This window comes from Trachypithecus francoisi, unplaced genomic scaffold, assembly GCF_009764315.1.
Source record: "Trachypithecus francoisi isolate TF-2019V2 unplaced genomic scaffold, Tfra_2.0 Lachesis_group5, whole genome shotgun sequence".
In the NCBI taxonomy this organism is placed as follows: Eukaryota; Metazoa; Chordata; class Mammalia; order Primates; family Cercopithecidae; genus Trachypithecus; species Trachypithecus francoisi.
This window is the reverse complement of record NW_022681470.1, coordinates 149,261,163-149,396,011: the sequence shown is the minus strand read 5'-3', so window position 1 is coordinate 149,396,011 and position 134,849 is coordinate 149,261,163. Positions and strand designations below refer to the sequence as shown.

At 60.6% G+C, this 134,849-nt stretch overlaps 7 protein-coding genes across 19 annotated transcripts in view; 4 read left to right on the top strand and 3 right to left on the bottom strand.

Moving 5' to 3' along the window:
- The first annotated feature begins 2,528 nt into the window (after window positions 1-2,528).
- BSG (basigin (Ok blood group)) lies at window positions 2,529-13,793 on the top strand. Of its 4 annotated transcripts, none has more exons than XM_033195351.1 (9): window positions 2,647-2,760; window positions 8,111-8,181; window positions 10,246-10,402; window positions 11,121-11,203; window positions 11,382-11,518; window positions 11,624-11,900; window positions 12,691-12,715; window positions 12,898-12,965; window positions 13,076-13,793. In XM_033195351.1, the coding sequence occupies exons 3-8, from the start codon at window positions 10,374-10,376 to the stop codon at window positions 12,959-12,961; spliced, it is 615 nt and encodes a 204-aa protein (XP_033051242.1). In that variant the 5' UTR covers window positions 2,647-2,760; window positions 8,111-8,181; window positions 10,246-10,373; the 3' UTR covers window positions 12,962-12,965; window positions 13,076-13,793. The 4 variants fall into 4 exon arrangements, with proteins under 4 accessions (XP_033051240.1, XP_033051242.1, XP_033051241.1 ...); XM_033195350.1 differs by lacking the exon at window positions 2,647-2,760 and adding an exon at window positions 7,178-7,395; XM_033195352.1 differs by lacking the exon at window positions 2,647-2,760 and adding an exon at window positions 7,501-7,505 and having other exon boundaries at window positions 8,115-8,181.
- Window positions 13,794-19,050: 5,257 nt separating this feature from the next.
- HCN2 (hyperpolarization activated cyclic nucleotide gated potassium and sodium channel 2) lies at window positions 19,051-54,877 on the top strand. The gene is made up of 8 exons (XM_033195348.1): window positions 19,051-19,749; window positions 35,596-36,019; window positions 38,820-38,981; window positions 41,158-41,376; window positions 44,859-45,005; window positions 50,755-50,995; window positions 51,216-51,380; window positions 53,518-54,877. Exons 1-8 carry the CDS (start codon window positions 19,118-19,120, stop codon window positions 54,192-54,194), a joined length of 2,667 nt encoding a protein of 888 aa, XP_033051239.1. The 5' UTR covers window positions 19,051-19,117; the 3' UTR covers window positions 54,195-54,877.
- Window positions 54,878-54,943: 66 nt separating this feature from the next.
- Window positions 54,944-74,625, bottom strand: POLRMT (RNA polymerase mitochondrial). 3 transcript variants are annotated; one of them, XM_033195345.1, is made up of 21 exons: window positions 74,435-74,625; window positions 73,856-73,960; window positions 70,012-70,613; window positions 64,549-64,679; window positions 64,119-64,305; window positions 62,852-63,001; window positions 62,313-62,477; window positions 62,074-62,244; window positions 61,647-61,871; window positions 60,554-61,342; window positions 58,472-58,594; window positions 58,069-58,191; window positions 57,668-57,847; window positions 57,312-57,398; window positions 57,099-57,212; window positions 56,435-56,490; window positions 56,210-56,308; window positions 55,507-55,579; window positions 55,305-55,390; window positions 55,141-55,217; window positions 54,944-55,045 (listed from the first exon to the last, which is right to left on the bottom strand). In XM_033195345.1, exons 1-21 carry the CDS (start codon window positions 74,520-74,522, stop codon window positions 54,996-54,998), a joined length of 3,681 nt encoding a protein of 1,226 aa, XP_033051236.1. In that variant the 5' UTR covers window positions 74,523-74,625; the 3' UTR covers window positions 54,944-54,995. The 3 variants fall into 3 exon arrangements, with proteins under 3 accessions (XP_033051236.1, XP_033051237.1, XP_033051238.1); XM_033195346.1 differs by having other exon boundaries at window positions 62,909-63,001; XM_033195347.1 differs by having other exon boundaries at window positions 74,204-74,567.
- A 6,655-nt stretch (window positions 74,626-81,280) lies between these two features.
- FGF22 (fibroblast growth factor 22) lies at window positions 81,281-85,296 on the top strand. 2 transcript variants are annotated; one of them, XM_033195343.1, is made up of 3 exons: window positions 81,281-81,788; window positions 84,143-84,246; window positions 84,339-85,296. In XM_033195343.1, the coding sequence occupies exons 1-3, from the start codon at window positions 81,575-81,577 to the stop codon at window positions 84,603-84,605; spliced, it is 585 nt and encodes a 194-aa protein (XP_033051234.1). In that variant the 5' UTR covers window positions 81,281-81,574; the 3' UTR covers window positions 84,606-85,296. The 2 variants fall into 2 exon arrangements, with proteins under 2 accessions (XP_033051234.1, XP_033051235.1); XM_033195344.1 differs by having other exon boundaries at window positions 84,316-85,296.
- Window positions 85,297-88,859: 3,563 nt separating this feature from the next.
- Window positions 88,860-104,206, bottom strand: RNF126 (ring finger protein 126). Of its 6 annotated transcripts, none has more exons than XR_004433515.1 (10): window positions 103,945-104,155; window positions 102,254-102,337; window positions 94,309-94,367; window positions 93,725-93,788; window positions 92,536-92,780; window positions 90,917-90,979; window positions 90,638-90,707; window positions 89,926-90,096; window positions 89,415-89,530; window positions 88,860-89,326 (listed from the first exon to the last, which is right to left on the bottom strand). XR_004433515.1 is itself a non-coding variant. In XM_033195340.1 (10 exons), exons 1-10 carry the CDS (start codon window positions 104,017-104,019, stop codon window positions 89,177-89,179), a joined length of 939 nt encoding a protein of 312 aa, XP_033051231.1. In that variant the 5' UTR covers window positions 104,020-104,140; the 3' UTR covers window positions 88,860-89,176. The 6 variants fall into 6 exon arrangements, 5 of the variants coding, with proteins under 5 accessions (XP_033051231.1, XP_033051230.1, XP_033051229.1 ...); XM_033195340.1 differs by having other exon boundaries at window positions 89,926-90,019; window positions 92,617-92,780; window positions 103,945-104,140; XM_033195339.1 differs by having other exon boundaries at window positions 89,926-90,019; window positions 92,536-92,747; window positions 103,945-104,139.
- A 16,359-nt stretch (window positions 104,207-120,565) lies between these two features.
- FSTL3 (follistatin like 3) lies at window positions 120,566-127,360 on the top strand. The gene is made up of 5 exons (XM_033196738.1): window positions 120,566-120,735; window positions 121,990-122,175; window positions 125,062-125,277; window positions 126,648-126,875; window positions 126,963-127,360. The coding sequence occupies exons 1-5, from the start codon at window positions 120,633-120,635 to the stop codon at window positions 127,019-127,021; spliced, it is 792 nt and encodes a 263-aa protein (XP_033052629.1). The 5' UTR covers window positions 120,566-120,632; the 3' UTR covers window positions 127,022-127,360.
- Window positions 127,361-133,682: 6,322 nt separating this feature from the next.
- PRSS57 (serine protease 57) overlaps window positions 133,683-134,849 on the bottom strand; it is a 6,645-nt gene continuing 5,478 nt past the window's right edge. The window contains exon 5 of one of the 2 annotated variants that reach the window (XM_033197700.1): window positions 133,683-134,459. In XM_033197700.1, the coding sequence (XP_033053591.1) occupies window positions 134,253-134,459 (207 nt within the window). In that variant the 3' untranslated portion in view covers window positions 133,683-134,252. The remainder of the gene's footprint in view (window positions 134,460-134,849) is intronic. The other variant, XM_033197699.1, reaches the window with a different exon arrangement.

Below are 134,849 nucleotides of genomic sequence, written 5' to 3'. Positions count from 1 at the left end.
GGCTAATTTTCATATTTTTACTAGAGACGGGGTTTCACCATCTTGGCCAGGCTAGTCCTGAACTCCTGGCCTGGTGATCCACCCGCCTCTGCCTCCCAAAGTGCTGGGATTACAGGCGTGAGTCAGGGCGCCTGGTCGAAAGTTTCGAATATCCCTTTGGCATTGTTCTACTACCCGTTGGAGTTTTCCTAAGGGGCATGTTCCAGGAGCTGTCCAGCGGGGATGTCGGGGGCAAAGTCCAGGTGGCAGGGTTCTAGCAGGGAAGGGACGGAGGGATGGGTGGGGGAGGGACTGAGTGTAGGGTTTGGGGAGGAGGGTGGGTGTGGGAGGGATAGAGGGGTGAGTGAGGGAGGGACTGAGTGTTTGGTTTGGGGAGAAGGGGTGGGTGTGGAAGGGATGGAAGGGTGGGTGGGAAGGGACTTGTCTCACCCCCCCACCTCTGTCGCCCCAGTATTGCCTTTTCTCACCCTCCACCTCTGTCATCCCAATAGCCACTTGTCTCACCCCCACCTCTGTCGCCCCAATATTGACTTGTCTAACCCCCATCTCTGTCGCCCCAATAGCCACTTGTCTCACCCCCATCTCTGTCGCCCCAATAGCCACTTGTCTCACCACCCGTCACCCCAATATTGATTTTTCTCACCCCCCACCTGTTGCCCCAATATTGACTTTTCTCACCCCCATCTGTCGCCCCAATATTGAGTTTTCTCACCCCCCCACCTCTGTCACCCCAATATTGACTTTTCTCACCCCCCACCTCTGTCGCCCCAATAGCGACTTGTCTCACCCCCACCTCTGTCGCCCCAATATTGACTTTTCTCACCGCCCACCTCGGTCGCCCCAATAGCGACTTGTCTCACCCCCGTCGCCCCAATATTGACTTCTCACCCCCATCTGTTGCCCCAATATTGGCTTTTCTCACCCCCACCTCGGTCGCCCCAATAGCGACTTGTCTCACCCCCCACCTCAGTCGCCTCAATATTGACTTTTCTCACCCCCCCACCTCTGTCAGAGCCCCAATAGCGACTTGTCTCACCCCCACCTCTGTCTCCCCAATAGCGACTTGTCTCACCCCCCAGCTCGGTCGCCCCAATAGCCACTTGTCTCACCCCCACCTCTGTCACCCCAATATTGACTTTTCTCACCTCCCACCTCTGTCGCCCCAATATTGACTTTTCTCACCCCCCACCTCAGTCGCCTCAATATTGACTTTTCTCACCCCCCCACCTCTGTCAGAGCCCCAATAGCGACTTGTCTCACCCCCACCTCTGTCTCCCCAATAGCCACTTGTCTCACCCCCACCTCTGTCACCCCAATATTGACTTTTCTCACCCCCCACCTCTGTCGCCCCAATAGCGACTTGTCTCACCGCCCACCTCGGTCGCCTCAATGTTGACTTGTCTCACCCCCCACCTCGGTCGCCTCAATGTTGACTTTTCTCACCCCCCACCTCGGTGGCCCCAATATTGACTTTTCTCACCCCCCACCTCGGTCGCCCCAATATTGACTTGTCTCACCTTGGCCGCCGCGGAACTTCCAGGGTCCTTCCCACCCGCGTTGCTGAGTCCGGGTTCACTCGTCACCTCGGTCGGGACCCGATCCTCCGCTCCTGAGGCCCCCCCCAAGGAAGCAGTGGGACGCGTCTCCCCAAAAAGGTGACCGCCAGTCTCTCCCGAAAGAGAATGGGATCCAAATGGGAAGTTTGGGGGCGGCGAGCCGGTCCCGCAGAGAAACCAGCACTTCGGAAACGTCTCGGAGAGGCCCCTTTACTTGTGCAGGGGGGGCCGCCTGCGCGGGGTGCAGCCGCCAGAGCACACGCACCAAAGGCAGGACCGGGCTTCTGTCCTCTGTCCCTCCCCTATCGGCCGGGGTCGGGCGCCACCATCTAAGCGGACCCCGGTTGGCTAAGACTCAAAATTTTTTAAAAATAGGGTAACCGCGCCCCCTGCGAGAGAAGAAGGGGGCGGAGAAGAAGCAGGTAGGGTTGATTTACAACTTTTGACCTGGAAGTTGAGTTTCTTAAGAGGAACTCAGTTTTCCCAACCAAATGGCGAACAGGACGTTCATACTGAGAAATTATTCATTTTCTGAGATCCAGAGTCGAGTGCCTTTTAAGTATTTTTATTTGGGGCGGAGGAGGTCGCTTCCTCCTGCCTAATTGATTAATCTGTTCACATAGATATATACATTTTTAAAGGCAGAGAGGTGGGTCTCGCCATGTTGCCGCGTGTGGGCTCGCGCTCCCAGGCTCAAGCGATCCTCCCGCCTGGGCCTCCCAGGCTCTGGGATTGCAGACGTGAGCCACAGCGGCCGGCCCGTGTTTCACTCTGTTCAAATCTGGGTGATACACTTCGAACGAAGCTTGGACCCCGTCGGCCGCACCGCTCCGCGCTCATTCCAACTTTGAAAGCAGGAGGAAGAAACGCGCAGGTTCCAGCCGCGTCCCCGCAGGCCGCGCTCCCGTTTCCTGGCAACCCCGCGTCACGTGCGCCGCCGCCCGGCTTCCGTAGCGGGAGCCGGCGCGTGCGTGCGTGCGTGTGCGCGCATGCGCAGGCGGGGCGACCGGCGTGCCCCGCCCCCGCGATGACGCCGTGCGTGCGCGCGTCCGGTCCGCGCCCCTGCCGGTTTTTATAGCGGCCGCGGGCGGCGCCGGCGGCGGTTGGTGGCTGTGGGGCCTGTGAGGAGGACACATCATGGCGGCTACGCTGTTCGTGCTGCTGGGTTTGGCGCTGCTGGGCGCCCACGGAGCCTCCGGGGCTGGTGAGGAGCGGACCGGGGGCGGGGGTGCGGTCCTGCAGGGGCCGGGAATGGAGGCCGCGGGCCGAGGCTGCGGTCCGGACCGGAAGCCAACGGGAGCGTGGGGCCTCGGCGCGGGGCCGCCTGGGGTGTGAAAGGCCGGCCCCGGGGGCTTCCCGCGCCAGCGTGGAGCTTGGGGGTGAAGCCCCAGGGTTTGAGGGGGGCTGGGGGTCCCTCCCGGCGCTGCCTGCCAGGCTCTTCCCGCGCTGTGTGTGTGGGCGTGAAGCCGCCTTCTTGGGGGCGGGAGCCAGGGGGTCCTGGCCAGGCCGGTCTTGGTCGGGGGAGGTGGGCGTCCTGCTTTTCGGTGGCCTGGGGTTGGGGGTTCCCCGGCAGAGGCGGAGGCTCTCGCCTGATCCCTGGGTGAGGGCGTCTGCGAAGGCGGCTGGAGGTGGCCCGCCCGCCCGTCCCACCGGCCGGGAGCAGGGAGACCCAAAGCCTTTGGCCTGGAGTCAGGGGTCAGGGGCTGGGCTGGTGCCTGCCCAACCTGTCCTGCTGGGACTGGACTCCGCAGGTCCCGGGAAAACGGCCTGAGGGCGGAGCCTGCAGACGGGCCCACCCTGCCTGCGCGTGTTAGGGTCAGAGACTCTACCCTGAGGGTCTCTGGGGCCCCTGCCAGGGCCCGTGCTGCCTGGAGCGATCATCTTGGCGCTCTCTTCTGGAAAAGGGGCTTTTGTCCTCCAGGCGCACACGGAGGCTGTGAGTGGGTTAGCCCTCCGGATCGGGAAGGGATTACCGTTCTTCCCGGGATTTAGCCCTGGCGTCTTGCCTCGGGTGTGCACCTGCCCCCGGGTGTTCTCCCAGACTCTTAAGCCCTCGCAGGCTCCCTCGAGGCGCCCTGCCTGGAAGGGAAGGCAGAATCTCCCTCGAGTGGCGCCAACCTTCTCTCTGATTCTGCCTTGCTTCAGGACACAGAATGTGGTGGTCTCTGAACGCCCCTCCTCCTTTACAGGCGAGGAAACTGAGCCCTGTGGGGAGTCGAGGTTCCAAGGTCACAGTGAGAGGCCTTGGCCACCCCATTCAGCGCAGGAAATAGTGAGAAAGTCGTTTTTAGCAGACTCTGACCAGGCATTAGGTTTCCAGTGCTGTCTTAGGAGGGGCCGTGTGGGGGTGGGCAGACATGGTTTGGAGAGTGCGTTTGGGAAATGGATTGAGGTGTGTTTTTCCGGGAAAAAAGCATGACAGCGTTTCTTGCTTGATAGAAAATTTCTTCCTTTATAGAGACCCCCATTTGGTTCTGGGTTAAAGATTTATAGTGAGGCTGGGCGTGGTGGCTCACACCTGTAAAGTAATCCCAGCACTTTGGGAGGCTGAGGTGGGTGGGTCACCTGAGGTCAGGAGTTCAAGACCAGCCTGGCCAACATAGTGACACCCCATCTCTACTAAAAACACAAAAATTAGTTGGGCGGGGTGGCGCACGCCTGTAATCCCAGCCACTCGGGAAGCTGAGGCAAGATAATCGCTTGAACCCAGGAGGTGAAGGTTGCAGTGAGCTGATATTGGGCCACTGCACTCCAGCCTGGGTAACAGAGGGAGACTACTGTGTCTTAAAAAAAAAAAAAAAAGGCCGGGCGCGGTGGCTCAAGCCTGTAATCCCAGCACTTTGGGAGGCCGAGATGGGCGGATCACGAGGTCAGGAGATCGAGACCATCCTGGCTAACATGGTGAAACCCCGTCTCTACTAAAAATACAAAAAAAAAACTAGCCGGGCGACCTGGCGGGCGCCTGTAGTCCCAGCTACTCGGGAGGCTGAGGCAGGAGAATGGCGTGAACCCGGGAGGTGGAGCTTGCAGTGAGCTGAAATCCGGCCACTGCACTCCAGCCTGGGCGGCAGAGGGAGACTCCGTCTCAAAAAAAAAAAGTCCGGGTGCGGTGTCTCACGCCTGTAATCCTGGCACTTTGGGAGGCCGAGGCAGGCAGATCATGAGGTCAAGAGATCGCGACCCTCCTGGCTAACACGGTGAAACCCCGCCTCTACTAAAAATACAAAAAATTAACTGGGCGCGGTGGCGGGTGCCTGTAGTCCCACCTTCTAGGGAGGCTGAGGCAGGAGAATGGTGTGAACCCGGGAGGCGGAGCTTGCAGTGAGCCGAGATGGCACCACTGCACTCCAGCCTGGGTGACGGAGTGAGACTCCGTCTCAGACAAAAAAAAATTATAGTGACCGATGTGTTGGGAACAAGGTGTAGAGCCGGAGGGTCTGGGCTCCTGAAGGGTCAAGAGCAAGGGCTTGGAGCCTCCCTCCTGGGCACTGAGCCATAGGGGGACTTGGGCAGAGGCTGGGGAGGGAGCTCCTTCTTCCAGAGGCTTTGCCAGCTAACTCCTGACCCACGACTGAGATTTCGTCTTCCTGGTAACCAAAGTGGCCCTTTATCGAATGTCTCCTGGGCAAGGACCTGGCGCCAGCACTGCAACCAGCTCTCTGGGGAGACACAGATAGGAGCCCACGGGCGAGGTGAATACGTAAGATAAGCCAGTGCCTCAGCTCTGTGGAAACAGCCTCCGTGGTGGGAACCAGCCAGGCTTGACTGGGTTTCAAGCACAGCACAAGGTTCCCACATTGAGCTAATTTGGACAGCCAAGTACCGGGTAAAGACCTTTGGTCCATCCCTGCCGGGTAGTGTGGTTCACGGTTTTGTTACTCTTGTGCAGGAGACTGAGAAGGGTTTCTCCTCAGTGGAAAGCTTAGCCCGGGGCTTACTGGCCAGAGCTGCATGCAGCCTGGGAAGCAGGTGGAGTCCGCAGTGCTGGCAGCGCTGCTGTGCAGCCGTGTGTGCGTGCATGTGTGTGTGGTGAGAAGTGGGTCTGTGTGTGTGTGTGGTGAGAAGTGGGTCTGTGTGTGTGTGTGTGGTGAGAAGTGGGTCTGTGTGGGGGGGGGATCAGTGAGAAGTGGGTCCATGTCTGTGGAGCATGTTTGTGCTTTTAACCCCAATTTTGCTGGGGACTGACTTGTGAAGACCAGAAGGTTTGGGCACGCAGCCTTGTCCTGTGTGGGGTGGACACTGCTGTTTGCTCTGTGAATTCGGGACTGTGTTTGCCTCTCCTGAAACTTGCCTCCGGGGCGTCTGTGGGTTGGTGGGGCATGGCTGGGTGTGGCGAGTGCCCAAGGTTGGCCGTCCACGTCGTCTCCTGTGGGCTTGTCAGGGACGGGAGGGCCTGGGTGTGCTAGCTGGGTCCCAAGGGCGGAGGGCTTCGTCCCTGAGCTTCAGATGAGAGGAGTGGGAGTGCCTGGCTGCGGCTGGTGGGGGCGGGTAGGGGAGGTGCCTGAGGCCGCTTCCCAGAGCTGTTTTCGCTGGCTCCTGTGTGAGCACTGCAGTGGGTGGGGAGGAGGCGGGTGGGGGTGGGTGGGGGCGGGCAGCCTTATCCTGCAGGGCTGCTTGTGTACAAGTACCACGCGCCTGCCTGGCCCTGAGCCCTGGCCCGGCTGCCGAGTGGGCAAGGAGGCGCTGGCTGTTTTTAGATGAAGGTGACTTTACTTGAGAACATGGGTTGCAGCTCATATGGCCAGAATCGAATTCTAACCTTTCTGGGGCTGTGGCCGAGTGTCAGGCACTGCCCGTCCTCCTGGTGCTCATGGTGGAGGCTCCTGGTGCGGCCAGCGAGATGGGGTCGCTGGCGGGGTGGGGGGCTCTCATTGCCCCCGAGGAGCCTCTACCAGACAGGCCAGCCCAGTGACATTTCAGTACAGACACAAACGCCATCAGCATCTGGAGGGGCCACACGGTCGTTCTGTCCAAAGCCTTTTGGTCCCTTTGGGAGGGACGCCGCCCGCTGGGAAGCGGTAGCACTGTGACCGGTGCAGATGGTCCCTGGGAGCCGGGACTCCCGGGAAGGTGGGTGGGGCCCCCGCCTGGTCCTCCTCTGCCCTGTGTGCCCTGCCCTGCCTGGCGGTGGGGTGTGGTGACTCAGGGGCCAGCCCTCTCCTAGCAGCCCTGGGTGAGGAGGATGTGGAGCACAGCCCTGTGGGGCTGAGGATGAGGAGAGGGGCTGCTGCAGGGCAGGAAGGAGCTTGCCAGCTGGGCCGCCTCTGGCTGTGCTTCCTGCCCTGACTCACCTCGCCCAGCTCTGCATGTAGCTGCTGGTTTTGCAGTCTGGGAAATCTTAACTCCCAAGAAATGTAGGTTACCAGGAGGAGATCCCTGTGAAAATGGCACTGCCAGCCAGGCGCGGTGGCTCACGCCTGTAATCCCAGCACTTTGGGAGGCCCAGGAGGGTGGATCACGAGGTCAGGCGTTCAATACCAGCCTGGCCAAGATGGTGAAACCCTGTCTCTACTAAAAATACAAAACGTTAGCTGAGTGTGGTGGCAGGCGCTTGAAATCCCAGCTACTCAGGAGTCGGGAGGCTGAGGCAGGAGAATTGCTTGAACCCAAGAGTCAGAGGTTGTGGTGAGCTGAGATTGTGCCACTGCACTCCAGCCTGGCAACAGAGTGAGGGTGTCAAAAAAGAAGAAAAAGAAAATGGCACCGCCAGAACTTGTGAACTGCGCCTGCCTGGAGTTCACCTCAGGTGGTCAGGTGTGAACATCTGTCCCTGTGGCGTTGGGGCTGTGACCTGTGCACTGCCACGCGGCCTCGGGCCCGTGAGCCTGCGTGTACACGTGTACGTGTTGGGGCGTGTGTGTCTGCAGATGTGTGTCCTTACATACGTGTGTGTTGTGACGGTGCCTGGGGAGCCTGACCTCAGAGGGTGCCGTGGGGAGGGGCTGCAGGGTCCCGGGGCGAGGAGGCACTCCCCATGCTTCCGCCCTGGGCTGGGCTGGGCTGTTCCTGGCAGGCGGGTGCCGGGCACAGTGTGAGGGTCTGTGTGGATTCCCTTGTGCTCCTTTGCGGCTCCGGGGGCCTTCCCTTGCATTTCGCAGGAAGGGTGGCGGGTGGCCAGAGGTGAGGGGCCCTGAGGCCCTGCCTGGCTCCCAGCTTCCCAAAGCCCCGTCTCTCTGGGTCGCCGCCCTCAGAGATGGCGGAGGACACCAGCGTTCCACCACGGGCCACCCTAGAGGAGCCGGCTGGGGCTCCTGGACAGAGGCCGCCTGCCCGTTTGGCTCTGGGGTTTGTTTTCCTCAGCAGCTCGCCGGGTCTCTGGGGTGGGGCTATCGGGCAGAAGGCAGAGGACGCTGCCCTTGGGAGCTGAGCTCCGGGCAGCCCTCGGGGCTCAGGAGTCCTGGCTTTTCTGCAGTTGCATGTGTTTTGTGTTTTGAGACCGTGTGTGGTCCCACAGTTGTGCCCTCAGAAGCCGCCATGGCTGCCATGAGGTGGGAATGGACTGGACGGCCACAGTGGCCCCCCCCACCGTCTTTCCCGTGCCATGCTCTTTCCAGCCAGGCCCCATCACTCCCGCACACGCTGAAAGGAAGTGGCTTCCCCACCCGTCCTGGCCGGGAGTCCTGTGGCAAGGCCTTTCCCAGGGGCTGCCCTCCCAAGTCCCCCGGGCACTAACAAGGCCCCCGCACTCTCCCCGCAGCCGGCTTCGTCCAGGCGCCGCTGTCCCAGCAGAGGTGGGTGGGGGGTAGTGTGGAACTGCACTGCGAGGCCGTGGGCAACCCGGTGCCCGAGATCCAGTGGTGGTTTGAAGGGCACGGTCCCAACGACACCTGCTCCCAGCTCTGGGACGGCGCCCGGCTGGACCGCATCCACATCCACGCCACCTACCACCAGCACGCGGCCAGCACCATCTCCATCGACACGCTTGCAGAGGAGGACACGGGCACCTATGAGTGCCGGGCCAGCAACGACCCGGACCGCAACCACCTGACCCGGGTGCCCAGGGTCAAGTGGGTCCGCGCCCAGGCAGTCGTGCTAGTCCTGGAACGTGAGTGGCGGCCACCTCCCTCCCTGCCTCCTTCATTTTCCCTCCTGTGCCGCTCACCTCCTGGCTCCTGCTCCGTAGAACCCAGACGCCTCCTCCCCTCTCGGTCCCGCTGTGCCCCATCGGGCCCACCACCTGGACAGAGGGGCCTGGACCTGAAGAGGGTGGGCTCACCACTTGACCACCAGTGCTGGGCAGCCTGACTTGGGGAGGGCAGGGCTCTGCCCTCCAGCAGGTGGGTCCTCGTCCTCCCCTCGACCCTCCTCGTGCCGTCCGTTCCGCCGTTCCTTTCTGTTCCCCTGGGCGCCTGCCCAGCTCCCTCCCTGAGCGTCCGTACTGCAAGCCTGAGGGGCCTCCAAGCTCAGCCCAGGCTTGCAGGTCTCAGAACCTTCTGTGTCCTTCACAGCGTCTCGTTCTAAGGGGTTTTCACATTTCAATTCCCAGTGGGAATATTGTAAACTGACCAAGAACAAAGAGATTTGCTTGGTTGGGGATTGGCAGAAGAACTGGGGTGCTCCCAGCACTGCTGGAGTGCTGTCAGCCTGGGGTTGGGGGGTGTGGAGCCACCTGGGTGCCTCCTAGAGAAAGGCATGGGAGCCTTGGGCAGGGGGTGCTGTGGCTTTTTTTTTTTTTTTTTCCTGGAGACGGATTCTTGCTCTCTTGCCCAGGTGGAGTGCAGTGGCACGATAGCGGCTCAGTGCAACCTCCACCTCCTGGGTTCAAGTGATTCTCCTGCTTCAGCCTCCCAAGTAGCTGTGATTACAGGCACGAGCCAACACGCCCGGCTAATTTTTTTGTACTTTTAGTAGAGACGGGTTTCAGCATGTTGGCCAGGCAAGTCTTTTTTTTTTTTTTTTTTTTTTTTTTTTTTTGAGACGGAGTCTCACTCTGTCGCCCAGGCTGGAGTGCAGTGGCCGGATCTCAGCTCACTGCAAGCTCCGCCTCCGGGTTTACGCCATTCTCCTGCCTCAGCCTCCCGAGTAGCTGGGACTACAGGCACCCGCCACCTCGCCCGGCTAGTTTTTTGTATTTTTTAGGAGAGACGGGGTTTCACCGTGTTAGCCAGGATGGTCTCGATCTCCTGACCTCGTGATCCGCCCATCTCGGCCTCCCAAAGTGCTGGGATTACAGGCTTGAGCCACCGCGCCCGGCCGGCCAGGCTAGTCTTAAACTCCCGACCTTGTGATCCACCCACCTCAGCCTCCCAAGTGCTGGGCCGGGATTACAGGCGTGAGCCACCGCGCTGGCCGGCCTGCTCCAAGGGCCCGATGCCCTGGTCCTGGCTCAGGGACGTGAGTGGTGCCTTGTCTATCCCCACACCTTGGTCCCAGCCTCATGTGTCTCCGGACAGGAACATCACCAGGCGGGGCCACTCGGTTGCCAGCGCCTTAGCCCAGGGCCCGCCAGCTGCCGGCGAAGGGCGCCTTCCCGAAGGGGCCTCCTCAGCAGGCGCGTGTGGCTCTTCTCTTCCCGGAGGCGCGACCAGAAGTTCCCCTTGGGCCTCCCGTCTTCGGGGTGTCAGGGCCACAGTGTTCTCTGGAGTGAAAACAAGCCCTTCCCGGGAGGAGCCACAGGTTCCTGGGGGTCAGGCAGGCAGCGCAGCCATGCCCCTCCACTCTGCTGACGGCGTCTCGCCGGGCCTTGCAGCCGGCACAGTCTTCACTTCCATAGAAAACATTGGCTCAAAGACACTCCTCACCTGCTCCTTGAACGACAGCTCCACAGAGGTCTCCGGGCACCGCTGGCTGAAAGGGGGCACGGTGCTGAAGGAGGACATGCTGCCCAGCCAGAAAACGGACTTCGAGTGAGTGCCGGACCGCGGAACGCCACCACGTGCCCCTTCTCACAGCTCTGTGCCCCGAGTGGCCTGTGGTCCGTAAGAACAAAAGACTGGTCGCCAGGCTCGATCCAGGCGGAAGTTAGGGACCAGCTCCGCTCGGACCCCCAGAGGGAAACCCCCGGGCGGGGTCTGAGGGCGCCCTTGGGAGCCAGGTGGCTCCAGTAGCCCTGACAGGCATCCCTGTTGCTCCCTCGCCAGGTCCCAGGCACAAAAGGGCACCACACTGCCAGGTCCCGGGCACACTTGCAGGCCTCCCGGGCTCTGTGCTCCTGACACAAGAGGGCGCCACACTAAGGCCTGCCCTGCTCAGCCCCCAGACGCTGTCATGGCCAGAGCCTTGTCATCACTGGAGTTGGGACGGCCCTGGGAGCACAGAGCCTTTTGTTTTCAGGCTCACTGGGAAGACAGTCACAGGGTGTGGGGTGCAGAGCAGGGACCAGAGGTGTCGGGTTTGTCGTCAGGGAGAGGGGTCCTGTTTGCTGGTTCTCTCACCTGGGGGTGCTTGCCAGCCTGGCTCTGTCCCTGGGGCCATACGGGGACACCAGGAGTTTTGTTGAGGTTCAGACTTGACTGGGACAGTTTGACTTTTCCGCTGTGCCGTGGTTGGGCCCCTGGAGAGCCCTGGGTCCTGGGAGGCATCCTGCAGAGCCGGGCCCGGCTCACCCGCCTGCTGTGGTTGCAGGGTGGACCCAGACGACCACTGGGGAGAGTACTCCTGCGTCTTCCTCCCCGAGCCCACGGGCAGGGCCGACATCCAGCTCCACGGTGAGTCCTGCAGCCAGGGGTACCGGGCGCCACCGACTGTCGGGAGAAGCTGTTGGCCTGAAGCACCCGGCACATCCCAGAGCCCTGGCCCCCTGCTCCCTGGAGGGGAACAGGCCCTCGTGCTGCGGGGGAGCCCTGCAGTTCCAGGCTCCTCTCTCTCTCTTCACCCTCCTGTCAGGCCCCCCCAGAGTGAAGGCTGTGAAGTCGTCAGAACACATCAGCGAGGGGGAGACGGCCGTGCTGGCCTGCAAGTCAGAGTCCCTGCTGCCCGTCACCGACTGGGTCTGGTACAAGATAACTGACTCTGGGGACCAGGTGAGAAGCCAGGGAGGCCAGGGGTCCCGGGCCCAGCCTTCAGGACCGGGTGAGGGGCCTAGGCCCGGGGGTCCTGGGCTGAGCCCTTGTCCTTGGTCCCCCTAGGTCATCGTCAACGGCTCCCAGAGCAGGTTCTTTGTGAGTTCCTCGGAGGGCCGGTCGGAGCTACACATCGAGAACCTGAACATGGAGGCCGACCCTGGCAAGTACGGGTGCAACGGCACCAGCTCCGAGGGCACCGGCCAGGCTGTGGTCACCCTCCGCGTGCGCAGCCACCTGGCCGCCCTCTGGCCCTTCCTGGGCATCGTGGCTGAGGTGCTGGTGCTGGTCACCATCATCTTCATCTATGAGAAGCGCCGGAAGCCCGAGGACGTCCTGGATGGTGAGCCGCCTGCCTCCTGCCCACACGCCCGGCTCCGGGGTGCTCCGGGGCCACTCCTGGTCAGTCCCTGCCAGCCCCACCGCTGAGCCAGAGCTCGGAACCAAGGAGCCCTGGGCAGGGAGTTGATAGGACTCTGAAAGGCAGTGTGGGATGGAGCGTCCAGTCCGTCCCTGGGCAGCCGCCACTCAGTGGGCAGCGGGACCCCAGGAGGAGGAAGAGGCGGCAGCTTCACCCCACAGCCTCACCCGACCCTTACCTCCCCCTCACTTGGCTGCAAGCCAGTGTCCTCCATGGTAAGCTGGCCCTTGCTGCTCCGCCCGACCTCGTGGCAGCTGTGAGGAGCCCAGGGCCATGGTGTCAGGGAGTCCTGGCCTCTGCATGATCGGGCTCAGGAACCTGAGGTCGGCCATGCTCGGCTCTGGCAGCGCCTGCGGCTCTTCTGCCCCTCGGGCTGCGTGTTCTGGGGCGAGGCCTGTGTGGGCCTGTGGTGGCGGCTCTTGGAAAGCACTGTGGGGCAGGAGTGAGGCCCATGAGGCCGTGGGGACAGCTCGCCATGGAGGGGACAGCTTGCCGTGGGGAGCACACCCACAGGTGGGGAGGGCTGGTTTTCCCCGCACCGTTCGGCCGCAGAAGATGCACACGGCTGGGCCCAGTGCGCTGCCCTGTGCCACCTGGAGGTCACTGAGGGCAGGGCCAGCAGCACAGATGTCCCTGCTCCGGGGCCTGAGTGGGACCAGCGCTGACAGGCTGTTCTCTCGTCCTCTCTTTCATGGTGGCGGTCCTCCTTCAGATGACGACGCAGGCTCTGCTCCCTTGTAAGTCCCAGCTGTGGGGTTCGGGGTCCCAAGGAGCTGCCTGCTGCCCCAGGCCTTTAAAACACAAAGGCAGAGCCCCCCAGCTTCAGTATTCTGGGGTCCTGGGGGCTGGGGTGGGCAGGGGTGAGTTGGAGAGGGTGACTTGTCGGGGACACCCTCTCACCCGGCCCCTCATGCCCCAGGAAGAGCACCGGGCAGCACCTGAATGACAAAGGCAAGAAAGTCCGACAGAGGAACTCCTCCTAGCCAGGTGCGGCAGGCGGGCGGGAGCTCCTCCTCAGCCGGGGCAGTGGGCTCCTGGGTCCCGCCTGTGGGCCGCTGGGAGGTGCATCCAGTCTGAGCGCCCCTCCCTGTCCCCAGGTAGCCCGAGGACGCTCCCTGCCCCCGCGTCTGCGTCACCGCTGGAGTCCACTCCCAGTGCTTGCAAAATTCCAAGTTCTCGCCTCTTAAAGAAAACCCACCCCATAGATTCCCATCATACGCTTTCTTCTTTTTTAAAAAAGTAGGGTTTTCTTTCTACATTCAGGATTCTGTTCCTTAGGGTTTTTCCTTTGTGAGTATTTCTGGAGAGCCCGGGAGCTGCTGTGCTGCGGCCCGCCTGTGGCTCTCCGCCTCTGGGTCTGAGTCATGGCGGGTGGGCGGCGCAGCCTTCTCCACTGGCTGCGGAAGGTCACAGGTCACACGAGGGGCCCTGCGTCCTGCCTGTCTGAAGCCAATGCTGTCTGGTTGCGCCATTTTTGCGCTTTTATGTTTAATTTTGTGAAGGCCACAGGTCTGTGTTTGACTCAGCCTCAGGGATGACTCCGACCTCTTGGCCACAGAGGACTTACCTGCCCACACTGAGGGCAACCCTGTCACGGCCTCAAGTCACCCCCAAGCCCCTTCCTTGCCTGTGCATCCGGGGCAGCTCTTGAGAGGGTTTGCTGGGGAACTGGTGCCGTGGCTGGGACTCCAGAACTGTGGAAGCCGCTCCCCAGCTCGCCCCTCGAGGACGGCCCGCTCTCCACAGCACCAGGACTCAGTGGGAACCCCTGTCCCACCCACCGCCACAATAAAGATTGCCCCCATCCCCACCCTCACCCTCTCCTGGCTCCTGTCTGTGCCTGACGGGGTGGGGTCGCCTGAGAGGACGTTCACCCTGGGCTCTGGTGACCACAGCAGGGGTGGGTCCGGTGCCCAGACTTCACGTGTGAGGACGGGTCTGCTGAGACCCCAGTGGGTGTTGGGGGCCTGGGGGCATGGGCTGGACAGGGTCTGAAGCTGTCAGCTGGACTGGGAACTTGGAAGGCAGGTGGGACCGACCCCGTGCCTCAGGCACACAGAAGAGGGTTGGCACTGACCTGCTGCTGCCTGCCCCACAGCTGCCCGCACTGACCCTTCTGGGTGGGCTTGAGCAAGGTTCAGTCGTGGTCCTGGCAGCTCCTGGAGAGCAGGTGTGTGAAGCTGGTTCCTGGAGGCTGAGGGATCCCCAGCCCCTGTCCGCCCAGCACATGGAACAGACGTGGTTGCAGGGCTGGAGAACTTGGGGGACCAGGAGCTTAGAGCGTGGAGGTTGCAAGGCACAGGGCTAGTGACTGGCTGTGGCGGGAGGTTTGCAGCTGTTGTCAGCCCTGTAGGCTGAGCGTGGCACTGTGCCTTCTGCTGGTCTGAGCGGGGGTCTCAGGGTGGAGGCCAGCAGAAGAGGCCAGGTAGGGGCCTAGGGAGCCTGGGTGGGTTCCCAGAGAAGCCAGGAACCGGATGGGAAGGCAGTGTGTTTCCGTGTTGGGGAAATCCAGCGTTTAATGCCACAGAAGCCAAGAAACGTGACCCACGGTCTCACCTCACAGCTACGCAAAGCGGGCGTTGCTTAAACACGGGCCCAGGCGGGAGCCCCTCCCGGCGCTGATCCTGTGGGCCAGCGGGGGACTGCGGAGCCCACATCCGGAGCTGCCCTCGGCCTGGCACCGCACAGCTGAGGCCGGCTCAGGGTCCCTGGCAGTGACCGCCCTGCCAGTTCTACAGCTGGGCTTTCCCCGCCGCTGCCACCAGGCGGCGCCACACGCCCGTGGGGAGGGTGACAGGTCCTGGAGCGCCTCTGCCCGGGCAACCTGGCGCCCCTCCTGGGTTGAGGCCACGGAGTCCCAGGCATCACCTGCTGAGTGTATGCTCAGTGACCCGCAAATAGGGATGCTCGTTCTGCTTTCATCGATTAGGTGCCTGTGGGATACCTGAAGCTGGAGGTTGTGCGTGGACAACAGGCGGAAGGGTCCAGTGGAATGGAGACTGCCAACAGGATGATGGGAAGGGGCGCGTTGGGGGGCATCGCCAGGCACGTGGCCCAGGTGGGCCCCTGACTCGGGTCTCCCCCCGCTACCTCCCTGCCTGGGCTCTGTCCATCTTTCTGCTGCACCCCCAGCCCCAGGCGTGGGCCCACAGTGCCTGTGGACACCTCATGCTCTGTACCGGGTGGAAGGTGTGAGAGTTGCAGGTCAGGCCAGCCTTGGGAGATGGACGGGTTTCCCGGGATGGTGACCGGCAGGTAGGGGGCCTGGGTCCCTGCAGGGTCATCCACCCGAGAAAGCAGCCACTCACCCATAGGTGCATCCTTCGTCTTTTTTTCTTTGCACACAGAAATACAAACCTGATTCGCAAAAGTATAACCGCTCAGCATGTAGCTTTGTGCAGCTGCCCTCAACATTTGGTGTCCATGTTCATCGACAGGCATCCAGTGAGCACTGGGGTGTGCAGAGATGGGGCTTGCGTGTGTGGCTGAGACTGGGATGCCACCCCCTTTCCTAAGCCTCTGTTTCCTCAGCTGTAAGCTGGGACCACAGGCGACACGCACCACTCCGCCTGGCTCATTGAGTATTTATTGAGTCAAACTGCAGATTTTCCAGGCGGGCTCAGTGCCTGCCCTGGCCTGATTTTGTCTTCCTGGTGTTAAACTGTTTTTCACTCCAAAGCCCCCAAATTGTATACGCTTTCAGGGCCTCTGACCTGGACCTGTCCTGACCAAGTGGGAAATGTAGGTCCGAGGTTGGTAAATCTGGTAAACAATGCTGAGAGAGGCCGCAGGGGGCGGGGAGGTGGGGAAGACCCTGGGGAGGGAACAGCAGGGTCTGGGGGTCCAGGGCCCAGTGACCCAGGCACACAAAGGCCAGACGTGGGCAGAGGAGTACAAGCTGCAGGAGGGATCAGGGCTTTCTGCCAAAGGCACTGGGAGCCGTAGGTGGTTGTAGGCCACAGACCAGTATGACTGACTGAGGAGGCAGGCCCTGGGTCTCCATGCTCCCTACACAAGTCAGGTGTCAGGTGCGGTCCCGTCTCAGGGCCTTTGCACAGGCTATGCTGCCTGTCCAGAGCATGCTTCCTGCAGCTTCCTGGGCCGCACCCCCTCCTTCAGGCCTTCTCCCAGCACCTCACCCCTCTCCCCACCCTGAGTGTTTGGACAGCGCTCACCACCTTCTGCTGGACGGTATCTTATTTGCTACTCTTACAGTTGACTGATAACCAGCTTTCTCCCCTGGCTGGCTCTGAGTCAGCCACACTCTGAATGCTCAGCTCCTGGAGCAGGTGCTTAGTAAGTTTTTGTTTGTTTTTAGACGGAGTCTGGCTGTGTCACCGAGGCTGGAGTGCAGTGGTGCCATCTTGACTCGCTCTACCTCCCAGGTTCAAGCGGTTCTCCTGCCTCAGCCTCCTCCTGCATAGCTGAGATTGCAGGCGTGCGCCACCACGCCTGGCTAGTTTTTGTATTTTTATTAGAAACAGCATTTTGCTATGTTGGCCAGGATGGTCTTGAACTCCTGATCCACCCGCCTCGGCCTCCCAAAGTGCTGGGATTACAGGCTTTAGCCACCGTGCCCGGCCAACTTTATTATTATTATTGTTATTTTTTTCTGAGATGGAGTCTTGCTCTGTCACCAAGAGCTGGAATGCAGTGGTGCGATCTCGGCTCACTGCAACGTCCACCTCCCGGATTCAAGCAGCTCTCCTGCCTCAGCCTCCTGAGTAGCTGGGACTGCAGGCGTGCACCGCACCCGGCTAATTTTTGTAATTTTTGTATTTTTAGTAGAGACGGGGTTTCACCATGTTGGCCATGCTGGTCTCGATCTTTAAATATTTTTAAAATTAAAATAAGCACGGCCAGGGGGGTGGCTCACACTTGTAATCCCAGCACTTTGGGAGGCCGAGGCAGGTGGGTCACTTGAGGTCAGGAGTTTGAGACCAGTCCGGCCCAACATGGCGAAACCCCGTCTCTAAAATTAGCCGGGCGTGGTGGCGGGCACCCGTAATCCCAGCTACTCTGGAGGCTGAGGCAGGAGAATCGCTTAGACCCGGCAGGCGGAGGCTGCAGTGAGCCGAGGTCACATCACTGCACTCCAGCCTGGGTGGGCAGCAACAGAGCGAGACTCCATCTGAAAATTAATTAATTAACAAATGCAGAGTACTCCAGCCTGGGCAAGGGGTCAGAGTTGAGTGTGCTGAGGCCAGGGAGGGTCCCTGCCCACACTGACAGGCACTGGCCTGGGTAAGCCTGTGGGCTGGAGAAGAGTCGCCAGGATCTGGTGACAAGGACCCCGAGCCAGCCTCCCTTGTGACTTGCAGGTTCTGCCGGCGCCTGGAGGCGGCGGCTTTCTGCTTCTCCCACTGCCAGACATGGGCGGTTCTCACGCTGTGCAGGTCCCGCCTCGTCCCTGCTCCCAAGCGCGAGCCCCAGGGCTCTGGCGACCTGCCCGGCCTGACATCTTCCCAGGGTGAACATAAAAGATCCCCCTTCAGCTGGAGCATGCATCTGCCTCGGGACGGGCCACAGCCTGGCACTGCCAACTGTGTCACCAGCCCAGTCTCTCCCGCGACACCTTGGGACGAACAGCTGTCCTGCCCGCCTGTGTGGAGGTGGCCGGCATGGGGGCGCAGGGATCCCCAGGGTATGGGGCAGCCTGGCCAGGGCATGAGACACAGTCGGGCTCAGTCCATCCACTGTCAACCAGGGGCATGCTGGCCCTCCCTCAAGTACCACTGAGTGCCTCCTGTGTGCAGGAAGGGGGTCATCTCTGCCCCGGTGGCCCCGAGGTGCAGGTAGGCAGGCGGCACCCAGCACACAGGGCATCATGGCTGAGAGGACGTCAGGCCATGTGCCAGAAGGGTCCCAGGAGGATCTCAGGAGGGTGCCAGGAGAGCGCCATGAGGGTCCCAGCAGGGTGCCAGGAGGGTGCCAGGAGGGTCCCAGCAGGGTGCCGGGAGGATCCCAGGAGGGTCCCAGGAAGCCTCCTGTTCAGGTGGGGATGTTCAGCCTCCACTTCTTCGTGTGTGACTCTCTCTCTCCTGTCTCTCACTTGCCAACTCTCTCACCCGCCCCATCCTGGCTGTCTGGTGGGCTGGGTGGCTAGGGACACAGGCCTCATGTCACCTGGCACCAAGCAGCCCCCACACTCAGCCTGGCTGCGGCCCAGAAGCAGAGCCTTGGGAAGCCCCTGTCTCAGAGCCGGAGACTGGGGGCACTGGGGGCACAGCTGCACCCGAAGCTTGAGGGGTAGGGGAAGGAGGCAGCCCCCGGGCAGAGGGCTCTGGTGCCTGTGCGAAGGCACTAGCGGGCTCTGGGTCTCCCTGTGACCCCAATCTAAAGCCCACCAGACCTAGAGGAGACCCCCGCCCGCACTGCTCCCCAGGGCACGGTTTGAGGGGTGGGTGGACCTAGAGGAGCCCCCAGTCCGCACTGCTCCCCAGGGCACGGTTTGAGGGGTGGGCGGGAGCCCCACACCTTCGGGTGCCTCTTCTAGTTTTCCTTGTCAGTTTCCTCAAATGCAGACCAGGGAGAGGAGTGCCCGAGTTTCCCAGAACGGCCCCCAAGCCAGCCTGCCCCTCCCCACGCACTCAGGGGTCCCCGTCCAGGGCCCACGGGCGACCCAGCGAGGGCTCCTGTGACCTTTGGAAACACCCTTTCATTGTGGGAGGCTTCAAACCTACGGAAAGCAAGGAGGCGCTGGCCGTGGCGGCCTCCCGTCTCCCAGGCCCGCGTGCACCCTCCCCGCGCCGGTGCCCTCCGGACAGAGGTGGAAGCCGCGGCGCGGGAGAGGCGGCCCCGGCCGGGCAGCGGGGCTCCGTGACCTTGGGCGCGTCCTTACACGTCGCGGGCCTCAGTTTCCCTTCCTGGGGAGAGGCCCGCGCGGGGCTCCGAGGCCTCGGGCCGCGTGACCTTGGGGCGCCCCCGACCCCGCGGCCCGAGTTTCCCGGCGCCGGGCGGAGGCGGCGCGCGGGGAGGGGGCGCAGCCGAGGCGGGACTCCCGCCCCCGCCCCTCCCCCGCCGCGAGGCTCCGCCCACCGCGGCTCCGCCCCACCCCGCCCCCGCCTCCCCCCTCCCTCGGGCTCCGGCCGGCGGCGGCGGCGGCGGCTCCGCTCCGCACTGCCCGGCGCCGCCTCGCCATGGACGCGCGCGGGGGCGGCGGGCGGCCCGGGGAGAGCCCGGGCGCGACCCCCGCGCCGGGGCCGCCGCCGCCGCCGCCGCCCGCGCCCCCCCAACAGCAGCCGCCGCCGCCGCCGCCGCCCGCGCCCCCCCCGGGCCCCGGACCCGCGCCCCCCCAGCAGCCGCCCCGGGCCGAGGCGTTGCCCCTGGAGGCGGCGGACGAGGGCGGCCCGCGGGGCCGGCTCCGCAGCCGCGACAGCTCGTGCGGCCGCCCCGGCACCCCGGGCGCGGCGAGCACGGCCAAGGGCAGCCCGAACGGCGAGTGCGGGCGCGGCGAGCCGCAGTGCAGCCCCGCGGGGCCCGAGGGCCCGGCGCGGGGGCCCAAGGTGTCGTTCTCGTGCCGCGGGGCGGCCTCGGGGCCCACGCCGGGGCCGGGGCCGGCGGAGGAGGCGGGCAGCGAGGAGGCGGGCCCGGCGGGGGAGCCGCGCGGCAGCCAGGCCAGCTTCATGCAGCGCCAGTTCGGCGCGCTCCTGCAGCCGGGCGTCAACAAGTTCTCGCTGCGGATGTTCGGCAGCCAGAAGGCCGTGGAGCGCGAGCAGGAGCGCGTCAAGTCGGCGGGGGCCTGGATCATCCACCCGTACAGCGACTTCAGGTACCGCCTCCGGGAGGGCCGGTCGGCGCGAGGGGGCCCGGGGAGCCGGGCGCGCGGGGGCCGTCCTTGGAGCGCCTGGGGAGGGCGGGGCGGCGCGCCCGGCCGGTGACCTCGGGGCTCCTCGGTGACCTCGGGCGTGTCCAGGACCCGCCCCGGAGTGACCCCGGCGCGCGAGGCTCCGCCTCTGGGGGGCTCCCGGGGTGACCCCGGAGCGCCCCCCTCCCACGCACCCCGACATCCTCCGCCCTGCGGCGCGGCGGGTGGGGTGGGCCGCAGGGCCAGGGTCTGAGCGCCGAGGGGCGCAGAGGACGAATAGAGGGGAACGTGGGCCCCAGAGAGGCGGCGGAGCGGGAGGGAGGAGGAACGAAGGGCGCCCGGGAAGGACGCGCCCGAGGGAGGCCGGGGGAGAGGGGGTTAAGCGGCTCCCACGGCGTCCACCCGCCTGGGAGGAGGTGCGCCCGGAGCCGCGGGCCTGGAAAGCGTGCGAGTCCCCAAGCTGTGTCTCCAGGAGCCGCTCCACCCGAGCCGCGGGCGGTGCGCGCATGTGGCGGTGGGTGTGTAGATGCCGCTGTGGATCCAGCCGGCTAATGCGTGGAAGGCTCGGAGCAGGGCCGGCGCGGGGCCACCGCCGCCGATGTTTGCGGTCCAGGTTCCTGGGTTGTGCGGGCTGTGGCCGGAGAGTGAGACCGGCGCGTGTCCCCGTGGGCTGTGTGTGAAGGGGCGCGTGACGGCGGCGGGGTTCCCGGGGCGCAAGCCTGTGGCTGGGGAGGTGTGTCTCCAGGGGTGTGTCTGCGTGGTGGTCGCGGGCGTGTGTCTGCGTGGTGGTCTCGGGCGTGTGCGCCCCGGGTGGGTTTATCTTGGTGGGACCTGTGGTTCGTATGTGTTGGGATCAGGTGGCGGGCGTGCGTTGTGCGCCCGGGGCCGGTGTGCACCGGTGGGCAGTAGTGTGAGCCGTAGGCAGGTCTCACACGCGCGACCGTGGACGACTGCGTGTGTGTTTGTCCACGAGTGGGGTGTGAGGTGGGTTGTGGAGGGTGTAGGTGGAGGGTGTAGATGGGGCCCGCCGGGCCACCGAGGCCGGGCGCGGTTTCAGCACCACGGACAGCGCGCCGGGCCTGGGAAGGCTGCGGTTTTCCCGCCTGTCTCTCCTCCTCCAGGCCTGGGCGCCCCTGAACGGCCCCCATGGATCCTGGACCCCCAGAACTGGGCAGGGAGGCTGTGGGGATCTCTCTTCCCTTGACTTCTCTGCACCCCTAGTGATTGGCTGGAGAAACTGAGGCCTGGGGCACACACGTCCTGGACAGAACCTGGAAGAAGGCCCTGGAATCCTCCTCCCACCCCAGGTCTTCCTGAGAGGAGAATACAGCTTTGACCAGAAGCCTGGATTTCGAGACAGGCCAGGGGTGGGAGGAGCCCCAAAACCCCCAGAGGGGCTGTGTCCAGCCCCTCCCACCCCGCCTCCGTGCCCCACCAGGAGAGCTTGGTCAGCGTCTGGGCTCTGGCCTGTGAAATGCGGACAGTGAGCAGGAAGGACTGGATTTCCAGGGCTGCTGGTCGGCCTGACCCCACTTCCAGTCGGGCAGTGGCACCCCCTGGCCGGAGAGGGACGTGGTGGGGAGGGAGCTGCAGAAAGCGCCCGCTCCCCTTCGTCCCCTCCAGCATGACTGCCGACAGAGATGGGTGCACCACAGTGCAAGGGCTGGCAGGTGGAGGCCCACGTCATCCACTCCCTCCTCTGGGCAGCTCCAGTGACCCCTGGCTGCAGAGGGGCAGTCGGTGTCCTGGGGGGCAGGTGGGCTGATGGCTGATCCTGGCGCTTGGTGGGAAGGCTGGTAGGAGGAGTGAAGCCCCCTCATCCTTCCACCCGCCTTGACCACAGTCGCCTGGAGGCCTGGGCAGGCTGTGGCCCCGCTCTGCGCTCTGAGGTGTTGAGGGCTCAGAGGCCCCGTGTGTGGGCGAAGTGCGGTATCACCCAGGCAGACGAGTGTTGAAGTGGAACTGAGCAGGCAGGGAATGGGGTTAGCGGGGCCTGTCTTCAGGACTAGGGGAGCTACGGCAGTCAGATTTTAAAAAAGGATTTTGATGTTGCCAGGCTGGGTGCACGCGGCCCCTACGACCCTCCCCAGGCTTGGGACCTGTGCCCCTTTTCGACTGCCCTGAATCAGTGTGGAAAAAGACCCCCAGGAATATCTCAAAAGCTCCCTAAGCCCCTGCTGGGCTAGGGGCTGTTGGAAGCATCTCTGAGGATTAATTTAATAATATTAATTATTGTAAGGGCGAAGAGGGTGCTGTTGCTAACCCGTTTTAGCCAAGAGGAAAGAGAGGCCCAGATAAGTCATTTGGTCGGAGACACACAGCTACTGAGGGCCGGATCTGGGATTCAGTCTGCACAGCACAGCCCAGGTGTCCACACTCCTGATGGGCAGGGAGCCAGCCTCTGCCTAGGTCCCATGCAGACCGAGGGGAGGAAGAAGGCATTCTGGGGGTGCCTAGGGGTGGGTGGTGGGTGATATCTGTGTGAATATTAATTTTTAATTTTTTATTTGAGACGGAGTCTCACTCTATCGCCCAGGCTGGAGTGCAGTGGTGTGATCTTGGCTCACCGTAACCTCCGCCTCCCGGGTTCAAGGGATTCTCCCACCTTAGCCTCCCCAGTAGCTGGGATTACAGGCGCCCGCCACTATGCCCAGCTAATTTTTGTATTTTTAGTAGAGAAGGGGTTTCACCATCTTGGCCAGGATGGTCTCAAACTCCTGACCTCAGGTGATCCTCCTGCCTCGGCCTTTCAAAGTGCTGGAATTACAGGCGTGAGCCACCGCACCCGGTCTGTGAATATTAATTTTTTGAAGCCATGTATGCAGTGGTGGGAGGGGCCTTTCTGTGTCTGCCTTTTCACATTTGCCCTTTCTCCTCACAACCTGGTGGTGTAGTAACTGTTCCTGCTGGAGCTGCATCTGCAGTGAAATTTAAGAGGAAGAAGGAGGGGGCAGCTCCTGCCCCAGCCCCCAGGTCCCCGCACAGAGGCCAGCAGCGTCCCCCTTCCTTGAACTCCCCTTGTCTCTTGCCAGTGGATCCCATCCCGGGAAATTGGCCTGAGCCGCCTGGCACCAGGAAGGGGATCATTAGTGTTTGGTGATCCGGAACCGCCCCGACTCGGCTGGGCTGAGGAGGTGTGGAGGATGCAGGGGAGCCCTGGACGGGAGGAGGCGTTTGAGGGGCCGGGTGGTGATGGGAATGTGTGCAGAAAGGGGGCCCAGCTGAGGGAAGAGCCAGGAGCGGAGCTGGGCACGGAGCCGGGCCAGGAGTAGCATCGTGGAGCATCTGGGGGCCGGACCGTGCTGTGGAGGGTGTTTTGGGGCAGCTCACAGCAAGCGAAGGGGCCTCTACGTTTGCAACTGACTCAGGAATCAGGCCCCAGCTGGCTTCAGGCCCAAGGCCTCCTGTGCCTGGCTGGGTGTCTTGGCTCCTCACTGGGCCCCTCTGCCTCAGTTCCCCCAAATGCAAGGTGGGGGTGGTATGAGGGAGAGGGCTGTCTCCATCACGCCCAAGTCTGCCTTGCTCCTGTGCTCGGAAGTGGCCTCTTACATGCCCCTCGTCCCAGCTCCCGTATACAGCAGGCGCCACATATTTGCTGAGTTTGCTGAGGGACAGAGCAGGGGTCCTGGGCAGACGTGGGTCCGGATTTCAGCTCTCAGGCTGGGCAGTTGGCCCCTTCCGAAGTGCAGTTGGTGCCAGGGCAGGGTGTCTCACGCCTGTGATCCCAGCGCTTTGGGAGGCCGAGGCAGGCGGATCACCTGAGGTAAAGAGTTTGAGACCAGCCTGGCCAACATGGTGAAACCTCGTCTCTACTAAAAATACACAAATTAGCCGGGCGTGGTGACGGGTGCCTGTAATCCCAGCTAATCGGGAGGCTGAGGCAGGAGAATCGCTTGAACCCAGGAGGCGGAGGTTACAGTGAGCCGAGACCGTGCCATGACACTCCAGCCCGGATGACAGAGTGGGACTTGGTCTCAAAAAGAAAAAAGAAAAAAAAGTGCAGTTGGGTCATTCATGAAGCCTCTGGGGCTGTGGAGGTATCTAGACCCAGGCCTGATGTCTGGAAGTCCCCAGAGACGTGCCAGACGCTTCCCTGGGATGCTCCTGGAAAAGCTGGTTCAAGGACCCAAGTTCAAGGTTTTGAGTTCCGAGGTTCAAGCTGCCGTCTTTGTAGGTGATTCCAGTTCGTGCCTGAATTGGAACAGGCGTGAAAACGAAGGAAGGAAGGGGTTTGGCCTCGTGGAGCCCCAGAGCTGCGGCAGGGTCTTCTGCGCCTCCCGGAGCAAAATTAGTTTAAAAAGAAGTATAGTTCAGGCCGGGCGCGGTGGCTCAAGCCTGTAATCCCAGCACTTTGGGAGGCCGAGACGGGCGGATCACGAGGTCAGGAGATCGAGACCATCCTGGCTAACACGGTGAAACCCCGTCTCTACTAAAAATACAAAAAACTAGCCGGGCGAGGTGGCGGGCGCCTGTAGTCCCAGCTACTCGGGAGGCTGAGGCAGGAGAATGGCGTAAACTCGGGAGGCGGAGCTTGCAGTGAGCTGAGATCTGGCCACTGCACTCCAGCCTGGGTGGCAGAGCAAGACTCCGTCTCAAAAAAAATAATAATAAGTATAAAAAATAAGTATAGTTCATTCCTACTCCCTTCACCCCAACCGCTGCTGATTCTAAAGGCCACACAGGTCCACTTGGGAAAGCCTGAGTTGTGCAAAGGAGGGTGTCTCTGCAGGAGGGGTCTGGGGCTGGAGGGCGTCTCGGCAGGAGGGGTCTGGGCCTGGGGCTGGAGGGCGTCTCGGCAGGAGAGGGGCTGGGGCTGGTGGGGACACGGAGGCCCAGGGAGGGACAGTCTGAAGGGGTTGCGTTCTCCGAGGCTTGCTGTCATCCACTCCCCGCCCCCGGTGTACCCAGGGGCTGGGCAGGCCTGGCAGGGTGGAGACGGGGGCAGATCCGAGGTTTGTGCCCTGGGAGCTCTGGGGGGCACAGAGCAGGTGTCGGGTGGAGAGAGGCTGGCAGCTTCCTGACTGCCCTCGGTCCAGCTGCAGGGCTAAGTGCCCAGTGGCCGGCCTGCAGTCTCCTGCTGCTGATTTTCAGGTCCGTGTTCCTGAGTTAGCTTCAGCTGGGGAGGCCCCGTGTGAGGGGAGACAGACGAGATGCTCCCCAAAGCCAGGTTCTGTTATGTCCCCAAGAGTACCGTCTGGGGAGGGGCTGCTCCAAGACCCACCAGGAAAGGCGGCCCCTGGACCCCGCCCCAGATGGCTGAGCGGGTCAGTGGGAGATCAGCCTGGGGGGTGCAGCTCTGCAAATCCACGGTGATGACACCGTGCATTAGGGCCTGGGAATAAACCCCCCATTATCCCGGTGAGGGGGGGATGGCTCTGGGGGCGGGGTGGGGCGAGGCGAGGGTTTCTCTGGCTCCGGTCATGGGAGGAAGGCCCAGCCTGTGCAGGATGGTGGGGTGTGCACGAACCCATATCCCAGGTGGCAGAGTTGACACCCAGGGCCTGCCTTCTGGTCTGCGTGGAGGGGTCAGGGACTGGGGTGGCCAAGACCTCCCCACTGTCTTCAGGGCCTTCCCTATGTTCCCTGCTCGAAAAAAGACATCTTTGTCCGGGCACTGTGGCTCACGCCTATAATCCTAGCACTTTGAGAGGCAGAGGCGGGAGGATCGCTTGAGCCCAGGAGTTCGAGACCAGCATGGGTAACATAGCAAGACCCCCCCCCCACCATTCTCTACAAAAAGTGAAAACATTAGCCAGGCGTGGTGGTGTGCACCTGTAGTCCCAGATACTCTGGAGGCTGAGGCAGGAGGATCACCTGAGCCCAGGAGGTGGAGGCTGCAGTGAGCCATGACCGGTACCACTGCACTCCGGCCTGGGCAACAGAGTAGGGCCCTGTCTCAAAAACATTAAAAAATCCCTAAAAACCCACATCTTCAAGGCCCCTTTATCAGCCCCCAACTCACTTGGGTCAAGCCCTGCCTCACCCCCACGCCCCACGGTTCAGCCTCACACCCAAACAGCACTGGCCGCCTCACTCCTGCCAGATGCCCCCCTGCTCCCTTTCTGGCCTCCTGGCTGCCAGCGTGGGCTTCTCCAGACGTCGGTCCTTCTTTCCTTGTCACCTCTACCTCTCTGGCTCCAGCCCTCCCCGTCATGTCCGCCCACGTCCCCCGGTCCGAGGCCCCAGCCCGAGGCCGCCCACCGGCCTTGAAGGGAACCCGGGGCATCAACCTCCACACCTGCTTCCCCTCTTCAGGCGCTGCCCTCCCCTCACCATCTCATCCAGCCACACGCCACCTCCGAGAAGCCCTCCCGCCCGCCCGGAGCTGATGGGTCCCCCAGCTCGGTCTCCCTGTGGCACCCCCCAAGGCATCCCATGTGTCTGTCTTGGGGTTGGGCCTGTGGTCATCGTGTGCCCCAGCGCCCGGCGGCACAGCTCTGTAAACGTCTGCCCCGTCTTGGGGTCACCCGGGAACCTGAGATCTACCCCCCGTAGCATCGCCCTTTCTTAATCCCTGACACCTGCCACAGATCTGCCCGTGAGTCCACAGCTGAGAGCTCTCTCCTAATCCGCCCACCCGAGGCTCTCCCTTAATCACCGACCTCCGGCCCCTAATCCTCTCCCGGATTTGCCCCATCTGTAAATCCTTGATGGCCTCGGGCCGAGGCTGGGCTCCTGCAGGGAGGGCCCGGCTGCCCTCGCCCGTTCCCCAACCTGGGACTCAGGCTCCAGCAGGGGCTGAAGGTCCCCTGGGCCGGCCCTCCCCTGGGGTCCAAGGGGCTGAGGGTCCTGGACCTTCCATTGCCAGGAGACCTGGGGGCCTTGTGGGGTTTGGGAGCCGGGTCAGAGGCCTCGTCTCCCGAGCTTCATCCAGTCCTAGAGAGACGGGACCCTGCAGCGGCTTTGGGAACTTCCAGGGGGAAGAACCCTGAGCTCAGGACAGGCGAGTGACGCGTGGTCTGTCTGGGTTCCCGTCCCACTGTTTCACTTATGGCCGGAAGAGCCTCAGTTTCCCTGTCTGAGCGGAGAGAGAGAGGCCGGGCGGCTGCTGGAGTTGGGCTGAGCTCACATTGGTGTCAGGTGCCGGAGGCCCCACTGAAGCCTCGGTGAGTGGGAGGGGATCAGAGGCTTCCTCCAGCCCCCCAGGCGTGAGAGCTGAGGCCGGAAGGTCTCCCCGGCGACCCAGCCTCATCCCCGGCCTCTGGAGCTGGTCTCCCTCCCTGCCTGCCAGGGCCGAGCTGGACCAAGTGGCAGGACCCCCCACATTTCCGAGGAAGGGGCCCTTGTAGAGGCCTCTCTGTTACCTGTTGGGGTTGGGTTTTAAGTACAGGATTTAATGGTGGTCCCTGACATTCCTGTGACAGCTGAGGGGGGCCTGTCCGTGTTCAGCACTGGGGTTGGGAAAGGAGGGCACAGGGTGCCCGGGGGCTGCTGGCACCCGCCTGCATCCCTATGGCGGCTGGATGGGGAAGGGGCTGCCAGACGCTCCTGCACAGAGTGTGAGGGGGAGTTAGGGGGGGCTTTGGGCCTTCCTCCCGCCCCAGGTCCTCTCTCTGGGGTCCTGTCTCCTGCAGCTGGCTCCCCCTCCCCAGGGCGAGAGGCAAGAGAGAGTCTCCCAATGTCACTCGATCTAGTGCTGGGCAAGGAGAGGGCTGGGGTGCACCAGCAGGGACGGGGGCGCCCTGCAGGGCTCTGGGGTCCCCTCTGCCCCAGGCCTTGGTTTCCCCTTGGTAGGGGACATGTGTGGACGCCCTTCCTCCTTCTGATCTCTGGCTGGTGACAATGAGGGTTGTGGCCCCAAGCCCTGCTTGGAGGCATTGCAGTTGGAACGGGCAGGCCCAGCCCCACGAGAGACACTCAGGGTGGCCACCCAACCTGTGCCTTCTCCTAGGCCCCTCTGCTCCAACCCCTGTAATCCCCAGGAATTTACTGCCCTGCTGGGCAAGATGGGCTGAGGAGTCCTTTCCCTGGGACACAGCAGCAGAAGGCTCGAGACAAGAGGACAGTCCTGGGGTCTCATCCTGCAGCCCCACTTACATCAGAGGGGAGGTGTGGTCCCTGCCCCCAGCCCACCCCGAGAATAAAGGGGAGAACGTCTGTTAATTGTCATCTGGAAAGGAGGCCCTTATGTTACATGGCCGTTTAAAACCAGGTCCCCCTTGGTGGTTTCTAGGTCCTCCTGGTGGTTTCTAGATCCCCCTTGGAGGTCTCTGGAGTTTCTCCCAGCTCCTGGTGGGGGAGATTTCTAGGTCCTGTGGCCGTCTCAACTGATTTTTCTGCATGTTTTGTCCCAAGGCTGGTGCTTGAAGGTGGGAGGCAGGTCTCAATCCAGAGGGTGAGGCTGGGACGGAGCGGCAGGGAGCCAGCGGCAGGCAGGTTGCATCCCCTCAGCCCACTCGTTGCTGGGGTGCTGGGGGTCTCGTTGTTGAGCAGATGCATCAGATTGGGGGCCTGAGCCCTCACGTCCTGTCTAGATTCAGGGAAAGGAAGGCCTTAAATTTCAAGTCATTTAGTCATTTGATTTCACCCTTCAAGCTTGTGAGGGGCCCTCCCCACCTCAAGATCAAGTCAGCTTTTTTTTTTTTTTAGACAGAGTCTCACTCTGTCACCCAGGCTGGAGTGCAGTGGTGCAGTTTTGGCTCACTGCAGCCTCGGCTTCATGGGCTCAAGCGATCCTCCTACCTCAGCCTCCCAAGTAGCTGGGGCCATAGGTGCCCGCCACCACGCTGGCTAATTTTTGTATTTTTTTGTAGAGATGGGATCTCACTGTCTTGCCCAGGCTGGACCTGAACTCCTGAGTTTCTGTGATCCTTTAGTCTTGGCCTCCCAAGGTGCTGGCGTTAGAGGCATGAGCCCCTCACCATCCTTTCCTTTTCCTTTTTTTTTTGAGATGGAGTTTCGCTCTTGTTGCCCAGGCTGGAGTAATAGCTCACTGCACTGTCCACCTCCTGAGTTCAAGCGATTCTCCTGCCTCAGCCTCCCAAGTAGCTGGGATTACAGGCATCCACCACCACGCCCGGCTAATTTTTTGTATTTTTAGTAGAGATGGGGTTTCACCATGTTGGTCAGGCTGGTCTCGAACTCCCGACCTCAGGTGATCCACCCACCTCGGCCTCCCAAAGTGCTGGAATTATAGACGTGAGCCACTGCGCCCGGCTTTTTTTTTTGTTGTTGAGATGGAGTCTCGCTCTGTCGCCTAGGCTGGAGTGCAGTGGCGCGCTCTCGGCTCACTGTAAGCTCCGCCTCCCGAGTTTACGCCATTCTCCTGCCTCAGCCTCCCGAGTAGCTGGGACTACAGGCGCCCGCCACCTCGCCCGGCTAGTTTTTTGTATTTTTAGTAGAGACGGGGTTTCACCGTGTTGGCCAGGATAGTCTCGATCTCCTGACCTCGTGATCCGCCCGTCTCGGCCTCCCAAAGTGCTGGGATTACAGGCTTGAGCCACCGCGCCCGGCCAATTTTTGTGTTTTCAGTAGAGACGGGGTTTCACCGTGTTGGCCAGGATAGTCTCGATCTCTTGACTTTGTGATCTGCCTGCCTCGGCCTCTCTCAGTGCTGGGATTACAGGCGTGAGCCACCGCGCCTGGCCCTGAGTCAGCCTTTCTCAGGTCTCTCCAGGTTTTATCCCCAGCCCAGGTGGTTCCCGGGGGCCTGTCCCAAAGGCTCAGCCCCTCCCCATCCCAAGGCGGTGGGTGCATGGAAGAAGAGACTGAGGTTCTCAGGGGCTGCAGGAACTCCCCCAAGGTCACTGTGCCAGCAGGCGGGAGCCAGCCCGGGTCTGGCTGACGCCGCCACCATGCGAGACGCTGGGTCCGTTCCAGCCTTTGGCTCTCGCAGACCGAGCTGCTGTGAACATCTTGATACAAATGGCTTTTTAATTTTTTTCTCTTCCTTTTGGAAGGTTTCCTCAGGATCATTTCCCCAAAGTGGAGTGTCCAGCTCACCCGGCAGGCGTGGTGTTAACGGCTTTTCCCTTGAGGAGCCGTCCAGAAACAAGGAGCCAACTTTCGGCGGCTCCTGAAACAGCTCTGGGCAGCCATGCCAGCGATAGGCTCCTGGGTTTTCCTTTACTGGTGCTAACTTTGGGGAGTCCCTCCAGCCTCTCGGCCTCTCCTCTGAAAGGATGTGGGGACCCCGGCCATGATAGGGAGGAGCTGGGCCTGGGTTGGAGATAAGACCCCAGGAACTGGCCGGGCGCAGTGGCTCACGCCTGGAATGCCAGCACTGAGAGAGGCCGAGGCGGGCGGATCATGGGGTCAGGAGATCGAGACCACCCTGGCTAACACAGTGAAACCCCATCTCTACTAAAAATACAAAAAACTAGCCAGGCGAGGTGGCGGGCGCCTGTAGTCCCAGCTACTCGGGAGGCTGAGGCAGGAGAATGGCGTGAACCCGGGAGGCGGAGCTTGCAGTGAGCCGAGATGGCGCCACCGCACTCCAGCCTGGGCGACAGAGCGAGACTCCATCTGAAAAAAAAAAAAAAAACCTCAAGAACTAAGAAGACTGAGTTGATCTGGGGGTGGGGGGGTCCCCCCAGTGGTTTTGTGTGTGTGTAACAGGGTCTCATGTTGCCCGGCTGGTCTCGAACTTCTGGGCTCAAGCGATCCTCTCACCTCAGCCTTCCAAACTGTTGGAATTACAGGCATGAGCCAGTGTGTCTGGCCTATCCCCCGGCCCCCAGTGTTAATGACAAAGTGAATCATTGTGCTGGAAATTCAAGACCTTCCCTTGCCTGAGTCAGGCACGTGCAGGGCATGTGGGCTCAGACCCCACGCTGGGACCTCCCTTCATCAAGAGCCCTTGGCCCCAGAGCCCAAAGGTTTTGTTTTTTTGTTTTGTTCTTTGAGACGGAATCTCACTCTGTCACCCAGGCTGGAGTGCAGTGGCACCGTCTTGGCTCACTGCAAGCACTGCCTCCTGGGTTCAAACAATTCTTCTGCCTCAGCCTCCCGAGTAGCTGGGACTACAGGCGCCCACCACCATGCCCAGCTAATTTTTGTATTATTATTATTTTTTGAGATGGAGCCTCACTCTGTTGCCCAGGCTAGAGTGCCATGATGCAATCACTGTAAGCTCTGACTCCCGGGTTCAAGCGATTCTCCTGCCTCAGCCTCCCAAGTAGCTGAGACTACAGGCGCCCGCCACCTCACCCGGCTAATTTATTTATTTATTTTTTATTTTTTATTATTTATTTATTTATTTATTTATTTATTTTTTTCCTGAGACGGAGTCTTGCTCTGCTGCCCAGGCTGGAGTGCAGTGGCCAGTTCTCAGCTCACTGCAAGCTCCGCCTCCCGGGTTTATGCCATTCTCCTGCCTCAGCCTCCCGAGTAGCTGGGACTACAGGCGCCCGCCACCTCGCCCGGCTATTTTTTTTTTGTATTTTTTAGTAGAGACGGGGTTTCACAGTATTAGCCAGGATGGTCTCGATCTCCTGACCTCGTGATCCGCCCGTCTCAGCCTCCCAAAGTGCTGGGATTACAGGCTTGAGCCACCGCGCCCGGCCCCGGCTAATTTATTTATTTATTTTTTGTATTTTTGGTAAAGATGGAGTTTCACTATGTTGGCCAGGCTGGTCTTGATCTCCTGACCTTGTGATGCGTCCACCTCAGCCTCCCAAAGTGCTGGGATTACAGGTGTGAGCCACCGCACCCGGCCAATTTTATTTATTTATTTATTTATTTATTTAATTTATTTTTTTTAAGAGACGGAGTCTCGCTCTGTCACCCAGGCTGGAGTGCAGTGGCTGGATCTCGGCTCACTGCAAGCTCCGCCTCCCGGGTTCCCGCCATTCTCCTGCCTCAGCCTCCTGAGTAGCTGGGACTACAGGCGCCGCCACCTTGCCCAGCTAAATTTTTGTATTTTTAGTAGGATGGAGTTTCACCATATTAGCCAGGATGGTCTCGATCTCCTGATCTCGTGATCCGCCCATCTCGGCCTCCCAAAGTGCTGGGAATACAGGCTTGAGCCACCGCGCCCGGCAGATTTTTTTCTTTTATCAATTTTCCACTTAACCGTTTTAAAACCTATGAATCAGTGTCCTTAAGCCCATTCATAATGTTGTACAACCGTCACCACTACCCATGTTTGTGCCTTTCTCATTCCCCTGGACAGAAACTGCACCCCGCATGTGCCACTCCTCGTCCCTCCAGCCCCAGGCCCCCAGCACCCACGCATCTCCTTCCTGTCTCTCTGGATTGGCCTGTCCTGGACATTGCACAGAAATGGGATCACACCCGTAATTCCAGCACTTTGCGAGGCCGAAGGATCATGAGGTCAGGGGTTTGAGACGAGCCTGACCAACATTGTGAAACCCCGTCTCTACTAAAAATACGAAAGTTAGCCGGGTGTGGTGGTGGGCACCTGTAATCCCAGCTACTCAGGAGGCTGAGGCAGGAGAATCGCTTGAACCTGGGAGGTGGAGGTTACAGCGAGCCGAGATCACGCCATTGCACTCCAGCCTGGGCGACAGATCAAGACTCCGTCTCGGAGAAAAAAAAAGAAATGGCGTCTCTCACTGAGTGTGACGTCCTCAAGGGGCATCTGCGCCATGGCCTGGGTCAGAGCCTCGCTCCTTTTCGTGGCTGAGTCGTGTTCCGTGACGGATGAGTCATGCTGTGTTTGTCTCTCTGTTGGTGATGGGCGCCTGGGCTGCCTCCGCTTTTTGGCTGCTGTGATTTGAGTGTGAATCGAGCTGGTGTGAACACAGTGGAATTGGCTTCTGTTTGCTGATCAAGCTGGTGTGGACATGGCCGAGTGGGTGTCTGTCTGCAATCGAGCTGGTGTGGACACGGTGGAGTGAGCGTCCGTTGGCAATCGAGCTGGTGTGGACACGGTGGAGTGAGCGTCCGTCGGCAATCGAGCTGGTGTGGACACGGCCGAGTGAGCATCCGTCCGCAATCGAACTGGTGTGAACACAGCTGAGTGGGCGTCCATCCGCGTCCTTGTTTTCATTTCTTCGGGTGTAATCTCGGTGTGGGGAAGTGCTGGTAATTTTATGTCTTTTTAAGGGGCCGCCCGTGTTTGCTCAGAGTGATTCTGATTTGCATTTTCTCGATAGCGAAAGGGCCAGGCACCTGTCCATGTAGCCATTTGCTGACTCTCGATGACCTCCTGTGTGGACGCAGCTCTCACAGCACCGTGCCTGGCCCGCCATACACAGGCCCTGAACAGACAGGCCCTTTTCTGCCAGAGCTTCCTAGGGAGAGTTTTGGAATCCACCTTGGGGACTTGGACTCTGGCCGGGTGTATCCGGGAGTGGAAATGCCCTCTGGTCTCTCGTCCACGGGTATTTATCATATGGAACGTCCGAATGGTGCCAAGTCCAGCTTGGCCCGTTCCTCCCACCCTCTCGGCCTCCCCTGTGGCACCAGCCCCGACTCTGCTTGACTTCCCTCCCTCCTGCGTGGATGCCTCACTTCCTCCTCTCTCCTCCTGCGTGGACGCCCCGCTTCCTCCTCTCTCCTCCTGCGTGGACGCCCCGCTTCCTCCTCTCTCCTCCTGCATGGACGCCCCACTTCCTCTTCTCTCCTCCTGCATGGACGTCCCACTTCCTCCTCTCTCCTCCTGCATGGACGCCCCATTTACTCTTCTCTCCTCCTGCATGGACGCTATTTCCTCCTCTCTCCTCCTGGATGAGGTCCCACTTCCTCCCCTCTCCTCCTGCATGGATGCCCCATTTCCTCCTCTCCTCCTGCGTGGACGCCCCACTTCCTCCTCTCTCCTCCTGCGTGGACGCCCCGCTTCCTCCTCTCTCCTCCTGCATGGACGCCCCATTTCCTCTTCTCTCCTCCTGCATGGACGTCCCACTTCCTCCTCTCTCCTCCTGCATGGACGCCCCATTTACTCTTCTCTCCTCCTGCATGGACGCTATTTCCTCCTCTCTCCTCCTGGATGGGTACCCCACTTCCTCTCTCTCCTCCTGCATGGATGCCCCACTTCCTCCTCTTTCCTCCCGCATGGACGCCCCACTTCCTCCTCCTCCTGCGTGGATGCCCCACTTCCTCCTCTGTCCTCCTACATGGACACTGCATTTCCTACTCTCTCCTCCTGGATGAGGTCCTACTTCCTCCTCTCTCCTGCTGCATGGACGCTGCACTTCCTTCTCTCTCTTGCTGCATGGACGCTGCACTTCCGCCTTTCTCCTGCTGCATGGACACCCCACTTCCTCCTCTCTCCTCCTGGATGGATGCCCCACTTCCTCCTCTCTCCTGCATGGACACCCCACTTCTTCCTCTCTCCTCCTGGATGGATGCCCCACTTCCTCCTCTCTCCTCCTACGTGGATGACTCACTTCCTCCTTTCTCCTCCTGGATGGGTACCCCACTTCCTCTCTCCTGCGTGGATGACTCACTTCCTCCTCTCTCCTCCTGCGTGGACGGCTCACTTCCTCTTCTCTCCTCCAGGATGGGTACCCCATTCCTCTTTTCTCCAACGCGGACGCCCCACCTCCTCCTCTCCTCCTGTGTAGACGCCTCACTTCCTCATCTCTCCTCCTGCATGGATGCCTCACTTCCTCCTCTCCTCCAGGATGGGCACCCAATTCCTCTTCTCCAACGTGGGCGCCCCACTTCCTCCTCTCTCCTCCTGCGTGGATGCCCCACTTCCTCCTCTCCTGCGCGGATGCCCCACTTCCTTCTTTCCTCCTGTGTGGACGCCCCACTTCCTCCTCTCTCCTGCGTGGATGCCCCACTTCCTCCTCTCCTGCGCAGATGCCCCACTTCCTTCTTTCCTCCTGTGTGGACGCCCCACTTCCTCTCTCCTGCGTGGATGCCCCACTTCCTCCTCTCCTGCGCAGATGCCCCACTTCCTTCTTTCCTCCTGTGTGGATGCCCCACTTCCTCCTCTCTCCTCCTGCATGGACGCCTCATTTCCTCTGGAATTGCAGCCAGTGCTGCCCTGGCTCAGCTTTCCTGTGGCCCCTGTGGAGGCTCCCACTTCTCTGTAAGGCATTTGGGGCCCTCACCTCCCGGCATGAGCTGAGCACGGTTCATTTCCCACACTGGCTTCCTGCCTTCGCTCTCCCTATGCCTGCCGCCCTGCCTGGCCCTGCTGCTTCCTGCTGCCCCTCTGGACCCCGGCTCCTCTCTGCTCGTCCACTGTCCTGTCCTGTCTATTTTTTCAACGCCAACCTTGTGCCAGGCACATTGTCCCTCTCTGGTCATGTGAAGCATTTAATCTATTTTGAGCCACCTCTTGGGCCTTGTGAGGTCTCCTGCATCTTCAAGGACATGGGGTCAAAGCTGGACACCGGTCAGAGCTGGGCCTGAGGAAGGGACCTGGGCTAGGGCAGCACAGGGGGCATTGGGCTCCCTCGGGTCTGGGCAGCCTTCCTGGAGTGGGAGCCTGGTCCCCAGGGAGGAGGGCCCAGGGTCGGTCCTGGGGAAGGCACCAGCCTGAGGTGTGGGCACCCTTGCCCCCCAGGGAGGAGTGCCCAGGGCTGGTCCCACAGGTGCCTGGGGGAAGGCACCAGCCTGAGGTTTGGGTGCCCCTTGACCCCAGGGAGGAGAGCCCGGGGCTGGTCCCGCAGGCGCCTGGGGGAGGCACTGACCTGAGGGGTGGGTGCCCCTTGTCCCCAGGGAGGAGTGCCTGGGGCTGGTCCTGCAGGCACCTGGGGGGAAGACACCAGTCTGAGGTGTGGGCGCCCCTCGCCTCCCAGTGAGGCGGGCCCGGGGCTGGTCCCACAGGCGCCCCGGGGAGGCACCGGCCTGAGGTGTGGGTACCTCTTGTCCCCAGTGAGGAGGGCCCAGGGCTGGTCCCACAGGCGCCCCGGGGAGGCACCAGCCTGAGGTGTGGGTGCCCCTTGACCCCAGGTTCTACTGGGACTTCACCATGCTGCTGTTCATGGTGGGAAACCTCATCATCATTCCGGTGGGCATCACCTTCTTCAAGGACGAGACCACCGCCCCGTGGATCGTGTTCAATGTGGTCTCGGACACCTTCTTCCTCATGGACCTGGTGCTGAACTTCCGCACGGGCATCGTGATCGAGGACAACACGGAGATCATCCTGGACCCCGAGAAGATCAAGAAGAAGTATCTGCGCACGTGGTTCGTAGTGGACTTCGTGTCCTCCATCCCCGTGGACTACATCTTCCTCATCGTGGAGAAGGGCATCGACTCCGAGGTCTACAAGACGGCGCGCGCCCTGCGCATCGTGCGCTTCACCAAGATCCTCAGCCTCCTGCGGCTGCTGCGCCTCTCGCGTCTGATCCGCTATATCCACCAGTGGGAGGAGGTGAGGTGGGGCGGGGGGGCGGGATCAAGCCTGCCGGGGCGGGGCTATGAGGGTTCTGGGGTGGAGCTACAATGGTGCAGGGGCGGGGTCAAGGCCGCCAGGGCGGGGCTGCGAGGGTGCTGGGGTGGGGTCAGACATCAGGGGTGGAGCTATGAAGGTGCAGGGGCAGGGCTGTGAGGGTGCTGGGGTGGAGCTACAGTGGTGCAGGGGTGGGGCCAAGGCAGCAGGGGCGGGGCTATGAGAAATCTGGGTGGTGTCCAGGCCCCAGGGGTGGGGCTGTGAGGGTGCTGAGGTGGGGTCAGACATCAGGGGTGGGGCTACAATGGTGTATGGGTGGCGTTAGTGCTCCAGGGGTGGGGCTATGAGAGATCTGGGTGGCGTTAATGCCCCAGGGGTGGGGCTATGAGGGTGCAGGGGCGGGGCTTTGAGGGTGCTGGGGTGGAGATACAATGGTGCAGGTGTAGGGCCAAGGCAGCAGGGGTGGAGCTATCAGGGTGCTGAGCAGGGTCGAGGCAGCAGGGACAGGGCTATGATGCTGCTGGGGTGGAGTCAAGTAGCAGGGGCGGGGCTATGAGGGTTGTGCTGGGCGGGGTCAAGGAGCAGGGGTGGGGCTGTTACGGTTGTGCTGGGCCAGGTCAAGCAGCAAGGGCGGGGCTATGAGGATTGTGCTGGGCAGGGTCAGGCAGCAAGGGAGGGGTTATGAGGATTTTTCTGGGCAGGGTTAAGGAGCAGGGTTGGGGCTATAAGGGCTGTACTGGGCGGGGTCAAGCAGCTGGGGCGGTGCTCTGAGGGTTGTGCTGGGCGGGGTCAGGCGGCAGGGGCGGGGCTACGATGGTTGTGGGGTGGGGGTCAAGCAACAGGGGCGGGGCTAAGGGTGGTGCAGGGCGGGGTCAAAGCAGCAGGGGCGGGGCTCTGAGGGTTGTGCTGGGCGGGATCAGACATCAGGGGCGTGGCCTTGAGGGTTGTGCTGGGTGGGGTCAGACATCAGGTGTGAGCATGTGAGGGTGTTGGGGTGCTTTTAAGCAGCAGATGCAGGGCTGAGGGGTACTGGGTGGGGCCAAGTCTGTAGTGATCGGGCTGTGGCTGTGGAACCAAGGCCACGAGGGGCTCCAGGTCGTGGATGAGGCTCCGGTCCACGGCTGCAGAGGTAGGGCAATGAGGGGTGTGGGCTGTGCTGTGGCTTCAGGGGTGAGGCTATGAGGGTACTGCAGGGGTGGGGCCACAGCCATAGGGTCAGGACTTTGGCCACCGGGGCCGCGCCATGGGTGAGAGGCAAGGCCGTAGCTGCAGAGGTGTGGCGATGAGGAGGGTGGGGCCATAGCCATAGGGGTGTGGCTTTGGCTACAAGGGCGGGGTCGCACAGGGCACTGGGACAGGTGGGTGGGCCTGCAGGTGTGGAGGTGAGCCTGTGAGGTCTCCAGGGGAAGGGCGGGGCAGGGCTGTGGGGTGCAGGGCTATGAGGGCCCCAGGGACTGTGGCCAGGGCCGCGGAGGTCAATAAGGCTTGGCCGTGACAGAAGTGGGCGGGGCCACGGGGAAGGACAGGGCGGAGTTACGAGTCCCAGCAGGGGCGGGACACAGGGCGGGCCTCGGGCTGCCGGGGTAAGGCTGGGGGGCGGGGCTTAGGGCGTTGCTCTGCCGGGGGTGGAGCCCCAGGTGGGGGCGTGGGAGCTGCTGGGGCAGAACTGGGTGTCCGGGGGAGGCCATGGGGGCCAGGGAATGGTGTCACCTGGGCAGTGCGGGGTGGAGCCAAGGGTGGGGTCCCAGAGGGCGCAGCACGGACTGTTGGACACGTCCATGTCCCTATTATTCGTTCTACTGTGTTCGAGCCCTGGGGACACTGAGGTCAGAGAAGCCAAGCCTAGTCACTCCCCCGCCCCTTAATTCCAGACCCCGCCACAATCCCGTCCTGGACCACGTTTGTCACCCATGGCCACCAGTGGGGGCCTGGTGACTGTCCTGCGTCCTCCAGGCACCGCAGGCTGGAGGTGGGGGGCTGGGGGCTGGGGTCCTCGGATGGGAGCTGTGGACTTGGGGACGGGGGCCTGAGGTGGGGGCCATGGAGTGAAGTGGGGGGTCCTGGGGCGGGGGCTGTGGATTTGGGGACGGGGGCCTGAGGTGGGGGCCATGGAGTGAAGTGGGGGGTCCTGGGGTGGGGGCTGTGGACTTGGGGGCGGGGGTCCGGTGGGGACTGTGGAGTGGGGTGGGGATCCTGGGGTGGGGGCTGGGGATTTGGGGGTGGGAGTCCTGGGGTGGGGCTGCAGGGTGGATGGGGTTCCGGGGTGGGGGCTGTGGTTTTGGGGTCGGGGTCCTGGGGTGGCGGCCGTGGATTTGTGGGGCAGGGGTCCTGGGGCGGGGACTGTGGACTTGGGGGCAGGGGTCCTGGGGCGGGGACTGTGGACTTGGGGGCAGGGGTCCTGGGACGGGGACTGTGGACTTGGGGGCAGGGGTCCTGGGGCGGGGACTGTGGACTTGGGGGCAGGGGTCCTGGGGCGGGGACTATGGACTTGGGGGCAGGGATCCTGTGGTGGGGGCCGTGGATTTGGGGGTGGGGCTGCAGGGTGGGGTGGGGGTCCTGGGATGTGGCCATGGATTTGGGTGGGGATCCTGGGGTGGGTTCTGTGGGTTTGGAGGGCAGGGGTCCTGGGATGGGGTCTGCAGCGTGGGGCAGGGGGTCTGAGGCAGAGCCGTGGATTTGAGGGCGGGGCCAGGAGCTCCCGCAGTGGGGGCGCACCGGACTGGGGCTCTGAGGTGGGGGCCGGCGGGGCAGCGGTTGGGGGGCTCACGGCGCCTTCCTGCAGATCTTCCACATGACCTATGACCTGGCCAGCGCGGTGATGCGTATCTGCAACCTCATCAGCATGATGCTGCTGCTCTGCCACTGGGACGGCTGCCTGCAGTTCCTGGTGCCTATGCTACAGGACTTCCCGCGCAACTGCTGGGTGTCCATCAACGGCATGGTGGTGAGCACCGCGGTCCCTGACGGAGAGGGAACCCAGGCTCCCACACAGATTGGGGGACCCAGACTCCCATACAGAGGGAGGGACCCAGGCCCCCTATATATAACCCCCTTACAGAGGGGGGACCCAGGCTCCCACACAGGGAGGACCCAGGCCCCCTTATCCCCCTTACAGAGGGGTGGACCCAAGCCCTTCAGAGGTGGAGACAAGACCCCACCCTTATGGAGGAGAGGACCCAGGCCCTTACCGAGGTGGGGACCCAGGCTCCCTTGCAGAGGGAGAGACACAGGCCCTTCAGAGGTGGGGACAAGACCCCCCTTACACAGGGGAGGACTCAGGCCTCTTTACAAAGGGGGACCCAGAACTGCAGCCCTGGGGTTGACCCGTTAGTGCCCCTGGGGGCTGAAACAGCCACTTGGAGCCTTTCAGGCCTGGGATTGTCCATGGAGAGAAGCCGAGTGTGACTATGATGAGTTCTGTCACCCAGACATCTGCTTAGTGCTTTTTCCAGTGGATTTCCCTTTTTAATTTACCTACATTTATTATTATTATTTGCTTATTCTTTTTGAGACTGAGTTTCACTCTGTCGCCCGGGCTGGAGTGCAGTGGCGCGATCTCTGCTCACCGCAACCTGCGCCTCCCGGGTTCAAGCGATTCTCTCGCCTCAGCCTCCTGAGTAGCTGGGACTACAGGTGCCTGCCACCACACCTGGGTAATTTTTGTACTTTTAGTAGAGACAGGGTTTCACTATATTGGCCATGCTGGTCTCCCTGACCTCAGGTGATCCACCTGCCTCGGCCTCCCAAAGTGCTGGGATTACAGGGGTGAGCCACGGCGCCTGGCCTAATTTACATACATTTATTTCAAAGAACAATTGAAGAACTGGGTATGGTGGTGTTCACTTGTGGTCTCAGCTCCTCAGGAGGCTGAGGGGGTGGGATCCCTTGAGCCCAGAAGTTTAGGCTGCAGTGGGCCACGATTGCACCACTGCACTCCAGCCTGGGCCACAGAGCAAGACCTGATCTCTGACAACTAAAGAACAATTTACATCATAGCCCTGAAATGGGAAAGTGATATCACAGGCCAAAGAAAGGATACATGAGCCGGGCACGGTGCTTCACGGCTGGAATCCCAGCACTTTGGGAGGCCGAGGCAGGTGGATCACCTGAGGTCGGGAGTCTGAGACCAGCCTGGCCAACATGCGGAAACCCTGTCTCTACTAAAAATACAAAAATTAGCTGGGCGTGGTGGCAGACGCCTGTAACCCCAGCTACTTGAGAGGCTGAGGCAGGAGAATCGCTTGAACCTGGGAAGCGGAGGCTACAGTGAGCCGAGATCGCGCCACTGCACTCCTGCCTGGGCTACAAGAGCGAAACTCCATCTAGGAAAAAAAAAAAGGAATAATAAATGAAGGCAGTCCCAGATACCCCTTGCTTCCTGGCTGAGATGTGCTGACTGTTAAGAAAGGTCAGTTACGGGAGCCCTTAGGCGTTACAGTCAGGTTAGTGCCCCAGCGAGCCTCTGTCCCCACCTGGGGAGTGCTGGGCCCAGCTTCTGGCTGCATATAGGACTTGGGATGTGTTTGGTTTGGATACAGAGCAAGTGGGCATCGATGGGGTCAGGAGCTACAGAGGGAAAACCTGCCAGTGCCCCTCCCCAGAGCCTGGCACAGCTGCCCGGGCTGAGGCAGCCCATTGTCTGGCTGCCACCCACGCATGTGGTCCCATTTCCTGAACAGAGCCCCCGCGGCCCCCCTTTCCCGGCCGGGTCAACTGAGGACTTGGTGGGACAGGACCTCCTGGGCCGGCCTGGTGTGTCTGCCCGCCCTGCCCCTCTGCTCTGGCCCAGGTGCTCCCTGGAACTTTCGCCCCCTCTTGACCTCACAGATGTTCTGGTCTCAGAGGCTGCAAAAGTGGGGGTCCAGACTCTTGCCCTTGAGGTCTCAGTTTCCCCAGGAGTGAAGCGGGCAGCCAGCATCAGCCCTGGCCCTACGGCCGACTCACTGTGACAAGGGTGCAAACCATGTCTACCTGGGTCTCTGTTTCTCTTGGTTACCTCTGAGCATGGGGAGCTCATCACCTCCAGTGCCTGGGGGAGGGCGGGCGGTGGGCCCTTGAGGACCAGGGCCTCCCGGGGCGTGAGCACCTGCCCACCACCATCCCTCTTGCTGGCCTTGCAGAACCACTCGTGGAGCGAACTGTACTCCTTCGCGCTCTTCAAGGCCATGAGCCACATGCTGTGCATTGGGTATGGCCGGCAGGCGCCCGAGAGCATGACGGACATCTGGCTGACCATGCTTAGCATGATCGTGGGTGCCACCTGCTACGCCATGTTCATCGGCCACGCCACTGCCCTCATCCAGTCGCTGGACTCCTCGCGGCGCCAGTACCAGGAGAAGGTCTGAGGGAGGCGGGTCTGGGGTCTGATGGGGGAGGAAGGCCCGGCCCTGGGGTCTGATGGGGGAGGCGGGCCCAGATCTGGGGTCTGATGGGGGAGGCGGGCCCAGATCTGGGGTGTGATGGGGGAGGCGGGCCCAGATCTAGGGTCTGATGGGGGAGGCGGGCCCGGCCCTGGGGTCTGATGGGGGAGGCGGGCCCGGATCTGGGGTCTGATGGGGGAGGCGGGCCCGGATCTGGGGTCTGATGGGGGAGACAGACCCAACTCTGGGGTCTGAGGGGAGAGGCAGACTTGGCCCTCCACCCAGCTCCAAGTGGCATGCTCAGTGCAGAGACAGCGTGATGGGGAGGTAGGGGACCCTGCAGGTCTGTGGCTGTGATTAGGGGGAGGAACAGAAACCCTTGCAGCCGGTGGTGAGAAGCGCTGGCCCTGTGATGGGGAGGGAGGTCTGGAGCCTGGAGATGGACTTGGGGCAGGGGCTGGGGAGGGGACACAGGCTGGGCTGGAAGGGGCTGAGTTGGGGTCAGGGCAGGACAGGGTCAGTCCTTGGACATAGGAAGCCCCTGGGGCTGAAGGGGGATATAGGGGAGCCTGGAGTGAGAGCAGGAGAGACAGGCATTGCCAGAAGGCTGGGCCCACCTGGGGGTCTCTAGGCTGGCTCAGGATGGAGCTGGGCTGGGGAAGGGGCCTGGCGGGTCCTGAGAGGGCTGGGGTCGCTTGAGGACACGCCGGTGGCTGGCAGTCAGGGCCAGGCTTCAGGGACAGCAAGGCTGCCCCACTGTTCAGACGTGGTCTCTGGCCTGCATCGTCCACCGGGCTAATCCTAGGCTTGGCCGTAGAGGGGACACAGGGGAGCCGGGAAGGGTGGAGGGAGATTAGGATTGACCCTATGGGCGGCCCCTGGAGTTGGGCCTCATGCTCCGCTCGGTGCCTCAGTTTCCCTCTGTGAGGCGGCTGGCTGGGAGTCAAGTGCCCCCCTCTCCCCACCCCCCGAGCAGTGGCTGGCAGGATCGGCTGGGTCAGCTGGGCCCCGTGCCAGGCGCCCGGCTGTCCGGAAGCCACGGGCCTCGCACCCAAACATAAGCTGGTGCCACCACCCGCCCGTCGTCACGGGTTCCGCTGAGCTCAGGGCAGCTGCGGCCAGGCGGGGCTGGGGCGGAAGTGAAGCTGGAGCCACCGGGGGGCACCGTCCTGGGGACAGCAGGGCCTGGCACCCCTGCCCGGCACCCACGCTCCCTTCCCTGCTCAGGAGGGGCTGACCCGGTGGTTTCTAGAAAGATCACCAGGGAGGGGCCGGAGCCCCAGCAGGGTTGGAGGCCCTGGGAAGGGGGTCCTGTGTGTCAGGGTACCTGGGCCCTCTCTCATAGAGTCAGGTGCCCACCCATTCCTCAGGGGTAGGGCTGCCAGATAAAATTCAGGGCACTAGGCCTGGCTTAGTGGCTCCTGCCTGTAATCCCAGCGCTTTGGGAGGCTGAGACAGGTGGATCACCAGAAGTCAGGAATTTAAGACTAGCCTGAGCAACATGACGAGACCTCATCCCTACAAAAAATAAAAAAAATTAGCTGGGCATGGGGTGCACACCTGTAATCCCTGCTATTCAGGAGGCTGAGGTGGGAGGATTGCTTGAGGCCAGAGGCTCAAAAAAAAAAAAAAAAAAATTCAGGATACATAGTTACATCTGAATTTCAGAGAAACACCAAATGAGGTTTTTTAGTATATTTCAAATATTACAAGGATATACTTGCACTAAACATTGTTCTTATTTTTTTCTGCAATTCAACTTTTTTATTTATTTTGTTTGTTTTTGAGATGGAGTCTCCCTCTGTCATCCAGGCTGGAGTGCAGTGGCACAATCTTGTCTCTGCAGCCTCTGCCTCCTGGGTTCAAGAGATTCTCCTGCCTCAGCCTTCCGAATAGCTGGGACTACAGGCACCCGCCACCACACCTGGCTGATTTTTGTATTTTTAGTAAAGATGGGGTTTTACCATGTTGGTCAGGCTGGTCTTGAACTCCTGACCTCAAGTGATCCACCCGCCTCCTCCTCCCAAAGTGTTGGGATTACAGGCGTGAGCCCCCGCGCCCAGCCTGCAATTCAACTTTAAATGGAGATCCTGGCCGGGTGCGGTGGCTCAAGCTTGTAATCCCAGCACTTTGGGAGGCCGAGACGGGTGGATCACGAGGTCAGGAGATCGAGACCATCCTGGCTAACATGGTGAAACCCCGTCTCTACTAAAAATACAAAAACCTAGCCGGGCGAGGTGGGGGGCGCCTGTAGTCCCAGCTACTCGGGAGGCTGAGGCAGGAGAATGGCGTGAACCCGGGAGGCGGAGCTTGCAGTGAGCGGAGATCCGGCCACTGCACTCCAGCCTGGGCGACAAAGCGAGACTCCGTCTCAAATAAATAAATAAATAAATAAATAAGTAAGTAAGTAAGTAAGTAAATATCCTGAACTTTATCCACCCACCCTGCCCTGATAATTAATTTAATATTATTTTAGAATTATTATTTAGGATATCAATATCAATTATTCAGAGTGTTAAGAATGAATTGACTTGGCCTGGCGAGGTGGTTCACACCTGTAATCCCAGCACTTTGGGAGGCCGAGGAGCCCAGGAGTTAAAGACCAGCCTGGGCAACATGGCGAGACCTCATCCCCACAAAAAATCAAAGAATCAGCCAGGCATGGTGGCGCACACCTGTAGTCCCTGCTACTCAGGAGGCTGAGGTGGGAGGCTCGCTTGAGCCCAGGAGTGGAGGCTGTGGTGAGCTGTGATCGTGCCACTGCCCTCCAGGCTGGGCGACAGAGCGAGACTCTCTCAGAAAAAAAAAAAAAAAAAATTGAGTATATCATTGAAACGAATTCAACTCTGATTTAAATAGAAGCATGTTTATTTGCTGTTATTGAATCTGGCGGCCCCTGTGTGGCGGAGGCCTGTCTCCCCGCTGCGGGCCGGGTCTGTTTCTGACCCAGCCCTGACCCCCAACAGTACAAGCAGGTGTGAAGGCCTGTCTCCCCGCTGCAGGCCAGGGGCGGTGTCTGACCCAGCCTTACCTCCCCACAGTACAAGCAGGTGCCCGTGTCCCCGCTGCAGGCCGGGGGTGATGTCTGACCCAGCCTCGCCTCCTCCCCACGGTACAAGTAGGTGCCTGTGTGCCCGCTGCAGGCCGGGGGCAGTGTCTGACCCAGCCTCACCTCCCCACGGTACAAGCAGGTGCCCATGTCCCCGCTGCAGGCCGGGGGTGGTGTCTGACCCAGCCTCACCTCCCCACGGTACAAGCAGGTGCCCATGTCCCCGCTGCAGGCCGGGGGTGGTGTCTGACCCAGCCTCACCTCCCCACGGTACAAGCAGGTGCCCATGTCCCCGCTGCAGGCCGGGGGTGGTGTCTGACCCAGCCTCACCTCCCCACGGTACAAGCAGGTGCCTATGTGCCTGCTGCAGGCCGGGGGTGGTGTCTGACCCAGCCTCGCCTCCTCCCCACAGTACAAGCAGGTGGAGCAGTACATGTCCTTCCACAAGCTGCCGGCCGACTTCCGCCAGAAGATCCACGACTACTACGAGCACCGTTACCAGGGCAAGATGTTTGACGAGGACAGCATCCTGGGCGAGCTCAACGGGCCCCTGCGGGAGGTGAGGCGGGCGCTGGGCAGGCGGGAGGCAGCCTTGGGCATAGGGCCGGCCTCCCTCTCCTGGCGCCCAGGAGCCGGTCCCTGAAGGAGGCGCAGAACCTCAGCTGCAGCAGGAGGGACTCGAGCTAGACCTGTACTCGCATCCCCCCCGCCGTGAGCCTCTGCACCCCCGGGACCCCCGCCACCCCCGCCTTACTTCCTGACGCCCCCTTAGCAGAGGTGGGGGGGGTCTGTGCCCGACAGGGCGGGGCAGAAGCAGGGCAGGGTGGGGAGGGAGGAGCCTCAGAGGCCGCTGAGCACCAGGGCCTGGGACCACTCAGGCTGATGAGGAGGGGGTTTAACTCCCAGCTGTTTCTGTAGCCTGGGTGACCCTGGGTGAGTTTCCTGGGTCTGCGGGAACAAATACCCACAGTCTGAGTGGCTGGAACAGCAGAGATTCAGCCTCCCATGGTCCTGGAGGCCAGAAGCCCAAAAGCAAGGCGTGAGCCGGCCGCGCTACCCCCGGAGCCCCCCGGGGGGATCCTGCCTCTTCCGGCGTCTGGGGCTCCGGGCGCCCTCGGCTTGCAGATGCATCTCCCTGATCTCTGCCTCCATCTGCTCACAGCCCTCTCCCCGTGCGTCTCTGTCTCTTCTTGTAAATCCATCCGACAACGTTGGATCAGGGCCCACCCGGTTCCTCATGGCCTCTCCTTAACTGGGTCATGTCTGCAAAGACCCTATTTCCACATGAAACGGGGGTCGGGATATCAGCCTGTCTTTCTGGGAGATGTAGGTCAACCCACAACACCCATCAAGCAGTTGTTGAGCGCCGACTGCATGCCCTGCTCTGTGCTTGAAGGCCCTACGCTCAGGAAGCAGGGCCTAGGGAAGGCGGCTGCGATCACCCAGGCAGCAGAGAGCAGCTCTGGGAAGCAGGGAGGGATGAGGACGGGGAGGCAACATCAGAGCACGGCCGCGTGTGAGCCAGGCAAGGTGTCCCGGGGGGAGCACCTGGCTTGGGCAGAGGCCCTGAGGAGGGGCTGGGGGAGCTGGGCGAGGAGGCGGACAGGACAGGCCTGACCCTTGGGACCGTGGGCCCCGGGAATGCTTCTGGGGGGCATTTGCACGCATTGCCTCCCAGGAGGCATACACTGCGGTTCGCTTCGCTGAAAATGCTTAATTGCATTTGATGACTATGATTTTCATTCGTTCATTTATAGAGATATAACTCACAGACCACAAAACGCATAAAATGCAGTGGCTTTTAGTATTAACAGAGTGATGCACCCGATGCCACAACCAACTCCAGAACGTTCTCAAAAAGGAGACCTAGGCTGTCAGCCGCCAGCCCAGCTCCCTGTCCCCAGCCCTTGGCAACCTGCAGTACTTGGTCATTTTTTAGGTTTAGGAGTTGCAAAGTCAAATCTTTAAACCCACATATGTCCAGGCGCGGTGGCTTACGCCTGTAATCCCAGCACTTTGGGAGGCCGAGGCGGGGGGGGATCACCTGAGGTCGGGAGTTCGAGACCAGCCTGGCCAACATGGTAAAACCCCGTCTCTCTACTAAAAATACAAAATTAGCTGGGCGTGGTAGTGCATGCCTGTAATCCCAGCTACTCAGGAGGCTGAGGCAGGAGAATCGTTTGAACCCAGGAGGCAGAGGTTGCAGAGAGCCAAGGTCACACCACTGCACTCCAGCCTGGGCAACAGAGAGAGACTCGGTCTCAAAAAATCAAAAACAACTGTATATATTCAGAGAAGCCTGGCTCCATCCTGTCCCTGTCCCTCTACCTAGTTTCCTGCGTTGGACACTTCCACTTTAGTGTTTTGTTTTGTTTTTTTTTTTAGAAACGGAGTCGAGTCTCATTCTGTTGCCCAGGCTGGAGTGCAGTGGTGCAGTCTCGGCTCACTGCAACCTCTGCCTCCCAGGTTCAAGCGATTCTCCCACCTCAGCCTCCTGAGTAGCTGGTATTACAGGGGAGTGTCACCACGCCCGGTTAATTTTTGTATTTTTAGTAGAGATGGGGTTTCACCATGTTGGCCAGGCTGGTCTCGAACTCCCAACCTCAGGTGATTCGCCTGCCTCGGCCTCCCAAAGTGCTGGGATTACAGGTGTGAGCCACTGCACTCGACCACTTTTTTTTTTTGTTAGAGTCTCACTCTGTCACCCAAGCTGGAGTGCAGTGGCGCAATCTTGGCTGATGGCGACCTCCACCTCCTGGGTTCAAACTCGAACTCCCAACCTCAGATGATTCTCCTGCCTCAGCCTCCTGAGTAGCTGAGATTACAGGCATGTACCACCCCATCTGGCTAATTTTTGTATTTTTAGTAGAGGCGGGGTTTCACGGTGTTAGCCAGGATGGTCTCGATCTCCTGATCTCGTGATTCACCTGCCTCAGCCTCCCAAAGTGCTGGGATTACAGATATGAGCCACTGCGCCGGGCCTGGGCCTTTTTTTTTTTTCTTTTCTTGAGACGAGTCTCACTCTGTCACCAGGCTGGAGTGCAATGGCGTGATCTCGGCTCACCACAACCTCCGCCTCATGGGTTCAAGCAATTCTCTGCCTCAGCCTCCCGAGTGGCTGGGACTACAGGCGCCCGCCACCATGCCCGGCTAATTTTTTTTTTTTTTTGTATTTTTAGTAGAGACAGAGTTTCACCATCTTGGCCAGGCTGGTCTTGAACTCCTGACCTTGTGATCCACCTGCCTCGGCCTCCCAAAGTGCTGGAATTACAGGCATGAGCCACCGCGCCTGGCCTTTATATTTATTTATTTTTGAGATAGTCTTGCTCTGTCACCCAGGATGGAGTGCAGTGGCATGATCTTTGTTCATTGCAACCTCTGTCTCCTGGGTTCAAGCGATTCTCCTGTCTCAGCCTCCTGAGTAGCTGAGATTATAGGCATGCGCCACCACACCCAGCTAAGTTTTGTATTTTTAGTAGAGATGGGGTTTTACCATATTGGTCAAGTTGGTCTTAAACTCTTGATCTCAAGTGATCTGCCTGCCTCAGCCTCCCACAGTGCCAGGATTACAGGCATGAGCCACCATTACTGGCCTATTTTTCTTTTCTTTTTCTTTTTTTTTCTTTTTGAGACGGAGTCTGGCTCTGTCGCCCAGGCTGGAGTGCAGTGGCCGGATCTCAGCTCACTGCAAGCTCCGCCTCCCAGGTTGACGCCTTTCTCCTGCCTCAGCCTCCTGAGTAGCTGGGACTACAGGTGCCCGCCACCTCGCCCGGCTAGTTTTTTGTATTTTTTTAGTACAGACGTGGTTTCACCGTGTTAGCCAGGATGGTCTCGATCTCCTGACCTAGTGATCCGCCCGTCTCAGCCTCCCAAAGTGCTGGGATTACAGGCGTGAGCCACTGCACCCGGCCTTTTTTTTTTTTTTTTTTTTTTGAGACAGAGTCTTGCTCTGTGGCCCAGGCTGGAGTGCAGTGGCGTGATCTCAGCTCACTGCAAGCTCCGCCTCCTGGGTTCACACCATTCTCCTGCCTCAGCCTTCCGAGTAGCTGGGACTACAGGCGCCCGCCACCATGCCCAGCTAATTTTTTGTATTTTTAGTAGAGACGGGGTTTCACCGTGTTAGCCAGGATGGTCTCGATCTCCTGACCTCGTGATCCGCCCATCTCGGCCTCCCAAAGTGCTGGGATTACAGGCGTGAGCTAGCACACCCGGCCACTATTTTTCTTTTTAAGACAAACACACGCAGATACCCACTGCCCTGTGTCCTCCTGGCTGGGGCACCTGGCGCCTCCTCTCTGTGCTTCTAGTCTTTTGTTTTTTTTTTTTTTTGAGACAGAGTCTCACTCTGCCGCCCAGGCTGGAGTGCAGTGGCCGGATCTCAGCTCACTGCAAGCTCCGCCTCCCGGGTTCACGCCATTCTCCTGCCTCAGCCTCCCGAGTAGCTGGGACTACAGGCGCCCGCCACGTCGCCCGGCTAGTTTTTTGTATTTTTAGTAGAGACGGGGTTTCACCATGTTAGCCAGGATGGTCTCGATCTCCTGACCTCGTGATCCGCCCGTCTCGGCCTCCCAAAGTGCTGGGATTACAGGCTTGAGCCACCGCGCCCGGCTACTTCTGGTCTTTTGTGAGGTGATCTCCACATGGATGCTAAACCAGGGCCCGGGTGTCCAGATTCCTTCTGAGGGCTTGCACCATTCTGCAGGCTCAGCGGCCGCGAGGGTCACCTGGGTCTGGCTGAGGAAGGCGCAATCTCCCTGGGTTAGAAATGGCAGCTGTTGCCGGGCGCAGTGGGTCACACCTGTAATTCCAGCACTTTGGGGCGCTGAGGTGGGCGGATCACCTGAGGTCAGGAGTTCAAGACCAGCCTGGCCAACATGGTGAAACCCCATCTTGACTAAAAATGCAAAAAGTAGCCGGGCGTGGTGGCGAGTGCCTGTAATCCCAGCTACTCAGGAGGCTGAGGCAGGAGAATCGCTTGAACCCAAGAGGTGGAGCTTGCAGTGACCCGAGATTGTGCCATTGCACTCCAGCCTGGGCGACAGAGCGAGACTTCATCTCAAAAAAAAAAAAAAAGCTGGGCGTGGTGGTAGGCACCTGTAGTGCCAGCTGCTTGGGAGGCTGAGGCAGGAGAATGGCGCGAACCTGGGAGGCAGAGCTTGCAATGAGCCGAGATGGCACCACTGCACTCCAGCCTGGGCGACAGAGCAAGACTCCGTCTCAAAAAAAAAAAAGTATCAGTGCCCACGTCATAAGGGCACAGCTCGATAGCTGGTTCCTAAAGTGAACATGGAGCAAAGGTGGAACACTGTGGTCCTTAGAAGCTGCCTTGCTAAGGGGAACTCGCTCTTAACACCATCTATTCATCTCAAGGCCGTTGCTTTTTATGTTGATTTTTCAAAAATCACCTAATAGTTTGACCAAATGTTGTAGCTTTCCCAATTGTGTGTGTGTGTGTGTGACAGAGATGGAGTCTTACTCTGTCGCCCAGGCTCTTGGCTCACTGTAACCTCCGCCTCCCGGGTTCAAGAGACTCTCCTGCCTCAGCCTCCCATGTAGCTGGAATTACAGGCGTGTGCCACCACACCCAGCTAATTTTTTGTATTTTTAGTAGAAATGGGGTTTCGCCATGTTGGCCAGGCTGGTCTCAAACTCCTGACCTCAGGCGATCCACCTACCTCAGCCTCCCAGAGTGCTGGGATTACAGGTGTGAGCCACTGCGCCCGGCCTTTTTTTTCTTCCTTTGTTTTTTTTTTTTTTAGAGTCAGGGTCTTGTTCTGTCACCCAGGCTGGAGTGCAGTGGTGTGGGGATCACGGCTCACTACAACCTCCACTTACTGGGGTCAAGTCATCTGCATCCTCAGCCTCCTGAGTAGCTGAGAGTAGGTGCCCCACCACCACACCTGGCTTTTTTTATTTTTATTTTTGGTAAAGACGGGGGTCTTACTATGTTGCCCAGGCTGGTCTAGAACTCCTGGGCTCAAGGGATCCTCCTGCCTCAGCCTCCGACAATGCTGGGGTCACAGGTGTGAGCCCCCCACCCCCCGGCCTCCTTTCCAGTGCTTATGTCTACAGTTGCCCCCCCGGTCCGATTGGATTGGCAGATGTCGCCATTACGATGTCAAATAGCGAGGAGCAGGGAGGGTTTTTGCTTTCTCCCGTCCTTGACGGCGCTCGGTGCGCCTGCGGGGCTGAGCCGGTGTCTCAGACAAGGAAATTGGGGCCTGAGAGGTGAGCCGGTCCCAGAGGCAGGGCGAGGGGGAAGCGGGAGTGGCGTTTGCAGCGGACCCAGCCCTGCCTCCCCCCTGCAGGAGATCGTCAACTTCAACTGCCGGAAGCTGGTGGCCTCCATGCCGCTGTTCGCCAACGCTGACCCCAACTTCGTCACGGCCATGCTGACCAAGCTCAAGTTCGAGGTCTTCCAGCCGGGTGACTACATCATCCGCGAAGGCACCATCGGGAAGAAGATGTACTTCATCCAGCACGGCGTGGTCAGCGTGCTCACCAAGGGCAACAAGGAGATGAAGCTGTCCGACGGCTCCTACTTCGGGGGTGCGCTGGAGCGGGGCGCGTCTGGTGGGGAGGGGGCGCGCGCCCCCCGCGGTGTGCAGAGCCGGGGGGCTGCGGGCTGCGGGCTGGGCTGGGGCAGGCACCGGGGAGAGCCTGGGTGGGAAGCGCCCACGCTGGCCAAGGTGCAGAGGCCGGGCCGTGCGCCTGGGCGGGGAGGGCCGCGGTGCCCGCCCCGTCCAACGGCCCTGCCTGCCACGTGCAGAGATCTGCCTGCTCACCCGGGGCCGGCGCACGGCGAGCGTGCGGGCCGACACCTACTGCCGCCTCTATTCGCTGAGCGTGGACAACTTCAACGAGGTGCTGGAGGAGTACCCCATGATGCGGCGCGCCTTCGAGACGGTGGCCATCGACCGCCTGGACCGCATCGGTGAGCAGGCCGGGGGCGTGGCCGGGGCAGGAGGGGTGTGGCTGAGGGTCGGGGGTGTGGCCGGGGTGGAAGGGGTGTGGCTGAGGGTCGGGGGCGTGGCCAGGGCAGGGGGTGTGTGGCTGAGGCCTCAGGGGCGTGGCCGGGGCAGGGGGTGTGTGGCTGAGGGTCGGGGGCGTGGCCAGGGCAGGGGGTGTGTGGCTGAGGCCCCGGGGGCGTGGCCAGGGCAGGGGGTGTGTGGCTGAGGCCCCGGGGGCGTGGCCAGGGCAGGGGGGTGTGGCTGAGGCCCCGGGGGCGTGGCCAGGGCAGGGGGTGTGTGGCTGAGGCCCCGGGGGCGTGGCCGGGGCAGGAGGGTGTGGCCGAGGCCCCGGGGGCGTGGCCGGGGCAGGAGGGGTGTGGCTGATATCTCGGGGGCGTGGCCAAGAGTCAGGGACGTGGCTTCGACAGTGGCAAGGGGGAACGGGCGTGGCTGTGGCATCAGGGGCATGGCTGGGGCAGCGGCGTGGCCAAGGCAGCAGGGGTGTGGCTCGGGCAGGGGCAGTGGCTGGCCGCTCCTGGGACCCTTTTGGGTCTACAGGCTGATTTTCTGACCTATTGCCCTATTTTGGCCAGGGGCAGCCTATTTCCCAAGGAAGGGAATACACGGGGTGTTTTCGGTTGTGCTGAATGCTCGGTGAGCCCCTGCTGTGTGCTAGAGGGGCAAGGGGCAGACCCGTCGGCCCACTCAGACTCCCAGGGAGGCTTATGGACTGGTAGTCAAATCACACACGGCCGGTGGGTTTCCCTGAGTTGGGAATGCAGAGTGGAGACCAGGGTAAGGGATGCCACGTGGAAAGGGGGAGGAAGGTGTGTTTCTGGAGTGGACACAGCACGTCCCAAGGCCCTGAGGTGGAAAGGAGGCCTAGAGTCCAGAGAGCCAGGGAGGCCTGGAGGAGGTCGGGGAGGAAGGGGGAGCCCGACACACAGAGCCCAGTGGGTGGCAGGGACAGTTTTGACTAAATCAGGAGCATCAGGGAGCCATAGAGGGTTCTAGGTGGGCAGAGGACCTGGTCAGATTGTACCCGCCAAGGCGGCCCGTGTCCAGGAGGGAGACGGTGACTTGGTCTCTGAGGGGGCAGTCTCCGGGGCAGGGAGGGGCAGAGCCCTGATGACTGGATGTAGGCGCGAGGGAGATCGCGGCTCATGCTGCTGTTTGTGGGAATGGGAATGAAGACCGTGGCTGAAACGCAGGACAGGTGCGATGGAGTGGTGTCAGGGAGCTCCCCAGTGTACAGTAGGAAGCACTCCACAACTTGCTTTATACAGTGAGTATGCAACACATTCCTGAATATCAGGTGTTTAGGTTATACCTTCTGTATGCAGCAGGCGCTGAGCACGGGCTGTTTACAGGCAGTTGTTTTCGGTATGCCTGTGGCACACTGGAGGCATTCATTACGTAATCAGCACATACAGATGGTACACATGCATACTTGCTGTACAGTGATACCCGCTCCATGTACATAGCAGGCATTAAATACCTGCTTGCTGCCGGGTGTGGTGGCTCACACCTGTAATCCCAGCACTTTGGGAGGCCAAGGCAGGTGGATCATGAGGTCAGGATCATGATCCTGAGGTCATCCTGACTAACACGGTGAAACCCCGTCTCTACTAAAAATACAAGCGGGCGCCTGTAGTCCCAGCTACTCGGGAGGCTGAGGCAGGAGAATGGCGTGAACCCTGGAGGCGGAGCTTGCAGTGAACTGAGATGGCGCCACTGCACTCCAGCCTGGGCGATAGAGCGAGACTGTCTCTCCCAAAAAAAAAAAAAAAAGAACAAAAAACTTGCTTTCTGTATGCAGGTGCTTCATGCATGCCGGCTGTGCACAGCAGGTGCCTGTATACAGCAGGTACTCAATATCCATACTGTAGGCAAGAGAGGCTACATGTGTGCTTATTGTATACAGTAGGTACTAAATACATGTGTGCTCTACACTGCAAGCACTCCATGCGCACCCGCTGTGTAGAGTAGGTGCTCGGTGCCTGCTTGCTATATCCGGCAGGTGCTCCACGTATGCGTGCCGTGTAGAGTAAGTGGGTGCTCGGTGCCTGCTGTACGCAGCAAGTGCTCCCTGTGCACGCGCTGACGCCCCCTCTCCTGCAGGCAAGAAGAATTCCATCCTTCTGCACAAGGTGCAGCATGACCTCAACTCGGGCGTGTTCAACAACCAGGAGAACGCCATCATCCAGGAGATCGTCAAGTATGACCGTGAGATGGTGCAGCAGGCCGAGCTGGGTCAGCGCGTGGGCCTCTTCCCGCCGCCGCCGCCGCCGCAGGTCACCTCGGCCATCGCCACGCTGCAGCAGGCCGTGGCCATGAGCTTCTGCCCGCAGGTGGCGCGGCCGCTCGTGGGGCCGCTGGCGCTCGGCTCGCCGCGCCTCGTCCGCCGCCCGCCCCCGGGGCCCACACCTGCCGCCGCCTCACCGGGGCCCCCGCCCCCTGCCAGCCCCCCGGGCGTGCCCGCCAGCCCCCGGGCACCGCGGACCTCGCCCTACGGCGGCTCACCCGCCGCCCCCCTTGCTGGGCCCGCCCTGCCTGCGCGCCGCCTGAGCCGCGCGTCGCGCCCACTGTCCGCCTCGCAGCCCTCGCTGCCCCATGGCGCGCCCGGCCCCGCGGCCTCCCCGCGCCCGGCCAGCAGCTCCACGCCGCGCCTGGGGCCGACGCCTGCTGCCCGGGCCGCCGCGCCCAGCCCGGACCGCAGGGACTCGGCCTCGCCTGGCGCCGCCGGCGGCCTGGACCCCCAGAACTCCGCGCGCTCGCGCCTCTCGTCCAACTTGTGACCCTCGCCAACCGCCCCACGGGCCCAGGTGGGCCGGGGGCGGGGCCGTCATCCAGACCAAAGCCATGCCATTGCGCTGCCCCGGCCGCCCGCCCGCCCAGAAGCCATAGATGAGACGTAGGTAGCCGTAGTCGGACGGACGGGCCGGGCCGGTGGGGCAGCCCCTCCGTGCCCCTGGCCGTCCCCCCTCATCGCCCTGCGCCCACCCCCATCGCCCCTGCCCCCGGCGGCGGCCTCGCGTGCGAGGGGGCTCCCTTCACCTCGGTGCCTCAGTTCCCCCCGCTGTAAAATAGGGACGGGGCGGCCCAGTGGCCGAGAGGAGCCGGCTCTGGAGCCCCGCCCGCCCCCTGCCCTCCAGGTGACCCGTCGTCCGATGAGGACTGTTTTTTAAGTGCAATACTTGGCCCGCCAGCTTCCCGCTGCCCCCATCGCGCTCACGCAATAACCGGCCCGGCCCCCTCCACGCGCGTCCGGCGGTGACCTCCGGGAGCAGCACCCCTGGCTCCCTCCAGCACCGGCACCAAGGGGCGGGCCTGGCTGCGCAGGGCGCGGGGGCGAGGCTGGGGTCCCGCCGCCGTGATGAATGTACTGAGGAGCCGAGGCAGCAGTGCCCCCACCGTGGCCCCCCACGCCCCATTAACCCCCACACTCCCATTCCGCGCAATAAACGACAGCATTGGCGCCCACCCTCGCCACGTATGATTGCTCGGGAGGCACAGGGCACGCACCCTCACTGAAAATAACAGTTCCTGGAGGTGGCAAAAGAGCTTTATTTACACACTGGCCCAAGGCCCGCCGGGTGTCAGCTGAAAAAGTAGGTGGAATGCTTCACCCGCTCCAGGTCGAAGGCCCCTGCAGAGTGAGCAGAGCGGACAGCGTGGGTGGCACGAAGGCCCCGCCCTGGCCCGCAGTTAGAGGCGCCCTTGCGCGGCTGTCCGCCCGCCTACCTGGCTTGGGTACTGCCTGCAGTGTCGCCTTCAGCTGGCTGGCCTCCCAGCACCGGGAGAGCTTCTGGGGTCTGGGGCTGGAAGCAGGGTGGGGTGAGGCTGAGGCCAGGTTTTGGGGGTGGGGGGTGTCCAGGTAGGGTAGTTAGGGTCAGGGAGTGCCTTACTCAGGGCAGAACCGCCCGACCAGGAACCTGGACAGGTCCTCCAGGATGGGCTCACTGTGCAAGCGGACAAACTGCTCCCGGCACACCTGGGCAGGAGAGAGAACCCCCGTGGGTGATCAGGCAGGGTCTGGGCACCACCCTACCCAATGCCCCGGAGTTTCCGGCCCCACCCATGGATGGACTAAGGCTCAGACGGGGGCACCTGGTTCATGACGGTGACATCAGCTGCGTGGGTCCAGTAACAGTCGTGCACAGAGACGAAGGTCAGGCCCTTCCTGCGGCAGAGCAGAGGGCTCCTGAAGGGAAGGGAGCCCACAGGGCCGCCCCGCCACGAGCATCTGGCCCTGTGCTCAGCCCTCTCCACTCACGGTCCAGGGAAGCCCACCCCCCTCCAGGCTCGCCCCACCCCTTGCCCAAACAGTCTGGGTTTGGCCTCAGCACAGGCCGAGGAAATGTTCTCAGAAGCCTCCTTGCCCCACACCTGCTGCCCCCCAGGCTGCTGTGGGAGCCTCAGCTCCGAGGGCAGCTGCGTTGTCCCCTCCTGCCAGGGTCACCACCCCACGTCCTGGGCGTTCCTAGCTCCTGTGGCCAGTAGATGCTGCTGGAACGACCTCCACGTGCCCCAGATCTAACCACACACTACGGTGCTCACCAAGAAATGCCCACCAGGAAGGGGCAGAGTCCATGCTTGCCTCTCCCCATCAGGCCACAGCGGGGGCGGGAGCTGACAGCACCACCCTCACGTTCGGGGAACAGAGGCCCCACAAACACAGCCGATCCACTCTGCCCAGACCCTGCACCCAGCACTGTCCCTTCCTGGACCCTGCTTTGCCAGCTGTGCTCTGGTAGCCAGAACAGAGGACCCTGGGAGGCGAGCAGCACCCCTGCCGCCCGGAGATGCCCACCTGTAGCAGTGCAGGGCAGTGAGCATCATATGCGAGGAGTCCAGCGAGTGGATGAAGTTCGGCGGGAACCCGTTCTTCTGCTTACGCGTGTTGGGCTTCCTAGGAACAGGCAGGTGCTGGGTGGGGGCCAGAATGCACTCCCAACCCAGGGACGCCCCTAACTGGCCACTGTCTCCACTGTGGCTGCTCCCCCAGCCAGCCCCCCAGCCCAGGCCCCCCACTCACTGGCTGATGTCTCCGTTGTGAGTGTAGGTGATGCTCTGAATCCCACCTCGTACTTGCTAAAAAGGGAAGGAGCTGGTGAGTCCCACCTGAGGCCCACCACAGTGGTGGTACACTGGGATGGGAGTACACTGGGATGGGAGTACACTGTGACGGGGGTACACTGGGACGGGGCACACTGCGATGGGATGGGGTAATACACTGGGATGGGGTAAACTTGGGTTGGGGTGATACACTGGGACGGGGGTACACTGGGATGGGGGTACACTGGAATGTGACAGGGTGGTACACTGGGACGGGCACACTGGGACAGGGGTATACTGGGATGGTGGTATACTGGGATGGGATGGGGTGGTACACTGGACACCCTGGGACGGGGTGGTACAAGGGCATACTGGATGGGATGGGGTGGTACAATGGGATGGGGGTACACTGGCATGGGTACATTGAGACAGGGTACACTGGGACGGTGGTATACTGGGACAGAATGGGATGGTACACCGGGACGGACACACTGGGACGGGACGGGGTGGTAAACTGTGATGGGTTACATTGGGACGGGGATATGCTGGGACGAGGGTCCACTGGGATGGTGGTATACTGGGACGGGATGGGGTGATCCACTGGAACGGGGGTACACTGGGACTGGATGGGGAGTTACACTGACCTTGACCTTGAGCTCCAGGCGGTAGGGCTGTATGATGGGGATACCCAGGGGTGTGACCCACTCCACCACGGAGCCCATGTGGGAGATGAGGCGGGCGCTCTCAGTCAGCCAGTGCTGCGGGACACAGGCCGTCTCAGGGCTGGGGGCTCAAGCCAGGGCTCCCATTCACTTGCTCAGAGAGCCCTGGCCGAGCGGGGACAGGACAGGAAGTACCTGGATGGCCCGGGTCCCCGAGAACATCTCCTGTAGACTCTTGAAGACCTGGCGGACAAGGTAGTGGGAGGCCTCCCACACGAACTCCTGCAGAAGACGGGCGGCAGGTGCGGGTCCTCAGGGGCTGGCCCATTCGCGCCCTACCCCCCCCATTTCAGAGCAACTGAGGCCCAGGGCCCGGGGGGGATGGGGCCTGACACTCCCAGTCGGCGAGAGATGCCCAAGCCCTAGCAGGCAGGCAGTGGTCTAGGGGAACAGCTGGGTCTTCTGCTGGGAGGCTGGGTCTGCGGCAAAACCGTCCAACTTTTAAATGGCAGTGAAACCAACGTGTTCCAAGTGCTACAGGCCTGGCGCACCTGGGGAAAGTCGGTCAGCTCCCGGAGGCGCTTCTCAATCTGCAGACGCCCGCCATAGCGGGTGACCCCGTACACCACAGTCATCACCGTCTGCTTCACCACCTTGCGGGTGATGAAGCCTTCCAGCATCTGTGCCACCTGCGTGCCCCGCTGGGCGTCCTGCCTACGGAACACCTCCACCTGCACCACGGGAGGGCAGGTGCACGAGTCAGCCCTGCCAGCAGCCCAGGGGCCACCAAGCACCCATGAAGCCCTCAAACGGCATCTGCCTGGGAAGCCCCCGCCCCAGCCCCACCACATCCTCAGGATAGGCCAAGGTGAGGGCGCCTGGGGCTGAGACTCAAGCCCACACTGCCCCCACACCCAGATGCCCCGGCAGCAGGTAACAGGGCACGCCCTACCTGCGCAGCCACGCCGCTGTACACATCCTGCGGCACATCCGAGGGCTCCAGGTTGACAGAGGCGGCGCCCACGCTGTCGCGGCCCAGGGCAGCATAATGCTGTAGGCCGTTGCAAGAGCCGTCCTGAGGGAGGGGCAGCAAACGGGAGATGGAGACTCAGAGGCAGAGATGTGTGGGGCCCCAAACTACCCCCCAGGTCGAGCCATTTCTAAGGCTGTGCACGCCCAGCCAAGTGCACCTGAGCCCTGCACGCTCCCAGGAAAGGCCAGGAGCCACGGCTCCTGGACCCTCTAGGGCCACCTCCAAAAGACACCACAAGAGAAGGTGAAATCTCACACCCTCAAGTCGAGCCCCAGACCAAGTGCACACGGCATGGCCTCAGGGGCCCACCCTGCTGGCTCACCTGATGGACAGGGAGGTGGGAGACGTAGGCAGCAGGGTCGGAGGAACGCACGGCATTCGCCACCTCCATACAGCAGGCCAGCGTCTGCCAGGGTTCCTCAGCGCCCATCCACCACTTTCGGCCCTGCGGGGACAGCGGGTGTGGCGGGCAATGAGGCACGGGCGGACTTCCTGAGCCCGCTGGGGGGGTGTGGTGCACGGAGGTGGGAACAGAGAGAGGAGACGAACATGCCTGACAGTGAACACGGGACCCATGTGGGTGAGAAACGGGGCACTGACTGGATGAGTCCTCTACAGCCACAGACGGAAGGTGAGGGCTGCGGGTGGACGGGGCTGAGACAAGCGTGCCTGGAGGCACCAGGGGAAGGGGGGACGCGGGGGCGCCTGGGGAGAGAGCGCGGGGACGCCCAGGAGAGAAGAGAGCGCGGGGGATGTGGGGGCGCCAGAAGAGGAGGGAGCATGGGGGAGGCGGGGGGCCGGGGGGGGAGGGAGCATGGGGGAGGCGGGGGCGCCGAGGAGGAGGGAGCATGGGGGAGGCGGGGGGCGGGGGGGGGAGGAGGGAGCATGGGGGAGGCGGGGGCGCCGGGGGGGGGGAGGAGGGAGCATGGGGGAGGCGGGGGCGCCGGGGGGGGGAGGGAGCATGGGGGAGGCGGGGGGCGCGGGGGGGGGGGAGGGAGCATGGGGGAGGCGGGGGCGCGGGGGGGGGGGGGGAGGGAGCAGGGGGAGGCGGGGGCGCGGAGGAGGAGGGAGCATGGGGGAGGCGGGGGCGCCGGGGGGGAGGGAGCATGGGGGAGGCGGGGGCGCCGGAGGAGGAGGGAGCATGGGGGAGGCGGGGGGCGGGGGGGGGGAGCATGGGGGAGGCGGGGGCGCGGGGGGGAGGGAGATGGGGGAGGCGGGGGCGCGGGGGGGGGGAGGGAGCATGGGGGAGGCGGGGGCGCCGGGGGGGGGGGAGCATGGGGGAGGCGGGGGCGCCGGGGGGGGAGGGAGCATGGGGGAGGCGGGGGCGCCGGGGGGGGAGGGAGCATGGGGGAGGCGGGGGCGCCGGGGGGGGAGGGAGCATGGGGGAGGCGGGGGCGCCGGGGGGGGAGGGAGCATGGGGGATGTGGGGGCGCCAGAGGAGGAGGGAGCATGGGGGGGAGCATGGGGGAGGCGGGGGTGCCGGGGGGGAGGAAGGAGCGCGAGGGATGCGGGGGCGTCTGGGGAGGAGGGAGAGCGGGGCGGAGGAGAAGGGAGCATATGGGAGGCAGGGGCGCGGGGGGGAGGGGGGAAGGAGGGAGCGCGGGTGGGGGAGGAAAGGGTGCGAGGGGCACGTGGAGAGGGAAGAAAGGAGCGCAGGGGGACATAGGAGCGCCCGGGGAGAACGGGAGACGTGGGGGTGCCCGGGGATGGGAGGACTAGGGGGTACAAGGGGGCGCTGCGGGGGGAGGGCGGGGGACGCGAAGGCGCCGGGAGAGGAGGGCAGGGGACGTCGGGGCGCGAGAGGAGGGCAAGGGGGGCGCCGAGAGGAGGGCGGGCGGGGGCGCCGGGAAAGGAAAACGGACGGAGGAGGGACGTGGGGGCGCAGGGGAAGGGGGGAGGAGAAAAAGGGAGGGCGGGGGCGCCCGGGGAGGAGGGCGGGCTGGGGACACGGGAGCGCAGGGGAAGGAGGGAAGGAGAAGACGAGAGGACCTGGGGAGGAGGGCGGGCGGTGGACGTGGCGGGAGACGTGGGGGCACAGGGGGAGGGGGGAGGGCGGGAGCGCCTGAGGAGGAGGGCAGGCAGGAGACGTGGGGGCGACGGGGGAGGGCGGGAGACACGAGGGCGCAGGGGGAGGGGGGAGGGGACGCTTTGAGAGGAGGGCGAGCAGGGGACGCAGGGGCACCAGGGGAGGGGAAAGGACTGGAGGCGCGGGGGCGCAGGGGGAGGGGGAGAGAGGGAAGACGGGGGCACCTGGGGAGGAGGGTGGGCAGGTGACGCGGCGGCACCAGAGGAGGAAAAAGGCCGGGAGGCGCGGGGGCGCAGGGGGAGGGGGTAGAGGGAGGACGGGGGCATCTGGGGAAGAGGGTGGGCAGGGGACCCGGGGTCGCAGAGGCCCTGCCCCTACCGTCATGGGCTGGTCCGCCGAATCCAGAATATCACCCATCACCTCCTCCGCGAAAGCCAGGCGCTTCCGCAGCGGTTCGCGTTTCTTGAACCCGGTAAGGTTGACCAGGTGGATCTTAAGCCAGTCCAGGCCGTGCGGGCCGAGTGGGCGGCCCTGGGCGAACTCCAGCAGGGCCCGCGCCACGTCGCTGCCCAGGTGGTTGAAATGCGGCGGGCACGGGTAGGTGCGGCCGCGAAAGTCCATGTTGTGCGGCAGCCAAAAGACGCAGTCCCGCAGGTGCTGCGCCAGCGAGAAGCGGTACAGCGCTTCCGCCCGCAGGCTGTGCATCTCACGGGCCACCTTCTGGCAGCGCGCCAGCTCACGGTGCAGCTCAGCCTTGCGGGCGGGCGCGGCGCTATGCGGCAGGTGGGCCTCCGCCGGCTGGGGAGCCTCGGAGGGCGGGGCCGGCACGCCTAGCTCGGGGCAGCCCTTGGCCTGGAAGAGCTGCAGCACCAGGTCCAGCACGCGCCCGTTGACTCGCCAGGCGCAGTTGCCCAGCTGGGTGAGAGCGTCCAGCGCGCCGTGCAGGGCGGTGGGCGGGCAGGTTTCCAGCAGCTCCTGGTGCTGCGTGGCACCTTCCACCGTGCGCATCAGCTTGGTGGGGCTGAGCAAAAAGCCGCCCGTGTGCGGGGAGGTCCAGGGCAGCGGGGGACACAGCATGGGCACGTCCACCGCCTCGAAGGTCAGCGTGGGCTCCGCGGCCGTCTCCCGGAGCTGCACGTAGGCCGGGTGCGGCTTCAGGACGCCGATCTACGGTGCGACAGGCAGATGGGTCAGGGCCCCCGCTGCCGGTGACTTCCTACCGCCGCCCTTTAAACTCGGTGAGAGAGACCAGCTCCCCGACCACCAAGAAACCAGTGTGGCCTCCCACGAACAGAAGCTACCTCTAGAAACGCCGGACAGCTGCGCGGACACCCATGGTGTGTCCCGAGTCCTGGGACGTACTGATGGCTGCGCTGAGATCAAGGCACCACCCAGAGGCGCCAACCCCATGGGGTCCCTTGTCCCCCCAGCAGGATGCCCCCCAGCTCAGGAGGACACTGCTGTCTGGCACCTGCTGGACGTTGCGGAAGGAATACACATGGTAGAGCACGGGAACAAGCCGGGAGGAGCCATGCGGGTTGTTCAGGCTGGACGGCATCTGCGTAGCCTGCACCAGCATCTCCGCCAGCTGCTTGCCCAGCTCCATCTGCACTGGCAGGGGCCAGGGCTGCTCCCGCAGGGCCTCGGGCGCCCCCAGCACCTCCCAGTACTGCCGCGGCAGGCAGGGGTTGGGCACCTGTGGGACAGGGCGGTCAGGGAGCTGGGCATCGGGACCTCCGACCCGACGCCCCACCGCCCTTGCCTGCTCCCCCGGTGGGGCCGTCAGCCCAAGTGTACCGAGGAAGAGGCTGACGCTTGGGGGCAAACCCGGCTGCCCCAGAGAGGGAGAGCGCCCACCCACCACTGGCCCCGGCCAGGAGAGGGGGTGCGCGCCTCACCTTGGTGTCAGAGGCCAGCAGATGCAGGTACTTCCTGTAGTACGTCTCAAGCGCCTGCACCTGACCACTGAGCTGCTGCCTCTGCACCACGTGCCGGCTGAAAGTGCGTGCACTCAGCTCCCGGGCCAGGGTGGTGAGGGACTCGCCGGGGGCGGGCAGCCCCTGCAGGACCTGGAGAAGGAGGCCGTGAGTGCCCGCCCGCCCCGCCCGGGGACCCGGCCGCGAGGAGGAAGACGCACCTCCAGAAGCATCCGCGCCACCTCGCGCTCGTCCAGCAGGCACAGGAAGGGGTACAGTGAGAACCGGCCCTTGTGCACCTCGCCCTCCAGGCGGTTCTTGGTCTCCTGCAGCACCCGGCACAGCGCTTTCTCCCAGTGGTCCCGCAGGGTCTGCAGGGTATTCCGCTGCGAGGGACGAAGGGCCTGGTGAGCCCCATGGCAGCTGGCGGGACCCAGGCTCACAGGCCGGGGGTCACCACAGCTCCCTGCGGAGACCTCGTGGCCCTCAAGGTCCCTGCTGTGTGTTCCGGGTAGCTCCCCACCCCGGCCTGCGCCCTCGGCCGGCTTCGGTGCGCCTGAGGCAGCCAAGAGCACAAGCCCAGCCGCAGAATGCACAGCACCACAGGCCGGGACCCAACCTCAGGACCCCACAAGTTTCCCCTGAGCGGCAGCCAGGCTGAGACCCTAGGCCCTGCATGCCCAGACCAGGGCATGAGCAATTCAACCGCATGCACTGAGCTCAGCCCCCGCGGCGGTCACCACCCCGCCTCAGCTCCTACCGCCTGCATGACCTCCTTGCTTGGCAATGCGGGCTTCTCCACAGACACCACGCACACCTTGCTGGCCAGCTCCACGCAAAGCTGCTTCTCAAAGAGGGACTGCAGGGTCTTCAGGGGCAAGTGCAGCTTCGGGTAGGACACCGGCCCATCCTGCAGGGATGGGGGTAGTGAGGTCGGGGGCTCAGCCCGAGGGAGATCTGCCCTCCCAGGACCCCGAGAAGGCACGGGTGCGCGCGTTTCTGCGCCTCCTGCACATTGCTGACCGCCATCGCTGACGGGGAAAAGTGGGCTGCAGGTAAAGTCAGTGCCAGTGTTCAAACCAGAGGCCTTGGCCCCTCCTGACCTCGGGCCCTCTAGATGGGACAGTGGGCATCGTCGTGGGGTGGGGGACGGTGGTGCTGGGAGCCGGCAGAGCCTGGGGAGACCATTCACTGCGCCCCCAGATGTTTGCTGTTTTCTCCTCAAACTTGGAACTGTGTGAATGTGACCCATCCAGAAATAGATGAATTAAATATAACTAAAGCCCAGCACTTTGAGAATCAAAGGCTCAGGTCCACACAAAAGCTTGTACACAAACGTTCACAGCCGCATGACTCATAGTAGTCGAGAAGTAGAAACAGCCCAAGCGTCCATCAACGGACGAACAGACCAGCACGGCGCGGCCATCCACGCACCCGAGCATGACTCAGCCCTGACCCGGGCCGCCTTGCGGATGCACCGTGAGGACGTCACGCTCAGTGGGAGATGCCAAACATAAAGACCACGCAGTGTGCAGTCCCATTTCTGTGGAATGTCCAGGGCAGACTCATCCACAGAGATGAGGGGGATGGGAGTGACGGGTGATGGAGATGGGGCTTCCTTTTGGGGTGATGTAACATTCTGGAATTAGACAACTGTGAATATACTGAAGTCGCTGAATTACACCTTTAAGAGGGTTTTATGGCAGGTGAATTACACCTCAGTAAAAGACAAGCACACTGCGTGCACCTGGCAGCCCCATTCGAACGCGCTGCTCTTGCCTGTCACCCCACCCTGCCTCTGGAGTGCCCGACCACCTCATCCGCCAAGAGCCCACACCCTTAGGGCCAAGACCCTCCCAGCTCTGGCTCCTTCAGTCTTCTTGGAGGAGGAAGGGAAGAATCCAGGGCCCGGCCCAGGTGAGCCCTGGACACCAGGGAGGCCCACTGGTCTGAGCTGAGGCTCCAGAGACCCCCTCAGGGCAGCTATGAGGACTGAAGTCCGTCTGCTGGACCCCACGTGGGCTCACCTTGGCATACACGTCCCTGAGCAGCTTCGAGGTGTTGACCGCGGGCGGCGGCTGCCGCGGGAGGCTGAAGGTGGGTTTCACCTTGTGCACAGCCTTCAGCACAGTGGCCTGCTCCTCCTCAGACAGAGGCACGGCAGTGAACAGTGCCTGCAGCTTCAGCCCCTCCTGGCTCATCTGTTCCAGACACCTGCGGGGCAGCAGACCTGCCTGAGGGATGGGCCAGCCCCATGCTGGGCTTCCACAGAGCCCGGGGCACCTCGTGGCCACCTCCTGCTAGCCTGTAGTCCTCAGGGCAGCTGTCAGGCCGTCCATGGGTCCCCAGCCCCCAGCCCAGGCACTGTCCCAGATCTTAAGACCCTGGCAGGAACGTGGTGGGGGGTGGGGGGTGGGGGGTGGGAGGTAGGGGTGGGGCCCTCTCGACACCACCTACCTTTCAATGGTCCCGGCATCCTGGTCCTGCCTCCCCAAGCACTGGAGGGCGGCCGCGTAGGACAGCAGGTCTGGGTTGAGGCCGGCATCCTTCACCATCAACAACACATACACCAGCTCCTTGAAGGCCCCCTGGGAGACCAAGCCAGGGTGAGGGTCTGGGGGGATGGCCCCTCTGCATTCCCCCCTGCTCCCTGGAGACCCCTTCTCTGTAGCCACCAGCTCAGCAGGCGACAGGGTGACCAAGCAGGAGTGGCCAGCTGGGCAGACAGACGCGTCCCTCTGGGTTCTCACACACAGGCTCTACCTGCAGAGGTGGCCGCATGGCCTGCCAGGTGGGACTGTGGGAGGCGCACGTTCCTCTGGGAGGAGGCTTGTCAGTATTTTTAAATTTTCGTATTTTGAGAACACAAATGTGCCCAGTTTTGGGGTTCTGAAATTGATCCTTTCCAGGTCAACCTCAAGGTTTGCCAACTGCATAATCTTTTCGAAGGACTTGGCTTCACTGTTCTCTACCGCTTCTGCCTTCCGTTTCATTTATTTGTTTTCATTTTTGTAACTTCATTTGCTTGCTTTAGGTTTAGTGAGAAATTCCTTTTCTAGTTTCCTAAGGTAAAAGGTGAAGTATTTCGTCTGAGATGTTTCACCTTTTTTTTTTTTCCCCAAGACGGAGTCTTGCTCTGTTGCCCAGGCTGGAGTGCAGTGGCATGATCTCGGCTCACTGCAACCTCTGCCTCCTGGGTTCACATCATTCTCCTGCCTCAGTCTCCTGAGTAGCTGGGATTACAGGCACGCACCACCACGCCAGTTAATTTTTTGTATTTTCAGTAGATGCAGGGTTTCGCCATGCTGGCCAGGCTGGTCTTGAACTCCTAACACCATGATCCACCAGCCTCAACCTCCCAAAGTGCTGGGATTACAGGCGTGAACCACCACGCCGGGCCATCACCTTTCTTAATGTAGGCATTTTATGGCTATACATTACCTCTGAACACTGCATCCCAGAACTTCTGGTACATGATGTTTTCATTTTCATTATTTCCAAGTGTTTTCAAATTTCATACTTTACTTCTTTGGAAATTTTATTTTTTTTGAGATGCAGTCTCCCTCTGTTGCCCAGGCTGGAGTGCAGTGGCACAATCTTGGCTCACTGAAAGCTCCACCTCCTGGGTTCAAGCGATTCTCCTGCCTCAGCCTCCCAAGTAGCTGGGATTACAGGCATGCACCGTCACATACAGCTAATTATTTTGTATTTTTAGTAGAGATGGGGTTTCACCCTGTTGGCCAGGCTGGTCTCAAACTCCTGACCTCCAGGGATCCACCTGCCTTGGCCTCCCAAAGTCCTGGGATTATAGGCGTGAGCCACCACGCCCAGCCCAATTTTTTTTTTTCTTGGGAGAGGGGTGTCTTGCTCTGTTCCCCAGGCTGGTCTCAAACTCCTGGGCTCAAGCAATCCTCCTGCCTCGGCCTCCCAAAGTGCTGGGATTACAGGCATGAGCCACCACGCCTGGCCATGCATCCTTAAATTTCCCTTGCAATTTCTTTTTTTTTTAATCTAATTTTTGGCCAGACACAGTGGCTCATGCCTGTAATCCCAGCACTTTGGGAGGCCAAGGCGGGTGGATCACGAGTTCAGGAGCTTAAGACCAGCCAGGCCAACATAGTGAAACCCCATCTCTACTAAAAATACAAAAAAAAAAAAAAAATTAGCTGGGTGTGGGGGCACATGCCTGTAATCCCAGCTACTTGGGAGCCTGAGGCAGGAGAATCAATGGAACGTGGAAGGCGGAAGTTGCAGAGAGCTGGGATCTCGCCACTGCACTCCAGCCTGGGTGACAGAGACTTCGCTGTTGACACAGACTTGGAGGTTCTTTTTTTTTTTTTCTTGAGACGGAGTCTGGCTCTGTCGCCCAGGCTGGAGTGCAGTGGCCGGATCTCAGCTCACTGCAAGCTCCGCCTCCCGGGTTTACACCATTCTCCTGCCTCAGCCTCCCGAGTAGCTGGGACTACAGGCGCCAGCCACCTCGCCCGGCTAGTTTTTCGTATTTTTTTTTTAGTAGAGACGGGGTTTCAACGTGTTAGCCAGGATGGTCTCGATCTCCTGACCTCGTGATCCGCCCATCTGGGCCTCCCAAAGTGCTGGGATTACAGGCTTGAGCCACCGCGCCCGGCCAGATTTTTTATTTTTTAAAGAGAGAGCCAGGCTCAAAAAATAAAAATAAAAATAAAAATAAAAAATCTAATTTTTTTTCTTGTATTCGTTTTTCGTGAGATCCCTGCTCTGAGCAATTTCTTCTTTGACTCAGTGGCTGCTTAAGAGTGGTCTTGGCCGGGTGCGGTGGCTCAAGCCTGTAATCCCAGCACTTTGGGAGGCCGAGACGGGCGGATCACGAGGTCAGGAGATCGAGACCAGCCTGGCTAACACAGTGAAACCCCGTCTCCACTAAAAAATACAAAAAACTAGCCGGGCCAGGTGGCGGGCGCCTGTAGTCCCAGCTACTCGGGAGGCTGAGGCAGGAGAATGGCGTAAACCCGGGAGGCGGAGCTTGCAGTGAGCTGAGATCCGGCCACTGCACTCCAGCCTGGGCGACACAGCGAGACTCTCTCTCAAAAAAAAAAAAAAAGAGTGGTCTTTAACTGTAAAAGACTATTCCAAAGGGTAAAAAATTCCCCCACATCTTCCCACCCCATAGTCCTGCAGTTTTAACACATGCTGTGACACAAGGTGGCCACACACCAGACACATGAATTTTGGGGCTTCTTTTTTTTTTTTAGACGGAGTCTCACTCTGTGGCCCAGGCTAGAGTGCAGTGGTGCCATCTCAGCTCACTGTGAGCTCTGCCTTCCGGGTTCACGCCATTCTCCTGCCTCAGTCTCCCGAGTAGCTGGGACTACAGGCACCCGCCACCACGCCCGGCTAATTTTTTATAGTTTTAGTAGAGACAGGGTTTCACTGTGTTAACCAGGATGGTCTCGATCTCCTGACCTTGTGATCCGCCCGCCTCGGCCTCCCAAACTGCTGGGATTACAGGCGTGAGTCACCACACCCAGGTAGTTTTGGGGCAGTTTCTAAACGACTTCCATGTGTGTGGCCAGTAGACCTCACTGGCCACACACAGTCCTTAAATTAAAATATTCAGTTCTTCCCTTTCACCAGCTTCAAGTGCTCAGCAGCTACACACAGCTGTTGGCAGACGTGGAAAATTCCCAACATCATAGAAAGTTCTATGGGATGGTGCTGGTTAGAGTATGTGGCCGGGCGCGGTCGCTCATGCCTGTAATCCTAGCTCTTTGGGAGGCTGAGGCAGGTGGGTTACCTGAGATCAGGAGTTTGAGACCAGCCTGGCCAATATGGCAAAAGCCCATCTCTACTAAAAATACAAACATTGGCCAGGCGTGGTCATGAGTCCCTGTAATCCCAGCTACTCAGGAGGCTGGGGCAGGAGAATTCTTGAACCCGGGAGGCAGAGGCTGCAGTGAGTCGAGATCATGGCACTGCACCCTACCTAGCCTGGGCAACAGAGAGAATCCACCTCAAAAAAAAAAAAAAAAAAGATAAAAGTAATGCCTTAGCCTGGCTAACATGGTGAAACCCCACTGCTACTAAAAAATAAAAATGGAAAACATTATCCGGGGTGGTGGCGCACCTGTAATCCCAGCTACTCAGGAGGCTGAGCTCACAGCTGAGCAACACCCAGGACTGCCGGCTACCCCTGAACACCGGGAGACGCAGGAGGGGCCCTGCTAGAGTCTCTAGACTTCGGGTCTGCAGACACTTTAATTTCAGACTTCTGGGCCAGTGCCGCGAGTGCGTTTCTGCTATGCCAGTCACCATGTTTGTGACACTTCATCACAGCTCCAGGCTGACCACAAAAGTGCTCTGTTACAGTGTGGGCTCTCTGTTGAGGGAATTCAGGGGGCTTGTGACCTTGGAGGGGAAAATACACGACCCTCCTCCTCAGTCTTCCTGGAGTTTAGTACCCCTACAGCAACGTGAATGAGGCAGCAAGGCACCTCGACCTTGTGGTGAGGACGCTGCAGACTTCGCTGCAAGAGTGGCTCCAGCGGATCCTGAATTTCACTGTTTTGATGAATTAATAAAGAAGCATATCAAGTTCTCTACCATGAATTGGTCTTAACGCTGTGATAACTGTATTTTAACATAACAGTATCCCATGTTTACCGAAATATTAAGCCAAACTTTTACTGCTGTTTCTCAAATTAGGGTTGAAGGACCACGGGGTGGAAGAAAGCTGGGAATGTCTGCTCCCTCGAAGCCCTGTATAAACACCACCCTCCAAAACAACCAAGGGGTCCAAGGAGAAACTCTGGCCGGGCACGGCGGCTCATGCCTGTAATCCCAGCACTTTGGAAGGCCAAGGCAGGCAGATCACGAGGTCAGGAGTTCGAGACCAGTCTGGTCAACATGGTGAAGCCCCGTCTCCACTAAAAATACAAAAAATAGGCCCGGCGCGGTGGCTCAAGCCTGTAATCCCAGCACTTTGGGAGGCCGAGACGGGCGGATCACGAGGTCAGGAGATCGAGACCACCCTGGCTAACGCGGTGAAACCCCGTCTCTACTAAAAAATACAAAAAACTAGCCACGTGGTGGCGGACGCCTGTAGTCCCAGCTACTCGGGAGGCTGAGGCAGGAGAATGGCGTAAACCCGGGAGGCGGAGCTTGCAGTGAGCTGAGATCTGGCCACTGCACTCCAGCCTGGGCGACAGAGCGAGACTCTGTCTCAAAAAAAAAACAAAAAATACAAAAAAAAAAAACAAAAAATACAAAAAAAAAAAAAACAAAAAATAGCCAGGCGTGTAATTCCAGCTACTCAGGAGGCTGAGGCAGGAGAAATACTTGAATCCAGGAGGTAGAGGCAGCCATGAGCCCATATCACGCCACTGCACTCCAGCCTGGTGACAGGAGACTCCATCTCCTAAGTAAGTAAGTAAATAAATAAATAAATGGCAAGAGAAGTTGGAAAACACCCCAGATGAACCACAAGGAAGACACGGGTAGGATCCAGCTAAAGCTGTGCTCACAGGTGGTGAGCACCCACGTTTCACACAGAAGGATCTCAGCACAGTCACCCGACCTTCCACCTCAGGAAACCAGAGAAAGCAGCAAAGTCAACCCCAACATCAAAGTCTCATCCTGACCAGGGCTCTGCAGGCTGCCCACCGATGAGGCCAAAAGCACCCCCTGCCCAGACAGGTTCACGGGCCCTGAGAAAGACCGGAAGAAAATGCCAAAGACATTAGCAGAATTTCTCCCTACTTTTTTGGTCATTTTCAAAATTTGAGAATCACATGTCATTTGTATTTGAAAGGCCTGAAAGAATTATTAAAATAAAAAACAAAGGACTTGAACCTGAGGGCTAAGAGATAAAAGTCCAGTCTAAACGAGGGCAAGTTCCCGTCTCCAACGACCAGGGCAGGTGTCCCGGCTCCCAGCAGCACTCACCTGCCGCGCCCAGCCAAGCATGACGGTGTTGTACATGTCCAGAGTGAGCAGCTTCTGCTTCTGCCGCTGGCTGTGGTGGGTGACCAGCAAGTGGTGGGCGAGGGGCAGGTGGTCAGTGAGCAGGCAGCACTTGAAGAAGGCCAGGAGCTTCTGCTGCTGACCTGAAAGCTGGGCCTGCGTGGATGGGGCCCGCCCCACGTCGAGGCTCAGCTTCCGAGGGGCCTCCTGCAGCACCCGGGGCAGCTGTTCCTCCCAGGAGCTCTTGGGGGCCAGGAACGTGGCCAGCTGTTTGCTCAGGAGCCGGGGCTTCACCTGCAGGTGCTTGGGCAGCACCTTGAACTCCCCACTCTGGACTTGCATCTGCAGGTTCGCCTTCAACTGCTGTATGTGCATCCGCTGGACCCGCTTTTCCTTCTCCAGTCTCTGTGCCCAGCCGCTACAGGGCACCGGGCTGGCACCCTTGGCCCCCGTCTGGACCTTTCTGGGTGGCTGGAGGCCACCATCTCCACTGCCACATTCTGGGAGCCGCGCCACATCCACCCTGTTCACCACCACCTCAGACACGCTCTCAGCCTGTAGCTGCCGCACCCGCGCCTGGAGCACTGTGAGAGGCAGAGGGGGAGGAGGTCAGAGGGAGCCCCCATTCAAGCACCTATCTCTCTGGACCCCGAGCCGGGCCAGGAGGTGCAGGTGGCTGAGCTCACTGGGACCCAAGGCATGAATTCCTCGTATGTCCCAACAACGCCGTAAGGTCCACCCCCTCCTTTTCAGACACACGCACCTCCCCACCCGAGCCCCGAGCCTCACAAAACTCAGCAGCCCAAACACGTTCCCACCTAAACCCGCTGCACCGCGTCTCCCTGGTCCCAGGCCACTCCGACCCTCCAGGTGCCCAGGCCAAGAACCCCGGGGTCTCTGACAACTCCCTCTGTCCATCTCTCAGTACCGCCTCCGGGCTTGCCCCCAGAATCTATCCAGGTCGCCCCTCGCCTCCCCAGCCTCCCCTGCCCCTCCCACTCACAGTCTACCTCAGGGCCTCCGCACAGGCTCCTGGGACCCTGAGCCACCCACTCCCTGGCTCAACCGTGGCCTGCAAGTTTGCACCCTGCCTCAGCAAGACCCCCCAGCTGGTGGAGCTGCCACACACATACTCCTAGGCTCCCATGGTCTAAGCTGGTGGATGCTGAGTTAGTAAACACTGAGCCACTGCTTCCAGGGAGAACAGGGTTCCTGTTCGTGCTGCCTCAGGTTGCACTTTTGCCAACCAATCAGTGCCTAAATGTTTTGTGTCTAAGGAAGCCTTATTGGAAACCTATCGCTGCCTGGGCGTGGGGCTCACGTCGGTCATCCCAGAACTTTGTGAGGCGAAGGCAGAAAGATCACCTAAGGTCAGGAGTTCGAGACCAGCCTGGCCAACATGGTGAAACTCCGTCTCTACTAGAAATCCAAAAAATTAGCTGGGCATGGTGACGTGTCTACAGTACCAGCTACTTGGGAGGCTGAAGCAGGAGAACTGCTTGAGCCTGGGAGGCAGACGTTGCAGTGAGACAAGATCACACCATTGCACTCCAGCCTGGGCAACGGAGTGAGATTCCATCTTTTTTTTTTTTTTTTTTTTTTGAGACGGAGTCTTGCTCTGCCGCCCGGGCTGGAATGCAGTGGCCGGCTCTCAGCTCACTGCAAGCTCCGCCTCCCGGGTTCAGGCCATTCTCCTGTCTCAGCCTCCCGAGTCGCTGGGACTACAGGCGCCCGCCTCGTCGCCCGGCTAGTTTTTTGTATTTTGTAGTAGAGACAGGGTTTCACCGTATTAGCCAGGATGGTCTCGATCTCCTGACCTCGTGATCCGCCCGTCTCGGCCTCCCAAAGTGCTGGGATTACAGGCTTGAGCCACCGCGCCCAGCCGAGATTCCATCTTTAAAAAAAAAAAAAAAAAAAAAAAAAAAAAAAAAGGCCGGGCGCAGTGGCTCAAGCCTGTAATCCCAGCACTTTGGGAGGCCGAGACGGGTGGATCACAAGGTCAGGAGATCGAGACCATCCTGGCTACCGTGAAACCCCGTCTCTACTAAAAAAATACAAAAAACTAGCCGGGCGAGGTGGCGGGCACCTGTAGTCCCAGCTACTCGGGAGGCTGAGGCAGGGGAATGGCGTAAACCCGGGAGGCAGAGCTTGCAGTGAGCTGAGATCCGGCCACTGCACTCCAGCGTGGGCGACAGAGCAAGACTCCATCTCAAAAAAAAAAAAAAAAAAAAAAAAGATGGTTGAAATAAGCCAGGCATAGGGCCGCGCACCTGTGGTCCCAGCTACTCCGGAGGCTGAGGTGAAAGAATCACCGGAGCCTAAGAGTTCCTGGCTGCTGTGGGCCGTGATCAGGCCACCGTGCTGCAGCCTGAGAGACAGAACAGGACGCTGTCTCAAAAAAAAAAAAACAAAAAAAAACAGGCAGCCAGGTGCAGCGGCTCACACCTATAATCCCAGCACTTTGGGAGGCTGAGGTGGGCGGATCACAAGGTCAGGAGATCAAGACCATCCTGACCCACATGGTGAAACACCATCTCCACTAAAAATACAAAAAATTAGCCGGGCTTGGTGGTGCACGCCTATAGTTCCAGCTACTCAGGAGGTTGAGGCAGGAGAACTGCTTGAACTCAGGAGGCAAAGGCTGCAGTGAGCCAAGATCGCACCACTGCACTCCAGCCTGGCAAGAGAGTGAGACTCCGTCACAAGAAAAAAAAAAAAAAAGATTATTGAAATAAAAAGACAAGTGTGACGTCCGCCTTCAGTGTGCTCCAAAACTCAGGAGATACTTTTAGTATTAACAGGTGAGAGGTTTTTTTATCTTTTTTGAGATGGAGTTTCTCTCTTGTTGCCCAGGCCGGAGTGCAATGGCACGATCTCAGCTCACCGCAACCTCTACCTCCCAGGTTCAAACGATTCTCCTGCCTCGGTCTCCCAAGCAGCTGGGATTATAGGCGTGCATCACCATGCCTGGCTAATTTTGTATTTTTATTTTTTTTGAGCCAGAATCTTGATCTGTCGCCCAGGCTTGAGTGCAGTGGTGCGATCTCTGCTCACTACCACCGCCTCCTGGGTTCAAGTAATGCTCCTGTTTCAGCCTGCCCAGTAGCTGGGATTACAGGCGTCCACCACCACGCCCAGCTGATTTTTATATTTTTATTACAGACGGGGTTTCACCATATTGGCCAGGCTGGTCTCGAACTCTTGACCTTTTGATCCGCCCACCTTGGCCTCTCAAAGTGCTGGGATTACATGTGTGAGCCACCACACCTGGCCAGGTTCCTTCCCTTTATAAAGGCTCTCCCGTCTCTCCCTTCCCGGATGGCTGATGGATGCAGACAGGATGTGGGGCAGGAGCAGCGGTGGGAAGCAAGCATAGCTCGCACCACCCTCCGACACCACCAGCCAGGACCTGCCACCGCTGGAGCCTGGGCTGTCCCTCCCAAGTTTCGCAGTCATCCAGTCTCCATTAGGCGCCCACCCCCCAGAGCCAAGCCAGGCAACCTGAGTCAGTTCAGGGTTCACGTCCTGGCTCTGCACATGTGGCCTTGGGGGTGTCTCCAGACATAATAATGAGCCTCACTGTGTCCCTGGGACGTGGGAGGACCTGGTGGGGTTCTGGGGAGGGGAAATTACGAAAGCTCCAGGAAGGAGCCTGCTAGGCAAGGACAGGGCCCATGAGCGGCGCAAGAGACGTTCCAGTAACGCCGTCTGGGCCCGAGAGGTGGAGACCCCCCTCACCCTGCCTCAGAATCTGAGCCTCCGCCTTTTCTCCCGGCAGCAGGGGGCGGACTCGCCTCTCCCGGGCCGCCACGGAGGTCGCGCTTACCCTCCAGCAGCTCCACGTGGCCCCAGTCCTTCCTGCGGTCTTGGTCTTGCTCCTGGGGGCTGGCGGACGAGCTCCTCCTGGGGCCGCAGACGCCACCGAGGGTCCCTGCGGGAGAGACGAGGGCGGCTGAAGGGGGCCGTCCGCAAGGGCAGATGCCGCAGGGTCGAAGGGCAAAAGAGCCCTAAACGCAGCGGAAACTCTCTGAGCACGGGCTTAACTTGGAAAAAAAACTGAGCGCGCGAAGGTGGAAGGGGCCCCGCCGCGGTGAACACGGGCGCGGAACCGCGGAGAGGGCTCCCCGCACTCGAGGTGCAGCAGGTCAAGGGTTAAGAGCCCTAAACCCCGCACCTGGGGTCAGGAGGCTCCATAAGAAACCAGGAGTCAAAGGTCAGAGTACACTGAGGAGCCTCCGTCGGAGGAGCGGGCAAGGGCGACTGGAAAGCGTGGCCGGGTCGGCGGGCTCCGCACACGCAGCCGCAAACGGGCAAAGGTCAAAGCGCCAAAGGCCCCGGCCGCGCGGTGGGGAGCGCGAGCCGCGGCGTGGCCCCTGGGCTGCCTGGCCTTCTTCCTTCGCGTTACCTTCTTTGGCGAGGAGCACCGGGCGGCCGCATGGCGGCAGGACTCGTCTGAGCCCCGCCGCGCCGCGGCCCCAGCAAAGTACCGACATCACGCACGCCACTCCGGCCGCCGCCACCGCCACCGCCACCCCGCCCCCCCCGACCCGACTAGCGCCTGCGCAAGCATCCGCGCCGCCCGCCGGGAGTTGTAGTTTCATGGTCGACGGCGGCTGCGAAAGGACACTCCAGCCGGAAGTGCACTGTCGGAACTACAACTCCCAGGATGCAGTGGGACCCGGAGTCGCGAAGGCATGCGCCGATGGAACGCTCTGATTCGCTTCTCCCGCTGTTTTCAAAGAGGGGGCGGGACAGAGCTGTTGCCGTGGCAACTGGGGGGGACTCGCAGGCTGTCTTCCCGAGGAGGAACCTCAAACCCGGACATTTTTTCTCTTTTTCTTTTTTGTTTTTTTTTTTTTGGACGCGTTGTCACCCAGGTTGGAGTGCAGTGGCGAGGTCATAGCTGAGTGCAGATTCGAACTACTGGGGTACAGAGATCCTCGCCCCTCGGCTGGGATTGCAGACCTCGCCACCGTGCCCGGCTTTTTTTTTTTTTTCAAGGAATACTCTCATCTCATAATGAGGACAGCATCTGCAATTTAGAGATTCCTGTCTGCAACCTTCATTGTTCCAACGACAACTTTTGGGTAACAGCTAATAGGATGCCCTCTATCGTGGAAGAAGCTGAGGCTCAGAGAGGGTCAAGTTGCTGGAATACACCGCACGCGCGACCTCAGGGAGGCTGGAAGGGGAGAAAGCCCCAGTCCAGGAGACTCCCAGCCTCCGGCGTCAGTTTACCCTCCAGTCTCCAAGCCCTCAGGGGCAGGGGCGGAATGGAGCCGCAGGCTTGGGTTCGCCTAAGTGGGGCGAGGTCAAGGGAATGAAATAAACCCCGGAGCCTGGAGCCTGCCATGGTCTCCGCGTGATCCTGCCTAGAGGAGCAGGGCGGGAGCTTTAGCATGGAACCTGGAAGGCGTGCCCACCTGTGTCGTTCAGCTGGGGCAGCAGGCCAGAGTGGGGAGTGCCTGCTCTGGGGCAGCAGGCTTGTGAAGGGTGAGAATAGGAATATCTGGGGGTAACTGTGTTCCAGGCTGATGTCACAGTTGCAAAGGGGAGCTGGTTTGGTGGCTCAGGCCTGTCATCCCAGCACTTTGGGAGGCCGAGGCAGGTGGATCACCTAAGGTCAGGAGTTTGAGACCAGCCCGGCAAATATGCAAACATGCCTGGCAACAGAGCAAAACCCCATCTGTAGTAAAAATACAAAAATTATCCGGGTGTGGTGACAGGCACCTGTAATCCCAGCTACTCGGGAGGCTGAGGCAGGAGAATCGCTTGAACCCGGGAGGCGGAGGTTGCAGTGAGCTAAGATCTCACCACTGCACTCCAGCCTGGGTGACAGAGCGAGAATCTGTCTCAAAAACAAAGTGCAAAGGGAGGCCAGTTCACTGCCTCAGGCCTGTAATCCCAGCACTTTGGGAGGCTGAGGCAGGAGGATCGCCAGAGCCCAGGAGTTCCAGACAAGCCTGGGCAACTGAGATAGTGAGACCCAGTTTCTACCAAAGGAAAAAAAAAAAAATTAGCCAGGCATGGTGGTGCACACCTGTGGTCCCAGCTACTCGGGAGGCTGAGGCAGGATTGCTTGAGCCCAGGAGGTTGAGAGTGCAGTGAGCCGAGATGGTGCCACTGCACTCCAGCCTGGGTGACAGAGCAGGACCCTGTCTCAAAACAAAACAAGTGTAAAGGCCCCGAGGCAGGAACAAGTGTGGACAGAGGAGCAATTTGAGCAGAGTGGGGCTGGGGAGAGGGAGCAAAGATACAGCTGGGGCTCAGGTTGGGGCCTGACCACACTGGGACTCAGGGGCCTCAGCTCAAACTGTCCCCATTTCCCAAATCCTAGCACTTCAGTTTCCCCATCAGCCCAGAACGAGGACTGGGCCTCACTCTGGAAGGGCCCGGCAGCCTCCTTACACACATTCCAGACACTGCTGCCCACGCCTGCCTGGGCGCACTGATGCCACCGGCTGGGAATGTTTTCGACACACAGCAGCATCCTCCCTCACCTGCCTCAGTCCGCCCCAGGGTGCCCCAGCAGGCTGTGACTTCAGACCTCACTCACTACTGGGGTCACCTGCCTGGCCCTGAATCAGCCAGGCCTAGTGTCCCAAGACCTACAGACGCCCCCTGCACCCCTGCAGGAAACCAAGACTTCTGAACTATTTCACCATTCCTTTTGCGTTAGTCTTTTCTTCTATTTGATGAGACATCAGACCCCCTAAACCAGTGCTTCCCCAGGAGCCAGGTTCCCGAATCTTAGCACCAAGAAAGTTACCCTCAGCTGCACGTGGTAGCTCACACCTGTGATCTCAGCATTTTGGGAGGCCGAGGCGGGCGGATCACGTGAGGTCAGGAGTTTGAGACCAGCCTGGCCAACATGGTGAAACCCCATCTTTACTAAAAATACAAAAAGTAGCTAGGTGTGGTGGCCTGTGCCTGCAATCCCAGCTACTCAAGAGGCCAAGGCAGGAAAATCACTTGAACCTGAGAGGTGGAGGTTGCAGTGAGCCAAGATCGCACAACTGCAGTCCAGCCTTGGGCAATGTAGCCAAACCCCATCTCTACAAATAATACAAAAACATTTTGTTGGGTGTGGTGGTGCCTGCCTGTGGCCCCAGCTACTTGGGAGGCTGAGATGGGAAGATGCAGAATTGCTTGAACCGTGAGGCGGAGGTTGCAGTGAGCTGTGACTGAGCCACTGCCCTCCAGCCTGGGTGACAACATAAGACCCTGTCTCAAAAAAAAAAAACCTAATCTGGTTTTTGAATAAGACAACAGTTTCTGAAACAGGTCCTTGCCCAAATTCCAGCCTGGCAACTCTGCAGCCATCGCCCCCGCCCCGCCATTTATTTTAACTACATCTGTCTCCACCACCCATGTATTAAATAAATACAATATTGGCCGGGCGTGGTAGCTCACGCCTGTAATCCCAGCACTTTGGGGAGGCTGAGGCCGGCAGATCCCCTGAGGTCAGGAGTTCGAGACCAGCCTGGCCAACATGGTGAAACCTCGTCTCTACCAAAAATTCAAAAATTAGCCGGGCATGGTGGCGGGCACCTGTTAATCCCAGTGACTGGGGAGGCTGAGGTAGGAGAAATGCTTGAATCCAGGAGTTGGAGATTTCAGTAAGCTGAGATCTCACCACTGCACTCCAGCCTGAATGACAGAGCTGAGACTCAATCTCAAAAATAAATTAATAAATACAATATTAACATTTTGCTTGCTTAAGTTTTACAAAGAGACAATATCACCATCAAAAGTGGGAAACTGTATGTCTGGCCGGGTGCGGTGGCTCATGCCTGTAATCCCAGCACTATGGGAGGCCGAGGTGGGCAGATCACCTGAGGCCTGGAGTTCGAGGCCAGCCTGGTCAACATGGTGAAAGCTTCGTCTCAAATAAAAACACAAAAGTTAGCCGGGCATGATGGGCACCTGTAATCCCAGCTACTCAGGAGGCTGAGGCAGGAGAATCACTTGAACCCGGGAGGCAGAGGCTGCAGTGAGCCGAGATCATGGCACTGCACTCCAGCCTGGGCAACAGAGTGAGACTCTGTCTAAAAAAACACAAAACAAAACAAAACCCGGCCGGGCGCAGTGGCTCAAGCCTGTAATTCCAGCGCTTTGGGAGGCCGAGACGGGCGGATCACGAGGTCAGGAGACCGAGACCATCCTGGCTAACACAGTGAAACCCCGTCTCTACTAAAAAATACAAAAAACTAGCCGGGCGAGGTGGCGGGCGCCTGTAGTCCCAGCTACTCGGGAGGCTGAGGCAGGAGAATGGCGTAAACCCGGGAGGCGGAGCTTGCAGTGAGCTGAGATCCGGGCCACTGCACTCCAGCCCGGGCGACAGAGCGAGACTCCGTCTCAAAAAAAACAAAAAAACAAAAAAACCCAACCAAACCCCAGAAAGTGGAAAATCACTAGACGGAAGGGGATGGTCGCAGGCCCCTGTGACGAATGATCACAAACTTGGTGCCTTAAAGCAACGTTCATTTCTTCCATTTCTGGAAATGAAAAATCCACAATCAGGACCACAGGCTGAAGTCAAGGTGTGTGGAGGCCTCGCTCCCTCCAGAGGTCCCCGGGCTCCTTCCTGCCTCTCCCAGCTTCTGAAGGCTCCAGGCGTCCTGGGCTTGTGGCCGCATCGCTCCCATCGCGTCTCTGTGGTCACACTGCAGCCGCCTCGTCTGCCTGTGTGAAATCTCCTCCTTCCTCTCTATTGTGACCGCGTTTAGGACACTCCAGGACAATCATCTGCATATCGTTCAGATCTTCATGGCGTCTTTTGAGACTCTTTTTCCAAATAAAGCAAATGTCACAGGTTCTGGGGATCAGGGTGTGGACTTACCTTTGGGCCAACCACAGAGGCCACAAAGAGGAAAAGACCGCTGAATACAAAGCATCCGCCAGCCCAGCCCTGATGGGTGTTGTTGTTGTTGAGACAATGTCTCCCTCTGTCACCCAGGCTGGAGGGCAGTGGCGCGATCTCGGCTCACTGCAGCCTCCACCTCCTGGGTTCAAGCGATTCTCCTGCCTCAGCCTCCTGAGTAGCTGGGATTACTGGCATGAAAAGGAGCGAGGCTCTGACCTGGCCACAGCGTGGATGCACCTGGAGGACGTCATGCTCAGTGAGAGACGCCAGACACAGGACACATAGCGTGTGATCCACTTTATATGACGTGCCCACGACTGGCCCATCTACAGAGGCAGGAAGGGGATGTGTGGGTGCCAGGGGCTGGCAGAGGGAATGGGGAGTGACGGCTAATGGGGCTTCTTCTTGTGGTGATGGAAGTTTCTGGAACTAGACAGTGGTGGTGGTTGCCCAACTCTGTCAGGTACTAAAATGACTGAACTGGCCAGGCACGGTGGCTCATGCCTGTAATCCCAGCACTTTGGGAGGCAGAAGCAGGTAGATCACGAGGTCAGGAGTTGGAGACCAGCCTGGCCAACGTGGTAAAACCCCATCTCTACTAAAAATACAAAAATTAGCCGGGCGTGGTGGCGGGCGCCTGTAATCCCAGCTACTCGGGAGGCTGAGGCAGGAGAAACGCTTGAACCCAGGAGGCAGAGGTTGCAGTGAGCCAAGATCTTGCCACTGCATTCCAGCCTGGGCAACAGAGCGAGAATCCGTCTCAAAAAAAATAAAATAAAAAAAAATAAAATCACTGAAATGTACAGTGTAAGTGGTGAATTGTGTGGTATGTGACTGAAGTTTCCGAGGTGTCATTAAAGAAACTCAGACGCCTGAGGTGGGGCCAGCCTCCCAGCTGTGTGTCCCATCCCCCATCCTTTCTCACAGGGCCTCTGATCACCCTTCTGCGGTGGGGGACAGACACTCTAGGTTCCCGCTGGCGAGAAGGCGGAGGACATTTCTTCAGTGTCTGGTGCTGCGCCCTCTGCCCAGCGTGTTCCGTGGAGGGTCTCACTGTCTTCCTCCAGACGTCTCTTTACTGGCCCATTTGACAGAGGCAGAACCGAAGCTTGAGGAGGTAAAGTGAGACTTGCAGGGCCCCTGGGGTGCTGGCCACAGGGCTCTACTGTGGGAAGCTAGGCCAGGCTGGACCTCAGCCATGGGGACCCCTGGCCCCATCTCAGTAGCGGGCCCCTGAGACTGTGGCACCTGCTACACCCTCTGTGTGACCCGCCTAAGCTAGGAAGAGAGGGTCAGGAGATGCCTGAGCCACCAGGAAGGCATCCCGGCATCCAGCCGGACCAGTTATCCCTCCAGAGGGCTCCCTGGCTGGACAGGCCGGTCACCATGTCTTCACCCTGGTGCTATTTAAAAGTGCGTGCGGCCGGGCGCGGTGGCTCAAGCCTGTAATCCCAGCACTTTGGGAGGCCGAGACGGGTGGATCACGAGGTCAGGAGATCGAGACCATCCTGGCTAACACGGTGAAACCCCGTCTCTACTAAAAAAATACAAAAAAACGAGCCGGGCGAGGTGGCGGGCGCCTGTAGTCCCAGCTACTCGGGAGGCTGAGGCCGGAGAATGGCGTAAACCCGGGAGGCGGAGCTTGCAGTGAGCTGAGATCCGGCCACTGCACTCCAGCCCGGGCGACAGAGCGAGACTCCGTCTCAAAAAAAAAAAAAAGTGCGTGCCACCTGGGGCTGTGGCCACAGAACCAGGACGGGGCTGCTGAGAGCTGTGTCCCCACAGCGGAAGTCGCTGTCCCTCTCAGGCCTCGGTTTCCCCACCTGTCAATGCCTCCACTTGGCTGTGGGTCTGTGAGGGTCACTGTGCTCACCTTTTGGGACCCAGGGCATGAGGCAGGCCAAGGAGGAGTGGGGGCCAGCCACCTTGCTGGGTGGTTCCCCGTGGGACCTGGGGTGTGGCTCAAGAGAGAGCAGGTGTGGGTGTGAACGGGACCGCCCCATTCCTGCCGACTTCGATGTCCCCGCCGGCCGGCCACCCACAGGTCTACATGGCTATCTTCCCTCCTGCCCACCTACCTGCCCAAACACACGTCACCAGCCGTCACCTACACACCCACCCGCGCATCCCCACACCCTTGTGGGCCTGGCTTTTGGGAAATTGCAATTTGAGGGGAGAGCAGTCCCACCAGGGCATGCCCCGGAGCCTGGCTGGCGGGGCTGACGCACGCGGCAGGACCTCCCGTGTCCATCTCTGCCCCCCAGCATCTCCACCTCTGCCCGTCTCTCTCTGTCTCACTCGTCTCTCCGTGTCTCTTGACTGCCACCATCTCTGTCTCTGTCTCCCTCTGGGTCTCTGCGGCCCGCGTCTCACACTCCCGCCCCCGCAGCCCGAGGTCCTAGCCCGCCCGGGGACTCGGCTGACTCACGGACACGCCCCGCGAGACAAACACACGCGCGGAGGCCGAGCACGCAGTCCTGCGCGGCAGCGCCTTGTGCACCTGACCCCCGCCGCCGAGACGTCCCATTGGCCGGCGCCCTAGCCCGGCCCCACCCCGCGGCACCCCATTGGCCGGCGTCCCCGGCCCCGCCCCCGAGGCGCCCCATTGGCCCCGCCGCGCGAAGGCAGCGCCGCGTACGCCCGGGAGCGAAGAGCGCGCGGCGAACCGGGCGCCGGGTCATGCGCCGCCGCCTGTGGCTGGGCCTGGCCTGGCTGCTGCTGGCGCGGGCGCCGGACGCCGCGGGAACCCCGAGTGCGCCGCAGAGAACGCGCAGCTACCCGCACCTGGAGGGCGACGTGCGCTGGCGGCGTCTTTTCTCCTCCACTCACTTCTTCCTGCGCGTGGACCCCGGCGGCCGCGTGCAGGGCACTCGCTGGCGCCACGGCCAGGACAGTGAGTGCGGGGCGGCGGGGCCCGGGCGGGGGGCGGTGAGTGATGGCGGCGCGGTCGCCGTTATCACGGTGATCTGCGCCCGCGGAGGAGTCCCGGGGGCTCCTCTGTGCAGCCTCGGCCTCAGTTTCCCCCGACTGTGCGATGGGTGCAGCCCTCTTGCTGGGAGGGTTGAACTGTTAAAACGAAGAGTGCAGCGGGGGGCCCGGCTCAGGGGCAGAGAAGGGTCCGTGTGGAACAGCCCTGTGGGTGGGGTCACCCATCTGCAGGTAGGAAACTGAGGCTCCAGAGGGGCTGGGGCAGGCCCAGCTGCATGGCCGAAGGTGGGGGTTGACCGCCGGACTCCTGACATCACAAAACCGAGTCAGGGCTGCCTGAGTCGGGGCCCCTCTGCTTCTTCCTAGACACCCCATCTGGCAGGTGAGGCCAAGGAGGCACACAGAGGGAATGGGGCCTGCCCAGGGTCCCACTGACAGGGGTGGCAGAGCTGGGTCCCCACAGGGCCCAGGACCTCACGGAGCGGGCGTCTCCATCCCCAGGGCCTGCCCAGCACACGGTAGGCCCTCAGCGTTTGTGGACTTTCAGGAGCAAGAGGAGAGGCCGGGCACAGCAGGGGATGTGGGGGTAACCTGGAGGCCAGGGGAGTCGGTGTCCCCGCCGGGCAGGGGGCGCTGGGGAGGGGCCTGGGCTGCTGGCTGCCACCTGAATCACTACCATTAGGACAGATAATCATCCCTGCCCTTCCCAGCGCTTTCATCTGGGCGCCAAGGCCCTCATTAGGCCGCACGCGACGAGGGCGGACAGGGGACCGGCTGGGCCGGTCCCTCTGTGGTGGCATGGCCAGGCGGGGCGGCCTCGGGCCGGGGCACAGGCCTGGCTCTGCTGCGTGACCTGGGACAGTCGCTACCTCTCTCTGAGCCTTGGTTTCCCTAGCTGGACAGTGATGGGGGTGAGGGCCAGCCGAGGGCTCTCCTGCCTTTCGTACATTCGCTGGTCACTAGTCGGGCACCTTGTGGGTGCTGTGCTCAGCATGGGGGACCCAGTGGTGACAGAGATGCCCACCCTCCCGGGGCTCCCAGAGCAGAGGCGTGCAGCAGTTACACACAGGAACAAGGGCAGGTGGGTGCCCAGAACAGTGAACAGTGGTGTTGGGAGCCGCCTTGCCAGGGGAGGGGAGGCGCAGGGCGAGGAAGGGACCAGGGGAGATGGTGACACAGACACCCCAGAACTCAAAGCTTCAAAGACGTTCCCGTGTGCCCTGGAAGGTCGGGCCTAGAGGCTGCCCCGAGGAGCTTGTACTTTGACAGGGAGCTGGCCGGGCACACGGGGAACTGTGCACCCAGCCGAGGAAGTGGCAGGCACCCAGGCCGGGGTGGGCAAGTGTGGGTGAGGAGTGGCGGCCGGGCCCAAGGTCCTTGCTGGACAAGACACTTTGGCTCAGGGTGGGGCAGGGTGAGCCCTGGGCCACCCACAGACGACGGGGTCCAAATCTGGCTCTGCCACGCCCTGGCCTCAGTTGGTCCCTCTGCCATGTGGGCTGCTGAGTGGGTTTGGTAGGACAGCTGGCATACAGTCGGCGCTCAAGCATGTCTGTGGTGTCCCACTCCAGGCCACTGCCAGTGTGGCCTCCAGTCTGGAGCTCTGAGTCCCAGTGACTGTGTGCGGGCCGAGCCGCTGAGCTGTGAGGGCCGGGGCTGGGGCTCCCTGGGGCGGTGCTAGTCGCTGGCTCATTTATGGTCATCAGCGGCCCGGATGGGCCCTGCCCACTCTGACTCCCACATCCCAGGAATCCTCTCCCAACCTTCCTCGTTGGTGTTCCTGCCCCTGGCGTCCCCCTGGGTGTCTGGGACCTCCCCCACAACACACACACATGGATGCTATCCTCGGGCTGAGTTGCAGGGACAGCGCTGACCTGGCCTGGTGGACTCTCCCATGGGTTCTCGCCGATCCCTGCACTCCCTCCAGCTCGAGGGGGCCGTCCTGCTTCTCGTTCCCTCCGCCTGCTCCTTGCTCCTCCTTCACGAGCTGGGGGGCTCCTGGTGTCAGTCATGGCCTTGGGGGATCCTGGGTGTCCATCGTGGTCCTGGGGGGGGCTCCCGAGTGTCTGTCATGGTCAGGAGGGGACTTGTGGTCTGGGGCGGGGGGCTCCTGATGTCTGTCGTGGTCCTGGGGGGGCTCCTGGTGTCTGTTGTGGTCGGGAGGGGACTCGTGGTCCTGGGGGGTCTTCCTGGTGTCTGTCGTGGTCCTGAGGGTCTTGGACGAAGCATGGTGGACAGCAGCGGTGCTGGGGGTGAGCCAGTGCCAGCGTGAGCGGCTGTGAGCCAGCAAGGCCCTCCCCCGACCCCCGCCTCCCCCAGGTATCCTGGAGATCCGCTCTGTACACGTGGGCGTCGTGGTCATCAAAGCAGTGTCCTCAGGCTTCTACGTGGCCATGGACCGCCAGGGCCGCCTCTACGGGTCGGTGAGTGCCGGGCAGGGCCGGGCGGCACGGGCGGGGTGGGGGGTCGGCCGGCCTCACCCCCACCCGCAGCGGCTCTACACTGTGGACTGCAGGTTCCGGGAGCGCATCGAGGAGAACGGACACAACACCTACGCCTCCCGGCGCTGGCACCGCCACGGCCAGCCCATGTTCCTGGCACTGGACAGGAGGGGGGGGCCCCGGCCAGGCGGCCGGACGCGGCGGTACCACCTGTCCGCCCACTTCCTGCCCGTCCTGGTCTCCTGAGGCCCCGAGAGGCCGGCGGCTCCCCAAGGTGCCCAGGCTGGTGGCGAGGGCCCAGCCATGCTTGTTCTTCCCCTTGCTGGCCCCGTAAGCGCTGAGTGCCCACGGCGTGTGGGCGCTGGGGACACAGCACAGGAGCCCCGGGGGACCCCAGCCTGAGGGGACGGCAGCCACCAAGCAGATCCAATGCTGAGTTGGCGACCTCGAGGACCCAACAGGGCACCTCCCGGGCTGAAGGATGCGGACGTCGAAAGGTTGAGGGGGATGTCCCAGGCAGGACCCTGCAGAGGCAAGGGCTCAGGGTCGGCAGCACGTTGGGGGGCGGGCCAGGAGAGGAGAGGAGGGGAGGGGGTACGAGGAAGGGGCTGGGGAGACGGTGACAGCCGTCGCAGAACACCAGCCTCGAAGTCGGTCCTGTCCCAGGAATCTGCAAATGCACCGCCTTGTGAGGACAAAGGCACCTGCAGGTGGGACGGAGATGGGGGAGCATCCGGGGTGGGGGGCCCAGGGCCCCAGTGTCCTCACAGGGTCCTCATGACAGGAGGCAAGAGGGTGAGAGCCAGAGAGAGACGGGGACGGGCTGCACTGTGGAAGGGGAGGAAGGGCCCCAAGCCGAGGGATGTGGGATGTGGGTGCCTCCAGGTGCTGGGGAAGGCGGGGAACGGGTTCCCACTGGAGCCCCCGGGAGGGACCGGCCCTGCCCCACCTTGATACTAGCCCAGTGGGACCCATTTTGGACTCTGGCCTCCAGAACCGCCAGAAAATAAATGTCGTCTTTTAAGCCTGCAAGTTTGTGGTCCTTCGTTACAGCAGACGTTGGAAATATGCACACGGTGTCAGAAACTGTTCATGACAAAATAAGCCTCAGGGCTCCAGAGGCTGAGGGCAGGAGCCGTGCTGGGTGCAGGGCAGGCCTGGGGCTTCATGCCGCTGTCCTGCGGGATGTGGGGAGGGCTGCTTGTCGGGGTGGGGGCGTCCCCACCTGTGCCCAGCACCCTCCTGACATCCTGAATCCGCTAGGCCTTCTGCCTGCAGCGCTGGGAGTCAAACTCCAGCCAGAGAAAAGGGCAGAGCCGAGAGCCCAGGTCCACCCCAGCCCCACAGCCTCGAGCCAGGCAGTAACACCCTGGGACCATCTCCTCTTCTGTACGTGGGGTGACAGCACCATCGCCCTGGTGAAAGGGACAGTCCCCGGGCACGGCCAGGACTCCACCCCCAGCCGCCGCCTTCCACATAAATCCAGGAAAACTGGGCTGGGGCACTTGCTGGGAGGCACTGAGCAGCCTGACAGGGAAAACCCTTCTGGGAAGGGAGGGTCGTGCCCGGCCCAAGAGGCTCTACGCACCCTGCAGAGAAGGGGGCCCTGCCCTAGGGGACACCAGGTGGCCTCTGGGGACACTTTTGGCTGGCATGGAGCAGGTGGAGGCCAGAGCTGCGCCCAGGATGACCCCAGGTTGTCAGCATTGGGAGATCTGCACACATTGACCAGCTCAGAGGGCATTGCCACTTGAGTTCTGTTGCCGGGGGCCACACGGGTCCACGGCTGAAATAAAACTTGCTGGCACCCCACGCAGAAACCTAACGTGTGCCTCAGAGAAACAGGTCAGCAGGCCGGGCGCGGTGGCTCACGCCTGTAATCCCAGCACTTTGGGAGGCCGAGGCAGGCAGGTCATGAGGTCAGGAGATCAAGACCGTCTGGATCAACATGGTGAAACCCCGTCTCTACTAAAATACAAAAAATTAGCTGGGTGTAGTGGCACGTGCCTATAATTCCAGCTACTTGAGAGGCTGAGGCAGGGGAATCGCTTGAACCCGGGAGGCGGAGGTTGCAGTGAGCTGAGATGGTGCCGCTGCGCTCCAGCCTGGGCGACAGAGCGAGGCTCCGTCTCAAAAAGAAAAAAGAAACAGGTCAGCAGTTGTTTCTAAAACGGAGCGTGGAATGAGCGTGCAGCCCAGCACGTCCCGGGGCAGTGAAATCCCGGTTCACACAGAGGCCTCAGCAGCTCATTCAAAGCCCAAGCCTGGGTGCCCCGGTGTCCTCAGGCAGCGAGGTGGGGGCTGCATGACAGAGAGAGGCGACCTGGGGGCACAGAACCAGCGACTCTCCAGGAAATCGCCAGCAGTGAAAATCAGCCAACTCAAAACTGTTGCAAACTGTGCTTCCGCTTACGAAGCGCTCCTGAGAGGCAGGACGCAGGGGAGCGGGCCTTACCAGTCCCACCTCCTGTCGTGCAGCAGGCTCCTGGGGCGGGGAGGGCACCAGGGCGGCCACTTCTTACCACTGTCTGATCTGTGAGCACTGTGGACTCACAGCCCTCACCAGGGTGCCAGTGTCCTCAGGGCCCAGTGCCCCGAGGCGCATGCCTGAGTGGGGCAACCTGATTGGTCCTGCTCCTCCGGCCACCCCGGCCACCCCACGGGAGGGAGTCCCAGCCTCAAAGGCAGGCACACGCCCGGCAGCATCTGACAACGGCCGTCCAGTTCCGAGTCCCCAGGCCTCGCAACCGCAAGCCTCACCTGCCCGGGCCTCCCCTCCAGCTCCAACTCCAACTCCCGAGGACCACCACGGACACACAGAACCCCAGCCTCGTCTCGACAAACGCCTCCTGACTCAAAACTCCATCTTCCAACACGAAAACGGCTCGAAGCTCCGCCTTCCCAACAGGAAAACGGCTCCAAGCTGTCTTTCCAACAGGAAAACGGCTCAGCCAGGGGACCGTGACCCAGAGCAGGCGGCCCGGTCTGTCGCACAGACTTGGGGCCTAAAACACAGTTGTTCTCTTAGTCTGGAGATCAAGGACGATCCAAGGTGACCTCCCCACCTCGGTGGCCTCCATGCAACCTTGTCTTCGGGTGCCGGGTACGTTACCTCGTGAGGTGCCGAGTCCGCGGGTCCCGGAGTTGGGATGTGCACACCCTCAGGGTTGGCACTCTGCCCCTCTGCCCTGGCGGCCACAGTCATGAAAATCCCAACGCTTCTCTAGGCTCCACGGCCCCCGAGGACGGCCACCAAGAGGGGTCACCACGGCGCTGCGGTAGCAGAAGTCCAGCAAGTGCCCTGGGCATGGTCAGAACAGGTGGGATCCGAGTTACCTGGCCAAGGGGGCTGACGCAGACACGCCGCGGGACACCGTGAAGAGGGCGGTGCGGAGTGGAGGGCGGGAGTCTTTGGAGAACAGGTGGGGGCGTGGGGCATGCACCTCCCGCTCGCAGGAGCCGTCCGCAGTGGAAGGACACGGGTGGTCCTGCTGGAGCCTCCTCTCCATTATTCGTCTCCACCGTCTGATTCTTCGGTCTCAGGATTGTGGATCCTCAGCAACTGAGATGAACCCACCGTCCCGGCCCCCAGCCCACAGGTCCCCAGACCTTGCCAGGTGTGCCCCAGCTGGCTGCACCCCAGGCCAGGCATCCAGCCACCTTGAGCAGTGGGGTCTGGCTCCTCAGAGGGGCCAAGAACCCACGTGGCTGAGGTGGAAGACTGAGGTGCGACCGAGGGGTGAGGTGGAGGTGCTGGGCCCTGGTGCTTTAATGCTGGTGTTTCTGTTTTTAAATTTCACAACCTGGTGACACCGCCACCCTACCTCGCCAGCAGCCCTCCTGGGCTGAACCTCGGGAGAGTGGGCTTGCTAGCAGGTCCTGGGCGCCAGGCCCTGCAGGAGGCACAGACCCCTGGGGACAGGACCGGCTATGCAGAGCCCAGCCAGACTCCCAGCTTGGCCCTTTCCCGACACACGGGCGCAGAAGGAAAGCCACAGCACCGGCTTCTCTTTGTAAGTAGTGTATTTTAAATAGCTTTCAAGATACACATATTTTTTTTTTTTTTTTTTTTTTTTTTTTTTTTTTTTTTTTTTTTTTTGAGACGGAGTCTTGCTCTGTCGCCCGGGCTGGACTGCAGTGGCGGATCTCAGCTCACTGCAAGCTCCGCCTCCCGGGTTCACGCCATTCTCCTGCCTCAGCCTCCCGAGTAGCTGGGACTACAGGCGCCCCCCACCTCGCCCGGCTCGTTTTTTGTATTTTTTAGTAGAGACGGGGTTTCACCATGTTAGCCAGGATGGTCTTGATCTCCTGACCTCGTGATCCGCCCGTCTCAGCCTCCCAAAGTGCTGGGATTACAGGCTTGAGCCACCGCGCCCGGCCTAGATACACATATTTTTTCCTTTAAAAAAGTCTGTTGGAGCAATTTTGTTCTTGAATTTTGCTGGTCATCCTCATGGTCCCGAGCCCCCGAACTCCGGGTCATGGAGGCGGCCGAGGGGAGGCCGGGGGCCCACGCGGCCTGTCCTGGCGGCACCTGCAGCACTGTGGGGCAGCTGTGCCCCGTCTTTTGCCACAAATCATGCATGGCCGCCGTGTGAGCTAAAACGTCCATTTATTTCAAAGCAGTAATAATTTAAAATTATAAAAATCTTTCCACCGCTGAACGTTTAGAGGGTGAGGTTAGACAGAGGATGGGGAGGCTGGGGACGCCCCGGAGGGGAACGCGTGGCCCACGCCTTCCCGAGCCAGGGGGCCAGTGGGCCGGGCCCGGACCCTGCCTTGGAACAGGCGGGACCTGCAGCGCTGACCAGCCAAGCGTGGCCCTGCCGGGGCACCCAGTCTGCGGGTGCTGTGTGGCGCTGGCTGCGGTGGGGGGGGAAGGACCCGTGCTTTCCCGGCGGCCGACGCAGGCTCACGAGTTGCCTGTGGCATTCTCGTTGCTGGGCGAGCTGGAGGAGGAGGACGACGACGAGGAGGAGAAGCTCACCCCAGTGAGGCCCGGGGGGTTCGTGGCCGTGTTCTGTCCCGTGAGGCTTTTTCGGCAGACGGGGCAGCTGTCGTGCTTTGTGGGGACACAGGTGGGGACGGGAGAAGGGGCAGGTTAGAGGCGGGAGGGCCGCAGTCGGGGGGCGGGTGGGCAGGGCACTCACCTGCTCCAGCCAGGGCACGATGCAGCCGTCGTGGAACAGGTGGTTGCAGGGCAGCTGCCGCACACGCTCACCCAGCGCGTAGTCGTCCTTGCACACAGGACACTCAAGCCCGGAGCCTGCGGGAGTGTGCGGCTGCGGTCACAGCGGGCACAGGGGGCCTGCCGAGCCTTCAAGGGCGGGCTTCTCCACTGCCTCAGTCAGAGGCCACCCCTGAGCCCAGTGAAGGGAGAAAAGCCATGTGTGTGCCCCTGTGGGCCGCCAGAGGGAACCTGGACAGAACCCTCTCCTCCCAGCCGACCTTCAGGAAAACGCCGGAGGCCGGGCGCGGTGGCTCAAGCCTGTCATCCCAGCACTATGGGGAGTTGAGGTGGGAGGATCACCTGAGGTCAGGAGTTCGAGACCTGCCTGGCCAATATGGTGAAACCCCATCTCTACCGAAAATACAAATATTAGCCAGGCGTGGTGGCGAGTGCCTGTAATCCCAGCTACTTGGGAGGCTGAGCTCTCATACCTACGTGCTCCTCGGTGATGGGGACGGTGGGGAGGGCCTGGATTTTCTCTTTATCTGCCGGTGGGGGGCCCGTGTTTTCAAACTGATTGAGGAGCTGAAAGACAAGAGGCGAGAGTGCCGGGAGCTCCTCGGGGGCCCGGCCCGGGGCTCTGAAACGCGAGGCTGCAGGACCTGCAAAAGCACCGAGGCCGCATTTGTCCTGGGCCCTGGGCCCCTTGGAGCCCACCCCGGGTCGGAGGTCGCTGCGGAGCCCACGTGGTCCCCCCTGCTCCTGGGTCCCCTGACGGCAGAATGGGGTGGGCCGTGCTCCAGCTCGTGGGCTGCTGTGAGGGTCGGGTCCTGCCAGTGACAAAATACTCCAAGGGCTCCTCAGCAAGGCTGAGATGGGCGGTGCCTGGAAGCAGGCCGGGGCGCGACCTCTTGGGAGAGGGACTGCGTGGCCTCCTGAGCACGGGACTGTGGCTGCGGGTGAACCCTCCGCGCGGTTCTGCTACGTTCCGCGTGAATACAGGAGAACCCCCAAGGGTGCCAAGACTCAGAAATGGCAGGAGGAAGGCCGGAGCTGCCCTCTGTGCCTGCCAGAGCGCGGAGGCTGCGCCGGCATCCCCCTTGACCTTTGTGGGCTTCCCGGGTCTGGGCAGTGGGGCAGCTCCCAGGGACAGGCAGCCCAGCCCACCCCCAGCAGGCACTCGGGGCCGTGGCCACGCTGTACCTGTGTGATGATGGCGTCCAGGCCGTTGGCCCCCCAGGCGTAGTCCATAGGGTTTGAGTGCAGGACTCCCCTGGAGGTGGAAGGTGGGGTTCGAGTGGCTGATGGGCAGTTGGGGCAGGTGCGTCTACCCACCCCACTCACCAGGGACCCAGGCTGGGGATGGGGACAGACACCCCCACCTACTCACCAGGGACCCAGGCTGGGGATGGGGACAGACACCCCCACCTACTCACCAGGGACCCAGGCTGGGGATGGGGACAGACACCCCCACCTACTCACCAAGGACCCAGGCTGGGGATGGTGGCGGGCGTGATGATGCCATTGACAAGCTGCTGGATGATCCTGGAACAGAGGGGGCCAGTCATGGGGTGAGGCCGCCCCACGCACAGGGAGGCGCCAGGCCTGCCAGGTCCATGGTGAGCACCAAGGGCAGGACCAGCATCAACTTCTAAATTAGCTTCTATTTGTTTACTATGAATCAGGGTCTCACTCTGATGCCCAGGCAAGAGAGCAGCAGCTCGATCTTGGCTCACTGCAGCCCCGACCTGCTGGGCTTAGGTGATCCTCCGCCTCAGCCTCCCAAGTAGCTGGGACCACAGGAGAGCTCCACCACTCTCAGCTATTTTTTTTTTTTTTTTTCAGATGGAGTTTCGCTCTTGTTGCCCAGGCTGGAGTGCAGTGGCGCAGTTTCGGCTCATTACCACCTCTGCCTCCCGGGTTCAAGTGATTCTCCTGCCTCAGCCTCCTGAGTAGCTGGGATTACAGGCATGCGCCACCGCGCCCGGCTAATTTTTGTATTCTTAGAAGAGATGGAGTTTCATCATATTGATCAGACTGGTCTCAAACTCCTGACCTCAGTGATCTGCCTGCTCAGCCTCCCAAAATGCTGGGCTTACAGATGTGAGCCACCACGCCCGGCCTCCACTAGTTTTTTGAAATTAGAGATAGGACCTCTCTATGTTGCTCAGGCTGATCTTTTTTTTTTTTTTTGAGATGGAGTCTTGCTCTGTCGCCCAGGCTGGAGTGCAGTGGCCAGATCTCGGCTCACTGCAAGCTCCACCTCCCGGGTTTACGCCATTCTCCTGCCTCAGCCTCCCGAATAGCTGGGACTACAGGCACCTGCCACCTCGCCCGGCTAGTTTTTTTTTTTTATTTTTTAGTAGAGACGGGGTTTCACCATGTTAGCCAGGATGGTCTCGATCTCCTGACCTCATGATCCGCCCGTCTCGGCCTCCCTAAGTGCTGGGATTACAGGCTTGAGCCACCGCGCCCGGCATCAGGCTGATCTTAAACTCCTGTCCTCAAGGATCCTCCCTCCTCGACCTCCCAGAGCACTGGGATTACAGCACTGAGCCACCATGCCTGGCAAAATTAGCCACTTTTAAAGATGACATTTCCAGCAGGTGAGACACACAACCATAGAAAGATCAACCACCAGGAGTGGGGGAGGCCCAGGCTCTGGTCCACCAGGAGCGGGGCCCAGTGAGGCTCGCCCAGGCTCTGTTCCACCAGGAGCCGGGCCCAGGGAAGGCTCGCCCAGGCTCTGGTCGGGGCCCAAGGGCAGGACAATGATGATACGCATGTGAACAGCAGTCCCCAGAATGTGTGGGCCTGGCAGGCGCGCTGTGCCCTGCTCTGCGGTCAATCCACGCGCCCTGAAGCAGCACACTTCTGTCTCCGAAGGGCTGTGTGGGGCTCCCACTCCCAGTGGGTCACAGACCAAGGCTCTCAGAGAGCGTGGGGGTCACAGGGGGCTGGAGCGCCTGGCCGGGCGGCCTCTCCAGAGAGCCTTCGGATGATGCTACGCTTCCGTGGAACATGTGCTGCTGAATTCTAAGCACCAGAACTTCCGACCTCATGGCGTGGGGCCCTTGCGGCCACCCCCGGGGCCCCCTCACCCTTCCAGCGTGGGGACGCCTTCGTGCCGGCCGGTGGCCCGCCGTGTGGTGAGGCGGGCGCGGGGCTGCCGGGCGCCGTACCGGTGCCGGGACGGATGGTCTCTCTCCCGCCGGCTCTCAGGGTCCCTGCCTTCGTCAGCCTGCGCCCCAGGAGGAAACGTGGGGATCTCGAAGCTGTCATCGAAGATGCCGAAAGCGAACTGTCCGTAGCCCTGCGGCAGCGTGAACAGGTGCTGATCCACGTGCTGAGGAGAGGAGGGGGCGTGACCTCAGGGCTCAGGCCAGTGCAAGGGAGAGGAGGAGGCGTGACCTCAGGGCTCAGGCCCGTGCCGGGGAGAGGAGGGGGCGTGACCTCAGGGCTCAGGCCAGTGCAAGGGAGAGGAGGGGGCGTGACCTGGGGGCTCAGGCCAGTGCAGGGGAGAGGAGGGGGCGTGACCTCTGGGCTCAGGCCCGTGCAGGGGAGAAGAGGGGGTGTGACCTCGGGGCTCAGGCCGGTGCAGGGGAGAGGAGGGGGTGTGACCTCGGGGCTCAGGCCGGTGCAGGGGAGAGGAGGGGGTGTGACCTCGGGGCTCAGGCCAGTGCAAGGGAGAGGAGCGGGCGTGACCTCGGGGCTCAGGCCCGTGCAGGGGAGAAGAGGGGGTGTGACCTGGGGGCTCAGGCCGGTGCAGGGGAGAGGAGGGGGTGTGACCTCGGGGCTCAGGACCGTGCAGGGGAGAGGAGGGGGCGTGACCTGGGGGCTCAGGCTGGTGCAGGGGAGAGGAGGGGGTGTGACCTGGGGGCTCAGGCCGGTGCAGGGGAGAGGAGGGGGTGTGACCTCAGGGCTCAGGCCGGTGCAGGGGAGAGGAGGGGGCGTGACCTCGGGGCTCAGGCCGGTGCAGTCTGCTGGGGGCACTAGGGCACAAAGACAAAAGAGAAAGCAAGACGGGCCCTGTTGGGTGCCAGGTGGGAGGGAGGTGGGAATTGGGCAGAGTCTGCCCGGCTGGTGTGAGTGGCCTTGACGAAGTCTCACTTATACTTGCCCCAACTGAGCAGCGTGGGCCACCCCAAGCCCCGGCCCGGTCCCTGGAGGGACGAATTTCCTCTGCCGTGCGGGCAGGGAGAGCCCAGGGAGACAAGGTGGGGACAGGCTGGTGCTCAGGGCCCGAGCAAGGCTGACAGGATCAGGAAGCACGAGGGGCGGGCAGCTCACCTCCAACGGTGGCCGGCTCTGGTCCGTGGGGGCTGTGGAGGGAGCAGAACCATTTTCTGTGCTCCTGGGAAGACAGTGAGTGTCAGCAGCGCTGGCTGCCCCGTGTCCCCATGCGCCAGGCTCCCTCCCCTCCAAAGTCCGTGTTGGGAGAGCGGCATTGTCCTCAGCACTGCTGCCCACCTGCCACCGCCCCAGCATTTGGCACCATAACCCGCTGCTTCTTCCCTCGCCAGTAAACCACAGGTTTCTCTGGAAACCAGTGCAGACACCAACAACCTCCTGAGTGTGAGGATGTGGTGGGGCCCCCGTGGCCCCTTCCCCGGAGGGCCTGGGTCACCAGATCGGTCGCCAAGGCTGAGGGAGGCGAGCGGCTGCACAGGGGGCCGGCACTCCCCTCCGGCCCCGGCCATCACAGAAGGGAATGGCACGCTGCTGCCTGCACAGAGGACAGGGCTCCCAGAGCCACGGACGCCAGGGCCTGCCAGCCACAAACTCGGGGGGCTGGACACCAGCACAGCCCCCACCCCTACTGCAGCTGAGGCCCGGCCGGCTCTCCCAGCCTCTTGAATGGCGGGCTGCATTACCTGGTCTCTTCCGGAAGCTCCTCGATGAAACCAGACTCGCATCTTGGACAGATATAATCCTGCAGGAGAGAATAGAAGGCCGGGTCACGGTGACACCAGGCATGACCTGCAAAAACCCCTCAGGGATGAGGACAGAGGGGCTCCGGACCCAGTGGTCTCTGGCTGGCCAGGGTGGCTCCCAACCCATGGTCCTGGAGGGCAGCCGAGGGGACCTGGCCTCTGCCGGCCACCCGCTGACCCTTTGGTGGTTCCCGGCGATCTGATGCCCCACCGTGACGGGCATCACCAGCGCCTGGGCACCTACTCACACAGGTGGCACCGCTCAGAGGGGTGCCCCGATATCCCTTTTCCAGAATGCTCTGGCAACCCTGCACACAGCCCGTTCCCCTTGCTAGGGGGAGGCCACGTCCACACTGGCCACACCCCTGCAAGACCCCATTCCCAGGTCCCCCTAGAGCCAAGGACAATGCGAGGCCAACACGGTGATGTCCCAGAGGAGAAATGAGGACCCTGCCTGGGGACAGCCACGTGTGAGCCCCAAACCCACGTTCATGGTTCCCCCGCACCAGCCTCAAGCCACAGCCATGCCGAGGATGGATGCCATCCCCTGTGGACCTCACACTGCAAAGGGATCCCCAGGGCTGGAAGGGCCTGCTGGAGGAACTGGCTCACGGGGCAGACCCCTCATGGCTGGCTGGGCTCCCGGTGATGGTGGAGCGGGCCGAGCATTCGTGGGCCTGGGCTGGAAAGTGTGTGGTGCCTCCTGGCCTCATGAGGAGCTGGGCAGATGCCGACGCAGCTTCTCGCACAGCCTGCAGAACTGGACACTGGAAGCCAAATCACCGTCTCTCTAAACGACCCTGCGGTCTCAAGTGCTCCATTGCAGTGACGTGAAAATGGCCTCACACAGCACACGTCATCACGGAAAGGGCCAAGGGGGTCCCGAGATCACCCCCAGGTGACACCGACAAAAACAGGGAGACGAGGCTCCCACGGTGCGGGGGTACTGCTGTGAGGGGAGCCAAGGCAGACCCCAGGCTCTGGGGATGCAGGTTCCAGAGGGGCTGTTCAGTCCCAGCGGGGCGGGGTTAGGACCTGGTCAGCTGTGGTCCCCTCTCCAGCAAGCAAGATCCTGGCCTCACCCGCTGACTCTGGGAAGAAACGGGGGTCTGGCGGGCAGTGCTCAAGGGGAAGGCCGACAGCTGGGCCCCTGCCCACACCATGCGGTGCCCGCCTCAGCTGCTCCTGCCACTGAAGCACATGCTGGGTGGGGAGGGACTAAGGCCAGGGCGAGCGAAGGATGCCAGATGCACGCAAACCCACCGTGAGCGCAGAGTGAAGACACACCATCTACAAATATAAAAAAAGTGCTGCCGGCTCCTGGTAAGGCCAGCAAGCAACACACGCGTTTCAGCCCAGGCCCCACAAATGCTCCACACGCTCCTCCATCACCGGGCGCGGTGGCTCAGGCCTGTCATCCTGGCACTATGGGAGGCCGAGGCGGGCACATCACCTGAAATCAGGAGTTGGAGACCAGCGTGGCCAACATGGTGAAACCCTGTCTCTACTAAAAATACAAAAATAGGCCAGGCATGGTGGCGGGCGCCTGTAGTCCCAGCTACTCGGGAGGCTGAGGCAGGAGAATGGCGTGAACCTGGGAGGCAGAGCTTGCAGTGAGCCGAGATCGCGGCCACTGCACTCCAGCCTGGGCAACAGAGCCAGACTCCGTCTCAAAAAAAAAAAAAATTGCTGGCCGGGGTGGTGTCTCCCACCTGTAATCCTGGCACTCTGGGAGGCCGAGTGGATCACCTGGAGTGAGACGGCTGGGTCGTAGGTTGAGGGGGAGTCCCATCTGGGGGACTTCTGGGTGATTCGGGTGGATCACCTGAGGCCAGGAGTTCAAGACCAGCGTGGCCAACATCGAGAAACCCCGTCTCTACTAAAAATACAAAAATTAGCCAGGTGTGGTGGCAGGCATCTGTAATCCCAGCTACTCAGGAGGCTGAGGCAGGAGAATCGCTTGAACCTAGGAGGCAGAGGCTGCAGTGAGCCAAGATCGTGCCATTGCAATCCAGCCTGGGCGACAGAGCAAGACTTCATCTCAGAAAAAAAAAAAAAGTGCTTACAACTCAAAAAAAAAAGAAAAAGAAAAACAAAAACAAAAGACAGCCCAGGCCAGGTGCAGCAGCCCATGCCTGTGATCCCAGCACTTTGGGAGGCCGAGGCGGGCGGATCACGAGGTCAGGAGCTTGAGACCAGCCTGGCCAACGTGGCCAAACCCCATCTCTACAAAAACCAAATTATCTGGGTGTGCTCGGGCAGGTCTGTAACTGCAGCTACTAGAGAGGGTGAGGCAGGCAGGAGGGGGAGGCAGGATGGCTTGAGTACAGGAGGTCGAGACTCCAGTGAGCTATGGTCCCACCATGACACTAGCCTGAGTGACAGAGCCAGACCCTGTCTCTAGAAAAAAAAGAAAGAAAAAGAGAAACAGACAACCCAGCTGAAAACGCGCAAACGACCTGCACAGGACACGCCTCCAAAATGCGCACCAGGAAATGCAGCCGGCCAGCCCCAGTGAGACGCCACTTCCCAGGGCCAGCGAGGACAAGATGCGAGACCCCATCCAGGCCTGCTGGGAGCCCAGAAGTCCCCCAGATGGAACGACCCCAGGACCTGCGAGCCAGTCCTCTCCCTCCAGGCACACACCCGAGAAACGAAGACATCTGCCCACAAACGTTCACGTCGCCAGAACGAGCAGGTGAGTGTTCGCCATCGTCGCCGGCAGGTGGAAGCAGCTCCAGGGCCCACCGGAACCTCAGAGCACCACTCAACCACGGAAAGGAGCGAGGCCCAGACCAGGCCACGGGGGTGGGGATGCATCTGGAGGACACGATGTCCAGTGAGAGACGCCAGACACAGAAAGCCACACAGCGTGTGAGCCCATGTCTATGAAATGTCCAGGACAGGCCGAGCCGCAGAGACAGTACCGGCGCCTGGGGGAGGGGACGGGGAGTGACGGCTGACGGGGACTAGGTGGGTTTCTTTTTGAGGCCATGAGAATGCTCTGGAATTAGACTGTGGTGGTGGTTGCACAGCTTTATGAACATACCACAAACGTTTCACTGGGTGGGTTGTATGGTGTGTGAAAACACGGAGATAAAGCTATTAAAATAAATGGGCCAGGCGCCTGTGGTCCCAGCTGCTCGGGAGGCTGAGGTGGCAGGATCTCTTGAACCCGGGAGGTGGAGGCTGCAGTCAGCCAAGATTGTAGCAACAGAGTGAGGCGGCGTCTCAAAAAACAAGGGGGGGCTGGGTGCGGTGGCTCACACCTGTAATCCTAGCACTTTGGGAGGCCAAAGTGGGCAGATCACTTGAGGTCAGGAGTTTGACACCAGCCAACATGGTGAAAACCCATCTCTACTGAAAATACAGAAATTAGCCGGGCGCGGTGGTGGCGCTGGTAATCCCAGCTGCTCGGGGGCTGGCACAGCGCTCAGCCGCTCTGGTCCCAATGTGCTGAGCTCAGCCCCTCTGCATCACCTGGCTCTCTATCAGGCTCCTGGGTTCCCATCTCAGTCCAGGGCACAACGCACAGAAAGTTCCCGCCACCCACACTGCGGGCTCACGACAGCCCAACCTGGCCACACACTCGTCTGCTCCAGCCCTGGCCTCCTCTTGGCCCCCCGCTGTCCTGCCCGTAGTGGCCGTGGGACCTGGTGCCACAGCACTGTCCAGAACCCTCTCCCTGCAGCACCCACTCAGGAGTCAGGGCCTGTGCATGTCAGCCCTGCTGCTGGAATGCCCACCCCAGGTGGTTCAAAGGTCACCTCTCTGCTCCAAGCCTCCGCCCTGTCATGGAGGACAGCCTCAACACTCACTCGTATCTGAAATCCGGCTGCCAAGGGCTGTGACCCAGCTCCTGGGTGTTGTCAGGGCTCTGGGCTGTCCCTCAGGACCCTGGCCAGCCCCTCCAGGGCCACCGAAGGCCGGAACCGAGGCCCTGGTCACAAAGGCAAGTCACAGGTGGATCCCAGATATCCAGGGTAGAGGCTGAGCCTCTACTCTCAGGTGGTGGGAGGGGCTGGACCTGGGGGTCTCCAGCCACCCTCCTCCTCCAAGGGCACAGCCGAGAGGTCGCTCGGTCTCATATTAAATCGGAGCAGCCACAGGTAGAAACGCCTGGGCAAGGGGGCCTGGTGGAGGAGCTGCCCCACCTTCTCCAGGGGCGGCCTGCACTGGGGGCCCCCACAGAGGCCCCATTGGAGCCTCTGGTCCTAGCAGAGGATGGTGAATCCGCTCATCTCTCCCTCGGAGGACAGGTGCAGGAGGTAAGATCACTCCCCCCGCCGCCCCCCCCCCCCCCCCCCCGTCATCACCATAGCAACAGCTGGCCAGGCAGCAAGGGCCGGAGGGAGCCTGCCAGTGCCCGGCCCCACCCGTGCACCCCTAGGGGTGCGATGGCCTCATCTCCGGGTGGGATCTGGCAGGGCAGCAGGGGCCCTTCATCCACAGGGCCTGCACCGGGCACATGTCCTGAGGGCCCAGGGCCAGGCACGTGGAGGGGAGTGGGCTGGGGACCTGCAGGCCCCAGATGACTGACTGCCTGGAGACAGTGACTCGGCCTCAGGGCCCTCAGGGAGCTGTGCGCATCAGGAGACCCCAGGGAGGAAGACGGCGCAGCTCTCGGCCTCGGTGGGAGCCCCAGTGCGGGCTACTGTTTTCCTAAAGGATGCCCAAAGCTTCCCGGCTCATCCACAGTGTGTGGGCCCCACAGCCCCAGAGGCACGGGCACGTGTGGCGCCTGCACCCCCTTCTTCCCGCCCTCAGCAGCTGCCACCACATCCCACATTCACACTGTCTGTCCCTGGGCCCCACGCACCACGCACTCCTGGGACAAGCTGGGCGGACAAGGAGTGAGCAAAGCCGCTGCCTAGACCCGCTGGGGCCCCGCCTCACACCCCAGCGGGTGCCTCGGCCCAGACCCCGAACTCTGCCTTCTCCTTCCCAGGTGGATTCAGGCACCTCCACTAGGGACCAGAACCCCACACGTGCCCATCCGTGCCGGTGCCGGGGGTGCTGCAGCTCTCCTGAGGCTCAGGAAGGTCCTCATGGTGGCAGAGTTCTGAGTGGGAGGAAATTCGGCACCAGCAGTTGCCTGAGGCAGACCCCTGCACCAGCCGGCCGGACAGAGAGGTCAGCCGACATCCACAGGTTCCCTGGGTATTGCTGGTGCCCGATCACAACGCCAGGCTCCATGCTCACGGTGCTGCAGGGAGCCCGTTCCAGAGAACCTAGCTGTGCGGAGTCGCTCCAGGGTGCCGGCCGGACACCCGTGAGGCAGGGCAGGCTGTTACTGCCACAGCATCTGGCACAACCACAGACACACAGAGTCAGCAGCGGCCAGAGACAGACGCCGCACAGCCTGGGCAGACTCCGGTCAGGGTTGCTCAGGAGGCCGGGGAGGACCAGGCCGCTGCAGGGATGAGGAGGAGACCGGGTGGGCTGAGGGGGCAGCTGGGGAGACTTCCTGCCCGGCACCATCGGTGACACTGGCGCAGCAGCCCTCACTTTCCCGGTGGCTCCCTGCCCACGCCGCCTCTTCCCCACGACCGTGGGCAGCAGGGTCCAGCACCCCCACTGTCCTCTCACCACCACTCGGGGACACTGCAGAGGCCCTCAGGGGTGGGGGGGTCAGCAGGCAGAGCTGAGACCACCCTAGGAACCACCCAGAGACAGGGAGCTCAGGGACAGGGATGGCATCCAGGGCCACCTCCCTGTGCCCGCCTGGCTCCCAGGGGCTCAGTGCCCTCAGCAGGTCCCTGCCCACCGGCTGTTCTCGCCCACACTCTACTGTCACAGCACCGCACTCAGCACCTCCTCAGCAGAGTCGAGTCTGGGTCTGAGCAGCCGCCTGTGGCCTGAGCCCCAGCTGGCCTGTCTGGTTCCTGCCGCCACACGCCCCACTCCGGCTGACGCTTCCTTTCCTTAGACACCCAGACGCTCTTGTCACTGCCTTTTTTTTTTTTCTTCCCCAAAGGAGTCTTACTCTGTTGCCCAAGCTGGAGTGCAGTGGCACGATCTCAGCTCACTACATCCTCCGCCTTCCAGGTTCAAGCAATTCTCCTGTCTCAGCCCCCTGAGTAGCTAGGATTATAGGTGCCCGCCACCACACCTGGCCAATTTTTTATATTTGTGTTTTTATTTTTTTGAGACGGAGTCTCGCTCTGTTGCCCAGGCTGGAGTGCAGTGGCCGATCTTGGCTCACTGCAAGCTCCGTCTCCTGGGTTCACACCACTCTCCTGCTTTAGCCTCCTGAGTGGCTGGGACTACAGGCACCCACCACCTCGCCTGGCTAATTTTTTGTATTTTTAGTAGAGACGGGGTTTCACCGTGTTTGCCAGGATGGTCTCGATCTCCTGACCTCGTGATCCACCCGTCTCGGCCTCCCAAAGTGCTGGGATTACAGGCGTGAGCCACCGCGCCCGGCCAATTTTTTGTATTTTTGTAGGGACGGGGTTTCACCATGTTGGCCAAGGCTGATCTCAACTCCTGACCTCAGGTGATCCGTCCACCTCAGCCTCCCGAAGCACCAGGACCACAGGCGTGCGCCGCTGTGCCTGGCCTCGTCACCGCCTTTCGTGGGAGCAACTGTCGCCCCTGTGCTGTCGCCTGAGCCTCTGAATGCAAGTGTGGCTTCCCGCTCACGGCACCCTCACAAGTCACCAGGAGAGCAGCCAGGTGCCGGCCACTCTGCACACACGTGCCCACCGGATGCCATGGGGAGCGAGTCGTACCACCAAACCCACTTTGCAGGTGAGGAGAGTGGCCCAGTCGCGTGGGGCCTCCGCCTGATCCCAGAGCCCAGGAAGGCAACGCAGGCCTGGAACAGCCCAGCTGCCTGGGGGAAGCCCTCGTGGGCAGGCACACAGCCCACGGCAGCCAGTCCCCTCTGCGTCAGAGGCAGGCAGGAGTGTCCTGGCAGCCAGCTCAGGTGTCTCAGCAGCAGCACTGCTGCCTCGGACCCCGGCTGCCGCCTCGGACCCCGGCTGCCGCCTCGGACCCCCGCTGCTGCCTCGGACCCCCACTGCCGCCTCGGACCTCCGCTGCCGCCTGGGACCTCCGCTGCCGCGCAAGCTCCCCATCAGCAGAGACGCCCTGTGTTGAGGGCACGGACTGTGGCTGGGGACTTTCCCCATGACCAGATTCGGAGCAGCTTCCCTCCTTCCCGCCCCAGAACCAGGTGTGCCCATTTCGCAGCACAGAAAACTCATTTTTGAGACAGCGTCTTGCTCGTCACCCAGGCTGGAGTGCAGTGGCACCATCACGGCGCACCGCAGCTTCCACCTGCCAGGTTTAAGCACTCCTCCCACCTCAGCCCCCGCCCGGAGCTGGGACTCCAGGCACGCAGCAACACACCCCACAATTGTTTTAGTCTTCTGTAGAGACAGGGTCTTGCCATGTACAGAGAAGTTCTGACGCTACCACGCTGTCTACGGGCGTCTTGTTGCGTCCTGCTCTAAAGGCACAAGCAGGTGCCCTCTGGAGCACCTGTGGGGTGGAGACGGGCAGTCCCCGGCAGCCCTCCCTGTAGTTATTTGCTGTTAAGGAATTTACCAACGTCCATGATTAAATATTTGTCAATCACTGTTTCATGCTGGCTCCCTGGCCAGCCTGTAAAGTCTGTGAGGGCAAAGACCACAACTACCTGTCACCACTGAGTTCCTGTGACTACGGGAAAGCCTCGCCAGGCCCAGTGACAGGCAGAGGAGGTCAGGGTCCTCCCTGTCCAAGGCCACCAGTCCTGTGCAGGCTCCAGGAGCAGCTAAGTGGGCAGCCAGGTCAGGGCAGCGTCAGCCCCCCCACCCCTGCCACAGCCACCACTTCGGGCTTCCCAGGGCCTGTCCCAGGGCTCACAGCGGCTGCGAGGGGCTGCCCTGCAACTCACCCAGGCAGGCAGGCTGTCAGGCAACCAGCCCCTCCTGTCACGGCCAGTGGGGACAGGAAGCGGGAAGACGCAGGAGTGAGACCCCTGGGAGACAGAGGAGCAAGGCAAGGCTCAGTCTCAGCTCCCCAGCCTTCACCCCACATCTGAGATTTCACTTTATTTGTTCCTCCTGCTGGGGAGGGGAAGCCCGGTGGCTTCAGTAGAGGAAACCACACCTCTCTCTCCACTTCTGGGCCTGGCACCGCTGTCCCGCCATGCCCCAACTCTAGCACTCGTTCCTCCTCTGTGACCCACAGACAGGCGGCTTCTCCTGACTCCCTCCCGCCCCTCCTGGGTCTCTGCACTGCTTGTTGAGGGCTTGGGTTCCTCTCAGGGGTCAAAGCGTAGCAACAGCCAGGCAGTAAGGCACACAGAGAGCACAGTAAATCCTCAATGCCTGCAGTCTCTTCCCCTGGGCACAGGGTGGGGAGTCCAGACCCCTCCACTTCCTGCAGCTGCTCCCCTCAAGCTGTCAAGTAGCTCCGGACTAAGCCAGCTCTGCCACTTTCCTGCTGAGCCACCACGGGCCTCAGTTTCCTCATCTATCAAGCAGGCGTGGCTCGACTAAATCACCACTTCCCACGTCAGCCTGGGGAAGAGGAACAGCGGTTAAAAATGCAGACCACCGCCGGGCACGGCGGCTCACACCCGTAATCCCAGCGCTTTGGGAAGCTGAGCCAGGAGGATCGCTTGAGCCCAGGAGTTCAAGACCAGCCTGGGCAACACAGGGAGACCCCGTTCCTAAAAACAATATTAAAAATACAGACTGCTGAGCCCATAGCACACCGACTGACTCCGAAACCCTGGAAAAGGGGCCTGGAAATAGCATCTCCGACTAGCACAGCTCACACCTCCCCCAAGGTGACATCAGGGCCGCGTGGAAAACACTGCCCTGAACCAGCAGGAAGTAGCACTCGGAACGCCCAGGCCCAGGGTCCTCCCGGGCGAGGGGTGGCTGTAAACACCTCGAGGAGGGGTGGGCTGCCCGGCCAACCCCGGGAGGGAAAGAACGCAGGCTCCGGTCACAAAGCCTTATCGGCGGGCCGCGCTCGAACCCCAGGACGGTGCCTGGAGCCTTCTGGGCCTGAACCTGCCTCCAAGGCGGCGGCCAGGGCTCCACAAGGCGAACGTGCAGCGAGGCGCCGGCGCCCCAGACCACGCGCTCGGCGGGGGTCCCTTGGCGTTATTCTCCGGGTCCGAGCCCCTCCTCCAGGCCCCGACAGGCCCGGCCCCTGCCCCGCGCCGCGCCACCGAGCAATAGTCTCTCTCTGCTCGCCAGGCCTCAGTTTCTCCGTTTGCAAAACCAGGCTCACCGGACTCGGAGGTCCCACCTGGGATCCTCACGGCCTCTCGGGTTGGGAACGCCGCGAATGTGGGCTCACCCCGCCCCGATCCGCTGCGCCGCTCCGGCCAGGCCCCGCCTCCCGCCCAGGCCTCAGTTTCCCGCATGTGCAGCACGGGGTTCGCGCCCGCACCGCCCGGGCTCCCCGCGGATCCAGCCTGGGCCGGCGCTGCCCCGAGCCTCAGTTTCCCTATCTTGGCCAGCTCGCGCAAGGAGCGGGCGCAAGCGACCCCCACCCCGGCCCGGCCTCGGCCTCGCCTCAGGCCTGCGGCACAGACCCTGTCGCCCGTCGCCCTGGCCCGGGCCTCACCGGCAGGCGCGGGACGATCTCCACGGAGCAGCAGTGGCAGAAGTACCGTCCGGGCTGCGGCGACGCCTCGGCCATGGCCGCCGCCGCCTACTCCGCGCCGCCCGCCCCCCGCGCGGCGCCCGCCGCCGGCCGTTTGCTGCTCCCTCGCCGGCCGACGCGCCCGCGCACGCTCACGCACGGCACGCACGGCACGCGGGGCGGAGCGGGGACGCGGGAGCGCCGTAGGCTGCGCACTCGGCGGGCCGCGGCCGGGGCGACGGTGGCCGCTGAGAGACAAAATAGGCCCGGCCGCTGGGCGGGGCTCCGAGCGGGGGCGGGGTTCCAACGGGGGTGGAGCTTCCGACGGGGGCGGGGCCAAGCCCAGTCGGCGGAAGAGACGAGGAGCGGGGCCTGCGCGAGGTGGGGCCGAGGCCCTCCTCGTCTCCCGAAGCTGCCAGGGTCCTCGTGTCCCTCAGTGCTTCCCTACCTCATCGCCTTCTCCCCTCATGGTACTTCAGCCGACTGTCCCCACTCTTCCTGGGGCTCGCCAGGCGCCCTCTCCCCCGCCCCCTCCCGGTGCAGCGCTCCCCCAACCCCCACGTGGCTTTCTTCCAGGTCTTTGCTCAAATGTCAGCTTACAAGGTCTCCTCTGCTGCCCTCCTGCCCCGTGGCACTGTCAGGTCAGCTGCGCAGCGAAGGGATTTTTGGACCCACAGCAGCGCCTGACACACAGCAGGCATTCCCTCAGCGCTGCGGAATACAGACAGGGGCTCAGGGCGCTGCCAGGGCCTCGCTGGGACCCTGGGGTCAGACAGAGGCTGAGGTCTGTGGCTTGTGGCCTTGTTTGCAAGATGCTCCGCAGGCTGACGGCCCAGGAGCCTCCCGGGTGCGGAGAGGGCAGGAAACCTAACCCCCCTCCCAAATGTAATCAGTAGACACGGTATCAACACCTAGCGCAGGCCAGGATCATTTCTGAGGTTAGTTCTGGCCCAATCATGCATGTATTTCTTTTTTTTTTTTTTTTTTTTTTGAGACGGAGTCTCGCTCTGTCGCCCGGGCTGGAGTGCAGTGGCCGGATCTCAGCTCACTGCAAGCTCCGCCTCCCGGGTTCACGCCATTCTCCTGCCTCAGCCTCCCGAGTAGCTGGGACTACAGGCGCCGCCACCTCGCCCGGCTAGTTTTTTGTATTTTTTTAGTAGAGACGGGGTTTCACCATGTTAGCCAGGATGGTCTCGATCTCCTGACCTTGTGATCCGCCCGTCTCGGCCTCCCAAAGTGCTGGGATTACAGGCTTGAGCCACCGCGCCCGGCCGCATGTATTTCTTTTCTTTTCTTTTTTTTTTTTTTTTTTTTTTGAGACAGAGTCTCACTCTGTCACCCAGGCTGGAGTGCAATGGCACAGTCTCGGCTCAGTGCAACCTCCACCTCCTGGGTTCAAGCGATTCTCCCGCCTCACCCACCCAAGTAGCTGGGACTAAAGGTGCGCGCCATCACACCGGCTAACTTTTGTATTTTTAGTAGAAATGGGGTTTCATTATATTTAGCCAGGCTGGTCTCGAACTCCTGACCTCGTGATCCGCCCACCTCGGCCTCCCAAAGTGCTGGGATTACAGGCGTGAGCCACCGCACCCAGCCTCATGCATGTATTTCTTTATTCACTCAACACTCATTGAGCACCTACTGCATACCAGACCCTATGCTGAACGCACACAGAGACCCCCAGCCCCATGAGATTGGACCGGAGTATGGGACTCAGGGGTGACCCCAGCTCTGCCTCGGGAAAGAGAAAGGGCTTCCGAGGGGAAAGACATTGGAACCAGGGCTTTGAGGGATGAACAGGATTTGATTGGAGTTGGACATCCTGCAAAATGAGGCATTAGAGCCAGACTGTTGAGGAATTAAGAGTTGGAGCCCGTGCATTGAAGGATTTTTTGTTTGTTTGTTCTGTTGTTGTTTGTTTTTTAGAGATGGAGTCTGGCTCTGTCGCCCAGGCTGGAGTGCAATGGCACGATCTCGGCTCACTGCAACGTCCGCCTCCGGGTTCAAGTGATTCTCCTGCCTAAACTTCCCAAGTAGCTGGGATTACAGGCCGGGCACCACCACGCCAGGCTAATTTTTGTGTTTTTAGTAAAGACGGGATTTGGCCATGTTGGCCAGGCTGACCTCAAACTCCTGACCTCAGGTGATCCACCCGCCTCAGCCTCCCAAAGTGCTGGCATTACAGGCATGAGTCACTAAGCCTGTCCTGCATTTAGGGTTTTGAATGTCCGAGGTTGGGGACAGGGGCTTGAGCCACCTTCCTGTCTGTCTTTTCAGCAGCGCGAATCCAGTCATTCCTGCTCTGACCACCAGAGAGCGCACGGGCCCTGTCCCTGGTAATCCAGGAAAACCCCAGGCCCGGGAGGGGCAAGGCTTGCAGATTCAACACCAGGCCTCCCAGACCCAGCCCCTGCACCAGCCTTCGCGCTGCAGAAGTGTAGAAGGAGCAACAGGCCTGGTTCAAAACAACACCAAACCACAAACTGGCTGTGTGTCCCTGGGCAAATGGCTTAACCTCTCTGAGCAGGCGGCAGAACCTGAAGGTTTTCCGTTGGCTCGGGGCAGACGTGAGGACCCCTTGCACCTCCTCAGCCTTCCCGGTGCTCTGCTGCCTGCCCTGAGTCACCTGCCTCTTGCTGACCCCTCCCCAGCCTCACTGGCCTCCTTGGGTGGGTTGAGCAGTTTCCCACCTCGGGGCCTTGCAAGGCCATTCCCTCTGCTGGTAGTGTCCTTCCCCAAGTCCCTTCTCCTGCCCCTGCTTTTTTTTTTTTTTGAGATGGAGCCCAGGCTGGAGTGCAGTGGCATGATCTCAGCTCACTGCAACCTCCGCCTCCCGGGTTTAAGGGATTCTCCTGCCTCAGCCTCCCGAGTAGCTGGGATTACAGGCATGTGCCACCACGCCCAGCTAATTTTGTATTTTTAGTAGAGACAGGGTTTCGCCGTGTTGGCCAGGCTGATCTCGAACTCCTAACCTCAGGTGACCCACCCACCTTGGCCTCCCAAAGTGCTGGGATTACAGGCGTGAGCCACCGCAACCAGCCCATCTGTGGGTTATTAATGGCGTCTCCCCGTATGTGAGGCCAATGCCCAGCGCACAGTAGGTGTTCAGTAGATTCCCAAATGTATGAACAGTTGGTGAGTGTCTACTGTGTGCTGGGCCCAGGCAGGTGCTGGAAACACAGTGGGAATGAGAAGGAACGTAGGGATTTTGTATCAAACTAAGCAGGGTGAAGTGGCTCACGCCTGAGACCAGGAGTTGAAGACCAGCCAGAGCAACAGAGTGAGACCCTGTCTCTACACAAATAGGATTAGGCTGGGCACAGTGGCCCACGCCTGTAATCCTAGCACCTTGGGAGGCTGAGGTGGGAGGATTGCTTGAGCTCAGGAGTTGAAGACCAGCCTGGGCAACACGGTGAAACTATGTCTCTACTAAAAATAAAAAAATTAGCCGGGTGTGGTAACGGGCACCTGTAATCCCAGTTACTCAGGAGGCTGAGGCAGGAGGATCACTTGACTGGGAGGCAGAGGTTGCAATGAGCCGAGATCACACCACTGCACTCCACCCTGGGCCACAGATGGAGACCCCATCTTTTTTGTTTTGTTTTGTTTTGTTTTATTTTATTTTGTTTTGTTTGAGATGGAGTCTTGCTCTGCCGCCCAGGCTGGAGCGCAGTGGTGATCTCAGTTCACTGCAACCTCTGCCTCCCGGGATCAAGTGATTCTCCTGCCTCAGCCTCCTGAGTAGCTGGGACTACAGGCACCCGCCACGACGCCCGGCAAATCTTTCTATTTTTAGTAGAGACAGGGTTTCTCCATGTTGGTCAGGTTGGTCTTGAACTCCCGACCTCAGGTGATCTGCCCGCCTCAGCGTCCCATAAGTGCTGGGATTACAGGTGTGAGCCACCATGCCCAGCGGAGACCCCATCTTTAAAAACAAAACAGAACAGAGGGCTCAGCACGTGCCAGGCCTGAAGGTTTTTTTGTTTTTTGTTTTTTGTTTTTTTTTGAGACGGAGACTCGCTCTGTCGCCCAAACTGGAGTAAAGTGGCCGGATCTCAGCTTACTGCAAGCTCTGCCTTTCGGGTGCATGCCATTCTCCTGCCTCAGCCTCCCGAGTAGCTGGGACTACAGGCGCCCACCACCTCGCCCGGCTAGTTTTTTGTATTTTTTAGTAGAGACGGGTTTCACCGGGTTAGCCAGGATGGTCTCGATCCGCTGACCTTGTGATCCGCCTGTCTCGGCCTCCCAAAGTGCTGGGATTACAGGCTTGAGCCACCACGCCTGCAGGCCTGAAGTTTAATTCTCACAAAAGCTCCACGTCATGGACACAATTTAACGGACAACACAACAACACATAGCACACCCAGGCCCCTCGGCCCCTCCTGCTGGCCACCCGGCCCCCGATCAGACCCAGGCCCCTCGGCCCTCCACCTGCTGGCCACCTGGCCCGAGTCTAACCGTGGGGCGCGGCCCAGAGGAACCCAAGTGCCGGGCCAGTGTCTGTGTGCAACCCAGTGGCCCTGGGCTTCCAGGGCACTCCAGCGTCCATTTACAACCAAGCGGTCACCTTGCTGCTGCCGGCGATGGGACAGACCTGGGAGCGGGACACTGGGCACCCCCAGGCCCCTCTGAGGCTCTGAGAGACCCCCAAAGTCTCACCGGGTGCTGTGAGACGGGGGTGCTGTTTCCCAGTTTCTCAGCACTTCCTTGGAACAGCTATGAAAGCAGATTCTTGGCTGGGCGCGGTGGTCACACCTGTAAGCAGAGATCTCTCGACTCTCCTCTCTCCTGATCAGTTGTTTGGGTGTTGCTAACTTTGTTTTATTTTATTAATTATTATTATTTTTTGAGACAGGGTCTAGCACTGTCACCCAGGCCGGAGTGCAGTGGCGCAATCTCGACTCACTGCAGCCTCCGCCTCCTGGGTTCAAGTGATTCTCATGCCCCAGCCTCCTGAGTAGCTGGGATTACAGGCGTGCACCACGCCCAGCTAATTTTTTTTATTTATGTATTTTTTGTAGAGACGGGGTCTCACCGTGTTGGCCAGGCTGGTCTTGAACTCCTGACCTCAAATGATCTGCCCCCCTCAGCCTCCCACAGTGCTGGGATTACAGGCGTGAGCCACCATGCCCGGCCACTAACTTTATTTTAAATAATTTCCAAGATGCAGAAAAGCTGCAGGCATCCCACAAAGGGCCCTGTGTGCCCTGACCCCCGACCCCATTATTCACAATTTGCCTCATTTATTTATTTTTGAGATGGAGTCTCACTTTTTTGCCCAGGCTGGAGTGCAGTGGTACAATCTCGGCTCACTGCAACCTCTGCCTCCTGGGTTCAAGGGATTAACCTGGCTCAGCCTCCCGAGTAGCTGGGATTACAGGCGTGCACCACCACACCCAGCTAATTTTTGTCTTTCTAGTTGAAACGGGGTTTCTCCATGTTGGTCAGGCTGGTCTGGAACTCCTGACCTCAGGTGATCCGCCCACCTCAGCCTCCCAAAGTGCTGGGATCACAGGCGTGAGGCTAATTTGTTTTTAAATCTTTATTTTGTAGAGATAAAAACTTGCTATGTTGCCGAGAGTGATCTCCAACTCCTGGGCTCATGGGATCCTCCCACCTTGGCCTCCCAAGTGCGGGGAGTACAGGTGTGAGCCACAGTACCTGGCCCCCTCTTTATCCCAAACACAGCAAAAAGCAGCCTGCTGTTCCCTGAAGGCAGTAGCATGTTGATCAAATTGACCAGCGGGCACCAACACCACCGCACACAAACGCACAGACCCACACCCTGTCCCGGGCCCCACCGTCCACCCTGGTTCCACACACGGCACCCTGTTTCTCCCATTTCCTCTCATCAGTACCTCAACAGGTTTAGGCTTGGTTCCTGAGCTCTGCTGGCCCCTTTTTCAATTCAGGATCCCGTCCCCATGAACACTGGGGGCCTCAGCCAACACGAACCAAGAGGACTCCTAAAGGAATGACATGGCCACTCCTGCCAGGTCAGGGAGCTGTGTTGACAGCTCATTCTCACATCCCAGGCAGACCAAGCCCAGGCAGACCACGTCCCAGGCAGACCAAGCCCAGGCAGACCAAGCCCAGGCAGACCACGTCCCAGGCAGACCAAGCCCAGGTAGACCACGTCCCAGGCAGACCACGTCCCAGGCAGACCACGTCCCAGGCAGACCAAGCCCAGGTAGACCACGTCCCAGGTAGACCACGTCCCAGGCAGACCAAATCCAGGTAGACCACGTCCCAGGCAGACCAAGCCCAGGCAGACCAAGCCCAGGCAGACCACGTCCCAGGCAGACCACGTCCCAGGTAGACCATGTCCAGGTAGACCAAGCCCAGGTAGACCACGTCCCAGGCAGACCAAGCCCAGGTAGACCACGTCCCAGGCAGACCACGTCCCAGGCAGACCAAGCCCAGGTAGACCACGTCCCAGGCAGACCAAGCCCAGGTAGACCACGTCCCAGGTAGACCACGTCCCAGGCAGACCAAATCCAGGTAGACCACGTCCCAGGCAGACCAAGCCCAGGCAGACCACGTCCCAGGTAGACCATGTCCAGGTAGACCAAGCCCAGGTAGACCAAGCCCAGGTAGACCACGTCCCAGGTAGACCACGTCCCAGGCAGACCAAATCCAGGTAGACCACGTCCCAGGTAGACCACGTCCCAGGCAGACCAAGCCCAGGCAGACCAAGCCCAGGCAGACCACGTCCCAGGTAGACCATGTCCAGGTAGACCAAGCCCAGGTAGACAACGTCCCAGGCCGACCAAGCCCAGGTAGACCATGTCCCAGGTAGACCAAGTGGCTGTGCATTCACTCCTCCCAACCCCCTGGGCAGAAAGAACCGCAACTGGCCCCACTGCACCGATGAGGAAACTGAGGCCTGGGGAGGAGGCCGATTGCCCAAGGCAGCAGCTTTGGGGCTGGACTGTGGCTGCCTCCTGGGAAGGAAACAGTCCCTGCCTCCACGCCTCATCCTGGCAGGGGTTGGGCCACTGTTCCTTCATCAGATGTCATGGAGCCTCCCTCCATGTGCCAGGAGTGGGGGGCCCATGCCACAAACGTCTGCCAAAACCAGCCATCCACCCAACAGCATCGAGCACCATGATCAGAAGAATAAAGGCCCCAAACAAGGCCAGGAGCTGTGGCTCATGCCCATAATCCCAGCACTTTGGAAGGCCGAAGCAGGTGGATCATTTGAGGTCAGGAGTTCGAGGCCAGTCTGGCCAAAATGGTGAAACCCCATCTCTACTAAAAATACAAAAAAAAAAAAAAAAAAAAAGGCCTGGCACAGTGGCTCACGTCTGTAATCCCAGCACTTTGGGAGGCCGAGGTGGGCGGATCACCTGAAGTTGGGAGTGTGAGACCAGCCTGACCAACATGGAGAAACCCTGTCTCTACTAAAAATACAAAATTAACCAGTCTCAAGAGATTGAGACTATCCTGGCCAACATGGTGAAACTTGGCCTCTACTAAAAATACAACAAATTAGCTGAGTGTGACAGCGGGCGCCCGTAATCCTAGCTACTCGGGAAGCTGAGGCAGGGGAATCGCTTGAACCTGGGAGGCGGAGGTTGCAGTGAGCCAAGATCATGCCATTGCACTCCTGCCTAGGCAACAAGAGCAAAGCATTGTCTCATTAAAAAAAAAAAATAGCCAGGTGTGGTGGTGCCCGCATGTGCTCAGGAGGCTGAAGCATGAAAATCACTTGAACCCAGGAGCACAGGTTGCAGTGAGCTGAGATTGCACCACTGCACTCCAGCCTGGGAGACAGAGTGAGTTAGACTCCATCTCAAAATAAATAAATAAATAAAGTCCCCAAACATACTTGATTTTTGCCCAGCAAGACTCATGTCTGTGGTGGGAAGTCAGGGACCCCGAACGGAGGGACCGGCTGGAGACATGGCAGAGGAACATAAATTGTGAAGATTTCATTTTAATATGGACATGTATCAGTTCCCAAATTAATACTTTTATAATTTCTTACACCTGTCTTACTTTAATCTCTTAATCCCGTTATCTTCATGAGCTGAGGATGTACATCACCTCAGGACCACAGTGATAATTGTGTTAACTGTATAAATAGGTTGTAAAACGTGTAAAACGTGTGTTTGAACAATATGAAATCAGTGCACCTTGAAAAAGAATAGAATAACAGCCATTTTAGGGAACAAGGGAAGACAACCATAAGGTGTGACTGCCTGCAGGGTCGGGCAAAAAGAGCCATATTTTTCTTCCTGCAGAGAGCCTATAAACGGACGTGCAAGTAGGGAAGATATCACTAGGTTATTTTCCTAGCAAGGAATATTAATATTAATACCCTGGGAAAGGAATGCATTCCTTCGGGGAGGTCTATAAATGGCCACTCTGGGAATGTCCGTCTACATGGTCGCGACAAGGACTGAGATATGCCTTGGTCTCCTGCAGTACCCTCAGGCTTACTAGGGTTGGGAAACTCCACCCTGGTAAATTTGTGGTCAGACCAGTTCTCTGCTCTCGACCCCTGTTTTCTGTTGTTTGAGATGTTTATCAAGACAATACGTGCACCGCTGAACATAGACCCTTAGTAGCTCGGTTTTCCCTTTTGTCCTGTTGCCTCAGAAGCATGTGATTGATCTTTGTTCTGCTTTTTGCCTTTCGAAGCATGTGATCTACTCCCTGTTCTTACACCCCCTCCCCTTTTGAAACCCTTAATAAAATCTTGCTGGTTTAAGGCTCAGGTGGGCATCATGGTCCTACCAATATGTGATGTCACCCCTGGCGGCCCAGCTGTAAAATTCCTCTCTTTATACTCTTTCTCTTTATTTCTCAGCCGGCTGATGCTTATGGAAAATAGAAAGAACCTACGTTGAAATACTGGGGGTGGGGGTGGGCGCGGTGTCTCACACCTATAATCCCAGCACATTGGAAGGCCGAGGCGGGCGGATCACAAGGTCAGGAGATCGAGACCATCCTGGCTAACACGGTGAAACCCCATCTGTACTAAAAAATACAAAAAAAAATTAGTCAAGTGTGGTGGCGGGCGCCTGTAGTCCAGCTATGCAGGAGGCTGAGGCAGAAGAATGGCGTGAACCTGGGATCAAGCCGAGATCACGCCACTGCACTCCAGCCTGGGTGACAGAGCGAGACTCCATCTCAAAAAAAAAAAAAAAAGAAAAGAAATATTGGGGGTGGGTTCCCCTGATACATGTCAGATTTCTGATCCCCAGAACCATCAGGTAATTCATCTGTGCTGTTTTCGGCTGCTACCTCTGGGTCCATTTGTTACAGCAGCAGATAGCATGCTCATACAACAAGCTATAATGAGTCGAGACCAGTCAGTCTGGGTGTTTGTGGGTTTCCCAGAAGCCTCGAAGCTGCAGGCGGTCCCTTCTGTCATTGGCCGGAGCGGGGTCACATGGTTGTGCCTGAACCAATGACTAGCAAGAGGAATGACTGACATCACTGTGATCTTTTTTGAACCATCAGTATTCACCTCTGGGGCTGAGGCAGGGCCCTACCTTCTGTTAGAAATCTGGCTGCCTGAATCTCACACAAAATCAGGTCCCTCATCAGGGAAAGGGAACAGCCAGCTATGGGGTGGGGATGCTTGGGGGCCAGCACGGAGAGTTGCTGTGGGAAGAGGCCTGGACTGAGCAGGCTCAGCAGGAAGGAACCCAGGTCAATAAACCTGGACTGGTCCCACGGCCATCGGGAGCCATGGGTGGTGTTTGAGCTGTGGAAGTACCTCTGAAGGGGGTGTTTTTTGTCTGTTTGTTTTGTTGTTGTTTTTTCTTGAGACAGTCTCACTGTGTTACCCAGGCTGGAGTGCAGTGGTGTGATCTCGGCTCACTGAAACCTCTGCCTCCTGGCTTCAGGCAATTCTCCTGCCTCAGCCTCCTTAGTAGCTGGGACTAGGCACCTGGCACCACGCCCAGCTAATTTTTGTATTTTTAGTAGAGATGGAGTTTCACCATGTTGGCCAGGCTGGTCTCGAACTCCTGACCTTAAGTGATCTACCTGCCTCAGTCTCCCAAAGTGCTGGAATTACAGGCATGGGCCACCGCGCCTGGCCGTTTTGTTTTTTGAGATGAAGTCCCACTGTCGCCCAGGCTGGAGTGCAGTGGTGTGATCTTGGCTCACTGCAGCCTCTGCCTCCTGGGTTCAAGTGATTCTCCTGCCTCAGCCTCCTGAGTAGCTGGGAATACAGGCGTGCACCACCACACTCGGCTAATTTTTTTGTATTTTTAGTAGAGAAAGGGTTTCACCATGTTAGCCAGGCTGGTCTCAAACTCCTGACCTCAAATGATCTGCCCACCTCAGCCTCCCAAAGTGCTGGGATGACAGACGTGAGCCACCACGCCCGGCCAGTGGGGTTGCTTTAACGCCCGGCTCACACCGCACCCTGCCAGTGGGGATGTTTTTGGACTCAGCTCACTTCCCAGAGTTCCCACACCCCCCACCAGGCCCGATCTTCAGGCCTGAGCCGTGGTTATCAGCATCGCAGGTGCCAGAGAGGCCAGCAAGGCTTTGCTTCCTGGAGCCCAGGGGGTGGCAAGCTCTAGCTCAGAGGCTGCAGACAATGGACAGTGAGCCAATGCCAAGTATCTTCGGGCTCAGGAAGGTGGGACCGGGTGTCCCTGAGTGTTCTGTACTAAGCCACATCCCATCCTGGAGACCGAAGCTGGTACAGCAAAGAGAGCCCCCTAGTGCCCCGCAGGACCTGCTGCTCTGGGTCTTAAAGGTTCCCCTTGAATAAATGCAAACCTACTAATTGCAAAGGTGGTTATTATTATCAGCTCCAAGGGACAGAAACTTGCTTTAAACTGGCTTCATCTCCCTGCGAAAGAGGAGGTCAGGCACAGCTGGATCCAGCAACCTCCAGTGTCACTGGGAATTGTTGCTGTCCCTTTTGGCTCTGCGGCCCACGGGGCTGGCCTCTCCCTAGCCATCAGAGAGAGCCACTTGCAACTTCAGGCTCACACCCTTCCAGCCCCAGCAGGAAGCAGGTGTCCTTGTTCCTCTCCCAGCAAAATTCCAGGGCCGTTAGCTGGGCATGGTGGCTCACACCTGTAATCCCAGCACTTTGGGAGACTGAGGCAGGCAGATCACGAGATCAGGAGTTCGAGACCAGCCTGGCCAATATGGTGAAACCCCATCTCTACTAAAAATCCAAAAATTAGGCCGGGCGCGGTGGCTCAAGCCTGTAATCCCAGCACTTTGGGAGGCCGAGGTGGGCGGATCACAAAGTCAGGAGATCGAGACCATCCTGGCTAACACGGTGAAACCCCGTCTCTACTAAAAAATACAAAAAACTAGCCAGGCGAGGTGGCGGGCGCCTGTAGTCCCAGCTACTCGGGAGGCTGAGGCAGGAGAATGGCGTGAACCCAGGAGGCGGAGCTTGCAGTGAGCTGAGATCTGGCCAGTGCACTCCAGCTTGGGTGACAGAGCGAGACTCCGTCTCAAAAAAAAAAAAAAAAAAAAATACAAAAATTAGCTGGATGTCGTGGCATACGCCTATAGTCCCAGCTACTCGGAAGGCTAAGGCAGAAGAATAGATTGAACCTGGGAGGTGGAGGTTGCAATAAGCTGAGATCACGCCACTGCACTCCAGCCTGGGCAACAGAGTGAGACTCCGTCTTGAAAAAAAAAAAAAACACTTTGGGAGGCCGAGATGGGCGAATCACGAGGTCAGGAGATCGAGACCATCCTGGCTAACACGGTGAAACCCCGTCTCTACTTAAAAATACAAAAAACTAGCCGGGCGACGAGGCGGGCGCCTGTAGTCCCAGCTACTCGGGAGGCTGAGGCAGGAGAATGGCGGGAACCCAGGAGGCGGAGCTTGCAGTGAGCTGAGATCCGGCCACTGCACTCCAGCCTGGGTGGCAGAGCGAGACTCCGCCTCAAAAAAAAAAAAAAATTCCAGGGCTGACTCGTCCTGCTGTCCTGGTGGTTTTGCTTTGTTTTCTTTTCTTTTTTTTTTTTTTTTGAGATGGAGTGGCACTCTGTCACCCAGGCTGGAGTGCAGTGGCGCGATCTCAGGTCAGTGCAAGGTCCGCCTCCTGGGTTCAAGCGATTCTCCCGCCTCAGCCTCCTGAGTAGCTGGGACTACAGGCGCCGCCACCACGCCCAGTTAATTTTTGTATTTTTAGTAGACACTGGGTTTCACCATGTTGGTCAGGGTGGTCTCAAACTCCTGATCTCAAGTGATCCGCCTGCCTCAGCCTCCCTAAGTGCTGGGATTATAGGCGGGAGCCATCACACCCAGCCTGGTTTTCTGAGTGTCAGATAAGCCTCACTCACTGGCTGGGCGTGCGTGGGTGTCCACTCCTGGGGTCCCTTGTGCTGGGACGATTGGAGATGATTCCCCAGCGGAAAATAGGGTGCTTGGAGCAGAAGGGAAAACCAGCCCTGGGCTGGCGCTCGTCGTGCATGGGAGGCACACGGGTCCTGGCATGGGAGGCACACGGGTCCTGGCATGGGAGGCACACGGGTCCTGGCATGGGAGGCACACGGGTCCTGGCATGGGAGGCACACGGGTCCTGGCATGGGAGGCACACGCGTCCTGGCATGGGAGGCACACGGGTCCTGGAATGGGAGGCACACGGGTCCTGGAATGGGAGGTACACGGGTCCTGGAATGGGAGGTACACGGGTCCTGGAATGGGAGGTACACGGGTCCTGGAAGCTTGTGAACTTGGCGCTGACCCTAGTCCTGACTCTGCAGGGCTATGTGACTCCAAGAAAGTCACTTCCCACCCTCCAACCTCATTTGCCCCCTCTAAATGGGGTGCCTGCCTCACAGCCTCCTGGCAAGCAGCAAAGGGGACTCACCATGGTCCCATCCTGGGCGAGCACCTATTAACTAGGTGATTAACAGGAATCCATGCATGCCTGCTGTGGCCCTACTGTGCGCCCGGTACTGTCCACATCCCACTTGGAACCTGTAGCACTGGGGTCTGTGCCCATTTTACAGATAAGAAAACAGGCATATGCCGGATGCGGTGGCTCACGCCTGTAATCCCAGCAATTTGGGAGGCCAAGGCGGCTGGATCACCTGAGATCAGGAGTTCGAGACCAGCCTGGTCAACATGGTGAAACCCCGTCTCTACTAAAAATACAAAAAATTAGCTGGGCCCGGTGGTGCTTGCGTATAATCCCAGCTACTCGGGAGGCTGAGGCAGGAGAATGGCGTGAACGCGGGAGGCAGAGCTTGCAGTGAGCCAAGATCGCGCCACTGCACTCCAGCCTGGGCAACAGAGCGAGATTCCGTCTCAAAAAAATAAATATAATAATAATAATAATAATAAATAAGTAAAACACACAATTTTTTCTCTTGCACAAGTTCTGGAGGTCAGTAGTCCCACATGGGGGCAGGGTGCGGTGGCTCACACCTGTAGTCCCAGCACTTTGGGAGGCCAAGGCAGGTGGATCACCTGAGGTCAGGAGTTCAAGACCAGCCTGGCCAACACAGTGAAACCCTGTCTCTACTAAGAATACAAAAATTAGCCAATTGTGGTGGCGGGTGCCTATTTAATCTCAGCTACTCGGGAAGCTGAGGCAGAAGGATGGCTTGAACCCAGGGGGCGGGGGTTGCAGTGAGCCAAGATTGTGCCATTGCACTCCAGCCTGGGCAACAGAATGAGACTACGTCTCAAAAACTAAAAATAAAAAAGAAGCTCCACACAGGTTTCGCTGGGGGAAGATCGAGGTGCTGGCAGAGCTGCGTTCCTTCTGGCATCTCCAAGGAGAATCTGTTCTGTGCCTTTCCAGGCCTAGAGGCCGCCCACATTCCCTGGCTCCAGTCCCCTTCCTCCATCTCCGAATCCCGCAGTGGCAGCCAAGTCCTTCTCTTATCCCATCTCTAACCATAGAGGGCAGGCGTCTCCTTTTCTTTCTTTTTATTTATTTTTTTGAGATGGAGTCTCGCTGTGTTGCCCAGGCTGGGGTGCAGTGGCACGATCTCAGCTCACTGCAACCTCCAACTCCCGGGTTCAAGCGATTCCCCTGCTTCAGCCTCCCAAGTAGCTGGGATTACAGGCACATGCCACCATGCCCACTTTTTTTTTTTTTTTGTATTCTTAGTAGAGACAGAGTTTTACCATGTTGGCTACTCTAGTCTCGAACTCCTGACCTCAAGTGATCTGCCCATCTCAGCCTCCTAATGTGCTGGGATTCTACCGCGCCCAGCCAGGCATCTCCTCTCCTACGGACGCTTCGAGGACAGTGGGCCATCTGTATAACCCAGGATGGGCCTCTGTGTGAAAGTCCTCAACTCAGTCCCGCCTGCAGAGCCCCTTTGGCCAGGGAGGGTGGGACACCCACAGGTTCCAGGGATGAGGGCCCCGTGGTCTCTGGAGCCGCCGTTCTGCTGACCACCCCCAACCGCACTTCCACTCACTCACAGCACAAGCGTCTGTTTCCAGCGCACACCCCTGCCGTTCCAACCAACGTTCGTCTCAACCTCAACATCCCTTTCCTCTGGGAAGCCTTCCTCAGTCTCCCCCAGGCCTGCGTCAGGCCTGGGGCACCTCTGCTATCTGGGCATCCTCTACCACAGAACAACACTGGATTGTTACTGTTTACCTGTCAGGATTTACCTTGACGAGACAGAAGCTTGGGGGAGTGAGTAGAGGCCACGGCAGCCACGGTGGGTGTCTGAGCCAGGCAGAAGTGTGGTGGCAGCTGGGGTCGGAAGTGGGCCACAGGGGCCAGGCTGCGGGCGGAAGTCCTAGGATGAGCCTCGGGCCTGGATAGGGTGGGGAGGGGGCAGAGCCGGGAGAGGGGAGGTCGTCACTGGGGTCTCAGGAGGAGGCGGTGCCCCAGAAAAGGCCAGTGACCTGTCTGAGGTTACCCTATACAGAGCCTCTGGGTTAAGGAGGAAGACAGAGCCGGGAGCAGGAGGCCACTGGCAGCTGGCCTCGGTTTCCCCGGAGAGGGCCAGAACCCACGCCAGCCAGACAATGACCCTTTGATTCGCGCAGCCCAGGCAGTAGTGGCTGAGCCACAGCGGGGTCAGGTCTTGGCCAAGGTCACCCTGTCCAGCCCCCGCACACCCTCAGTGAGAACACAGGGTCCTGTCCCTGCCCTGCTCCCCAACCCGGGGAGATTCCCAGGGGAATGCCAGAGGCCAAGGCCAGGTCAAGACGGCAGGGTGTCCCCCTCAGGGCCACTAGGGCAAGAACTCGGCCCCTGGCCACTGGCTGCTAGGGGACACAGTCAGGCTGGGCAGCTGAGGTGGAGGAGAGGGTACAGGTGTCTTCCATGGGCGCAGGTCTCACGTATGCCAGAGAAGGGGCTGTGCTGTGGGGCTGCTGGACGCCTCCGTTTCCACACCTGGGGGACGGGCAATGCCGGAACATTGAGTGGCCAGACACAGGCATCCCCAGGAGACACCCAACTGCTCTCCACCTCCTCAACCTTCTTTATTTTCCTGAAAGCATTTACCACTCTTTGAAGTCACAGATTAATTTGTCTCTGCATTTTGCTGTCATGGCCCCTCCAAACCAGGAGCTCGGTGAGGGTGCGATGGGGTCTGCCTTGGTCACCACGGCACCCCAGCACCCTGCAGGGCCCCTCCGGCCAACAGGAGATGTTCACTGATGGTTCTTTAGAAGCAGGAACAGAGGGGCTCCGCAGAACCCTTGAGCTCGCCACGGGCGCCCTGACAAATCTGGAGGCCTCCACCACAGCATCAGCTCCCAAGTAGGAATTGTGTCTGGCTGCAGCAAAGCCCCCCGGGCACAGCGCCTCCAGGCCCACGCAGATGTCGCTGTCATAAATTGTGGGAAACGCCTCTGCTGGAAACAGTGTTCGCTGAATCTCGGAGGGAGAGGAAAAAAAAACCTAGTAAACATTCTTGTTGATGTGACCTGGGGGAACGTTCCCAAAGGCTTAGAGGGCTGTGGGGGGCAGAGTTGCCCAGGGGCCCAGGACAAAGGCCTGGCATGCACACACTCACGCACACACACGTACACACACGCACGCAGACAGTGGCCTCCCTGGGGGCCTTGGCTGGGCGAGGCCTGCTGTTGTCCACGATGCTGGAAGGAGCTGTGTCTCGGTCTGTCCCGGCCGCACCCCGTTCTGTCCCACACCCAACCTCTCCCCACCCACAGGCCGGCTCCAGCGGCCAGGTGGACGGGTGGGCGGCCAGCGCTGTGAGCAGGGAACCATATCCAGTTGAGGTTTTGGGTGTGTGGGGCGGGTGGGGACCAAGGAGGCCGGGTAGGGGGGCTCAGACTATGAAAGTGACCACATGCAAATCACAGAAACGGGGTGCAGGGATCCACAGACGTGCTCCTCGTGGGTCCCCGCTAGCTCACCACCACCCCTGCAACTGAAGATCCCCAAACCCACTTTGACTCCTGGAGACGGCGCCTCGATCCACCCAAAAGGCTGCCACCACCTCGAACCCACACCCCTGTCCCAGTTCCGCCCTGGTTCCAGCCACATCTCCCCAGATGCATCCTCTGGCTCCGGGAGGGGACCCGGGCGCGCGCCCCCAGCTGCCCCCCGCAGCGGCCGTGCCCGGCGCCTGCCCACCCCGCGCGGGACACGGCCTCGCCCCCGCCACTCCCGCGCCGCGCCCCGCCCCGTGCCCCGCCCCGCCCGCGGCCCGCGGGACCTTTATAGGGAGCGCCGGCCGCCCGCTGGGAAGTCGGTGCCGCTGCGGTCTCTGCGTTCGCCATGCGTCCCGGGACGCCAGGGCCATTCTGGCCTCTGCCCTGGGGGGCCCTGGCTTGGGCCGTTGGCTTCGTGGGCTCCATGGGCTCGGGGGACCCCGCGCCCGGTGAGTGGGGAAGCCAGAGGGGCGGGCGGGGCGGGCCACCCACGTGGGGCTGCCCGGAATGCGGCCCGGGAGACGTCGGGGGGCGCGGCGGCGGTGGGGGCGAGGGCGGTGTCCAGCGCAAGCTGGAGCCGGGAGGGTCTGAAGGGGGGTCACCAGGAGGTCAGCAGAGCAGAGGTTCCTAATCACAATGACCGCTGACATTTATTGAGCGCTTAGTGTCTACCTCCCCTCCCTGAACCCGTGGCATCCCACTACTGCCAGAGCTCTCTTCATCTCCGTCTTCCAGATGGGGAAACTGAGGCTCAGGGTCACACAGACTGTAGGCGGCAAAGCCAGGGTTCTAGCCGCGACCGTCTGGGTCGGTCCTGGTGCCCTGAGAGGCAGCGCTGGGTGTCTGGAGCCAGGCCCTCCAGCTGGGGCTGAGAGCTTCCCCGGGTCCTGGGTAGACCAGGCATGGAGACTCACACCTGGGACTTGCCGGGAGGCGCCAGGCAGGAGACGGCCCCACTCCTGGCCTCAGTTTCCCCTATGATGGGTGCCAAGGTGCTGCGCTCCCCAAGCTGGTCCCTGGCAGTGTCTGTGAACCAGCGAGTGCTCTGGGAAGGGGACTGTGGCTGGTCCTGCCCCCAGGGACGGGGGAAGAAACTGGGGGCTCTCTGGCTCCCCACCCCCTACCCCTGCAGCCCCACCCCACCCCAGCCCCGCGCCAAAGGGAGAGCAGAGCCCCCTCCCCGAAGGCCACGTCCCTGGGGAGACAGTGAGCTCATGCAAGGGGAATGTTCCCAAGTTGGAGTGAGTAAGAGGCGGGCCAGGCGGTGGGGGGGCTGCCAGGCGCGGGGCTCCACGTGCCCTCGCCCTCGGGTGCTGTCTAGACAGAGGGCAGAGGCAGGAGAAGCGGTTCCAGGGCCCGCTGACCCTGACAGGCCCAGTGCCTGGCGTTGGGTGGTGTTTGACGGGTTGGGCAGGGTGCCACCCCCGGCCTGGGGGCTCGGAGGGAACGAGGGGGGACCTCCTGGGATGGGTGAGGGTTGGTGGTGAGGGTGTAGAGGGCGGCATAGAGCTAGAGGGGAGGAGGCAGCTCCAGGGACGCGGAGCCAGGGTGGGGACACCCATGTGGTTTTCTGCCCCTCTTCCGGGGTTGGGGTAGATCATCCCGTGCGTAACTACTGAGCACCACCTGCATGCATCTGTGGGTGGGCCAGAAGCTGGGTGTCAGGAGTGGCCCAGGAGAGCACCCCGTCCCCTGGCCCGCAGGTGGTGTTTGTTGGCTCCAGCAGGGCCAGGAGGCCACCTGCAGCCTGGTGCTCCGGACGAACGTCACCCGGGCCGAGTGCTGTGCCTCCGGCAACATTGACACCGCCTGGTCCAACCTCACTCACCCGGGGAACAAGATCAACCTCCTTGGCTTCCTGGGCCTTGTCCACTGCCTTCCCTGCAAAGGTGAGACCCCAGGCTAGAAGCAGGGCAGGCATCTCAGCTCCGGACCAGCCAAAAACAGTCATGGTGGTCGAGGGCAAAACATGCGGGACTGAGCCTGTCACAGGGGTTGCAGGGGGGATCCTGGCCTCAGAGAGGGACTGGGGGTACTTCCCAGTTCCCAGGCTTCAGCCTCTGGCAGCTTAGGACTCAGGAAGAGGCTCTGAGGACTCCCCACATGGCTCCAGCCTTTGCTGGGGCTGAGCTCTCTGCCTGGGTGGCTCTTCCCACCTGGTCGATAAATGTCTGGCTTATACCTAGCTCCTGGGAAAGTGGGTTTGCCATTCTGGCCTGTGACCCCAAATGTCTACACCAGGGACCTTCACTGCAGACTCCAGGGTCTGTGGTAGGGTTACAGCTGCATGTTTAACAAGCATTTGCCTTGGGACCCTGTTTTTTTTTTTTTTTTTTTTTGAGATGAAGTTTCATTCTTGTTGCCTAGGCTGGAGTGAAATGGCACAATCTCGGCTCACCGCAACCTCCACCCCCCAGGTTCAAGCGATTCTCCTGCCTCAGCCTCCCTTAGTAGCTGGGATTATAGGCGTGCGCCACCACACCTGGCTAATTTTTTGTATTTTTAGTAGAGACGAGGTTTCTCCATGTTGGTCAGGCTGGTCTCAAACTCCCGACCTCAGGTGATCCACCTGCCTCGGCCTCCCAAAGTGCTGGATTACAGGCGTGAGCCACCGCGCCCAGCCACTGGGGACCCTCTTCTGAGACAATGCCTCCCCCATCAAACGAGGGGCTCTTGGGTGGCACAGAAAGAATGGATGAGTTAAGATATACTCTCCACACTGGAGGACGATTTTTTTTTTTTTAAGACGGAGCCTTGCTCTGTCACCCAGGCTGGAGTGCAGTGGTGCCATCTTGGCTTACTGCAACCTCGGCCTCAGCCTCCTGGGTTCAAGCGATTCTCTTTCCTCAGCCTCCCCAGTGGCTGGGACTATAGGTGTGCACCACCACGCCTGGCTAATTTTTATATTTTTGGTAGAGACGGGTTTCATCACATTGGCCAAGCTGGTCTCAAACTCCTGACCTCAAGTGATCTGCCAGCCTTGGCCTCCCAAAGTGCTGGGATTACAGGCATGAGCTACCATGCCTGGCCTGTTGGGGCACAACTTGAAGGAGGTGGGCATTAGAGCTGGGGTGTTGGGGGATGTCTAGGAGTCTGCCAGATGGAGCTGGTATGGGAGAGGGGATCAGGAGAGAACATCGCTTGAGGTTAGGTCCTGGTGGGTGGGGTCAGTCAGAGGAGCCAGGGGGAGGCTGGAGCTGAGGGGTGCAGACCCGAAGTCCAGGCCGAGGAGCTCCCTTAGCCTCTGAGATGTGATTAATCCCAGATCAGCCTGACTGGGTGGTCCTGAACTCACCGCCACATACCCCTGGCTCCCTCCAGACCCCCCTCTGGCTTCTGGGAGAAGGAAAGACTTCAAAAAGTGCCTGGCCTGGGCATGAGACGGCCCAGGACCCCCACCCCCAACTTCATCTGGCCCTGGGGATGGGATCTCAGGCCCCCTTCCGTTCTCGCTTGCATGAAAGCCATCCTGGCCAAGCATTTCCAGATGTGCCTGTGAGCTGCTGTGCGGGGGCCGTCCAGGTGCGGCCCACATGCCCTGCAGGGCTGCGTGGGGGGCGCTGGCCATCCTCTAAGGAGTGCCTGACTGCCTTGTAAGTGGGGTCCCCCGTCAGCCCAGCCCCACTTTACACACAGAGAAACTGAGGCTGACACATAAACCACAACTGTGTTCAGAGGCCCCACCAGACCCACAGACAACAGAAAGGGGATGGGTCATCTGGGTCCTGGCTGCAGCTTTCAAGCTGAAGTGCTTGGGCCCCCTGCACTCATAGCTGCGACCCGGCTTCAGTTTCCCCATCTGTAAAATGATGACTTGGGAGCATGCAATGAGCCTAGGTGGCGATGAACATCACATTAAAAGCGGGGGCGTGGGCCGGGCGCGGTGGCTCAAGCCTGTAATCCCAGCACTTTGGGAGGCCGAGACAGGCGGATCACGAGGTCAGGAGATCGAGACCATCCTGGCTAACCCGGTGAAACCTCGTCTCTACTAAAAAAAAATACAAAAAACTAGCCGGGCGAGGTGGTGGGCGCCTGTAGTCCCAGCTACTCGGGAGGCTGAGGCAGGAGAATGGCGTAAACCCGGGAGGCGGAGCTTGCAGTGAGCTGAGATCCGGCCACTGCACTCCAGCCTGGGTGACAGAGCAAGACTCCGTCTCAAAAAAAAAAAAAAAAGCGGGGGCGTGGACCCCAGAGAGAGTTTCCCTAGCAGGACCTCAGTATCCCTGCCTGAGCAGTGGGGCTGCGTGGCAACTCCTAGTTCAGAGGCCTAGGGCTGTGGGCGGCCCCCTCCCCTGGAATCGCTCCCCAGGCCAGGAGGGGCGTCCAGCGCCCCGCCCTCCCCGACGCCTCCTGGGGAAAGATTCTGGCAGCCCCAGACTCGCGCCTGGCAAAGGCGGAACACCCCAGGCTGACGCAGCTGGGGCCCCTTCGGCCTTCCCAGAGAAGCGCGTGCATCGGGGGCAGACGTCAGCCAGCTACAAGGAGGAGCGGCCCGAGGCTGCGTAGCTCCGCTGGACCCCGATTCCGGGCAGAGACCCCGCGGCCTGCGCGCACCGAGCCCAGTCCCCGCCTCCAGCCCCACCGGTCCCGCGCCCCGACCCAGAGCACTGCCCTTGGGAACCCGAACGCCCCGACTCCGACTGACCCTGACCTGGGACGGCGCCCTCGCCTCCGCCCTGCAGAGGGGGCGCAGGGAGGGGCCCCGAGGCCTTCGCGCGGCCCCACGCCCGGGAACCTCCCGTGCCCGGCCCCACGCGCGTGTCCTGTGTCCGCAGATTCGTGCGACGGCGTGGAGTGCGGCCCGGGCAAGGCGTGCCGCATGCTGGGGGGCCGCCCGCGCTGCGAGTGCGCGCCCAACTGCTCTGGGCTCCCGGCGCGGCTGCAGGTCTGCGGCTCAGACGGCGCCACCTACCGCGACGAGTGCGAGCTGCGAGCCGTGCGCTGCCGCGGCCACCCGGACCTGCGCGTCATGTACCAGGGCCGCTGCCGCAGTACGTGGGGGCGGGGTCCGTGGAGGGGCGGGGTCTGTGGAGGGGCGGGGCGGGCCTGGGGCGGGGCGGGACCTACCAGACCTGCGCGTCACGTATAGAGGCTGCTGCTGCAGTACGTGGGGGCGGGGCCTGGGGCGGGGCCACCCGGACCTGAGCGTCACGTTAGGGGGCTGCTGCTGCAATGCGTGAGGACGAGGCCTGCGTGACGGCCCGGCCTCCGGGGGCGGGGCCTGCTGGAGGGGCGGGGCCGCTGCCGCAGTGCGTAGGGGCGGGGCCTCCAGCCCAGTATATGTCACGTGGGTCGCGGTGGGGACTAATTAAGGGCGCGTTTACACTTCCGAGGGGGTATTACGGGGTGGGGTCTTTTGTAGGGTTGGGATTTGGAAAGTAGTGGGCCTCTGGGGCTCACATTGGGCGAGACGTATGTGGCCTGGTCAGAGCGGGAGTGTGACTCAGCGAGGGTCTTGTGGGTGTAACCAGAGGGGCATGATGGAACCAGGGGGTGAAACTTTGGGTCATGGAAGGGGCGGGGTTCTTGACTGGGGCGTGGTTTCTGGGTGGAGATGGGCGGGGATTTGTGGGTGGTGCTTGGGGTGGGCGGCCCCACAGTCGCGGAGGGGCAGGGCTTTGGGTAACAAGGGTTGGGGGCTTACGAGGAGGTGTGGCTCCTGGGTACAATGGGAGGGGCAAGGCTTGTGGGTGGAGCCTGAGGTGTTGGCGGAGCTCGTGGAGGGGCGGGGCTTTGTGGGTGGTAAGGGGGTGGGGCTTATGGCTAAAGCAAGAGGTGGGGCTTCTGGAAGGGGAGAGACTCCTGGGTAGAATCGGAGGGGCAGGGCTTGTGAGTTCTATGGGGGGTTGGACTTCTGGGTAACAAGGGGCGAGGCTCGCGGGAGGAGCAGGGTTTCTGGGTGGAGCCTGATGTGGGCGGGGCTTTTGTGGTGGTAAGGGGGTGGGGCTTCTGGAAGGGGAGTGACTCCTGGGTACAATTGGAGGGGCAGAGCTTGTGGGTGGAGCCTGGTGGTGGGTGGGACTTTGTGGGTGGTAAGGGGACGGGGCTTCTGGAAGGGGAATGACCCCTGGGTACAATCGGGGGCAGGGCTTGTGGGAGCTTTAGGGGGTGGGACTTGTGGGTAACATAAGGGGCGGGGCTCCTGGAAGGGGTGTGGCTCCTGGGTACAATTGGAGGGGCAGAGCTTGTGGGTGGAGCTCAACGGGTGGGATGAAGAGGGGGGCTCACGGGGAGGTGCGGGGCTTGTGTCCTACCAGAGGGTTTTCTCAACTTGGGGGTTAAGGGCAGGCCTTGGGGCCAAGAGCCCTGCGGGGTTCTCAGCGAGATGTCTTCTGAACTGTCCCTGGCACCCGGCCTGCAGGGTCCTGTGAGCGCGTGGTGTGCCCGCAGCCACAGTCGTGCGTCGTGGACCAGACGGGCAGCGCCCACTGCGTGGTGTGTCGGGCGGCGCCCTGCCCTGTGCCCTCCAGCCCCGGCCAGGAGCTTTGCGGCAACAACAACATCACCTACATCTCCTTGTGCCACCTGCGCCAGGCCACCTGCTTCCTGGGCCGCTCCATCGGTGTGCGCCACGTGGGCAGCTGCGCAGGTGCAAACACAGGGCGAGGACATGGGCCTGTCCTGGGGGCCGGAGAACCCCCTGTCCTGCTCTCAATGCTCTTATCCACCCCTGCAGGCACCCCTGAGGAGCCGCCAGATGGTGAGTCGGAGGAAGAGGAAGAGAACTTCGTGTGAGCCTGCAGGACAGGCCTGGGCCTGGTGCCCGAGGCCGCCCCCCACCCCGTTATTTATTGCCACAGCAGAGTCTAATTTATATCCCACGGACATTCCCTAGGGACTGGATTCGGACCACTTGGGGATCCCAGAACCCCCCTGACGATATCCTGGAAGGACTGAGGAAGGGAGGCCTGGGGGCCGGCTGGTGGGTGGGATAGGCTGCATTCCGGACACTGAGCGCCTGATTTAGGGCCCTTCTCTAAGAAGCCCCAGCCCCTACCCTAAGACCTATTGCTGGGGGGGACTCCACACTTCTGCTCCTTTGGGGATAAACCTGTTAATTATGGCTACCATTAAGACGGCTGGGCATTCCCTGTTGGTAATTCCTGAAGAGGCATAACTGCTTTTCTCAGCCCCAAGCGTCCTAGAACAGGGGCCTTGGGCACAGGCCAGGAGGAGCAGAGGAGGTCTAGCCTGGGTGTGTACGGAGGGTCTAGCCTGGGTGAATACAGAGGGTCTAGCCTGGGTGTGTACGGAGGGTCTAGCCTGGGTGTGCACGGAGGGTCTAGCCTGGGTGAATACAGAGGGTCTAGCCTGGGTGTGCATGGAGGGTCTAGCCTGGGTGAATACAGAGGGTCTAGCCTGGGTGTGTACGGAGGGTCTAGCCTGGGTGAATACAGAGGGTCTAGCCTGGGTGAATATAGAGGGTCTAGCCTGGTGTGCACGGAGGGTCTAGCCTGGGTGTGTACGGAGGGTCTAGCCTGGGTAAATACAGAGGGTCTAGCCTGGGTGTGTATGGACGGTCTAGCCTGGGTGAATACAGAGGGTCTAGCCTGGGTGATACAGAGGGTCTAGCCTGGGTGTGCACGGAGGTCTAGCCTGGGTGAATACAGGGGTCTAGCCTGGGTGTGCACGGAGGGTCTAGCCTGGGTGAATACAGAGGGTCTAGCCTGGGTGTGTACGGAGGTCTAGCCTGGGTAATACAGAGGGTCTAGCCTGGGTGAATACGAGGGTCTAGCCTGGGTGAATACAGAGGGTCTAGCCTGGGTGTGCACGGAGGGTCTAGCCTGGGTGAATACGAGGGTCTAGCCTGGGTGTGCACGGAGGGTCTAGCCTGGGTGAATACAGAGGGTCTAGCCTGGGTGTGTACGGAGGGTCTAGCCTGGGTGAATACAGAGGGTCTAGCCTGGGTGTGTACGGAGGGTCTAGCCTGGGTAAATACAGAGGGTCTAGCCTGGGTGTGTACGGAGGGTCTAGCCTGGGTGAATACAGAGGGTCTAGCCTGGGTGTGTACGGAGGGTCTAGCCTGGGTGAATACAGAGGGTCTAGCCTGGGTGAATATAGAGGGTCTAGCCTGGGTGTGCATGGAGGGTCCAGCCTGGGTGTGTACGGAGGGTCTAGCCTGGGTAAATACAGAGGGTCTAGCCTGGGTGTGTATGGACGGTCTAGCCTGGGTGAATACAGAGGGTCTAGCCTGGGTGTGCACGGAGGGTCTAGCCTGGGTGTGCACGGAGGGTCTAGCCTGGGTGAATACAGAGGGTCTAGCCTGGGTGTGTACGGAGGGTCTAGCCTGGGTAAATACAGAGGGTCTAGCCTGGGTGTGTATGGACGGTCTAGCCTGGGTGAATACAGAGGGTCTAGCCTGGGTGAATACAGAGGGTCTAGCCGGGTGTGCACGGAGGTCTAGCCTGGGTGTGTACGGAGGGTCTAGCCTGGGTGAATACAGAGGGTCTAGCCTGGGTGTGTACGAGGGTCTAGCCTGGGTAAATACAGAGGGTCTAGCCTGGGTGTGTACGGAGGGTCTAGCCTGGGTGAATACAGAGGGTCTAGCCTGGGTGTGTACGGAGGGTCTAGCCTGGGTAAATACAGAGGGTCTAGCCTGGGTGTGTATGGACGGTCTAGCCTGGGTGAATACAGAGGGTCTAGCCTGGGTGAATACAGAGGGTCTAGCCTGGGTGTGCACGGAGGGTCTAACCTGGGTGAATACAGAGGGTCCAGCCTGGGTGTGTACGGAGGGTCTAGCCTGGGTGTGCACGGAGGGTCTAGTCTGAGTGCGTGTGGGGACCTCAGAACACTGACTTCAGTCCAGCAAGCCAGGCCCTTCATGAAGGCCAAGAAGGCTGCCACTGTTCCCTGCCAGCCCAAGAACTCCAGCTTCCCCACTGCCTCTGTATGCCCCTTCCCGTCCTGCGAAGGCCATTGAGAAATGCCCAGTGTGACCCATGGGAAAGGGCACGGCCTGTCCTCCTGACACGGGCTGTGCTCAGCCACAGAACGGCCCAGCGCCTCCCCTGCTGCCGTCCACGTCAGTTCATGAGGCGCCATCACGTGGTCTCAGACATGGAGCAGCCAGCGGCAGCTCAGAGCAGGGCACTGTGTCCAGCGGAGCCCAGTCCACGTTGGGGAGACTCCGGCAGGGACCACGGACCCCCACTCACCCACTGGCCCCGAGGGGGGTATAGACGCCAAGACCCACACGTGTGGCATCTGGAGTCCTGGAGCTGGGTGTCCCAGCGGCACCACTAGGTGCCTGCTGCCTCCACAGTGGAATTCACACCCAGGGCTCCTCGGTCCCCTACATATAGCCCGCCCCGGCTACATGCCAGACCTGCCTCACCCACCAGCACAGCCGGAGCTGGCGACACCAGCCAGGTGCTGGTCTTGAGCCAGTTGTCCCACGACGGCTCACCCTCCCCTCCATCTGGGTTGTGGCTCAGAATTGCCTACCTGTGCCTGCGTGTAAACCAGAGCCTCAGACCAGCTATGGGGAGGGGACAACGTGGAGGAAATCCAGCTTCCCCGGTCTGGGGTGAGGAGTGCCGGGAGCTTGGGCATCCTCCTCCAGCCTCCTCCAGCCTCCTCCAGCCCTCAGGCAGTGCCTTACCTGTGGTGCCCAGAAAAGTGCCCCTCGGCTGGTGGGTCTACGGGAGCCTCAACCAGGCAGCCCTCCCCACCCTGGGGCCCTGCCTCACCAAAGAAATAAAGACTCAAAGAAGCCATTTTGGGGTGTCCAGTTTGTCTCCTCTCTCAGGGCTTCAGGCCACCCCCTCAGCCGTGGGATTGGCAGCCTGGGGCCTGGGGCCTGGGGTGCTGCGTGGGGGCTCTGGAGGCACCAGAAGAAAGACCCAGCATTAGTCCTTGGGCAGCCTCTGGCCATCTCTGGGCCTCAGTGTCTCTCCAGGCAGTGGACAAGCCCAGGAGGGGCTGAGGCAGTGCGGGAGGGGAGGGAGAGGCCTTTTGGGAGGGCACACAGGATAGACAAGATGGCTTAGGGCAGCCCTAAGACGCCAGCTGGCTTGGGGCCCAGAAATGGAGGCCCAGCCTTGAAGGACTTGGGTGAACAATAGCAGTAATAATAATAACAGGATTAGGGCCGGGGCGGGGTAGCTCACCCCTGTAATCCCAGTGCTTTGAGAGGCCAAGGTGGGCAGATCACTTGAGGCCAGGAGTTTCAGACCAGCCTGGGCAACATAGTGAGACCCCCGTATCTACATTAAAAAAAAAAAAAAAGGCCGGGCGCGGTGGCTCAAGCCTGTAATCCCAGCACTTTGGGAGGCCGAGACAGGTGGATCACGAGGTCAGGAGATCGAGACCATCCTGGCGAACACGGTGAAACCCCGTCTCTACTGAAAATACAAAAAACTAGCTGGGCGAGGTGGCGGGTGCCTATAGTCCCAGCTACTCGGGAGGCTGAGGCAGGAGAATGGCGTGAACCCGGGAGGCGGAGCTTGCAGTGAGCTGATATCCGGCCACTGTACTCCAGCCTGGGCGACGGAGCGAGACTCCGTCTCAAAAAAAAAAAAAAAAAGGTCAAGTGCCCCTGTAGTCCCAGCTACTCAGGAGGCTGAGGTGGGAAGATGGCTTGAGCCCTGGTTGTCAAGGCTGCAGTGAGCTATGATGGCACCACTGCACTCCAGCCTGGGTGACAGAGTGAGACTCTGTTTCTAAAATAATAATAATAGCATAATCAGCCAGCAGTGGTGGCTCACACCCGTAATCCCAGCAGTTTGGGAGGCCGAGGCAGGCGAATCACGAGGTCAGGAGTTTGAGACCAGCCTGGCCAACATGGTGAAACCCTGTCTCTACTAAAAATACAAAAATTAGCCAGGTGTAGTAATCCCAGCTACTCAGGAGACTGAGACAGGAGAATTGCTTGAACCTTGGGAGGCAGAGGTTGCAGTGAGCCAAGATCGTGCCACTGCACTCCAGCCTGGGTGACAGAGCAAGACTCTTATCTTGAAAAAAAAAGAAAAAAAAAGTTAGCCAGCTGTGGTGTCACACGTGTGTAATCCCAGCTACATAGGAGGGTGAGGCGGGAGAATCGCTTGAACCCAGGAGGAGGAGGTTGCAGTGAGCTGAGATCGCACCACTGCACTCCAGCCTGGGTGACAGAAGGAGACTCTGTTTCAAAATAATAATAATAATAATAAAAAGGCCGGGCGCGGTGGCTCACGCCTGTAATTTCAGCACTTTGGCAGGCCGAGACGGGTGGATCACGAGGTCAGGAGATGGAGACCATCCTGGCTAACACAGTGGAACCCCGTCTCTCCTAAAAAATACAAAAAAAATTAGCTGGGCGTGGTGGCGGGCGCCGTGGTCCCAGCCTTGGGAGGCTGAGGCAGGAGAATCATGTGAACCCGGGAGGTGGAGCTTGCAGTGAGCTGAGATTGCGCTCCTGCACTCCAGCCTGGGCGATAGAGCGAGACTCCGTCTCAAAAAAATAAATAAAAATAAAATTTAGGCCGGGCGCGGTGGCTCAAGCCTGTAATCTCAGCACTTTGGGAGGCCAAGACGGGCGGATCACGAGGTGAGGAGATTGAGACCATCCTGGCTAACACGGTGAAACCCCGTCTCTACTAAAAAATACAAAAAAAAAAAAAACTAGCCGGGCGAGGTGGTGGGCGCCTGTAGTCCCAGCTACTCGGGAGGCTGAGGCAGGAGAATGGCGTGAACCCAGGAGGCGGAGCTTGCAGTGAGCTGAGATCCGGCCACTGCACTCCACCCGGGCGACAGAGTGAGACTCTCCGTCTCAAAAAAAAAATTAGGCCGGGCGCGGTGGCTCAAGCCTGTAATCCCAGCACTTGGGAGGCCGAGACGGGCGGATCACGAGGTCAGGAGATCGAGACCATCCTGGCTAACACAGTGGAACCCCGTCTCTCCTAAAAAATACAAAAAAAATTAGCTGGGCGTGGTGGCGGGCGCCGTGGTCCCAGCCTTGGTGAGGCTGAGGCAGGAGAATCATGTGAACCCGGGAGTGGAGCTGCAGTGAGCTGAGATTGCGCTCCTGCACTCCAGCCTGGGCGATAGAGCGAGACTCCGTCTCAAAAAAATAAATAAAAATAAAATTTAGGCCGGGCGCGGTGGCTCAAGCCTGTAATCTCAGCACTTGGGAGGCCAAGACGGGCGATACACGAGGGTGAGGAGATTGAGACCATCCTGGCTACACGGTGAAACCCCGTCTCTACTAAAAAATACAAAAAAAAAAAAAACTAGCCGGGCGAGGTGGTGGGCGCCTGTAGTCCCAGCTACTCGGGAGGCTGAGGCAGGAAATGGCGTGAACCCAGGAGGCGGAGCTTGCAGTGAGCTGAGATCCGCCACTGCACTCCACCCGGGCGACAGAGTGAACGACTCCGTCTCAAAAAAATAAATTAAGGCCGGCGCGGTGGCTCAAGCCTGTAATCCCAGCACTTTGGGAGGCCGAGACGGGCGGATCACGAGGTCAGAGATCGAGACCATCCTGGCTAACACAGTGGAACCCCGTCTCTCCTAAAAAATACAAAAAAAATTAGCTGGGCGTGGTGGCGGGCGCCGTGGTCCCGCCTTGGGAGGCTGAGGCAGGAGAATCATGTGAACCCGGGAGGTGGAGCTTCAGTGAGCCTGAGATTGCGCTCTCTGCACTCCAGCCTGGGCGATAGAGCGAGACTCCGTCTCAAAAAAATAAATAAAAATAAAATTTAGGCCGCGCGGTGGCTCAAGCCTGTAATCTCAGCACTTTGGGAGGCCAAGACGGGCGGATCACGAGGTGAGGAGATTGAGACCATCCTGGCTAACACGGTGAAACCCCGTCTCTACTAAAAAAACAAAAAAAAAAAAAACTAGCCGGGAGGTGGTGGGCGCCTGAGTCCCAGCTACTCGGGAGAGCTGAGGCAGGAGAATGGCGTGAACCCAGGAGGCGAGCTTGCAGTGAGCTGAGATCCGGCCACTGCACTCCAGCCCGGGCGACAGAGTGAGACTCCATCTCTCAAAAAAATAAATAAGGCCGGGCGCGGTGGCTCAAGCCTGTAATCCCAGCACTTTGGGAGGCCGAGAACGGCGGATCACGAGGTCAGGAGATCGAGACCCCTGGCTAACACGGTGAACCCCCGTCTCTACTAAAAAATACAAAAAACTAGCCGGGCGACGTGGCGGGCGCCTGTATCCCAGCTACTCGGAGGCTGAGGCAGGAGAATGGCGTAAACCCAGGAGGCGGAGCTTGCAGTGAGCTGAGATCCGGCCACTTGCACTCCAGCCTGGGCGGCAGAGCGAGACTCCGTCTCAAAATAAATAAATAAATAAATAAATAAATAAATTAAATTAAATTAAAAAATTAATAATAAGAAGAAAATAAATAAAATTTAAAAATAAAAAATAACACAATAACAAGCTGTGACAGTCACATCAGCTGGGACTTGCCGTGCACCCAGCGCTATTCTCCGTGCTTTTCAGAGGATGAAGGCCAGGCTGGATGGGAGGCCAGACCCTCTTGGGATTCTGTGGTGTGGCCGGGGCAAGCCAGCACTGGTGTCCAGCGGCCCCCGCCCCCTGCAGAGGGAGCTCAGGGCTTCCTAGCTCCATTTCCCAGCCTACTCATCTGTGCTGTGGCTAGCCGGCTGGAGGGAGGTGCAGGAACAGCGTTCCAGGTGGGAGGTTGCAGGAGTGTGGGTTGCACGTGTGTGTGGGTGGACCCGGAGGGGTTCACGGCGAGGGGCTTGGGAAGGTGGAAAGGGGCTGCGGACAAGGAGCCGTGACACAAACACGGGTGGACCCTGCCGCTGACCGCCCGCGGGTGAGGCTGGAAGTCAGTTAACATTTTACTGGGTTAGAGTCTGCCCTTTGCATATGGAACGGGTGTGCCCCGCCGCTGCCCGTCCCACCCCAACCCTGAACATCAGGCTTCCCGGTGTCTGGGGCCCCAAGAACCCCCTGCCCCAGCCATGGAACATTCCAGGCCTCGAGCAGCAACCTCATTTGCATGCTGCAAGGCTGTGGCTCAGGCGACTCCTCCTGGGGGACTGGTGGTCCCAGGCAGGGGGCCGGGCTGGGGGCTGCTCCGCCGAACCACGTCCCAGATCCAGGTCACAAAGGCGGACACCTGCGTGTACACATCGGGGGTCTTGGGGTCGCCGCACCAGAGGCCAGAGAAGGATACGAGGCCGTGAGCCCTGTTCCTGCACACCAGGGGCCCCCCGGAGTCGGCCTGGAGTAAAAGGAGAAGTGAGCTCAGGGCCTCTGGGAGCTGCTGCCGGCACATCTCACCACCGCCCTCCCTGCCTCAGAACCCTCTGTGGCTCCCTACTGCTGTCCAAGGAAAAAGTAAACTCATCTCTGCCATCCAAGCCCTGAAGACTCGGCCCCCACCCACTTCTCTGCCCGCCTTCCCCCGCCAGCCTCCTCGGTGCTCCAGCCTTTGCATAGCCTGGAGGCCTGTTCCTGCCCTGTGCTGGATGCTGTCTATGTACATTCGAGTCTGCGGTGCTCTGGGCAGTGCACAACCTGCACAACTGTATGCGGCCGCCCTCCAGTAATGGATCTCTCTGCCTTGCATGTGTTTCCTCCAATCTTCTAAGGATTCCTTCAAGTTTCAGCT

Excerpts from the sequence above, each read along its gene's own strand:
- BSG (XM_033195349.1), top strand. The coding sequence starts at position 2,694 with ATGGCGGCTACGCTGTTCGTGCTGCTGGGTTTGGCGCTGCTGGGCGCC. Across the intron at positions 2,761-10,245 it reads CCACGGAGCCTCCGGGGCTG|CCGGCACAGTCTTCACTTCC; the intron begins GTGAGGAGCGGA and ends CGGGCCTTGCAG. Across the intron at positions 10,403-11,120 it reads AGCCAGAAAACGGACTTCGA|GGTGGACCCAGACGACCACT; the intron begins GTGAGTGCCGGA and ends CTGTGGTTGCAG.
- POLRMT (XM_033195345.1), bottom strand. The coding sequence starts at position 74,522 with ATGTCGGTACTTTGCTGGGGCCGCGGCGCGGCGGGGCTCAGACGAGTC. Across the intron at positions 63,002-64,118 it reads TCAGGGACGTGTATGCCAAG|GATGGGCCGGTGTCCTACCC; the intron begins GTGAGCCCACGT and ends CCATCCCTGCAG. Across the intron at positions 55,218-55,304 it reads GTCGGGCGGTTCTGCCCTGA|CCCCAGACCCCAGAAGCTCT; the intron begins GTAAGGCACTCC and ends CCCTGCTTCCAG.
- FGF22 (XM_033195343.1), top strand. The coding sequence starts at position 81,575 with ATGCGCCGCCGCCTGTGGCTGGGCCTGGCCTGGCTGCTGCTGGCGCGG. Across the intron at positions 81,789-84,142 it reads CTGGCGCCACGGCCAGGACA|GTATCCTGGAGATCCGCTCT; the intron begins GTGAGTGCGGGG and ends CGCCTCCCCCAG. Across the intron at positions 84,247-84,338 it reads AGGGCCGCCTCTACGGGTCG|GTTCCGGGAGCGCATCGAGG; the intron begins GTGAGTGCCGGG and ends TGTGGACTGCAG.
- HCN2 (XM_033195348.1), top strand. The coding sequence starts at position 19,118 with ATGGACGCGCGCGGGGGCGGCGGGCGGCCCGGGGAGAGCCCGGGCGCG. Across the intron at positions 38,982-41,157 it reads TGTCCATCAACGGCATGGTG|AACCACTCGTGGAGCGAACT; the intron begins GTGAGCACCGCG and ends CTGGCCTTGCAG. Across the intron at positions 51,381-53,517 it reads CGACCGCCTGGACCGCATCG|GCAAGAAGAATTCCATCCTT; the intron begins GTGAGCAGGCCG and ends CCTCTCCTGCAG.
- FSTL3 (XM_033196738.1), top strand. The coding sequence starts at position 120,633 with ATGCGTCCCGGGACGCCAGGGCCATTCTGGCCTCTGCCCTGGGGGGCC. Across the intron at positions 125,278-126,647 it reads GTACCAGGGCCGCTGCCGCA|GGTCCTGTGAGCGCGTGGTG; the intron begins GTACGTGGGGGC and ends CCCGGCCTGCAG. Across the intron at positions 126,876-126,962 it reads CCACGTGGGCAGCTGCGCAG|GCACCCCTGAGGAGCCGCCA; the intron begins GTGCAAACACAG and ends CCACCCCTGCAG.
- RNF126 (XM_033195338.1), bottom strand. The coding sequence starts at position 104,019 with ATGGCCGAGGCGTCGCCGCAGCCCGGACGGTACTTCTGCCACTGCTGC. Across the intron at positions 94,368-102,253 it reads CTGACAGCCTGCCTGCCTGG|GATTATATCTGTCCAAGATG; the intron begins GTGAGTTGCAGG and ends TCTCTCCTGCAG. Across the intron at positions 93,789-94,308 it reads GAGCTTCCGGAAGAGACCAG|GAGCACAGAAAATGGTTCTG; the intron begins GTAATGCAGCCC and ends CTGTCTTCCCAG.